Source organism: Neofelis nebulosa, chromosome 5 (assembly GCF_028018385.1).
Source record: "Neofelis nebulosa isolate mNeoNeb1 chromosome 5, mNeoNeb1.pri, whole genome shotgun sequence".
In the NCBI taxonomy this organism is placed as follows: Eukaryota; Metazoa; Chordata; class Mammalia; order Carnivora; family Felidae; genus Neofelis; species Neofelis nebulosa.
In genome coordinates, this window is record NC_080786.1 from 45,121,292 (window position 1) to 45,265,470 (window position 144,179).

The 144,179-nt window shown below is 37.4% G+C and overlaps 1 protein-coding gene and 1 non-coding gene across 5 annotated transcripts; one reads left to right on the forward strand and one right to left on the reverse strand.

Moving 5' to 3' along the window:
- Positions 1–30,641: 30,641 nt before the first annotated feature.
- TSC22D2 (TSC22 domain family member 2) lies at positions 30,642–83,891 on the forward strand. Of its 4 annotated transcripts, none has more exons than XR_009261879.1 (4): positions 30,642–32,755; positions 56,202–56,360; positions 75,847–75,898; positions 76,880–76,947. XR_009261879.1 is itself a non-coding variant. In XM_058730204.1 (4 exons), exons 1-4 carry the CDS (start codon positions 30,774–30,776, stop codon positions 77,138–77,140), a joined length of 2,367 nt encoding a protein of 788 aa, XP_058586187.1. In that variant the 5' UTR covers positions 30,642–30,773; the 3' UTR covers positions 77,141–83,891. The 4 variants fall into 4 exon arrangements, 3 of the variants coding, with proteins under 3 accessions (XP_058586187.1, XP_058586188.1, XP_058586189.1); XM_058730204.1 differs by lacking the exon at positions 56,202–56,360 and adding an exon at positions 44,378–44,449 and having other exon boundaries at positions 76,880–83,891; XM_058730205.1 differs by lacking the exon at positions 56,202–56,360 and having other exon boundaries at positions 76,880–83,891.
- A 6,952-nt stretch (positions 83,892–90,843) lies between these two features.
- LOC131513227 (U5 spliceosomal RNA) lies at positions 90,844–90,959 on the reverse strand. The gene has a single exon (XR_009262461.1). It is a non-coding gene; the product is annotated as a U5 spliceosomal RNA (small nuclear RNA).
- Between the last annotated feature and the right edge of the window lie 53,220 nt (positions 90,960–144,179).

Consider the following 144,179-nt stretch of genomic DNA (forward strand, 5'->3'; position numbering starts at 1 on the left):
TGTAAAGGAGATTTAAGCTCCTCCTGCATAGGAACCAGGATTATACTAACTTTTCAGGCCAGGAATATAAGGCAGAGAAAGCACCAAAATGATCAGGTTCACTTTAGACTGGGGCCTTTGGGGGTTGGAGGAGTGGTCAGGAGCTAAGATGAACTGGTGAGTGAAGTAGGTTTCTACAAACCATTTCCTGAAGAATATTCCAGAAATGGTAGACAAGACCCCGAAGTCACCCTCAAGTTTCAGTTTGGGAAATAATCTCACACTGCTCCCCCACCTCCCACCCTACAACCACCTGGGTGCTCATAATGTACATTAGCATATTAAAGGCTCTGAATAACTCAGCATTTTGAAAACCTGGTTAACGTTAATTTCCCAAATTAGTTTGACCGTTGCCATTGTATGTGTTTTGTTTTGTTTTGTTTTGTTTTGTTTGAACGCAGCAAGGCCTAAATCCTGAGAACCAGTACTTCAGGAAGCTCTGGTCTAAAATCAGTCTCCACAACCCACAAGTCTTGCTACAGTAATTTATAGCTGCCAATTCTATTTTGTTCAGTGGAAGCATTTAATAAATAAGGAGTTGGGATTTTTTGAATAGATACAATAGTTTGGTTTGCAAGTGTAAAAGTAAAGAGTGCAAGAGTCTCAATAAATCTAATTTCACCAACTTATTCACCTTAAAATAATTGCGACAGAATTAAAAACGGTCGATAACATGTAATGATAAATATATGTGAATATAAACTAAGTTCTATGAAAAACAAGAAGTCTATTAGTAAAGGTTAAAATTCAATTCAAATGCATTTTTATGCACTGCAGAGTAGTCAGATTTTTTAAATTAAAATTAATAAGTTTTGCTCAACCAAGTGCAAAAAAATTAAGTTAACATCACAAATCCAACTTGCCTATTTTGATTACAACCATTTTAAATGGCAGAGCTATTAAGCACACTTTAAGATTAATTTTTAAAAATCAAATACATTAGACTTCATAAAATAGATACTTAAGAGAGAAAAACCCATGTCAAAGGCTAATTAATACCACTGACACTCTCTCAGTAACTAAAAGTAAGACTAATAGCAAGTTCCTCCAATACTATTTTATATTATAATATATTTAAAGTCCATTAGAAAATTGACATTATGTTTCCTGCTTAAGTCTATTCTAATAAACTATTCAAAATGGTTGTTCTAACCATATGAGAATGTTAAATTACAATCAGAGTTCACATATATATCATCAGAATATACAGAACCCACTTCCTAGCTTAGTTTTTTTCATTTTTTCTTATTTTTTAGAGAGAGAGAGATTGAGAGAGAGAGAGTGAGTGAGCACATGAGTGGGAAAGGAGCAGAGGTAGAGATGGGAGACAGAGAGAGAGAGAGAGAGAGAGAATCTTAAGCAAGTTCCATGTTCAGCGTGGAGCCTGGTGCAGGGCTTGATCTCATGGCCATGGGATTATGACCTGAGCTGAAATCAGGAGTCAGAAGCCTGAGCGAAAATTAAGAGTTGGAGGCTCGGGGCGCCTGGGTGGCGCAGTCGGTTAAGCGTCCGACTTCAACCAGGTCACGATCTCACGGTCCGTGAGTTCGAGCCCCGCGTCAGGCTCTGGGCTGATGGCTCGGAGCCTGGAGCCTGTTTCCGATTCTGTGTCTCCCTCTCTCTCTGCCCCTCCCCCGTTCATGCTCTGTCTCTCTCTGTCCCAAAATAAATTAAAAATGTTGAAAAAAAAAAAATTTAAAAAAAAAAATAAAAAATAAAAAATAAAAAAAGAGTTGGAGGCTCAACTGACTGAGCCACCCAGGTGCCCCACTAAGTTTTAATTATAGCCATCTTTGTCAAATAACTCTTCACAAGTTTCCATTTTTCTAATACGTTTACAATTATGAGTCATGTCAAATAGAATGAAGATCTCAAAATAAGTTACTGAGGAAACGAATGCTAATAGTGTAATAACAAAAAATGGTAGTGGTACAATGTATTCTCAGACCAAGTTTCCTCTGGTAAATATCAAATAATTTGTTATACTTCCAAACTGGTCATCAAAATATAAAATGGTACCTTAATTATTCAGTTAATTTTTGTACAGCTAATAAAATGAGAACAATATCATTGTTAACTAGAATTAACCTAAGCCCTTCAAATTATTGCTTTATATAAGCCTTTAGTCAAAATTCACACTTAACTGACTGAGCCACCAGGCACCCCCAAAATTCACTTTTTAAAGTCTACCTTTTGTTTGCCTTGTAAAAATCAATTCAAAATTATAACGAAGAATTTTTATCACATTTTAACAAATCTGTGACTGTTTTTAGCATCTCAGCATTCATTCTTTATAGAAGAAAGTGCTTTAGCACTCATTGAGGTCATTTTTCTATTTTTTGGAAGTCATGCAGGCCTAATATTAAGGAAGAATGTATACAAGAAAATACTCAATTAAAATGCTTTCTCAACTAGTTAAATGATACATCCACATCCATATGATGGAATATCACAGATTCATGTAAAAGTCACATTGTATGGGGAGAAGTCTTTTTAATAAATGATAGTGGGTCAATTAGATAGATATATGAAAAAAATTTTGATCATCTATAACAAGCAATATGTAAAAATCAACTTTTATTATATTGTAGATCTAAATGTGAAAGGTGAAATATATGACTTTTAAGGGTGCCTGGGTGGCTCAGTCAGTTGAGCATCTGACTCTTGGTTTCAGATCAGGTCATGATTTCACAGTTTGTGGGTTTGAGCCCCTCATTGGGCTCTGTGCTTACAGTGTGGGCCCTGAGCCCTGCTTGGGATTCTCTCTCCCTCTCTCTCTACCCCTCCTCCCCACTTGTGTGTATATGCTCTCTCTCTCTCTTTCTCAAAATAAATAAATAAAATTAATATATATATGTATATATATTAATGTATATATATATATATACATATATATATATGTGTGTGTATATATATATATATATACATTAATATATATATATTAATGAGTCATATATATATGACTTTTAGGAAAAACATAAGAGAGTATCTTCATGACCTTAAAAATAGGCCAAATTTTTCAAACAGGACACAGAAAACACTAACCATAAAAAAAATATTGATAAGTTGGACTACATTAAAACTAAGAACTTCCATTCCGTTAAAAGTCACCATTAAGAGGCAAGCCATAGGGGTGCCTAGGTGGTTCAGTCAGTTAAGCATCTGACTCTTGATATTGGCTCAGGTTGTGGTCTTGTGGTCTTGTGGTCATGGGATCAAGGTTCCACCCCTCCCCCAAATCAGACTCTGAACTGAGCATAGAGCCTGTTAGAATTCTCTCTCTCCTTCCTTTGCCCTGTCTTTTGCTCATGCATGTGCTCTCTCTTTCTCTCTCTCTGTCTCAAAGTAAATAAATAAACATAAAAAGAAAAAAAGAGGCAAGCCATAGGGTGGGAGAAGATATTTGTACTACATACCTGACAGAGGAATTTTTCAAAGATGTAATGAACTCCTACAGGTCAATATGAAAAAGCAGACAACTCAGGAGAAAAATAGACAAAAGACTTGAAGAAATCTTCAATATTTCACAAGACAGGATAGACAAATGACTATAACAAATATGTGAAATAAAAATTAAAACCACAACGAGATATCACTACCCACCTAACCAAATGGCCAAAATTGTCCTGGATTTCTTTTTTCTTCTCTTTTTTAAAAATTTTTTTGATGTTTATTTTTGAGCAGAGAGAGAGAGAGAGAGAGAGAGAGAGAGAGAGAGAACGTGCATGCACAAGTGGGGGAGGGGTAGAGAGAGAGGGAGACAGAATCTGAAGTAGGCTCCAGGCTCTGAGCTGTCAGCACAGAGCCCAAGGCCGGGCCTGAACTCACAAACTGTGAGATCATGACCTGAGCTGAAGTTGGACGCTTAACTGACTGAGCACCCAGGCATCCCTGTCCTGGATTTCTTTAAATGAACATATCATCACAGTAATAAAAAAGACAAGTGTATCTATATGTTCCCATAGAGTTTATACAGAAAGGATAAATATATAGATAGGCCTTATCCATACAAGTTAAAGAAGAGTTTCAACCAATTACCTTTGATGGCTTGGCTTTTTTAAACTGAAAGTACCAAGTGTTACCAAAAATCAAAAAACAAGTGGAACCTTTAAACACACGTTACCAGTGAGTCTAAAATTGGCACAGCCACTTTGGAACTATTTGGCATCATCTGGTAATGCTAAACGTATGCCTAACAGACAACCCAATAGTCCATTTTCTAGGAGAGAAAGGAGTGTGAATGTATACCAGAAAATATGTCCAAAGATGTTCATTCTCATGATTGTATTGCATTGTATGCAAACACCACAACATATTTGACCATTCTATCTTTGATGGGCATTTGTGTTGTCTGCCCCTCCTGAGCTATTATGAATAGTGCTGCTCTGAACATAATGATGAGAGGAGCTAAACAAAAACAAAAAAGAAAAAAAATAATGCAGTTTTATAAATATTTTATAATAGACCATCCATTCTGTAAATACACCATTTATATAAAGTTCAAAGTGAAGGTTGGGGAAGAATCCACTTTAGAAGTTGGGATGAAGCGGGGTGCCCGGGTGGCTCAGTCAGTTAAGCGGCCAACTTCAGCTCAGGTCATGATCTCGTGGTTCACGAGTTCGAGCCCCGCATCGGACTCTGTGCTGACAGCTCAGAGCCTGGAGCCTACTTCAGATTCTGTGTCTCCCTCTCTGTCCCTCCCTCGCTCAAGCTCTGTCTCTTTCTGTCTCAAAAGTAAATAAACATTAAAAAAAAATTTAAAAAAGAAAAGAAAAGAAGTTGGGATGGAGCACTGTGCCTGGAAAGGGGCATGAGGGAGGCTTTGGGGGAGCTGTTGTGTCCTGTTTCTGGGGTGCCCGTTGGGCTCTGTTGGTTAAATAGGGGTGTTCACTTTGTCAACATTCATCAAGCTACTCGCAATTTGTGCATTTTCAGTTTCGTGTTATCCTGCAATAAAATCTATAAAAATTCTGTTGCATACATAGGCATGTGTCTAGTACGGGGTTAAATAAAAAGGAAAACGCAGACTAGAATGAACACCATGGTCCCTATTGGGGGAGAAATGGATGTATGTACAGCAGGTTGACTGGAAACACACCAGATACTAAAGGCCACTCACTCTGAGCTGTGGGCCTTCTATTTTTCTTTTTTTGTAGTTTTTCTGGATTTCCCGGATTTCCTCATCTGACCAGATTAGATGAAAAGGATAAATGTTACCTACGTTCTCCCGCCAGGATTTATACAAAAAGAATAAACTAATCTTATCAACACTTAGGCTTTGTCTATACAGGCCAAAGAAAGAATTGGAAGCAATTACCTCCAATGGCCTGGAAAACTGACTCAAAACATCAGCCTGATATGAAATACCTATTATAGGAAATATTATTGAGGAGCTATGAGGTAAACTTGGAAACTACGGTCAACAAATGATTCTCTCTTCAATGTCAGGAGCTTCTTGCCTTGGGAAGTATCGGAAAAATTGCTTCATTTCGCCTCTAAAATCCTAGCATACCAGTAACTTACCTACCATTTGGACATTTTAAATACCTCATCAGAAGTCTAGTGAAATGTATTTTCTTTTTTTAATTTTTTTAATGTTTATTTATTTTTGAGCCACAGAGAGAGACAGAACACGAGTGGGGGAGGGGCAGAGACAGAATCCAAAGCAGCCTCCAGACTCTGAGTTGTCAGCACAGAGCCCCACACGGGGCCGAAATCACAAACCGCGAGATCATGACCTGAGCCGAAGTCGGATGCTCGACGGACTGAGCCACCCAGGCGCCCCTACTGAAATGTATTAATTAAATAAGGCACAGCATAATGCAGCTTTCTTCTAACCCAAGAAACCAATGAGTAAAGGTTTTCTCCTCCTCTCCCTCCTGGCTGTGTCTTCTCCCACGTCCCTCCCTCTTTCCCCCACTCTTCCTAGGACTGCCTTGCCTGCCCTGGTGCCTTCTTTTTGTCCTCCCTTCTCCTATTTGGTCTCAGTCCTAGGCTGCAAGTGGGACTGGAAGGTTAGTTAGGTCCAAAGCTTAGTTCTCCTAGTGTCCTTGAAACGCAAGCCGAAATGGAGGCTCCACTGTAAAATTGGAAGTGCAAAGAGAGAAGAGAAAGTGAACAATTCTCAGCTTCTTCTCCCTTCTCCCAGCTCTGACCCCTCCCCCTCAGTTCCCCAACCCAGGCCCAGCTGTAGGTCAAGACGAATGAAGCTGCCAACACTGCGATGCCAGCTTGTTCACACTGAACACCACTTTTCACGTGGTAGGTCACAGAGCAGTAGGGGAAAGGGAAGTGGTGATGCAATATCTAATAGCCATGCTAGGGGTGGGGGGACCAGAGAGCTGTTAGGGAAAAACAAGATCCGGACAGTGGAATGGAGCTCATATCCAAGTAACTGAAAGTTGCTCTTGTCACCTACCATCACAGAATGTGCAAAGCAGGTGCTGTGTGCATTACCGAAGAACAAGAAATGATTGCTCAAGTGAGACTACATACATCCAAGTTATTTGAAAACCCTGAAATTCTCCAAATATCAGGGATGAGTTGCAATTATGAAGATAAATGCTTTAGGGACTTTCAGAGCAACTCATATTTAAAAAGAGCACAAAAACTCGGGAAGATTAATAGGCATCCTAGAAATTCCCCCAACAGAAACTCTGAAGTGCGCATCAAGACTTTCCATTTCATGGGGACAAAGGAGGGGGGTGGTTTCCACTGGGCCCAGCAGAAGGGAGCAGAAAGGTCACATCCACCCAATCAACAAATATCTGAAATCCCCTCAGGCAGGATTGTGATATGAGGCCAGAGGACAGGACACAGGACAGGACGCAGAACACAACAGGATGAGACTTCAGGCCAGAGCCAGGAGATCAAGAATCTGTCCACAAACGAAGCAGGGGAAGCTGCTTTTCTCGCACTGCATACACCAGGCCCCCAAGAGCAGAAGCACAGAAGAGAAGGATTGTGCTTCGGCCAGCCTGCTTGGCAAAACTAGGTGGTGGGCTGAGAAAATGGCCTGGGGCAACTGACTAGGTTTGACTATTTGAAGTCTGAGGAGGGGTGGGAGTGGGGCAGAAACTAAAATGATTTGATAGAAAAAGCATGAAGTCAAATGAAAGGGACAAGATAGAAGAGGGGATACTCACTGTAGGAAAGTGATGGTCAGCAGGTTGAGAGACATGGGGGCGGGGAGGTGGGGGAGTGGGGAAAGAAAGAGGTTAAGATTAGAGATGGAAGAGGAAAACAGCCCCAGAAGGAGTGGAATTCACTGCAAAACACAATTGTAGGCCCCAATCTGAAACTGTGCAGGCCCAAGAGTTGTGGTTTGGGATGCTCTTACTATTGGGCTGAGGATTTGCTTTTTAAATAAATGAACCATAAATGATCCATACAGGTTTTGTAAACTTTTTATTATAAAAAATTAAACATACAAAAAAGTAAGGAGAAGGGCGCCTTTTGGCTCAAGTCATGATCTCACGGTTTGTGGGTTTGAGCCCCACATCAGGCTCACGCGCGCGCTCTCTCTCTCTCTCTCTCTCTCTCAAAAAAAAAAAAAAAAAGACAAAAAACAAAAACAAAAGCCAAACAAAAACAATTTCTTAATATCAGGGGCTATTTTGAAGTCATTTCTATGATAAAACCTCTCCTTCTGTTGCTATACCCAAATTTGCTTGTGCCTTTTAGAAAAGCTTAGAAGGCCTAAGGAAAACTTTACTAAAAGAAGGAAGGGGTCAGGTGTGGAGTAGAGGAAAACATGTAAGATTCCACACACAACTCTAAAAGACTCTACATCGGGGTGCCTGCCTGGCTCAGTTGGTGAAGCATGTGGCTCTAGGTCTCAAGGCTGTAAATTCATGCCTCTATACTCATGGGTATAGGGATTATATAAAAGAAAAATCTTAAAAAATAAATCAGTAAATGACTCTTTAGCAATCAGTAGACACAAAAACATCCTGATGACACCAAAGAATTAGGAGACCTAGTGATGGGGAAAAAGACATTTTCTCTTCTGCCTACTTCAAAGGTTGTGAACCTTTTTGATGGTGAATCTTCATCTGGAAAAAAAAAAAAAGGTATATTGCGCTAATATAGTATGTGCGCCCTAAAATATTTTAAAAACAGCTGTTGTTAGAGGATAAGATTTAAAAATAGAGGTAGACGATTTCATTTTTCCCCACACCCTAATAAATCATCATGGTCCCCTCCCTTGGAGACGCCTACTCTCAGTTGTCACAGTTATCCCCAGAGCAGTCTTTAAGTGGGCATAGGGAGTCAAGGTTGGCAGGTTGAAAATGAGCCTAGGGGTACAAAGAATGGTAGAGGTCAGTGGCCTCGGCTTTGCTGTACATTAGAGTGAGCGTGGGAGGTTTTACAAAATGTGGACACCCAGGCCCCAGCCTATACCAATCAAATCAGTAATTCTGGAGGTGGAGTCTGTGGATTTTTATTTTTATTTTTATTTTTTTAATTTCCCAAGTGGTTCTAATATGTAGATAGGTTAAAAACAACAACAACAACAACACTGGTATAGGTATTCAAAAAAACCCAAACAATTGCTTAACTTGAGGATGTTAGTTCTGACTTAAAAGCATTCTATTCTACTACTCTCCCATCTAAGAGGGGGAAAATGTTTCACTCTCCAATAAAGAAAGGGTGAAGCGAAGTGGAAAGAAAAGCACAATGAAACTTTAAAGTAAAAACCACACCTAATAGGGGTGCCTGGGTGGCTCAGTCAGTTAAACAACTGATTCTTTTGATTTTGGCTCAGTCGTGATCTCATGGTTCATGGGTTCGAGCCCTGGTAGGGCTCTGCAGGGAGCGCTGAGCCTGCTTGGGATTCTCTCTCCCTCTCTCTCTGTCCCTCACCCACTTGCACATGTATGCACGTGCTCTCTCTCTCTCAAAATAAATAAATAAACTTTAAAAAAAGTACCTAATAAAATAATAGTAAGGTTCTCTCAGAAAAGGGTGGTTTTTATTTCCATATCCCAGGTTCTAATTTATGACATCTTAAACTGCTCCAATTTTGACAGACCTTATTTTCATTTAATCAAAAACACTTATCCTATTAGATTATTCAAATTATCTAATGACTATTTCATATTGCAATCATGGTTATTTCATATATCAAAATAATTAATTCTGGCTACTTAAATCTTTTGTTTAATCAAGTTTATCTCTCACTTAGGGGGAACAAACTGACCTGAAAAAAATAAAAAGACATTTTTCTATCTCTGAGGAACTGACTTCATCAAATTATCCTGGAGGGAAAAGCAAGTACAAAAAATGTGAACTACAGGCAGCTGGAAAGCACAATTCTGCACAATGAATGACACATCAAATCCTGCAGGGAAATATGCACCACAATACATTATTTCCTGTGGCTTCCTGCCTGAGGAACACTGAAGAACAGTAAAAATTCTTCTAGAAATTATTTCCTCAGCTGTCTTATTGATGGATTTAGCATAGATATTTGGTCAGAATATTAAGTCGTTGTCAAATCGAAACATGTGTATTGACAAATGTTAACATAGCTAATCACAAGTGCCACTCGGTTTCTTAAAATGAAGGTCAAGAGAAATTTGAACTGGATTCCATTTTGTCACAAGCCTAGAATGCTAAAATGCTGTGGCAGAGCCATCAATTCATTCATCTAAGTCAAAAAGCCTATAAAATCACAGTCATCTTTGCCCACATCCTTAAATTTCACTATTCTACCAATTCCACAAAAGTTATATTGACATTATCGCTTGTGCTAGAAGCAAAGTTAATTGTCTTCTGCAGGGTATTTACAGAAAATGAAACGAGCAATCTAAGTTTATTTTATGATGTTTAAAGAGACTAAAATGAGCTTGTTCCACAAATAGCCTTCATGATAAATTCTGGGAAGTCACAAGGAGACTGTGATGGCAGCACATATCTATTATAGATGGCATTGCACATTAGACTGGTCACAGGAAATAGTTAAACTGGAGATGGGTTGTCACAACACATTCCAAGTCAGGACAGATAGTGATACCAATAATTAATATCTTTTTATGATTTTACATAGTACTTGACATTTTTCAATGACTTCTGATGACTTATCATTCCCTGCTTGACATACTTATTGCCGTAGTTCTGGAACTCCATATCTCTCACCAGAATGACTCCTAACTAGTCTCTCACCCACTCCAGCTCAACCTCCCAGTCACCAGCGTTGTCTTGACAGTACATCTTAGCCTGTCACTCCTGTTACCTACTTTCTGTTTCTCACTTCCCAACTTCCCGTATTTATTCCTTACCCTAGCCACATGGAGCCTCACGCCATTCCCCAAATACATTCTTTGGTTCTAGATTCTATTCCTTGACTACACACCATTCCTTTCCTTTTTTTTCACAAATGTCCTCAATTTCCCTTTGCCTGACTGGCAAATTCTTGACTTGGTTTCTGACCAAGCCAAAACTTTACCTCATCTGTGGAAGCCTTTCTGGAAAACCCCAGGGCTGGTCTTATTGGCTTTTATGCCATCTTAACCTGGGTACACACTCTTATTGTCATCTTAGCGTCACCGTCTATTTCCAAATCTAGGTTCTTCTCCCCCCACCATCATCCCTAAATAGAAAATGAGCTCCTCCCTTGGGGCACCTGGGTAGCTCAGTCAGTTAAACATCTGACTCGATCTCGGCTCAGGTCATGATCTCACAGCTTGTGAGTTCGAGCCCCACGTTTGGGCTCTGCACTGACTGTGTGGAGCCCACTTGGGATTCTCTCTCTCCCCCTCTCTCTGTCCCTCCCCTGCTTGTTCTCTCTCTCTCTCTTTCTCTCAAATAAATAAATACTTTAAAAAAAAGAAAAGAAAATGAGCTCCTCCCAACCAGTCACTGTCACAGTCATTTAGTATCCCCAGAGTCCAGCAGCTGCTCAATTCAAGGAACTGATTCAATTGCTGAATGATTGAAAGGATTTTTGTTCCTATTCGAGGTAAATAAAATGGAATAATACAAAGTAGGAACTCAGTGCTCTTTCATCTAGATCAACAGTGAGAAATCTGCTTAATTGTGAGCAAATTCTGGAAAAAGAAAAATGGTTACTGGTTGTGTTTTTTAAAAATATATAAGATGAAAATATTTTTTTCAGATGACAGAAACTTAATGTGGAAAATATGCACTGAGCTGTCAATATCTGTGCAGATTTGAGAGGCAGCAACATAGAGATTTTTTTAAGCTTATTTATTTATTTCCCAAGAACTGGAGATCATGACCTGAGCCAAAATCAAGAAGCCGATGCTTAACCGACTGAGCCACCCAAGGCTCCCCCCGAGATTTTTTTTTTTTTTAATCTTTCATCTGGAAATCCATTTTGGGCAGAACTACAAAGTTGGGTGAGTGGCAGTTTGCTCTTCATCAACCAGGATCATTTATTTATTCTTGACATCTGGATTATGGAGGACCATAGGACCACATGGTCCTTGTTCTTAGGAAGACTTCTTCAAAAGCTGGGGCGCCCAGGTGGCTCAGTCAGTTAAGCAACTGACTTCAGCTCAGGTCATGATCTCAGTCGGTTAAGCATCCCACTTCGGCTCAGATCATGATCTCATGGTTCGTGAGTTTGAGCCCCGCATCGGGCTCTGTACTGACAGCTCAGAGCCTGGAGCCTGCTTCAGATTCTGTGTCTCCATCTCTCTCTGCCCTGCCATTCTCTCTCCCCCCCCTCTCTGCCCACTCGCTCATGTGTGCACTCTCTGTCTCTCTCTCTCTCAAAATAAATAAACATTAAAAAATTAAAAAAACAAAAACAAAGGCGCTTTTTTTTTTTTTTTTTTTTGGTCATCCTCTCCCTGCAAGGAGTCTCTTTGGCTCTTCTTAAATGGATTCTTCTCCACCTTCCCATCCTTTTGCCTTTGTGAGCCAGGCACTAGAGTTAATACTTAGCAAGCCCCCCCCCACCATGCCCCCCCAAAATTGCTCTTTAGCAGCCCCACATAAATAATACCCTAGGGGAAATACCTGGATCCATGAATAGTTGTTTATAAACTATGATTCACAGGGTCTCAAGGGGTTATGTAGCAATTTGGGAGACTGGTTGGATGGGCATGTTTTGACTACTTCATCATCTATAGGCCTTGAGCATTTTTGGAGTCCTCTCATGTAGTAGCATGAGAGCAAGACCACATGTAACACCTAAACACTCAAAGTGTATCTACAAGACATCAAAATAGCTATCTAATTTGAGCAAATCAATTATCTTTAAAGCGTATCCATCCAGGATGGGAGAACTGCTTGTTTTGCCTCGTGTAAAAGGTAAAAACAAGCATATATTTAAATATATATTTAAATTTTTCTACCTGATTGTTTTAGGTTAAATAGACACCGTCATAATGGGATTCAAATGATTACTTCCCTGCACCCGTGAGATTACTATCTCAGAGGTAAGGAAATTGACATTTTTTGAGCACCTGCCAAGGGCTTTATAATTTCATCTTAATACTTCAACACGGCAATGAGGTAGGTTATCACATAGCCCCATTTTACAGGTGAGGAAATTATGGTGCAGAAAGGTTAGGTAACTTTTCTGAGGTCGTAAGAATAGCATGATTAAGCTGGAGTTTGACCTCAGGTCTGTGTATCTACAAAGCCAGTGCTCTGTCCCTCACACCCCACTGCCGCCAGAGGCCTACAGAGTTATAAGGAACCCAGAAGATCAGCCAGGGAAATGCACTCAGGCCTTACTCCATAACTGCATATAAACAAGACATGCCAGACTGTTGAGTGTGGACTGTCAGTGCCACACAACTCCGGGAAAGGAAATGCCTCATCAGTTTAGAAACTCCTATAGAACCTTCACCAGACATAGCATCAAGCAGTATCTTGACTTCACAAATACCGCAAGCAGTTAGCTATCACCCTGAGAAAAGATCAATTTCTGCATGTTCGGGTATTATTAGGTGTCCTCTTATATATATTTTTAGGTAGTTAAATAATTTGATTTTTTATTGTTTTAATCAAAGCCATACATGCGCATAGTTTAAACGATGGAATTTATATGGTCTATCGTGAAAAATAACCGTCCTCATGCCTCACTTTTCTCCCCACTCCAAAGGCAACAATAGCCAACATTTTTAGCTATTTTGTTTTGTTTGTCTCATTAATTGGTTGGTTGATGTTGTTGGTGTTAACTTCCACAATTGTACGTGTATTTGTTTACATTGTTAATTTAATTTTATTTTTTAATGTTTACGTACTTATTTTTTTTTTTTTTTTTTTTAATTTTTTTTCAATGTTTTTTATTTATTTTTGGGACAGAGAGAGACAGAGCATGAACGGGGGAGGGGCAGAGAGAGAGGGAGACACAGAATCGGAAACAGGCTCCAGGCTCCGAGCCATCAGCCCAGACCCTGATGCGGGGCTCGAACTCACGGACCGCGAGATCGTGACCTGGCTGAAGTCGGACGCTTAACCGACTGCGCCACCCAGGCGCCCCTACGTACTTATTTTAAGAGAGAAACAGTGCAGGCTAGGAGTGGCAGAGGAGAGAGAGAGAGAGAGAGAGAGAGAGAGAGAGAGAGAGAGAGAGAATCCCAAGCAGGCTCTGTGCTGTCAGCGCAGAGTCTGACATGGGGCTTGATCTCACAAACTGCAAGATCGTGACCTGAGGGGAAACCAAGAGTCAGAAGCTTAACCGATGGAGCCACCCAAGTGCCCCTGATTTTTAAAGTATAGGCCTTCCCCACAACTCCTCACTATGGAAGATAAGGACATAGCCTTCCTTCATTGCCCTCTGCCTCCCCATCACACACATCTCCCCTTCTCACCTCTTCATGCACTCAATATCATTAGATCACAATTTTGGTTGTTAAAAATTTTCCTTTAATGTATATTCCTTTTTGAGAGAGAGAGAGAAAAAAACAGAGTGTGAGCGGGGGAGGGGCAGAGATAGAGGGAGACACAGAATCCCAAGCAGGTTCCAAGCTCTGAGCTGTTAGCACAGAGCCCAACATGAGGCTCAAACCCATGAGCAGTGAGATCATGACCTGAGCCAAAGTTGGTCGCTCAACCACCCAGGTGCCCCTTGGTTCTATTAATAGTTAGTGTTTATATTATAGTAGGCATATCAATGTTACTTATACCTAAGCTCTGTCATATAAATACTATGTTTCTCCTATTCTTTTTGGCTCAAACTTTTGTTTCCCTGGGGTTATTTTTTGTTTGTTTTATCAAGTATTCTATGTATTACCACTAATTGAATTCTCCATTATTTGACCTTTTTTAAAAAATGCTCAAACACATCCAGATTCTTTTAATTTCATCTTCTTAAAGAAGTCCCTCCTTGAGCCTTGTAATGAGCCTTGTATTGACCACCAGATGGATGGTCCTGGACACCAGAGGCACACTTGTCACCCAGGCTTTCCCTTCCCTATCTCCTGGAACCTCCTTGGCCTGTATCCTGTCTCCATTGTCTTCCTCTGTCTTGCCTCATTCCCTCATTTTGGTGGAGCACATCCTAAAGTAGCTTCTGAGAATGGACATATGACACGTAAAAGTTTTTGAGGCCTTACACGACTGAAATTCAACTTATTTTCTATGGTTTCACATTCCCAAATCTCCAACCCTCAATGATTTTCTAGGTCCTCTGAATGTCATACAGTTTGTTACAAATCTCTTAAACGGGTAGGCCCACAACTCGCCAGAGTATTCTAGTAACAGTTTGAAGAATGCAATACAAGAATTACTTTGTGATAACTGAATTTGGTACTCTAAATTCAGTTCTGCCACAGTCACATGTTGCAGTTATCGTACCTTTGCCTCTCCTGCCTACACATGTTCCTATTTAGGATTAACCACTCTCGGTTTTGCCAAGGTCATTTCAAATTCCATCCTTGTATTCGAAAGTGTTAATAACTCCGTATCTTAGCATCCACCATAAACCGAGCTTCATAAAATATCAAATTACTAATACAGCACACAGGTTCTTCTAGACTCTGAAACTTGCTGCCATGTCTCTTAATGGCCAATGCAAAATTATTTCAAACCATTAAACAATCGGAAACCTTGAAACATATGCCATAACTGTTTAACTTTATTAGGAAAATAGTACTCTGACAGTCGAGTTTCAAGGTCCCAGTTCTGGGGTATTTATCCTGGTGCTTTGCAAAGGTGTTCAGCTTCTGCCTTTCAAAGGCCATCTCTTTCCTTATTTAAAAAATTAGGTAGTACATAATTCTTTTTCTAGACCTCAAGCATCCATTCTGTTAATACTAAGCGATACATAATTAAAGAGGCAGCACAGCATAGTGAAAGAACACTTGCTTGAAGAGTGAGAAGATTAATGTTACTAATGCTAATATTTGAGCTACTATTACTTGGATGTACTACTAATCCAATATTTAGTAATCGATCAAATATGTATTGAACACCTACTGGGTTCCGGGTATCACACTAGGTACTGAGGCTATGGAGTGAAAAAGACAGACATGGTCCCAGGCCTTGTTAAATAGGACAACAGACACTGAGCAAGTAATAACAAGTTGACCATGACAATAACCTAACCTTTATGAGACTCAGTTTCCTTGTGAGTATAATAAAATAATAATATCACTCCATGTGTTGCAATGAGTTCATATAGCAGAGAAACTTTATAAACTCTCTCTCTCTGTCTCTCTCTCTCTTTCTTTTCCATACAAACTACAAGCACCTTCTACTAGCTTTGGTTGTTCCAGAAGCAGGGAGCATACCTTTCTCCCATGTGTAACTTCAGCAAGTAATCAGTGCTTGTCAAGTACATGGAAAGTCAACACGTGTGTGCTGAACAAGCAACAACTCCAAAAGGAGTCTGTATTTTCATACATGTAAAAGTCTTCTCATTTTCCCACCAAGATTATCCACCCATTCATGAACAAATGAACCTTATGCAATTAAAAAGCACAAAGTCATACTTTACTAAGACACTTCCTTTTAGTAGGCATTTGTCATTAAGGCGTGTATGTTTGAATAAGTGAAATATAACATTTAAGCTTTCATCTATCCCATTTTACATAACAAGCAATTGTCCCTAAAACAATTTCAGAGGACAGAGTGTAACTTTTGAAGTGTTTGACAAAATTATTTGAGATATGGAAAGCACCTAAATAGGACACCCAAAACAAGTCAATTGCTTTGAATTTCAAAATGAGATGTTAAAAAAAATTGAATTAACTCTCAAAAAAGTTTCAGCCTACAGAAAAGTTTTCTAACAATGCTAAAACACCTTCTAATAAGTGTATGGAAATGTCAACTGACCTGCTTCCCAGCAAGTCTATCGGATAAATGGACTTTAAATCTTTGGACACTAAAATTTGTACAGCAGACAGAGTTTTACCATGGAAGGTAATTGTTTTGGTTTTATTTCCCCCCAGAGGGCCTAAGGAATAGCTGTGATTTCTGTTCTCATAAAACCAGAGACCGGAAGGGCTGGAAGGGAGTCTAGGAATTGTCCACTTTAGCCTCCTTATTTTTCATAGGAGGAAAAACAGAGGCCTAGAGAGGTGAGATGATTTGCCAGTTGCAGAGCTGGGATGAGAACCAATGTCTCCTCTTCTCTGGGACAGGAAGCAGCAGCAGCCTGCTGAAAACATTGCCTGGTATCCCGGGAATTTGCTTGTCTGCTGTGTGGAGATAGTCTGACCTTGGAGAGTCTAATTCCAAGACAGTTACACATACATTCCAGCTAAAGACACAACTTCATTTTAATTGAAATAGAATGGCAGACCAACACCTCCAGTTGGTTTTTTTGTTTTTAGGAATAGAAAAATGAAATGCTTTATCTCCTACTATAAAAGCTCTACTCCTTAACAGAAGTAAACAGAAAGCCCTCTAGAGACCCTGACCCAACCACAGTAGTGGTTCCCAACACACCAGCCTAATTAGCTGCTATACCCCAAAGCCTGCACTGGCCCATTGCTTCTTTCACATGGCAAGTAACAACCTCCTGCCCACTTCCTTCCCCAATCAAGGACCTCATTATCAGCTCTATCCCTCAAATTCATCCAGAACAGGTTCAACCCCTTTCTTCTGGCCTTTCCTTCCAACATGATGCGTTCACAAAACAAAACAAAAAGTCAGAAAGTAGTTTCTCTTCACAAGTTTGGGAAAATCTAATCTGCTAGTTCATAAATTATAATTGTAAAATGGAGTAATGGAGAGAACATGGGACAAAGAGAGCAGGCAGACCAGTTCAAATATGGTTCTGGTTCTAAACTCTTGACGAAGTCCTCAATCTCTCTGAGGTTCAATCTCTTCATCTCTAAACTAGAGATGCTAATGTTTATCCCATAGAGTTGCTGTAAAGATTAAATAAAGGGGCACCTGGGTGACTCAGTTGGTTGAGCATCTGACTTCAATTCCGGTCATGATCTCATGGTTTGTGAGTTCATAGCCCCGCGTTGGGCTCGCTGCTGCCAGTGCAGAACCCACATCAGATCCTCTGTCCCCCCTCTCGCTCTGCCCCTCTCCTCCTCTCAAAAATAAGTAAACATTAAAAAAAAAAAAGATTAAATGAAGACACATTTTAAGTGTCTACCACACTGCCTGGCACACACTAAGCACTTATTCTTTTCTGTTCTCTCTCTGCTGCTCCCTTTTTCTCCATTTTCTAGGAACCCTGTTGAATATGCAAGTATTGTCATTTGTTGTATGATTCTACTCTTCTATATATTTGGAATTTTTCATTATAAAAAATTTCAAGATAAAATAATTTAAAATGATCATTTTGAGATGCTAGCAATGTTTAATAAATACAAATAATCTTTCAATCATGCAGATTTGGATAATATATTTCTAAAAAACAATAATTTAGAAGCTAGAGATTGTCATTTTATGCACATTGAGACATCTTATATAATAGCCAGTGTTCTTAAGGAGGTTTTATTCTGATAAATAAGCCTTACAACATGCTTGAACAGCAGCTGACCACCTTAACTGTTGCTTATGAAGTACCATTCTGATAGTATATCTATTTGGAAAACACTACTTTTATCAAAAATATTTCCTATTTCTGCTTTCAGTTCATGTAATTCATAGTCATTATGGGATTAACTACCAAACTGGGTATCTTTTACAAAAAATTTGTTTTATCAGTTTGTCATATGTAGCCTGAATGCTGATCAACAACTGATGAAATCATATTCAGTTTGATGCATTTAAGTAAAATTAGTGAGCTCATAGTTCAGAATGAATATTTGTTTATATTTTTTAGAAAGTGCTATTTTCCACTTGAGACAATATTTTGCCCTTTATGATAAAAATCTCTTGCCATTTTTAATCTAGCTATAAAATGTAAACATTTTAACCCATGGTTCTATATGTTTCTTTGAACTAACATGGTTAAATACTTAGGGCCAGCTCACTCGACCTCTCTAAATTTCAATTTCCCAAGTTAGATGGTTAAAAATACCTTATATTTACAATACTACCTTTCTTTTAAAGACTTTGTAATGTGTTCAACTACTTTGTTATTAATTCCGAAGCGTTCCTTGGGCTTAGTAGAAGGTATCTATTAAATGCAGCTTACCTAAAGGGGACCACAGTCATAGCTGAATGACTTGCCCAAGGTCACAAAGACATAGCATCATAACAATCAAATGATATGACACGTGAAAACCATAAAGTACTATACAAATTCAAGGTATGACCAGAAATACGAATAGATCTGTGATGAATTCTCACAGTTACTGACTACTGTTCTTAACGCTATTTTCCCTTGACTTTCTGGCCAACACTAAAATAAAACTTACCACCAAAACATCTCATAGAGCATAGCAAAGAGTAAGAAGAAGCTGGGAAATATACAGAACTCCTTGAAAATATGGTGCCATGTTATTTTTATGGATAGTAATAGTGACCCTGCTGTGGAAATAGCCTCCAAGATTCATTTATTTATTTTTTAAAGAATAAAATAATTAAGTTTAGAATTCTGACCAAACTCTAACTTGGGGATTGACTTTCAATACTTCAGATCTCTTGCTACATCTACTCAATTTCCTACTTGGCTGGAGAATTATTGGGAAATCTCATAATGCATCCTAAGTACTTGCTACATGATGCCCTCTACACAGCTACAGAATATCAGCAAAATGTGTGTATTATTTTTCCTTATTCTCAGAACTATTTCAGAGTATAATGAGCTGCTTCAAAAGGGTCTGAAGGCCCCTAATGAAAGGTGTTTAGGACGTGCCAGATACCACGGTTGCTATGAAAATTATCAACCAACTAGAAACATTAGCTATTTTATGCCAAAAAACCAGTGTTTTAACAATGATTCATTTTTGGTCGTTAGCTGATTATTCTAAGTTCTCATTATCTTGAAACTATATTAGCACCAAAAAAATATATGTTTTCAAATTTGGCCTCTTTTGTGTGATGGTTCCATCTCTTATGTACCAACCATAAATTCTTTGCCTCTGGGACTGCAAATACTTCAGGATGTAATGGAAAGTTAGTATCACATGGCAAGACATTTGTTCCCATTGCAGAGTGAGGCCAGCTCTGAAATTCAAACTCTAATGAGAACAAGTATGTAAATGAGAGCAGCCAAACTAAACAGATGAAGAAAACAAAGCCCAAGGAGTCTATAAAAGACATTTTTTTAGCCTAGGTATTCATTAACCCATAGCATTTAGATTCTCTGAATTAAAAATAGAGCCTTCTTTCCAAGTTTGTTACTGTAGTGACATATCTATAGACCTACATTTAAAAAACTATATGGGAAGAACTTGTTACCCATAGAGTAGATCTATTTATTAAATCTTCCTATGAAAGGAAATGTGAGACTATTATACCAAATATTAAATGCATTTTAATATGCCTTAAATGAATATGACTAAAAATGGTGGTGTCAAAGGAATGTGTATTCGTGATCAAAATTTCAATCTGTGCTTTCTACGGAATACTAAAGATGCTGTATTCTCGAGGGCTTCTGCATATGATCCAATGTATAGCTCGCATATTTTCTTAAGTTTCTGCAAAGATTAAAATTGATTCAATAACAAGTTTAAAAAAATGTCTAATAATTAAAATGATTTCTTTTTTAATTCCTCTCTTTTTAGGTTTATTTATTTTCAGAGAGACAGTTGGGGGGGGGGGTTGCAGAGAGAAAAGGAGAGGGAGAGAATCCCAAGCAGGCTCAGCTCTCCCAGTGCAGAGCCTGACATGGGGCCGGAACTCACAAATTGTGAGATTATGACCTGAGCCAAAATCAAGCATCGGATGATCAACCTACAGTACCACCCAGGCACCCCTCTTTTTTATTTCCTCTTAAAGATACATGAAGTACCTATTTTTTGCAGGGAATTACCCCTGTGCCAATCTTCCATGATTTTAGACATATTTATTGCTTTACTTTCATAATGGTGAATGAAAATGTTGTAGGGTATTATAAACATGGAAAGTTCATTTATACAGTATTTATTAAAAAATCTAATATGTGTCTGGCTCTACCACCTTCAGAATGCAAGAATTGGGGCTCCTGAGTGGCTCAGTGGGTTGAGCATTGTACTTTTGATTTTGACTCATGTCATGATCCCAGGGTGGTTGGATTGAGCCCTGTGTCAGGCTCCATGCTGAGTGTGGAGACTGCTTAAGACTCTCTCTCTCTCTCTCCCTCTCCCACCCTCTGCCCTTCTCCCTGCATCTCTCTCTCTCTCTCTCTGTCTAGAATAAAAATGCATACATACTAAAAACAAAAAAAAATGCAAGAATGAACAAGACAGATGAAAGCCCTTGCTCTCCTTGGCAATCCATTTTAGCATGGGAAGATAGACAACAAACAAAATAAGGAAATGACATACTGTATTAAAAGGTATTAAGTGCGGGGCCCCCCGTGGCTCAGTCAGTTTACCATCCGACTTTGGCTCAGTTCATGATCTCACGGATGGTGGGTTCGAGCCCCACATCGGGCTCTGTGCTGACAGTTAAGAGCCTGGAGCCTGCTTCAGATTCTGTGTCTCCCTCTATCTCTGCCCTTCCCGGGCTCTCTCTCTCTCTCTCCCCAAAATAAATAAAACATTTTTTTAAAAAAAAAGTTATCAAGTGCAACAGCAAAAAAATAAAGCAGGAAAGAGGATAGGAGCTGGAAGCAGGAGAGGCTTGCAGTTTTAAATAGTGTAGTCAGGGTAGGCCTCACTGAAAAGGTGACATTTGAGCAAAGACTTGAAGGAGGTGAAGGAATTAGACATGCAAATATTTCAGGCAATAAGCAGAAAGTACAGGAAATGCAAAGGTCCTGAGGCAGGCGGGTACCTTGGGGAATCAGGCAATAATTAGCATATTTGAGTATTACCAAAAAGCTAAAGCAAAAATATTTTGTGGACCTATTTATATGTTGGCTGTCACATGCAAAACCAAGACTCCAAATTTGTCCTTTGGGACTCTAGATTCATAAAATATTAGAACCAAAAATAGTAATGCTCTCAGTCAACCTCCTTATTTTACAGATAAAGAATATGACACCCAGAGAGGTCAAAGACACACAGCTACATAGAATTCTGCAGAGCCTACAATAGAACAAAGGTTTCCCAACACCCCATTTTCATTCAACTTTATTTCTTATATTTCAATTACACTTCTGTCCTTTATGTCTTTTTAATTTCTTTTTAAATTCCTTTTTAACTTCATAAATTAACTCTTTAAAGCATTTTTGCATTAATTTGATTCAACTGAAAAAGCACTATTCATTCCTAACGTTACCTTTTGATGGAATTCAACAAAACTGAGGGGCAGTTTATCTTTTGATAGAAATTACAAAGTGTTGTTTATCACATGACTAAAATTGTCATTTCATCTGTTGTTACACCTTTACAAAGCTACTTTGAATTTAGGTCGTATGGAAATGTACATTTTTTAATATAAAAGTAACACACTCAGATAAAAATTGTATGTGGTTGTTGTAGAAAATTTGGAAAATATTTTTTAAATGAAACAAAAAAAGCCAATAACCTCATCACCCAGAGATAACTACTATTTAAATTTTGATGTATTTTCCCCTCAGTTTTTTTCCTATGCATACGTGTAACCTTCTTTCAAAGGTGAGATACAATTTTGTTTAATGTTTTTTAACTCAATATTCTACCACATTCATCATTTTTTAAAAATCATCAGATGATAACAAATGTTCATCTTTAAAATGGCTTGATTTTTTTGAAAATAGAAGTCAACTACATGTAAAGTTCATTAATCAGGTGGACTATACAGTTTGTTTAAAGTAATATTTTCCTACCCACAACAAGATACAATTATAAAGCAATATGATCAATATGTGTAAGCTTCATAATTAAGCTGTAAAATAATTTAAGAGTTTTGGAATGGTAGTTAACAAAAATGCAATATGGGAACACGTGTACCCTTGTTAAAGAGGATAAAGTCTTAATGCTTTATAATCATACAAACACCAAATTTCATCAAATAATAAACAATCTATTTCAAAAGTATTAGATAAGGGAAGCAAGACTTCTTGCTTTGTTTGGAATTTATAGCATCCCATTTACATTTACACTGGGGTCTGTAGCACAAAACATGTAGGTGCTTCTTCTCCCATGTTCCACTGGGAAAATAACTTTGTGTGCTTCAGAGAAAAGGATGGCTTACCCATCTATCTCTGCTGAAGCTCCCAGACATGTTGGCCCTGCTTTGGAGTTTACGATGGTAAGAATAAATTTAACATTCATACACATAAACCTGGAATTGGGAGAAGACAAAGGAAGGAGTGAGGAAAGTGGCGAGGCCAGCTGTCGCCACCAGAACACGAGTGTAGCTTCATTAAAAACAAGGCTACTCTAGCATTCTCTTGCTAAGAGAGAGTGCATGAATCAGAGTGAAAATTATCCACTGTTCAATTGTACCTGGACAAGAAAGAAAAGGCAATCCACCGATACTGAACTGTATGGCCTTGCCTTCGACCTTTTCCATAAGGGTCCCTTCTTTGTGGCTCTTTTATGACTAACTGAATATCTCCCATCCTCCCTAGATTTATCTATGTATATTTTTATCTCATGGGAAAGATGAGGCTCAGCATCGAGCCTCCCTAAAATTAGCTCTACTTGTTAGAAGTTCTCCTTGTCAGGTGGTTCTATCACACTTATCTAATAATTGCCTTTAAACAAAATGCCTTCTTTTTCTCTGTAGTTCAGAGTTGGGTTGTTTGGTTTTTGTTTTTTGGGTTTTGTTAGGTGGGGCATTTCAAGTTCTTGAGTAATCGAAATCACTGACATTAAATTAGTTAGGGTTTCACTGAGAAAAAGACTTGTCTCTCACAGGTATTTAATCAGTTGTTGTGCTATAAAGTTATTAAATCTCTGTATAAAAAATGTCATAGAGATTGTTAAATATTTCTACCATTTGGGTATGAGACAAGTATTATAACCATATGAAAAGAAATGTATCATTGACTCTTTTAACAGATCTTTCTGAATATAATACACCACAAACTCTAAACTATGAGAAGTTAGGAAAACAGAGAGGTTTCTTTTTAAATGTAAATCATAGCGTGTTAATCATGTGCCTGTAACCCTCCTGTGGCTTCTCATTACATTTAAAGTAAAATACAAATTCTTTCACTGGGCCAACGAGGTCCCTAAGATCTGGTGCCTGCCTACTTCTCAGATGCCCCTGCGACACACTGATTTCTACCACAGTGCCATTGTGCTATGTCTGCCTCTCTTTCTTAAATGCTGGCTTTTGACAAAAAGCCCACCAGCCAGACACCTAAGATGCCTTTGCCCCCACCTTCCACTGTTGTTTGTTTCTTCTTCACACTTATGAATCTTTGAAATTACCGCATTATTCATTGATTTCTTTGGCATCGGTTCCTGTTCTAAAATATAAGACCTATTAGAACAAAGACTTTCCTTTTCTTGTCTAGTTCACAGCTGTTCCCCAAGCCTAGCAAAGAGACCAGCACATAGTAGTCTTCTAAATATATATTAGATGAGTAAATAAGGAGATATTCAGAGCTGTTTGTTCAAAATATAAGCTTGATTTTTTTCCATCAACATAAAATATTTCAAATAAAATATTAATAAGCAAAATTATTTTAAACGCAGTAGTTAAGCTTAAAGCAATTCAGTAGTTGCTTAAAGCAATACTTGGGGAGAATACATGGAAAATGAATGAACCATTATCACATAATTTATCTTTCTTTAAAATATGCATTTTTGTGAAAGGGTTGATCTTTTTTTTCCTGAAAGGGTAGAACCATTGTATTGATGGAGAACCTATCAAACGAATATAAATGAAATAGTTATAAACTGAAAATCTAGAAGTAAATCAGCTATTGAACAAACAGATGCAATATGCAAAAACGATTAGTACCACAATCCAGAAGAAATGGGGTGAAGATGGAGAAACTATTCTAAATCTTTGAACATGAAAATATATTTGTATCTAGTCAATTTAGTTAAAAAAAATAGGTGAATATCACAAAATGAGGGTCACAGTAATAGTTATAGTTATTCATTAGATATTTGATGGCCAAAACTGCAACAAGCCTATGGTTAGCATTTCACCTTGATTTTGCATTTTCCTATTTCCTTATTTCTTGCTAGCCTCCTTCTTCTCCAAAGATATCAGGTGAAAGATGGGGGAGAGGAGTGAAAATTAATTTATAGAGGAGCTGCTCATCATGTAACCATTTTAAGTAACACCCAAATCCTTGTGCAAACATGGGTCATGGGTTGAGCTTTTAATGAGTATGAATGCTGTCAAAGTAGGATTTCAAGTATTCTAAAGTTAAATGTTAAAAGTGTTTTGTTTCCAACGACTAAAGAGATAGTTATTTTGGAATTAAAACACAACTGCTAATACAAAGTAGTCAAGATTCTATTTGTGCCTTTCAACCACTGTTTACTATGAACTGAAAGTAGTCCAATCAGCCAAGTTAGAATGACCTTCAGATTATCAGTCAACACTTAGACCATCCCTCATGTCTCGATCCAGTTTATACAACTTTCTACACTAAAACATATTTTTTTGAACTTCATAAGCTGATAATGGTAACATACAGAAGAACTATAACCTAGAAGTCTAGAATTGGCAATATCTTTCAGTGTTCTTTTGTGAGTATTAACGTTACAACTTAAAATTACAGGTATACTACCACTTGAAGTAATAACATAATTACACATGCATACACCAAATTCACATACACAAGAAAGACAGAATAGATGGTGATGATTCACCTTACCAAAAGATTTTCCATTAAATGTCTTTAAATAACTAGCTCATCTATGACAGAATATGGCTTCTTCATAAAATCATGTAATCTAGTAACCTTTTTTAAAGGTTTTTATTTATTTATTTCTAAGTAATATCTGCATTCATCGTGGGGCTTGAACTCACAACCCTGAGATCAAGAGTTGTATGCTCTACCCACTGAGCCAGCCAGGTGGCCCAAGTAACTTTCTTTTTTAATTGACAAATTGCATTGAAAATGTGACTGTCAATAATATCACAGTGAGTTGCCATCTTTTCTTCCAAAGACACCAAAACACTGCCACGTGTGTTATCTTTTTCCATCTATTCTTTCAGTGGGAATGGTGGTTTTAATGCCTCTTCACCACAATGTTGCTTCTTTTTAGTAATGGGAGACTGAGGGATTAATGGATTTGTCAACAGTTGCAAGACAAGTTTAAAATAAAACTGAAGCTTACTCTTGATCTCAAGTTTTCTCAAATTAGGCGATGTAGATTTCTTAAATTGTATCCCAAGTGGTCATAAGTAGCGCGCGTGTGTGTGTGTGTGTGTATTTAAAGGTAATATAGTCACTAATAGATTTTCTGTTGAAGTTGCCCTACATTGCAGCATTAAGATAGATTTCAGAACTACATAATTAATATTTTAGATTCTAAGTTAAGTGCCATAATAGAAGAAAACATGCTTTAATAGGACACTATATTTATTATTCAAAATGCACCATTTCCTCCCACCAAATTGCTATATTTTGCCTGAACTTCAAAGATCACTGGGACTCAAGGGAATCTTCCCTATTAAAAAAGACACTATTGTTTCATAGTATATCAAACTTCAGAAGACTATCTAATAGAACTTTTCTTAAATTTGAAATTTTTACACACTTCATTTGCTCTCAAGTGATGAAAAGATTGTGTATCTCAATCAGATTATGTTTTCTTTTATAAAAGTATTTATGGAATTTCACTATGCTTAGTCTTCTTTCATTGCAGCATTGTTTTGTTGTTGTTGTTGTTTGATTTTCAGACAATATTATACAATGGCCTCAGTGCAAGTGGTTATTAGTAAGATATTGTCCCAGAAATAGAACCCCAGGAAGACCATAGTAATAAATGAGGACTACTTGTTCAGACAACTGATATTTATTTCTAGCAAATGCTTTTTGAAACCTGAAAAGTAGTCCTCCATTTTGTATTTTCCAGCATGTTGGTAATAAAAATTTAGAAAGTAAACACAAGCTATTTCTAAATCCCAGAAAAAGTTGTTGGCGAGGACACAAGCTGTCCAATTCTTAATGCATACAGGGAGTGCTCAATAAATGTCACTGACTGATAGCATTAATTCCGAATGTTACTTCTCTTAGTCTAGGCAGTTGCTTAATTTCTCCTGAAAGTATGAGTCTTTTTCTCTATCCCAGAGTATTTAATATACTATTTTAAATAAAATTACTGTTTTATTTTAAATTTTAAATTTAAAATTTAAATTTTAAATAAAATTACTATTTTAAATGTAATATGTATTTGTTGAAAAAAATAAGGTTTTCTTGAGTATCTGTAGTGCACATTCCAGGATCCTGTGACTATGAAACAATTTACCATCTGGTACTGATATGGTTAGATAATAACCTAGCAGAATTTGGAGTATGATATTCTCAAACAAAGGAATCTTACTATTGTGGTTGTAGTGTTTGGTTCAGTTTGGTTTTGTTTTTTCTGACCATCAGTGGAAACAGTCCTTAGTTTCTAAGTTGTTGGCAATTGTTTGTTTTTTTTTTTCCTTTCCCCCCTGCATTGTTCTTCCTAAACTTACCTCCCATACGTGGCTTTAAAGTAAGTCTTTGAGGGAAGTATAAGATGTAGGACACTCAAATTGGGTGCTCTGGAGCAGTCATCAAGGACTCCCACAGCTTCCACATGTAGTTTCTGGTGTAAGCATGGAGCCAGCATAGTTGTATTAAAACCCTTAGTCTTGAGGTTTGGGACTCCAGAGGTCTCCCCAGTTTCAGTGACATAGGCTACCATTTTACTTATTATCAGCTCTCCTCACACAGAGTGTATATCCTGGCTGGTACATCTGGCTTCCTATCACTTTAATTAGTGATGTGGAGGATTTTAATCCTTTGTGGGTGAACCATGCATTACATAGTTGTGCATTGTTTGATGACAATTATGATTTTTTTTTCCTCTGTAAAACGCTTTCAAATCTATTTTTAACAACCAGAATTTTTACCATTTCTTCATAGCAGTTTTATGCAATAAATTCTCTACATCTCTAAGGAGCGAATGTATAAAAGAAGCTAGGGCCTTTAAGACTTTTGGAAAACTTACTTTCAAGAGAACTATTTTATTGTCTTAAACACACAAAAATATTTAAGCATATAAATAAAACATTTTAACTTTATACATCTTATTTTTTGCTAAGATGTCTTTTAACATCCTTAACCCCATTCTTATCAAAAATATAGCCCACTTGCAGATCTCTTCTAAATTATCTTTATCATCATTGTCATTTCATAATCCTTTACATGTTCTTTAAGGGGAAATGATCTTACAGATTACTTAAGGCTTTTCCTTTAAGTGTGTGATTTAAGAGTATCATAACAAATAATCAGGAAGTTTATGTAATAAGATAATGTAATGGGATAAGCAGGCATCTGGTACTTATTTTTCCAAAATTGATCACCATTTTTTTTATTAAAAAAAAATTTTTTTTTACGTTTATTCATTTGTGAGAGACAGAGCACAAGCAGGGGAGGGGCAGAGTGAGAGGGAGACACAGAATCTGAAGCAGGCTCCAGGCTCCCAGCTGTCAGCACAGAGCCCAAGGCAGGGCTGGAACTCACAAACTGAGAGATCATGACCTGAGCCAAAGTCGGACGCTTAACCGACTGAGCCACCCAGGCGCCCCAATTGGTCACCATTTTTAATAATACGGCAAGTAAAAGCAAAATTAAATTAAGCTTTTGTTAAGTTTATATTGGATTTAACCAGTTGATCTAACTTATTAATGGAACAATCTCTAACAATTACTGAAATTAGAGATTTATTAATGAAATATTCCATCAGCTATCTCTGCCACAATAGCAGCATAACGTTACACTTTGTTCCTTTACTCTCTCCCATCTTCTTAACAAACAGGGATGTTATTATCTGGTCTTATTTCACATCCTGACCTCATGCACTTGGGTTTGGAGGACATGGTTTCGACTAAGGTTAAAAGACATATGTCTGTATATTATATTTACAACTAAGTACCTAAAAATTACTAGTAAATTGTCATTATTGAAACATCTTTGGGGATAAAAAGTATTTCTACTCTTCAAAGATTAGAGAACTGAGCATAATGGTTAACTGATTTATGTAAGTCATGATATGACTGCTAAAACTGTGATATGAAATCTTGATTTCCAGATTTCTTGGATTTTACCTAAGTGATATATTAGTGTGTCAAAGTTCAAGAGCCACGTTCCCCATTTTGTTTAACTGTTTAAGAGAATGGCCTTACCATTTGCTTTTGCCAGGAAGTAGCTAAAAGATAATCAAGTCTCCAGTACTTTGGTAACTGCTCTCTGTACTGGGAGAGGAAAGGGTGCTTTCTGACTTGTTCTGGTTGTTCATGGCCCAATTCAAACCATGTTAACACTCTGGCTCCAACTAAGAGTTTCAGAATAAACAAAAGAAAGACCCATAACTATTTAACGCAGTAGGTTCTACATTTATGGAGCCCATAAGCTGATTTCGTGCTGAAAGTAAAAACAGTCTCAAGAGTTTAAATGAACTCTTCGACCCTGGAATTACAGCAAATTCAGGAAAATCAGGAATATGTTGGTAACCTCTTATCTTTTTTTAAACTGACCTCACCCTGGGCAAGTAACCATCTCCTGATGCCATTGTTGGAGACAGAATTTCTGGCTGAAAGATCAGTTTTCTGACTCAATCTGGCTTGCTATTCTTGGTTAATCATCCCCATTTCTCTCGACATTTCACTCTTCTGACTACAGTGGTGAACATTTATTTTCAGAAAAGACTTTTTCAAGTGATTCGGTTCCTCCAACGGTTTCCCTCTTTATCCTGGCTAAATCTCCCTAACTCTCATTTCTATTGCCCTTGTTTCTGTAAGATTCTGCTAAACATTAGACACAGCACATGACCTCCATCCAGTCTTCCAGTGCCTCGGAACAAAACTGGCGCGGTTGTAAGCTCCTCCAGGCTTGGCATTCAAGAGTCTTTAGCTCTTCAACTCTTAAAGACCTACGGCCTAAATTTTAAATTTAAAAAATTTTAAATTAAAGAAAAAAAACCGCTCCCCTTTTTTAACCTTTAGTCCCGCCCACCGCCTCCCCCCTTCCAGCCTCCACGCGAAACTGCAGGAAACCGGAGGGGGCGGGGCGGTGACGTCACGACGCCGGCGCGTCACGGAACGGCGGCGGCTGCGGCGCTGGCGGTGGCTGCGGCAGCGGCGGCATTTTAGTCGACAGCGGCGGCGGCAGCCGAGCTGCTGCTCCTCCCAGCATCCCTGGCGCGGCCATTTCAGCCCCATCTTGGCGGAGGGGAGGGAGCTGCAGCCGCCGCTTCAGCAGTTTGAATTTCAGTTTCTCCGGGGTTTGCGAGCCGGGCGCATCGAGGAGGAGCCGAAGAAGCTACCACCGCTACCTCACACAGCCGGAGCGCCTCCGCTCGCCGGCCAGCGGGCCGCCGCCGCCACCACCACCACCACACCACCACCACCGCCGCCCCTCACTCTCTCAGGAGCCGCGAGGGGAGGCCGAGACCGCCGCCGCCCGCCCGCGGGGGTGGCTCCCCTGTAAGGGGAGGACCGAGCTTGCTTTCCCCTCCCCCGGAGCGGGTTTCCGCCAGAGACAGTCGACATGTCCCTGGGGCTGAGCTCCGGCTAAAGCCGGGGAGGGGGCCGCCCGCCCGCGCCGAAGCTCCGCCGCCCGCCCGCGGACCTTCAGCCAGCCCCGGCCCGCCGCTCCTGGCTGAATTAGGAATCCCCGGCTCCAGACTCGCCACTCCTTCCCCTTCCCTCAGCGTCCGAGAGAGCCCAGAGCTGACGCCGGCACTGGCCTGAGGAGCCCGAGCGGGGCAGCACCGCCCCTCACGCCGCCGCCTCCTCCTCCCCTTCGCCCTCCCACTCCCACCCCCAGCCCGGCCTGCTGACCGCGCCGAGCTGGACTGACCACGGCGGCCCCGGAGACGGGAGGAGGAAGCAGCCGGCCCGCCCCTGGGATCGCGCTCGCGCCGCCGCTGAGGGGATTGAATCCAGGCGCCGCGACTGCGGGAGGCGAAAAGGAAGGAGGAGCCGCCGCGCGAGTGCGACGGGGGCAGAGCCGGAGAGACCGACACTGAAGGAAACGGGGAGGAGGATGTCTCGCAGGGCGGCCAGCGTCCGGATCAGCCAGTGACTTTTCACAGCGGCGGGCCTCAGACCCCAGCGCGGACGCGGACTTTGTCTTTGGGCGCCCCTGCTCTGCCCTTCCTGGTTTCCGGCAAGATCGCAGAGGAGCCGGCGTGCCTCTCTGCCCTCCAGCCTTCCTCACCATGTCCAAGATGCCGGCCAAGAAGAAGAGCTGCTTCCAGATCACTAGTGTCACCACGGCCCAGGTGGCCACTAGCATCACCGAGGACACCGAGAGCCTGGACGACCCGGACGAGTCACGTACGGAGGACGTCTCCTCCGAGATATTCGACGTCTCTCGGGCCACGGATTATGGCCCTGAGGAGGTCTGTGAGCGCAGCTCCTCGGAAGAGACGCTCAACAATGTTGGGGATGCGGAGACTCCCGGGACCGTCTCCCCAAACCTCCTCCTGGACGGGCAGCTGGCGGCCGCGGCGGCTGCTCCCGCCAACGGAGGAGGAGCCGTTTCGGCCCGGAGCGTGGCTGGGGCGCTGGCCAGTACCGCGGCGGCGGCGGCGGCCGCCACCTCGGCCCCCTCCGCGGGGGCACCCGGCGGTCCCCCGGTCGCGGGCTCGTCTGCCGGGCCAGGGACTGCGGCCCCATCGCAGCCCCCCACCACTTGTAGTTCCCGATTTCGCGTGATCAAGCTGGACCACGGGAGCGGGGAGCCCTACCGCCGCGGCCGATGGACGTGTATGGAATACTATGAGCGGGATTCGGACAGCAGCGTCCTGACCAGGTCCGGGGATTGCATTAGACACAGCAGTACTTTTGACCAGACTGCGGAGCGGGACAGCGGCCTGGGCGCCACCGGAGGGTCGGTGGTGGTGGTGGTGGCCTCCATGCCAGGGGCGCACGGGCCCGACTCGGGAACTGACAGTTCCTTGACTGCTGTGTCACAGCTACCCCCGTCGGAGAAAATGAGCCAGCCCGCCCCGGCCCAGCCGCAGAGTTTTGGCGTTGGGCAGCCACAGCCACCGCCGCCCGTAGGTGGGGCTGTGGTTCAAAGCGCGGCTCCAGTGCCGCCGTTCCCGGGAGCCGCGGCCGGGCCGCAGCAGATGATGGCAGCCCCGCAGCCCAGCCAGCCCCAGGGAGCCGGCCCCGGCGTCCTCCCGCAGGGGCCCAACGGACAGGGTCTGCCGCTGACGAATGTAACCCTGACGCAGCCCGGCGTGCCCCTGCCGCCGCAGCCCGGCCCGACCCTCGGAGCGCCAGCGACGCAGCAGCCTCCGCAGTTCGCGTACCCCCAGCCTCCGCTCCCGCCCGGGCATTTGCTGCCCGTCCAGCCCACGGGGCAGAGTGAGTACCTACAGCCGCACGTGGCCGGCCTGCAGCCGCCAAGCCCTGCTCAGCCCTCGTCCACCGGCGCCGGAGCGAGCCTCGCCACGCCTGCCAGCCTGCCGGTGGGCACCGGCCAGAATGCCTCCACGGTGGGTGCGCAGATAATAGGCGCGTCTTCCCTGCCCGGTGAAGCCGTGGCTCCGGGGCCGGGACCCGCGCAGGGCGGGCAGGCCGCGCCTGGTCAACCGGCTGGAGTGCCCCTGGCCGCTGTAGGATGCGCGGTGCAGCCGGGCCTGGTTCCCCCTGGGACCGGGCAGCCCCAGTCCGTGCCTCCGCCGCAGATGGGCGGCAGTGGTGCGCCGTCGGCCGTGCCTGGCGGCCCCCACGCCGTGCTGCCCGGAGTTCCAAACGTGCCTGCAGCCGTGCCCGCTCCAAGCGTGCCTAGTGTGTCTACCACCTCTGTTACTATGCCAAATGTACCCGCGCCTCTGGTCCAGTCGCAGCAGCTGAGCAGCCATACGCCAGTCAGCAGGAGCGGCAGCGTAATCCAGCATGTTGGGCTGCCCTTAGCGCAAGGCACACCCAGTGTACCAACAAGTCTACCACAGTCTGACTTAAGCCAGTTTCAGACTCAGACCCAACCTTTAGTCGGGCAAGTTGACGATACTAGAAGAAAATCAGAACCCCTACCTCAACCACCACTTTCTCTCATTGCTGAAAATAAGCCTGTTGTGAAGCCTCCTGTTGCAGATGCCCTGGCAAACCCCCTTCAGTTAACACCTATGAACAGTTTGGCCACCTCTGTATTCAGCATAGCTATTCCTGTTGATGGTGATGAAGACAGGTATGGAAATCTTATTTAAAATATTTGTTAGAAATGCTTGACCAAACATTGCAGTTTAGAATGCAGCTTGAGTTCTTTTTTTCAACTTGAGGCCCTTAGCATTTTTAAATACAAAAATTTCTTTGTGTTTATTAAGATTTGTCAGTTCTTGAAAGGGCATTGGTTTTAGATTGCTAATGTAACGGTGTGTAATTAGAAAATTGGTCTTGTTGTTTAAAAGCACTGACGTGGATAAGGCACAACATTTGTTTATTCAAAAAGGTGGATTTAAGCTTAATTCTGTACATTTACAGGTGGTAACTAGACTATGCCCTATTGGATTGTTCTTTTCTTAGGCAACAGTCACACTTGAACACTTACGGCAAGAGAGTTTTGTCAGTGTGAGTTTTGATACAAAGCCATAAAATTTGAATTTTTCCATTCTGGAAAACCAGAGGTCCTCTAATGGGGAAAGATCCATGTAAGGTATCTCTTCCAGTGTATCTGGAGAGGCTGGAGAGAGAATGGTGAAATGTCAAGCCCGGCTTTGAAGATCATATTGTCCTCCAGCCTTTTTAATAAAAGGAGATAGAAATAAGGTCAGGAGGCTTCCCAGTGACTTCATTAAGGTCCTTTTTTTGTTTTGTTTTTTAAAGCAAATGTGTTTGAAAGATATTCTCTTCCATTAGTTTTTCTTTTTCTTTTAGCTACAGGAAAGGGAGGTATGAAATAAGATTCTTTGACAGTAGTAAAAGCTACAGTTCTTGAAATTAGAGTAATATGATTAGTAAAAGTATTCGTGTCAACAATTGGCTCCCTCTATTTAAGGGATGCTTTTTTAATGGTTTAACTGAAAGTTGGTGTATTGCCATACCAATTCTATAATAGTTGATGTTTGGTTATGGTTCATTGAGGATTTTAAGTGGTTTTGAGGAAATGTCACAGGGAAATTTGACATATATTGCAAATTTTTAAAAACCGACTTGTTACAAAGCTTTAAAATTACATTTTAAAATTACAGAGAAAGTTCCAGGTACTTTACAGTTAGGTATTTATTTGCTGGGATTTTTGTTTTGAGAGAGGTTAATTTTAAAAGATTAAAAGATATCTTTATGGATTTCTAGAATAATTGGTATGTAGAACAATGAGATCTGTTAAAGCTTTTTCTTCCTCTGTGTCTTCTGAGTTCCTTCACATTCTTTTCTTAACTTTTCATTTCTAATTAGCCTTGTATTTTTGTTATATACTTTTGTTGGTTTGAAAATTGCTCACTGAAATTCATCTTCTCTGCTTTTTGTAATTCAAAGTTCATCTTTTTTTGTAGGTGACTTGCTTGTTGGGAGTCTTTCTTCCATTTGAGAACTCTTAGAGAATACCACGTGTCCATAAGTGAGCTCAGCTAGCTAGTCATTGAGAAATTTTATATGGATGGGACTACCAAGTAAAGAAACTGATTCCACAAGCCATTCAGAAAAATCTCTTTACATCTGCTCCCATATTTCACTTTTCACACATAGGGGTACACTTGAAGTGCAGATTGAGTTTGTTTGTTTACCTTTGGTAAGAGGCAACAGGTATCTTCCCTTTTCTAGCTACCAGAAGCCATTTTTTTCTGATGGGTTGGTAAATAACCATTTGCTTGCCTCTCTGTTCCTGTTGTACATTGTCCCCATATCTCCTCAAGAAATGACTGGTTTCCCCAACCACACCCTCTCCTTGCAAAGCACATGCACATCTATGAATGAAGAATGTATTTTCTCTCCTCCTCACACCTTTCTCAGTTTACAGCATATGTAATTACATTCTTCAGGACTTGAATATGATGATATGGCATGAAGCAGAGAGATCTGTTGACAAATGGAAACTCTGGGATGTATTCTTTAGGGTATGACCTCAAAGATGAAATTATTTATCCTCTTATTTTATTAAAAAAGTTGATAATTTTAAGAATCTTATTTCCCAGTGTGAATGTTTGAACCACAGATACTACCGTATCTGTTCTTACTGCAACAGTTAATCCAGTGCAGAGGTTTTGATATGTGTGCAGTCCTGTATTAAATGTGGTACTTCCCTTCCCCTCCCAGTCTTTTAAAATCTGCATTGTTTATCAAATGTGCATTTCTTACTTTTGTTGTAGTTTTTCATTGGTTTTTAATTTAACATGCTAGTTTTCAAGATGTAATCTTACACATTTGACTATTTTGTCACTGGACCAACACACCTGGTGAAGGAATAAATCCATTAAGTAGAAATAGTTTTTTTGTTTTGCTTTTGTTTTTAATGGAAAGGCTTTGTAAAAGAGAGGGCATTTTAAAGTTGTATGCTTGAAATTAAATGACACAGTTTTTCTAGGTGTATGTTTAAATTACTGAGATGACTATTTTTGAGGAAACTGTACTAACAAAATCATAATTTTAATATGGTGATTTGGGGTTGCCTTCTTAAGTTAAAATCTGCATACAATTTTAGTTGCAGTCATTTGAATGCAAAATAAAACATATTAGAGTGAGAGATATTGAGTAATTATGACTTTAACTTTGTGAATAGGTTGACAAATTTCAGATCCTAAAAATTTATAAATATTTGCTTTTTTTTTTTTTTTTTTTTAAAGAAGATATCAGTAAACATAGCTTAGTCCTTTGAGAAAAGGAAGGAAAATGGAAGATTAACAAAAATGACTGACCAAACCAATGATTCTTTGGTTTGATATATTGAAAACTTTATCTTGTTATTTTGGTTCCATTACCTAAAGGAAGGCTTCCTTTTGTGACCATTCATTTTGAAGAAGAGGACCTTCTAATAATACATTTTAATAATATACCTTTATTATTATTAAGGCTGATGGTTTAATAATAAGGGCTGAGGGCTGATGGTTGTATATAGAAAGCAAGAAGATGTTTTAAAGTTCTTAGTTAACATTGCCTTTTGACTCTCTATTATCAGTTACCATAAAATTTACATATTATTCTAGCCTTTCTCATTGAAAAGGCTTATGTCAGTTGTTGATTCTTCAAACTGATTTTGTGTAAACTGGAGGATATAATAATGGTTGAAAATATAGTTCATAAAAAAAACAGCCACTTTTACAGTGGAAGTTACAACATTTGTTTAAATTACCTGTACCCTTAACAGACTCCTTTTCTGTAAATGGGGAGGAGTGCAAAATATTCCCTTTTGGAAAGGGAGCACAGCGCAGATCGTTTTCCACAGACAGCTGACCAATGTGAACTCTGTAGGCCACATTCCAGGAACTCTTATGAATGGATGCAATTGTGAACTGTCAACTACAACCAAAAGATTGTTGAAAACCTGATTGTAAGGATCCCTTAGTGGCCAATATCTCTATATCTTGTTAATGGTTTTATTTGTGTAGTTTGCTAATGACTACTGATTAAGTATTATAAATTGTGAATGTTAAGTGGTGTATCCTGACATGTGCTATATATACAAATTTTGTTGCTACAGTTATACATATATCTCATATACACACACACTTTTAACAGAGCTTTTTAACTTGCTGTTTAAGTGAGAAGATTATGCAAATGTATATCAAGAGATTGTAACTCTTAACCTTTATCATAAAATCTATAGATACTTCTTAGAGCTCAAAAAGTCTCACTACATTTAGTCTTTACAAATGAAAGCTCCTTAGCTGAATCTGTATTTCTTGGGAGCTTTTGTTTCTTTATCTATATTGAGTTGTAGAGATAATTTTGCCCTACTAGATTTACAGTTGATTTTTAAGTCACACACACTAGATATTATCTTACGTACTCTTACCAAGGATTTTGTAATCAGTGTAAAATCCTGCGTGTGAGTGACATTATTTAGTATAAAAACTGATAAATGGTGGATCCATCAGAGTGCCACACTGATTACTAAAATATACTTTGGTTATAAACATGGCTTTAAGTAAAGGAAATTATCATAGATTTCCGGAAAGATTGATGGTCCAAAAGTACCCAAAATTCCCAAAACTGAGTTTTATCAGGAGTATGACTTTTTTTTTAAACAGAGACATATATATTTAAATTTTTATATGAACTAAATTCTATAGGCTAAACATTGGATAACCATTAGAAAACATAATGGCTTATATGTGTGTGGGTAAGACACACTCTAAGTAACTATTTTAGTAACACTATTTTTTCCCTGTGGAGGAAGTAGGGTATGTTAAACTAAATTGCTTCTATTGGAAGTCTTTTTTTTTTTTTTTTTTTTTTTTTATTAACAGTACTGGTAGTGTGGTATAAATGTTTTCTACTTCCTGAGAATAAATGTAATATTAATTTGTTGAGAATTCTGATAGCACTAATTTGGAAATCGTAAAACATGATACTGGATTTATGGATCTGGTACTTGGTCATTTGGAATAGAGTTTAGTCTTTCTGTGCACCAGATGAGATTGGAAGCAGTCCTGCTCTCTAGTGTCCTAGTAACAAAGAGCACCCCAACAATCAGATGGTAAAGAAACCAAAATGAGTCTCTTTACTGAAGAATGGTTGATAGGGGAATATAAAAAGGTCTTGACTTTTCTTTCCTAAAATAGCAGAAGTTGGGGCAGGGGGAGTTAGAGAGTGATGGCACATAACCAAGACAGAAGAAAATAGAGCGAAATGACATGAAATACGGTCTCAGAAGGAACAGCAACACTTGTTACTAGTGAGAAAAAGCCATCTAATTTCTTAATAATTGTTTTAGACCAATATGTATTTCCTTTTCTGAACAGATACTGTTTATTTCTTAATTGCATTGCAATTTAAATACTCTTTAAGTATGAGGAAGAAAGGGTTTATAAAAACAGGTCTGTCTGGATAAATGTAGCCTGAATGATGATGTTTCTTATTAATTTCTTATTAATGGGAAGAGCAGGTTTGTTTTTTTTTTTAATTTTTTAACGTTTATTTATTTTTGAGACAGAGAGAGACAGAGCATGAACGGGGGAGGGTCAGAGAGAGAGAGGGAGACACAGAATCTGAAACAGGCTCCAGGCTCTGAGCAGTCAGCACAGAGCCCGATGCGGGGCTCGAACTCACAGGACCGTGAGATGGTGACCTGAGCCGAAGTCGGACGCTCAACCGACTGAGCCACCCAGGCGCCCCGAAGAGCAGGTTTTAAGAAGAAATCTTATTAATTGACAGTATTTAAGGGGTATGTATAGCAAAATTCCTGAATTGAAATAAATCCCTTAAGTTAGTTTTTTCTTTATACTAAACCAAGTGGACTTGTGATTTGAAGCTGCTGTTTTAGATGGTATAAAACAAATTACTACATCCACAAAGAATGTGCATACCTGAGTCATTGGTATAATTTGGGTCTTTCCCACAGCATTTCTTGAACATACCAAATTACTCAGTATTTGTCACATGCTTAAGCTAGTATTGTTCAGGGCAAAAACTTCTCCATAAAGATTTAGGAACAATAACCAATTCATATCATTCCCATACATCATTATGTGACTTTCATAATATATTTTAATATATACACTTCAGATTTGACTGGTATTTAAGGTATTATCTGCTTTTATCTTTAAAAATTATGTTTATAAGTTCTGCTTTTAAACCAGGTGAATTAAATTTCATCCATGCTTTTCTGGATTGCTTCTCAAATTTAAAGCCCCAAATTAGATTTAAGTATTTAGTTTTATTTCTTTGTACCCAAGCTTACATTTGTTAAAAAGAATGAAGTCTTATTAAGTCATACATTATATGTGATAGTTATGTGAAATTTCTGCAGATCACTGAGTTAATAATTTTAATAGTGTGTTCACCTAGGACATAGACTATTAATAAGTGCCTTGCTAATTAGAGTAGGCAAGACAAACAAGTGAAGTCTGAATGTTAAATTACTTAAAGCCTCTTTTCCCATAAGCTTTCACTAAAATTTGGTGAAACAGGGGCACCTGGGTGGCTCAGTCGGTTGAGCGTCCAACTTCAGCTCAGGTCATAATCTTGTATTCTTGAGTTTGAGCCCTGCATCAGGCTCTGTGCTGACAGCTCAGAGGAATGGCTTCAGATTTTGTGTCTCTCTCTCTCTCTCTTCCTGCCCCCCCCCAAATAAATAAATGTTAAAAATTAAAAAAAAATAAAATCTGATGAAAGAATATTAATATATAGAAACTGATTAATATGTAAATTATTATAAATAATGCTGGTGTATTTTAAATGTTACTTTTAATGTTTTAGGGTATCCCTCTTCATTATTACACAAGTAGATTGTTTAATCTGTGAATGAAGGATACCCAAAGCAAAGTTTAAAACCAACTAGTTTCTAAAGTAGAATTAGAATTAAGTAGAGAACTAAATAGTTTTATAAGTTAAACCAAAACCTATCCTTGCTTGACTTGTATTCGGTCTCCCTTGCCTTTGAAAACAAAGCAAAAACAAGGAGAGGAAGGCTCTTGGTCAAGTAAAATCAGTAGTATGTTTAATTATGTATTAGCATGTCATATAAATGGCCATTTACAGATAGTGGAGTCAGACATGCCTGGGCTGAAAACCCAGCTGTGCTACATACCTGAGGCATTTTGACCTTGAGCTGGTTATTTAGCTTTCTAAGCCTCCTGTTTCCCCATTCGAAAAATGAGGATAATATCTGTGTTGAAGAGTTTGAGAGGATTAAATGAGGTATACAAATAATTTGTAAATAATCCATACATAATACAGTATGTATGGCAAGCATACATCACAGAAATGTTAGTATTTCATTGTCCAAACTGCTCTCTTGATCACCTCTTGGTGAGTCATACCAAGAGTCTTCTGATCTGAAAGTGTAATTCCATGGTATAGATGTTAATAAGAGAAAGGGAGACATTGTTTTAAGCCAGAAAAGTCATGATGTTATAAGATGTATAATAGTTATGTCCTGGTCGTGACTTTTCTACCACTTAGCCAGGTTCTTTGGTTAAGTTTTTTTAACTTCTCTCAGTTTTCCTCATTGGTAAAGAAGGAGTTTGAGACTTGGTTAGATTTTAAAGTTTCTTGTATGTGACTCTGTATATTTAGACATATATATATGTCTGCCAACTTAAGCCTTCTTGCCACCAGACTATCATGTGACCAAAAAAAGAAAGAAAAAAAAATTAAGCTCACAGATACTCATCAAGTAGGTTGGAAGCCTAAGAAAACATTTAAAGTAACAATGTCAGTCATTTAAACTTTCTTTGTGTTCCCTTAAGAGTAAGTACTGGTATACAGAAATAAGACTATCCTGCCCTCTCAAGATCTCAGGCTATATGAAAATAATTATCAAATGTAAGCTTTCATATACATTATAGGCTGTGATGGAATAAATATAAGATACTAATGGGAATAGTTTAGGGCCTAACGCCAGATTTGGTAGACCTCTGTTTAAAATAATTTATTATCTGCATAGGTAATACCTTTTGTACAGTTCAAAATATACAAGAGTATAAATTGAAAGCCTCTCTGATACCTCTGTCCTCCAGCCACCCAGTTTCTGTCCTCAGAATCAACCCATTGTTACTTGTGCATTCTTCAACTCTCGAAATGAATCTTAAAAGGGCCATTTAGGTTAGGTCAGTTGATAAGCAAAGCGGATGATTTTCCAAGTAGAGAGAGATGGCAGTTTGTGTGACAATGGAAGAGTGAGATGTCAGATTTGAGAAATGCAGTTAATTTGACAGGAACTAGAGTGAAGGATTTAAATGTTACAGTGAGAAATTGAATTTTTTTTTTTATCAGAAGTTTATGGTTGCTGTTAAAGGTGTTTCTTGAAGCTTTTATTGTTAAAATAGTATGTATCTTGGAACCATTTCAGTACCCTTTTCAGTGATTATTGTACTTTTAATTAAAATCTTGCAATAAAGTGTATAAGGAAATCCTGGGGGAGCTCTCAGTCCCAGAAGTCAGGATTCTTATCCAATGGAATGTACAAAATAGCTTGGTATACGTAGCTCTAAGTTTAAGTATTTTGTTTGCCTCAATATTACCTTAGTAATGATGAAATATTTGGTATATCTTAAGATTCTCTACCAAAACTTGATTTTTATATAGCATGATTTGGAAACTGTAATCCTGTCTTAAACACAAATCAAGCTTAATTATATCTGTGGCCTTATTTATGCATAATATCATTTGAACGTTTCAGCAACTATGAGGAAGTGTTCCTCCCCTTTTTATGATTAAGAAAACAGACTTATAGGATTTGAATACATAGTTATTAAGTGACAAAGCATGGATTCAGACTTAGGCCTTCTGACTCCAAAGCCAGTGCTCTTGGATTTTTCCAAAGTTAGTTTTGTTCTATTACTTTGCTGACTATAGTATAGAGGAAGGAAAAGCTACTCTAGCCACTAATCTGTTGTGTTGTAACCCTTTACCTAAAGAATAGTTTTAATTATTTTAAATCCTTAGATAATAATGTTGGAGGTGGCCCTTGTTCCTCTGCTTATTGTATTTCCCTGGTTTCTATTTAGAGATCTCTGAAGTTGAGTTTTGACATAAGGGAAGAAGGTATTTGCTAAGTTTAGGGCTCATGTACCTCATACTTTAAGCTTCAACAATTTTGGTAGCTTAATTTTGAGGTGTAGTATATATCTATATTTTCCTCTCTGTTACAGTTACCCTACAAAGATAGTGTCTTAGCAAAGCAGGTAGGTATATGTCATGTTTGAGTCACATTGTGATGTACTACTCTCATGTACTTAGATATTAACAGGACAGGCTATTTAGTGTATAAAGTCAGAGAAAAAGATATATTCGTTCATTGGTTTTGAACAATGTCTACAAATGGGGAAACAGCATTTTAAGTTAGGTGGCTGAAATAAATTCAGAATAAACCACACCTCAGTCTCCCTAAGAAGTGCTTTGTTGGCTTTATATTTAGACTAATAGTTAGCATTGACATCAAATATGTTATTAGAAAACTGGTTTCAAATTTTATTTCTTGGGCAGAAGAGAATTTATGACCAAAATTGCATAAAATTCAGTATTTCTTTCCAATAAATTTTTAATAACGTCAGTTGCCTCATGGTGCCTTCAGATTACATAGACTATAACCTTGAAATGATCCCCATTAACAGCATTTTCCTTGGGCTCTTAATTTCCTCAATTTTATGCCATTCCAAAACAGAAGTCTTTGATGATCAAGCCCTTCAGTATTTACAAATGGCTCTTTTGAAGTTCTGATCAGCTAGGTTTAACAGACTTGACTCCTTTAATCTATGCCTGTTAATCAATGTTTTGAGACTAATTGTTGCTATTTGCAAAAAATTCCTCTGTTTATGGAAAACACCCTGCTGAAGTATTCCAGAAACCAAATGTTTATCCTTGCAATCTAGACTATTTTGAATTTTTCTAGAGTACATAGATTGTATAACTCCATATGGCTTCTTCATTTTGAATGTATGTAAAAAGTGATTCACTGCCAGCTTTTGCAACCTGAGTATTTGTTCTGACATGTTCCGAAGACTTTAGGCCCATTTATAGTATTTTATTTCATTGGTTCCTTTTTTGCCCCAAGATCCACAACTAACTGCAGATACATTCTTTTTTCACTTCTACATTTAACTTATGAGAAACATTTCATTATTAGAGTCTATGCTGTAAAAATGCTGCAATCTCATAACTCAAGTCATATGACTTCATTTAAAACCAATTTATTTGGCATATGAATTTGATTCAAGTTAAATATATATGTATGTATGTTTCCAAGGTCAGGGGATCTGAAGTTTTTTTAAAGAATGTCATCCTTATAAATATATTGTAAATACTCTTTAATGAATTTTAAATTCCAGCCTTGCAGAATAGCCTCCACGTTTACTCTTTGTTATCCTCTCATATTTACTGCTTTCCTCTTTGAGTCACTCTGTTTTAAATCCAGGGTCTCCAAACAGATCTATGTGAATAGCAAACTTGTCCCCATATGGTCCTGAGTAAGCCTGGTAAAAGCCAATTGAGTTTTCAGTTGGTTCAGTTCACTTTCGTTTAATTTGGTAGACCGATTTCCAGTTACAGTAAAAAAAAAAAAAAAAAAAAAATGGCCTGACAGATCTATCTTGAGAGGGTACAAGCTATTAAATAAACGGTAGTTAGCAGGCTCTGAATCCTTGATATTAGGTCTAAACAGTTTGATTACCTGAGGCCTGGTCTAGAGAAAAACAGAGAAAGGGTTAAAAGCATAAGAAAGAGTTAAAGTAAGTAGGGCAGGCAAAGAGAAGTACATATGCTGAAAATGCCAATTAATCAAACAGTTGCTTTGGTGACACTCTGGCATCTAGTGTCTGTCTGCCTTTCCTAGTTTTAGATCATCTAAGAGGTATCCTAGTGGTTAAAATTAAAAAAATAGCCTTTAAAAATATTTTTTAAAAAAATTTAATAGATAATACAATGAGTCTTAATCAGAATTTTGAAATCCTGGAATTCTGTTGAGTATTTGTTTGATTGTTGATCATCGGTAATTCATCGCTCTTCCAGTAGAATTTGGAAATAGTTTTCTTATTGTACTAATAATAAAGACCCAGACCTAGAGAGGTTAAAATTTAACTCTATGTTTAGCATAGTAGTTTAAGAGCATAAACTGTAGGACCAGATTGCTACCTACTAGCTCTGTGATGTTAGGTGTTTTCCTTTTGGTGAGGTAGAAATAATAATAATACCTACTTTTGGGGCTGTTGTAGAATTCAGTTAATATACATAAATAAACAGACAAACCCAGAATAGTGTCTGGTATTTAATAAGCACTTATGTTCTTGCTGTTAAGACCCTTGCCACAGCGGGGATCAAGGATTTTAGAAGTAATGTGACAAGTTTTTGTTAGCTCCCTAACATACAGATTGAAGTTGGGAAAACTATGGAAATATGCTTAGGTAAAGGGGGAACTATTAGAGAGCAGGTTTAGTAGTCAAATTTTAGTAGTCTCTTAGGAAATCCAGGGATGTGAGATGAATCATGCAGGCTGGGAGCTTGCCTTGATGAGCCCATCAGGTAAGATTCTGTGGTTATAGCCCTAGGGAATGTGTCTCCAGGGAATGGTAGAAATGGATGGTGATTAAGGTGTATAAGCTCTTACCCCTCAAAGGGGCACTGTACTAATGCCAGAAATTAGAAAGCTGCCATACAATTGCTGCACCGTTTTTTGCCCTAACCCAGAGAAAACACAAATAAATGGGTTCTGAAGGTAGAAGAAATCATGTCAAGTCCAACCCAGAAAAGGACTCGTTGGTCGTCATCAAACCCTATTAAATAGATCCTGTTAAGATTTTTTATATTATGAAGGTGTAGCCTAATTTATTGTATATGAAAACTGTACCTGAGAATAGCTTTGCTGAACTGCTAAGTGTTTAGAGATTTATAAAGGCATCTGATACAGACTAATGTTGATTAGGCTGTGAACTGATTCATGTTTGTGTAGACATACACACACACACATAATTGGGTGCTATTTATCTGTATTACTCCTTTCTTTTATAACTGTGATCCTGAATTGTCAGGGTCTGCTGGATTTCATCCAGTTTTTTAATTTCTTTCAAAATGTTTTTAAGCAAGCTTATGTAGTGTTTTTTTTTTCTTTTAAAGCTTTATACTATATTAGAAATCTAAGATCTTCCATCTTTTTTTTGAAAAATAGTGATTTGACTGTACTTTCTCAACCTCATTTCCATTTGATTCTTGGATCTCGCAGGAATCCTTCAACTGCTTTCTACCAAGCGTTCCATTTGAACACGTTTCAGGAATCAAAGAACCTCTGGGATAGGTATGAATACTTACATATGGAATGCATACATGCAAAAGTGTATGCATGAATTGCTTTGCACTGTACTGGTATCACATCATTAAAACTAAACTTTATATGTCATTTTAGGGGGGGAATCATGTGGTATCTAGCATGGGACAAAGCAGCAAAATAAACCAAAAGGACAATCTATATTTTAAATAGAATATAAGCATACTTTTGTTTTTACTTATTTTTTAAGTATATTTACTTTTTTGAAGGATTTACATATTCTATTGAATTTTGCTATATGAAATATCCACTTACCCTTTATATTTCAATGTAAAAATATATTCTGTAAAATAAACTACTATTATTTTACTTTTTCCTATTTTGTATTTCTCTGTAAACGCCTTAGTGACTCAAAGCAAAATGTTACTTATTAAGAAATTGGAGAAGGGACGAGACCAAGGTACTAAAGTAATAGTCACTGTTTAATTCTTGTTGCAAAACTTTAACATCAAGCTTGTTTGCTCGAATTCCCTAGACCTGCATTACTGTTTTATAAACTCCTAAAACAGCTTTTCTCATAGAAATATTATATAAATTTCATTTTTAACTTTTTAAAATACAGAGTGAAGTCTTAAGAGTTCATTTATGGCAAAAGATAATTTGGTTTATCTTTCTGCTTATTACATAGTTTTAGTATATGCTCTGTTCAGTTATGTGGCTGAATATTAGCACTCCATTCTGTGTTTAATTAATAGAATGAGCACAAATGCTGTTTTAAAAATTCACACAAAGCTTTGCTAGATTCTTTTAACTCTGCCTGGCAACGCATTTGTGTCCTCTGGCATAGTTTGGATAACACTCATGGACTTAACTTCATCTCTTTCATTAGAAAAGAGTATTGCTAAGTGCATGTACATGTCATGTTAAGACATGGTTTACATTGCCTACAAATGGTAACAGTCTTTTAATTCTTAGACTTGATTTGCTGTGTGTCACTCTGAAGAAATTGTCTAACAAAGTATCTTTTTGGTGATCTGTTCCTTAACTGAAAATGTTTTAAAATAGTTACTTGTAGAACAAGAAGTTTTAAAATTTATAGTACAATGTTTATAATTTCAATTTTGAAATTATACAGCCATATCAATATAAAGTAAGACATAAGTGTAAATTGTGGCATAAAACAAGCATGAATGCTCAATCATTCAAATGGCTTATCACATGTAGCCAGGATGAGTAGCTTCGGTTGTACTTTATACTTTTGTACTAGAAAAAGGAAAAATGGCACTCTATTTAGAAATGTATAATAAGAGTTTTAGTTGAATGGTAATTTATTTCAAATAGCTAGATTTTGTAAGCTACCATGATATCAATATGATTAAGAGCTGTTCATCAAAACAATGTAGAAAGGTTTGAGCTTTATTTTTTATAATTTTGACCTAATATCAAAAGTTTTCTTTTGTTCCATTATAAAACAACCACAGAAGTTGCCTGCTCATCATTTGTTGTTATAGCTAAATACTCCTTATCTGTTTTCCTTTTTTAGATACAGAAATATTTAAGGTATCAGAAATGAGGCAAGTTGCTGTATCTGTAGTTTCTCATGGTTTGAAAGTATTTTCTCTTCTCCCTGAAGCCTGTTGTCCAGAGCCAAAGATGTTAATAGATACTTGTCTGTAGTGTGTTGACACCAAATTTATATTATAGATCAGCCATTCTTCACTTTGGTACTAAAGTGACAAGTCCAACTCCATAGAAACGAACTAGTGGCTTCCTTTGAACCTTTCAACTAACTTACTAGATTTTCAGTTGAGAGCAATAGTGGCTAGCTTTATTAGTTCTAACTATACGAGTTCAGTTGATAAATAGCTACAATAGACTTTTTAATAAGTATATTAGCAAATAAAGTATTGTGGGACTGTTTGTTTTTTTTCATTGCAGACAAGGGGTTGAAGATTTGTGTGTGTTAAGCTTTAAAACATATTAAATACACTTATCCTAACCATGGTCGTGTTAATCTCACCAAATTGCCATATTCATTTTTTTACCATTATAAATTAAGGATATTTTTCTTTTTAATTACACTAATTTGGCAAATAAGTATTTTGCAGGGGATGATTTTATTGAATAGAACCATTCAGGAGTTGAAGGGACTATAAATCCTTTACAGTATCTAAGTTTGAGGTATAAATTTGCTTATCAGTATTGATAAGTACATTTCAGGCTCTTATTTATGAAATCTTGGAACTCCTATTCTGTAGAGGCAGCTTTTAAACCCTGTGCCAATTTTCCTTAAACCTGCCCTGAATAGCTGAAGATCCTTGGTTTGCCTTATTTGAAAGACTGGAATCTTCCCTCCTCCCCCCCCCCCCCACCCCGTATTCTTTTAGCAGAGTATCTTTTAATCAAAACATAAGTAATTAATATACATTTCCTCACATTGACTCAGAGTTCCCTAATGGCCCCTTTGTTTCTTTCTCTCTTTAAATTAGAATTAGCAAATTGAGAAGATTTTCACCCATCTGCCTCTACCTGTATTTAGAGATTGTCTTTCTACTGATAGCCAGCACTTTATTTAGTTATTATACTAAAGTTTAAGCACCTACCTGTAGGTGCCATCATTGTTTTCTATCTTCCTGTCATTTACAGAGCACTCAGGGAATCAATCAGCTGAAACCATTGCCAAATTTAAGGACAATTGATACTGATACTTTAAAAATAATACATCCCTTTCTTAGGAAGCCCAGAGTGTTTGCATTGACTATTTATTAAGCTTCCATAATTAGCTTTCTGGAGATTATTTTACTATAGTTATAATTAGTGATATCCTAGCTTATTGGCATTTTAGAATAGTAACTTTAAAATTTGACTTTCTATTTCTCTGTAAAGAACAGCTTTCCAGACTTAATTATTGGCATTGCTTTGTTACCAGTGCAATGGTAGGTAACAAATTAGTTTAGAAACTTATTTTAACGATCACTGGGGAACAGGCTGTTGTTGAGTCCTTTGCAAAAAAGCTGAGGGTAAGGATTTATAGCAAACAAATTTACCCTCTTGTATATATCGGGTCAGTAAGGTAAAAGAGTAGGGAGGAAGAAACTTTTGCTCAGGTAGACTAAAGGAAGAAATTAGGTAGCTTGTAAGGATTTAGACTTCATTGATAAACGCTTGCAGTATTTCTGCCTTAATGAAGAAAATGCATAAATGTGGTTAACAAATGAGAGTAACAGTTGCCAGGTGCACTATCCCCTTGAGTTGGCTTGTCCTTCCTTATGATAGCACCAGTATTTAAAGAGAAATAAATAAGGAAAATAGCGCACATGAGTTAAGTTAAAGAGTGTCTAAATTTTTGGTCTTTATACTAGATACCTGATTTCATTTAAATTGCTTTGTTTTGTTCCTGTGAGATTTCATTTTTGAAGTTAGGAGTAAATCAGAAATAAGCTTCTTGTATAAGATAATTTGTTTTGTTTTACTCATCCTCCAAGAAGCTTGGGTACATCATTAACACCCCCTAGTACTTACCAACCCAGATGGTAAACCTCAGGTTTTAGAACTTGGCTAATCTAGTTTTTGTGAATGCTTTAGTGATAGGACTTTAAAAAAATCTTCTTATTGAAGTATAATTTTTATCAGAAAAGTACACCATTCATAAATGTACAGTTCAACTGAACATACTTTTGTAACCAGCACCCAGATTAAGACACAAAATTGTAGTTCCTTATTTTGTGTCTGTATTCTTTCACTCAATGTTTGAGATTTATCTATGTGGTTCTGCACAGTTGTAGATCTGAACTACAGTTGACCCTTAAATAATGCAGCGATTAAGGGCACTGGCCCTTTTCTCTCCCTCCCCTGGATGCAGTTGAAAATCCAAGTGTAACTTACTGATAATATAAACAATCGATTAATACATATTTTGTACGTTATATGTATTAAATAAGGTATCCTTGCAAATTAAGCTACAGAAAAGAAAATGTTATTAAGAAAATCATAAGGAAGAGAAAATACATTTATAGTACTATAAAAAATTAAGGTACGTTGAATTACTATGCTATACGCATGAAACTAATATAGCATGTCAACTATAAATAAAATCCACATATAAGTAGGATGTGTGCAGTTCAAACCCATGTTGTTAAAGGGTCAGCAGTACATAATTTTCAAGAATCACCATAATGAGTTGTTGGAAATTGTTACTAGTTAAATATTCTTTCCTTATTAGGAGATGTTCTGTACTTACTAGAAGTACCTTGAGGATATGAACCTGAATTGTTTTGTAAGCACCCCAGATATATTTTCTAATAATTTCTATATAGTACTTATGTAATTTATTATGTGATTACATTTTGACATATTCCAGTTAAGGATATCCAGTAGAGGATAATCAAAGACACAAAATTAGAGGACAAAGTTTTAGTAACCTGTCACCTTTTAGGACTGGATCTCAGATTTAGAGAAAAACCTAAAGACATGTTTATAAAATGTTTAGACAATAAAGTAGGAAGTTATAGGTATTATCAGATGATAGCATTTATAAGTTTAACAGTCTGAAGCATGTGTAGAAAATGAGAAATTGAAAGAACTTGTGTGTAAATTCAGGAAAGTTGAAACTTAGGTTAAATAGGTAGAGTAAAAAATCCCTAGATGTATTTAGTTGCCTGCATTTTATGGTATTGATCAGCAAGTGACAGTCCTGTCACAAAAGCCAATGTAATTTTAGACAATCTTTTTAGATCTCAAAGAAACAGGAAAAGATGGTGACAGACTTAGTATACTCCATTTCTATAGGATAGTTACTTTAAATACAAAGGTAGCTAAAAACTACTTTCTTTATACTCTACCCAGTTAGGTGGGTGTTTGAACAGAGAGGCTTTAGCTTACTTTCTTAAAGTAGACACATGCTCTGTAAAAAAAAGTCTTTCCATCACTACAAATTAATATTAATACAGTTAACAGCTGTCTTCCTGCTTATGTCAGGAATGTTGACTTTGAGGTTTAAAGCCAATTACTTCTAAAATCCCTGTTCTGTGGAGTTTTATTCCCCGCACTTAGTTCTAAATGGAAAAGAAGAGATAAGAAAGGCGTTGGAATTGTGCTACTTCTGTTTTATCATTGTTGGCCATGATTATCAGAAAACCTCATAGAACTGTGTATTTGCTTAAGGAATGGAAGACTAGCAAACTCTTAGAAAAGAATCCTGTACCAGAGGCATTTAAGTGTTGGTCACAATAGGGAAACCAGTGAGCTGGGTCTTAACATGGAAAAAGATAAGTGAGAAAATCATCACATGATTGAAAGTGATAACTGTCATTTAAAATTCAAGCATTTGAATGTCTCAAGTACAGCTGGAGGTACTGGGCAAGGCTTCTTTAGGAAGAGGCTTTTTGAGTTGAAACCTGAAAGGTGGATAGAATTTGCTCATACAGGGTTGAAGAACTGAGGGAAAGGGAGAATTCCAGTTAGAGTAATATAGTGAGCAACTGTGTAAGTATAGAGCATATGTGGTAAGGATGGTTAAATTTGTTGCACAAAACATTTGAAGACACCAGAGAAGAGATGTTGGGTTAGACAGAGACCACAGAGAATAGAAAGGTAATGAAGGCCTGAATTAGGCAATGGAGATGAGAAAAGAATAGTTATCAGAAGGTAGGAATTACACGATGTTATAACTTACTGGATATTTGACTCCAGAGTCTAGAACCTAATTGACTGAGAGAATGGTGGTACCAATAGGAAGAATTAGTAAAAGAATTGGTTTGGGAAGGAGAAAATAGTAATGAGATTCTGGTTTTAGCTACTTTGGGATGTGTGGAGCTGCTGGAAAGTCAAGGTGGAAATACTCAGGGTACAACTGGAGCTGCAGACTTGCAGCTTGGTAGAGAAGCCAAGGCTAGATGAGATTTAAGAACCATTTGTTTGTTTTATGTATGTATATATGCATATAGAGTTCAAGCTTTAGGGAAAGCTGAGTTTGCCAAGGAGTGAACAGAGTAGGGTAAAAGGGTCAAGCCATAACCTTGGGAAACATTATCTACTTTTAGAGAACAGGAAAAGCTCTGAAGAGGGTAAGTGATCTTGGAAAGTAGAAGATAGATTCTGGGAATATCATTTACTAACTAAAAAAGAAGGGAACATGTTTGAATTTTGAAAAAATTTCAAATTTACAGAAAAATTACAAGAATAATAAAAAGCTCCAATAATCTTACCAAGATTAAGCATTCATTAACATTTTGTCATACTTGCTTTTATGACCTTTACATATTATTTAGGAACCATTTAAGAATAAGTTGCAGACATCCTGTGCATTTGACCCAAAAATACTTTTAGCATAAGAAGATTCTATTATCTAACAACAGTATAATTAGCAAATTCAAGTTTAATATACTATTATCTAATACACAGTTTATATTCAGATTTTGCAGTTGTCCCAGTAATGTCTTTCGTTACCATTTTTTACCTGATCCAAGAGCCAATACAAGATCATAGATCACATTTAATTATCAAACACCTGTCTTTTTTCCTCCTTCTTATGTAATTAAATACTTCTCTTGTATTAGTCTTCTCTAGGATTGTTAAAAGTTTAAATATTCACCACAAAAAAGGAGTGCTAGTATTCTGGATAAAATGATAAGGTAAAACACATCTGCCTAGTTAGTCTGTATTGTCAGGGTTGGGGAGAGGAGATAGGCAAGATGCCTAAAATCCAGCTGAAACAACTCTTGGGGCTGGAAAAAAAAACTTGCGGGGTGGGTAATGGCAACAGAAGAACCTGTGGATATTAATGTGGGTGTGTCCCTTAGAACAGAAATGCAAGTGTATTCATGTACCAATTTTTTCTGTTAGGTGATTTTTATACATACATATTAAGTTGGGATTCTAATCTGCAATTGGAAAAAGTAGTGTAATTTGAAGACCTTTTTACTCACCTGTTGGGGTTACAAATTATGTAATTGCTATCCTTTATATTCTGTTGTATCCTCCTAATTTTATTCTGATAGTTGTGTAAGGTGAATTATCTGCTACCAGATTTGTAACCATAGATCTGCGTCTCATTGTTTGATGTGATGTTTGGTGGATTCTAAGCATTTCTTTTCCTCTCTTAGCTTTTCTATGGCCGGCTGAAATGGGACACCTGACTTGCTGACATTATTTTCATCACATGACCAGACTTCAGAATTGATGATGATAAATTATTAACAGCTTATCCATTATTATATGCTTCTGCTCATGTGTTTACCACCTTCTTCCTTAGTTAGTAAATTTTCTTAAGTCACCAAAGCCTACTCTGAGAGGTCATGGTAATTACTTTCAGGGTAAAATTTGAGAAACAGTTGAAATAAGTGGAAATAGTTGGTAAGGTCTTATTATTGTTAATTTATTTCTTTTCACCAGAATAGTTTTAAGTAAACCAAACCTTTGAATAGAACAGAAACTTCTATGTGTGTATTAGTGTGTAAACTAATTTGTTAAACCCAATTTATTTTTTCTATGGAATCTAGAATTCTAACAAAGCTTTTTAAGAAAAACTTTTACTGAATTTGTTCGGATGAGGATATTTAAATATAGCCTGAAGTTGTTGAGCCAGAACAAATATATATAGCATCTGTTTTGTTTTCTTTCTAGTCTTAAACAATTTAAAATTTTAAGCTCACACTTCACTCAGTGTATTTAAACTTCCAGATAGTTTGGCAGCCTTTTAGGAAGAAACAAATACCAAGTGGAGTTACTTTATATTTTTGTTTCCTTAATTTGGGTTGGTACGTAGTTAGATGAAATGACTGACTATATTCTAGTTGGCATTTTCTTTATTTATTTATGTGTGCACACGCATACTCGTACTAATATTCTAAATTACTCAAATCAAACTGAGGGTTGATGGGGGGTGGGAGGGAGGGCAGGGTGGGTGATGGGTATTGAGGAGGGCACCTTTTGGGATGAGCGCTGGGTTTTGTATGGAAACCAATTTGACAATAAATTTCATATATTGAAAAAAATAAATAAATTACTCAAATCAGGAAATATATTAGATTTTTGTGATGGATATAAAGCACTTAAATGTGTTAGTGTACCAAAAATTATCTTCTGTGTTTAGGTTTCAGTTGAATACTTTTAAAACATTTTTCATATTTGACAGAAATAAATTTAAATAGGTGGTAATAATTTAGAATATGTTTTGATATATATCCTTAATAAATAGCATTTTTATGCAGTTTTGTTTCCTGGTTGTTTTCAAGGTTTAAAGATCCTTGATTATAAATACCAAAAGATTTGGAAGGTGCTGGTTGTTATTTTTTTTTCAGTTTTTAATTTGATATTTGACCCAGAAACAGTGGTATATATAACCAGTGTCTTGGAAGCCAAAAGTGTGTCTTACTGTATATCTCCCTGTGGGTAATGTCAGGGTAAAGAAAGTATTCTTGCCCTGGGGTCTACCCACTATTTGAAGGTAACAAGGAGTTCCGGAAGAGTTGTATTGTCTGATTAATCCCACTCCTTCTGTTCAGAGTGACTATTAACCATTGAGCTTCAGAAAATTTATTTGCAGCACCTGTTTCTGTTTTAGGTATTACTAACTTAGTTCAGAAAATGTTGCTAAATGTATGTTTGGGATGGTTATATTATGTTTCAAGAAGGAGATATTAACTCTTAAAAGCGTAATATGTGATGCTCTCTTAAATTTTAAGAGCAGTTATATTTCCTTATGTTAGCTGTTATTAATAAAAGCTCAGAGTCAGATATCCTGCCTTCTGTTAACAAAGCCTGCCATTCCTTATCACATATGTATTTAAATAACATATAATTGGCTTCTACCTACTCTGCTTTCCATTTTTATTTTCTCTTCCAACTCCCAATTAATTTATTTTAATCCTCTATAAGCTGTTTCTACTCCTTTTGAAAGAATGAGGAGTGTAAATCACTTATGAATGAACATGATCTATTAAAAACATCAATAACCTATTGTGTTAGACGTATTTTTCAGAGCCGTATGAATGAAATTTTTAAGCCATATATTTTGTGTTTCTTTCACCAAAAGGTGGATTGGATATAGTGCACAGCATGCTAAATACCTTCTTTAATATTTTTAACATAGCTAATCATCTTAAATTTTACCTTGGCTCATCCACAGATATAGGTTTCCTTTACTGTGTATGTCTTTTTATATGTAAGTTTCTTAGAACACACTGTCTTTCCAGTGTTCTTATTCTGTTAGGTACGTTTGGACTAAAACTTTTCCGTAAGTGTATCTTTGATATTCTTAGCTTCCTTTCCCCAATACGTCATCTGTGGAAAGACTATACTTAATTTATTGGGAGCATACAGAGTTGTCCCATTCCCCCCCTTTTTTCCATTTAAAAAACAAGCATTTCTGATCTTTAGAAAAGCAAGCATTGATTTATCATGTCTAGGATTTCTCCAAACAATGTAGTGAAGTTTTTAAGGATGTGGTTTACACGTGAAAGTGAAATTTTATATCAGACCAAACCTAAGCACATTTATTCAAATAGCAAGTTCCTTTAGGAACTCTTGCAGATTTGTTTGATTTTGCGTATCGGTTTTCAGATGACTTGGAAATTGTAGATCATCCACTTTCTTGCCCCTGTGCTCTCTACATTGTTCTATCAATATAAATTTGCCATAAAATTAGCTAAATCATGGTAAACCTAAGCCTAGTTCTTCCTGGACTATACCATAAGAACTTTCAATAGCACATACTTGGTTAAATGGGATTTTTCCTTCTCACAAATTGAAAAAGAAGGAAATGATAAATATAGCAAATGTTCAGAATTTGTTTTTGATAGCAATCTTGCCAGAGATTCAAGATTATGATTGATCTATTAGAACAACTTTCTAAATAAATATTCATTTTGGGGAGAATTCTAATTTTAAAAAAAATATCTAATTAGTCTTAACTATGTTCATCTACAAGCGATTTAGTTACCCAATTTTATTTCACATTTTTAATAAGGATTTCCTACATTTTGGAATTTAGTCATTGAAACCCTTCAAATGTGACCCCTGTACTTGGTAGCAGCTAATTTTGAAAATACATGCTGGGGGAAAAATCTGATAAGGAAAATTTTGTATTTTTGAATGTAATATAGCTCTTAAGTCCTAAATTTACCATACATTCGTGTAATGCACACACTCCTTAAATTTTTTTTTCTATAAGCGTCATAATAAAATAACTAAGTTTGCTTTATATGACTGGTGTGATTCTTTACTCCAGAATCTTTCCAGGCATTTATCGTTAACAGTGCTTATTGTTGGCAGGCCCTTTAACAGAGGGCCAGGTAGTGTGGCTTTTAAATGGCCAGTCCATCAGAGCCTTTACAGACAAGCAAATTACCAGCATTACAGGTACATATATTTCAGGAAGCATTTACTCTGCTACATATGTCTGGGTATTGTGTCTTCTCATGGGACTTGTCCCATAAAAGAGTACATCATCAAAAAGGACTTTTTAAAATCATGGTAGTATTGTGGTTGATAGGAGACAAGAGTTGCTTAAAATGTTTTGATAATATGTTAATGAAATGACCATGACTTTAAACTACTACTTACCTCATCGTTATGGGTTTTTGCCTTCACCAGGTGATTACATTATAAGGCTGTACTTTGACAAAAGATAGTAAAGTTGTATGATTTTATTGAAGTCAAATGTGTTGTGAGATTACATTTGGAAAGATATTTATAAATTGGAAAAATTCTAATAGTTCTTCAGATTGTGTAGGAGACTTTTAAAGACTGTGATAGAAAAAAATCCACTAAAAGTTAAAATCTGTAACAGCATAACTCCAACCCTCTACATTTGGGTCAAATATTTCTGGAGATTGCTGCAGAGTTTCCTTTACAATGCTGTCTTTGAGTTTTCTGTGGCTTTGCATATATTGATCTTCCTCAGTAATGGCTTCCTTTCCCCCCTTTCCCTTGCCCTGTTATGTCTTTTTATTTAGAGGGATAATTGAAATTGGCAAAAATGTGCCCATGAATGTGTGGGCTGCCTTTTCTGTGGATTACTGGCAACTAAAAACAGAAATGAGTATTCACACTAGATAGAAAATGTTACAGATATTACCCTTCAACAATTAAAATAGATGCCCAATTGAAAGCTTTCTTGTAAAATTTAATAAATTCAAGATTATTCTTAAGTAATTTTTTATCATTTATTAAATATTCCTACCCCTAATTTCATTCTGTGCCCACACACAGATGAGCTGTAGGACCACTTCTGAACAGGATACATTGTTATGTCTGTTATATAAAATGCATAATAAAATTTTATTCTATCATGTTGTCTGATTTTTAAGTTGGAGATGGTAGAGACAGATTAGGATTTAGGTATAAAAATTGAATACTGTCTTGAGCATTTAAATGATCGGTATGGATTATTACTGATCCAGCCACGTGTGCTGTATGTAAGTCTAGGAAATCATGTGGATGTGAACCAGATAATAGATTCAAGTGCCATTCTACAGGACTACAAAACTGTCTGTAGCAAGTTAATGGTGTTACATCATAATTTCTGGATCATGATCTTAAACCTTTAATTGGTTTCCATTTCTCCTTGACTCTTTACTAACAAGTATTCCTGATGGCCTGAAAGTCCATGTTGAAATTTAAAGTTTGAAGTATCCAGATTAAATATGAAATTATTTTACATTAAAAAAATTTTAAGTACAAAATATCAGTTGTGTAATCATGGTAAAACATAAAACTTTGCTATAAAAGATTTTTAAAGGCTATTTGATTAAAACACTTATTTACTTAAACTCTTTGCTAGAATTTTTTTTAGAATTCAGCATCGGAGGAGGAATGTGACATAATAATGATCGAAAGCCGAAAGTTTAAAAGTTGTGATGCCCTCACATGGTTGGAGGGTTATTCTAGCTTCTAAGGACTGAATGTTGTCCACAAGAGTGTCTCATCAGGTCATAAATTGGTAAGACTTAATGGATTAGATTTTATGTATTATACCTGATGTTATTGTATTGAGATGAATATTTATGAACAAAATGAGCACATTGTATAACTAAGAGTATAGTACTAAATATAAGTTCAAACTTGGAATTTTAAATACTTGGGGGTATGTAATCCTTTCAAAATTTCATGAGGCTGAAGGCCGTATCTTTGCAGTGGTGTTTAATAAATAGTCAGTTTAAAAAATAAAGTGACATCCTGTGCTATAGTAACATTATTTAAATATTGCTATTACATCTGCTGTAGATGTTCACAGTGTAGTTAAGAGCCCCCAAATACTTTCTAGTTATTATCCCAGGAGAGATTTGAGAGCTAATATATTAATCTTTTATTAGAAAAAAAAAAAAAAAAAACCACCTTACATCCATTTTTTCATACAATATAGTTTAAATTACTTTTATTGCTTCTGGGATTTTATTTTTTGTTAATAAAAGGCATTTTTCTGCTAGATGTCTGTAAAAATAAAGCCAGAAAATTTTTCTCAGTTTCTGTCTTAAGAACCAATATTAAATGAAAATGATAAACTTATAAGTCAGTATACTTTTTTGTATGCCCTGAAAATAAAACATTTCCTTTCAGCATTGTATTCTGCTTGGGAAACAAAAATCTTTAAACTTGTTTTATAGGTCTTCTTATTTCACTTTGTTTTACACAGCTGTATTTTGTAGGAGACTCTTAAGGAAAATACAGTTTAGACTAGGATAAGATCTTAATCTTCAGTCTTCAAAAGATCATCATCATATTTTGCTATTTTGGGTTAAGTTTTATGTCCAAGGTCATAAAGTTGTAGAAAAAGTATGTTCATTAACGTATGGTGTACATATCCTGTAAGTGTATCAAAGATTTTTTGAAATTATATAAATAGGCTTCCATATCTATGTCTAACTTTATTCTCAACCAGAGATATGTTAGTCTCTCCCTTACATACATTCTATCTTTTGAATAATATTCTAAATTGTTTCTGATTGTATTACATGACTTTGATCATATTATATAAACTTAAGTTTCTTAAAGCAGTAATTACAATCAGTAGTAGTCTGGAAGGAAATATCACAAACTAATAATTGTCCCATATTCTATAAGATTTTTAGTTTTTATTTTTTTCCTTTACTACAATAATTCTATATACCTTGGGTAATTAGGAAAACAATTTCTAATTTCTTTAGTGTAGGATATCCATCTTTGGTAGTCAATGGGTGGGTGGGCCTCAAGGGATCATGAACCCTGTGAAATTTTGGATGAAACTTTATGTTCAGTTTTTGGTGAAAGGTTCAGAGCATTTGTCAGATTTTCAAAGACAGTTGAATAACATTTGTTAGTGAATGTATTTAAGAGACACAGCCTTGTAATATACCTAACTACATGGTGTAGGAAAGAAATTTTTAATGAGTACACTGATTCTGTAACTCTTACTGAATTTTATCCAAGGCTGATTTATCATAAGTGATCATTAGACTGATGGAACAAATCAGAGCCTACCCACTTTTAGTTTAGGAATTTCATACTGTCAGTCTCTGTGCTCAAATGTTGATTGGATTTCTCCACAGGATAATTTAGTTTTGCTACTGAGTGGTTACTATGTATCAGGCACTACCACTACCTATTTTTGGCATGTTACTTAATTTTCACAACTATTGTATTATGTAGGTAGTATCCTCAGTTTACAGAGAAGGAAATTGAAAGCTTAGATTGGGTAACTTGTTCATGTCACATAGCCATTAAGTAGTGGGGCTGGGATTCAAATCTAGCTTTCTAACTGGAACTATGACTCTCAATTGTATGTCGGTATGCAGAGAGTAACCCTGGGGAACTTAAAGGATAAGGGAGAATTTTATATTGAGTGAAGACGTGAATATATAAATTTGATTTCCTTTGAACCTAACTAGCAATGGGTCATCCTTTATTATAAAACCATCGTTTAAAGCACTTGTCCAAAAAACTAATTTGATAAGTTGCTATTTAAATATGTATTGCATTCGAAAATAACTTCTATTTGAATTTAATGCTTGTGATTTTAAGCAACTATATATGTGTTAGAAGTATTTAGTATTTAGTATTGTACCAAGTGTAACCATTAAGGAACTCGCCCTTTGATATTTAGGATTTATAAATAGCAAACAATGGGAAGCAGTTTAAAAATCTACTTTGAACTGCAAATGTTTCTTTGGGTAGGGAATGAATCTCATGTAAAACCTTCTACTAAGTGCTATATCAGTTTCCCATTTGCCCTTAGTTGTGAAGAATTCTATTAAGATACCTCGTCAGTGTTTATTTTTAAAACATGTATGCAGCAAAATTTATTTTTTAGACACATGGTTTTTATTTTGAGTCCCTACTTTGTGTAAATCCTTTTCTATTTAATTTTATTTTCAGATGAGCTTCAAACGTTACAACCTTTTCCTAAGTGTTTATAATAAAGTTCTAAGTAGGACTTTAAGTTAAATCCACAATAATAGTACTGCTTAAAACAAAAACCAGTAAAACTGTAAGAATTTGTTTACTCTTCAGTTAAGTTGAACTAGTCTGCATATCAAGTATAAACTTAATTTCTTCAAGACCATGGTTTAAGGTGTACGACAATTTGATAGGTCATCAGAACATGAGAATATTTAGAAGTCTTTTTTTCAGTAATATATTTGAACCCCAGCTTCTTTAGTAGTAACATATTCACCTTTTCAAAATTAAAACACAGAATGTTTGGGAAACAGAATAAGAGCCATCACACCTAATCCAAGTGTTGAACACAATTACTGTCTCGGTGTTTGCATATTCCCTTCCAGACTTTGAGTACATATGCAAGCATATCAACAATTGCGATCACAGTTATGTAGCGTTTAAATAGTTTTTAGTGTTCCACAAATTTCTCCAATTTGTACAAAGCTGATACTGGCATGTCATAGGTTTTAAATTTGTGACTGATAATTTTGATATCTCTGATACCGTCTCTTCTAGTTTTTCCTTCTACCTCACTGGTTTCTTCTCAGTCCCCTTGGCAGGCTTTGCCTTTCTGTTTGTCCTTTTAAGTATTAATTAGTGTCCTCAGGGTGCTGTCAATACCCTCTTCTCACATTCTTCACCATGCTAAGAACATGTAGATGGTTCTGAGTGTCATCTGTATATTATAGGAATCCATCTATATGCTCTAGGCACTAAACTTGTGGCATTTCTAAACTTGTACCTAGGCATTTCTCCTTAACATTCAAATTTCTGTGTTCTCCCATAGCCAGTTAATTGCAAAGTACTGCGACGTCTACCTCCTGAGTATTTCTTCAGCCTATCCGTCTCTCTCATCCCCATTTGGGACACAGTCCTTTCTTACGTGGAAATGCAGAAATCTTCTAACTGGTCTTCATTATTTGAGTTTTCTAGCATGGCTAACTGTACCTACTGTTGTGTCTTTTTACTTGTCTGTGTGTCCTTTTCTCCACCCAACTGTGGCACTTCCTTTACTAAACATTCTTTCCTGACCCTAGATCTTGATTATGTTTCCCCAAACACCCTCTAAAATCTTACCCTGTCATAGCATTTATCATACCTCTAACTTGTCTATCTCTCACACTTATATTCATAAATTCTGGGGGTAATGTTTATTCTGTAATGTGTCTCCATAATCAGCATCTGATAAATGTTTAAATACATTAAAATCCCCCTGAAATGTAGCATCATAAAAGTTAGTAACTGGGAAGAATGTTAGAAATTATACATTACAGGCAGGAGTCAGATGTAGAAACCACATCGTCTCACTCCTAAGTTAGTGTTCCCTGTGTATTTTATGATATTTAGATTTTGACCACTCTACCTTACTCATACAAATTATATAGTTAATATGTTAAGCGTTTAATATGTGCCAGACACTAATGCATTATCTCACCGAATACTGTTGTCTGATCCTATCATTATTCTTTGGAGAGGCCAAATAACTTGTGTGAAGTCATATTATAAAAGTGATAGAGTTAAGATTCAAACCTGGGTATGACTCCAGAGCCAAAGCCTTTTTATTCACTACCATTTCTGAGTTTATCTTCTGAGTCTAGAATTATAAATCTGACTTGGAAGGGAATTTAGTGGTCATTTATGCCAACCACTTGTCTCATACTTGTCTCCTGTGTATAACATACCTTCTTAGTTGTTGTCTAGCCTTTGAACACCCCCAGTGATGTTGGTCATGGGGTCCTGGTCTTCTTTCTTTTTACAGCTCATATTTAAACCTTGTAAAAATTCTTCCTGTATATCAGAAAATCTAAAATATGAAGCAGAAAAATCAGATGATTGCCATCACTGAAAGCATTGAGTAAAGAGATTAGGTTTATGTAAAAATAAAAGCTGTATTGCGTATTCTGTGGAAACCTTCAAGTGAGAACATTCTCTAATTTAGTGTTTTCATAGCTGAAATAATTAAGAATATGGATTGCAGTTCGTAGCCATAAATCATCGGTGTTAATATAAATGCATTTCTAAAGGTTTTTTTTCCAAAAATGGGTAAGGAGACATTGCTTAACATCTTAGAGATCACAAGAATGCTTTCCTACTTCATAATTACTGATTCTAGTAAAGATGCAAAGGTTTCACAGGACTCCTTTATACTGCTTTGATCCACCAGCGTGTAAAAAGAGCAAAGTACTGTACATATGAATTTCTTCATTGATCCACCAGTGTGTAAAAAGAGCAAAGTACTGTACATATGAATTTCTTCAGACTCCTGGATCTAGTTCACTTAGAACTTCCACTTGTTTGTGAGACATCCTTAAAGGCATGCCAATTTGAATTGTCTTCTTTATCTGATCTAACCAAACTAGCAAGCCTGTGGTCTCTTTCCACCTTCAAGATAGCTTTTGGGGTTTTTTTTGTTTTTTTGTGTTTTTTTTTTTTTCATTTCTTCTCTTTAGATTCTATTTTAATCATCTGTATAGAATGATATTGGCCAATTGAGAGAACTCACACATGGATATTTATGATATATGTTTATACAATTAAGCCTTTCATTAGGTTCACAAAATTATTTTCCCTAAGTCCATGATTCTAATGTAAAAGATCTTTGTCAAGGTTTTTATCCAAAAGATCTTTAGGAATTTTAAAGTCCACTTTATTTTCCACAAAGTCTTCTATGAGTTTTGTCACTACCATGATCACTTCTATGGAACTGCTGGGATTCACTGGCATAATTTTGTCAGAAGTAACCTGAAAGTACATAGAACTCTAGCTATTCTATTCCTCAGACTTAAACCATTTTTCTATTTACTTCAATTGCCAGTTATATAGAAACTAGTACCCTTTCTTCCTCCTCAGTGAGTAACAACCAGAGGCAAGGAACATCACAAAAAAAAAGGTTTATTGACCTTTTATTTAAGATGTTTTAGTCAATGAGAAAAAATTTCTCAGGAGACATGCCCGTTTTTACTATGCTCTAGGGATATCCTTCTCATTAGTTTCTAATATTTAAATGGGTAATTTCATGGGGCACCTGGGTGGCTCAGTCAGTTAAGCGGCCGACTTTGGCTCAGGTCATGATCTCATGGTTTGTCAGTTCGAGCCCTGTGTCAGGCTCTGTGCTGACAGCTTGGAGCCTGGAGCCTGCTTCAGATTCTGTCTCCCCTCTGTCTGCCCCTCCCCCACTCCTGCTCTGTCTCTCTCTCTCTGTCTCTCTCTCTCTCTCTCTCTCTCTGTCTCTCTCTCTGAAAAATAAGTAAACATTAAAGAAGAAAAAAATTTTAATGGGTAATTTATTAGTTCTTTTTCCTGGCACGATTAGCCCACATAACATAAGTTCATGCTAACTTACAAAATACAATTAGATAACATATTAATACTATTTTATTCCATCTTTTTTTTCAATTAAATGTTTAATATCAATTTTATGCAAAGTGTTATAATTAGTAGACCCTCCAGATGAACACACTTCCTCCCTTTACAGTTTAATTCAAGGATGAACATTCAATAGAGACAACAAAAGCAATTATTTATGGAAGAATGAAAAGGGTGGGGTCTGTTGGCAAGAAAGGAAGAGAGCAAAGAGAATGTAGGTGAAACATTTCCATTTCAGATGACTGTGTCTTAGTGCTAGAATCTAAATTGATTTAACAAAATTTGGGTCATGATATAATTCTTAGAATTCATCATAAATGATTTTACCCAATTTGAAGTATACAAATGATTGTAAAATTCTATCATTTACCATGTCTATATCACAGTATTATATTTACCGAGAAAAATTCAAGGACATACAACCCTTTAGATTTTATAGTAGTGCTGCTTTATCCTTTTCTTCATTGTCCTGTCAGAATCTCTTTTTGAATTAAGTAATTCTAAAGTAGTGATTCTCAACTGGAGTGATGTACAGAAGCAAAGCAGTACTTGTCCCACTCTTCTGATTTGTTTTCAGTAATATTTAATTGTTGAAATATCATGTAACACTAAAAGAAGGCACAGGAGATTTTTAGTTAAGCACTTTTTTTTTTTTGAAATTTTTATGTTGAAATAATTCAGTTACATATCAGTGGACTTTGGAAATATCTCCCACAGTAAGTTAAGATTATTTTTATGCTAAACAGTCGTTATTGTTCAATCCACAATTGAACAATTGTGAGTGCTGTGCTTAATAAATATTGATGTAAGTTTAAATCTCAAGAAATTTTTATTATAGCGTATATTTTGTGACTTCCTTAAATCTTTAACATTTGACTCATTGACTACAAAGGAATCAAGTAAATTTAAGGCATAACTAGCATTATTTCGTTCTTTGGGTGAGGTGTAATACTAATCATAATTGATTTTTATTTGTACCTCACTGCTTCATTCACGATCTAAGATACACTGGAATAGTAACCTTATATACTGTCAGTCCAAATTTTATCCAAACGGTAGAAGGAACTAATTATTTTTTTAGTGTTTATTTTTTTAGTGTTGACAAATGTCATAATCATCACACAATCCTTTAGGGCAGGTACAACTATAACCCCATTTTACAGACAAGGAAACGGGTTTTAGTATGTTAACTTGCTATGATCACCCCACTAGAAGGTGGTGGAATTGGGATTTAAAACAAGCTTGTCTAATTTCTGAATCATGTGCTCTTAAAACCACTTTATTATTCTTTGAGAATTTAGTCTTTTGCTTAGGCAGCTGCTAAGAAGGAAGGTGTCTTGCCCCCAGAATGAAGTAGAGAACAAAAGAGAAGTAAGCAAGTGGTAAACTGATGACCTAGACAACTTTAGCTCTTCTGGGCATATATTCACAATACTTTATATTTGTTGAAAGTGAGCAATTTAATTTTTTGCTTACACCCAAGCCAATCCAAAATTTTTAAATATCCCAATTGGAAAATATTTATTGATTTATTAAAAGTAAAATAGACCAGAGTTTTTCCCTGATAAGATATTCTCTTCATTTTGTTAAGAGCTGATGACTGTTCCTTTAGTCTAAACTAGAATAAAGCATCTGTCTCTTTAAAAACTTTGTGATACTTTTATTCTTCTGGGTTTATCCCTGTTTTGAAACAGTGCATTGGTAACCTTCATTTTATTTATTACTATCCCTGGACTTTGGGACAGATTAGGAAGAGACATAAGGTGGCAAAGAAAGACTAGTTAATAACCTAAAAACACAAGCTAGTTTTGATCAGAAAACCCTCAGGGCTAGCGTGATAGAATTTTACTTTGTCAAGTATGTTGTCCATACAATTATGTATGCTTTTTCTAAAAAGCTTTTATAAATAACATCTCTGTATCTTTAAGAATTGGGCCTAAGTGAAAAGATTAGCTTTGGATAAACAAAATTATCTTTGTTGCTCTTCACTGGTATTTGGCGTTTCCTATTCAGGGGGATTGTCTCATTTTCACTCATTTGGTTAGGCCTCATTGAGAAAATGAGATTGAGAGGATTTTTTCAAGAAGATCTGTTATTTTTTGAGAGAGAGCGAGCATGCATATGCGTGCATGTGTTTGTTGCACAAGCAGAGTAGGGACAGATGGAGAGGGAGAGAGAGAATTTCAAGCAGGCTTCACGAAGCCCATTGCGGAGCCCAACTTAGGGCTGGATCTCACAACAGTGAGATCATGATCTAAGCCAAAATCAAAAGTCAGACACTTAACCAACTGGGCCACCCAGGTGCTTCAGGAAGAATTGTTTACTATTTAAAAAATAATAGTATATAGAATGCTGGAGATGGAAAAGGCAACTGTGAGGCCTTTCAATTCAATGAAAGAAATAATTAGCTTTCCGAAGAAGGGTAGTTTCTTCCCAAGCTCATCTTCCATTAACTCTTCATCTTAGTGTTCTCCATTGTTTTGGCCCCATTTGTCTTTTCAGTGTTTAATAAGCAAGCTCACCTCTCACGGTTTTGTGCCACCTACCACATTCCAAAAACTCTCAAATCTAGACTTCTAGGCCAGAGATTACTCTACAGTTCTAGATATCTATTTCCAGCAACGTTCTTTCTATATTTCTCCACCAGAATCTATATCCCAGAGGTCTCAAAATTCACCAGTCCCAAGTGAAACTTAAATTTCTCTTTTTCTCACCTTTATTCTCAGGTTCCTCTTTTACTCACTCCCTGGCCCCTGCCTCTAAAATCTAGCCATCTTCCTATGACACATTAACCATCTCCCTACTCCTAGTTGCTTCCAAGCTAAAGAAACTCCAGCCATCCGTGGCATTTTCTTTATTATATAGGTGAATCTCTTTCCTTTATCATCCCTCTGATCTTTCATAGATCCTCTGTGCTTCAATTGTAAAAACTGTTTCACTTTTTCCTTGCTTAATACCTATGACCAAGCATTTTGCAGTATCCTGATATTTCTTCTCCCCCCTCCTTACTGGCTTAGTTCTTTTATTTTTTTTTTTTTTTTTTAAGATCCACGTTACTATCTTTCCTTCTCACCAACCCCACCTCACACACATACCAAAAAATCCCAGATGTGAAGGTTACACTAAGTTCCATAAAAACCTTTGAAACTAAATGATGGAGAAAGCCCAGTGGGAGTAACTAGCCTCAGGACACAGCAAGTCCGAGGTGAGGCCAAGATGCAGCATGTGTGTGCTAATTCCATATCTAGTGATCTTCCCACTGGTGGACATCATCTAACTTCATAATCTTCCAACTAGTGTTCATTGAGCATTGGGCAGTGTGCAGAGGAGACATGAGAATTTATCATTTTTTATAAAAGTGTCATCTAGAAAGATAAATGTTACTGAGATTTGGCTACATAGGAAATTAGAGGCAAAGTTTGTTCAAGATTATGCTCTGTTGGCTCTAAAGGAATTTGGATTACCTAGATGTATGAATTAGATACTGGCCAGCAAGAAGATATGGCAAGTTTCGTTTCAGACTGAAAATGAGGAACGAAATTAAGGAATATTTCCCAAATTGTTTGTTTTGAGTTTAGCTAAAATGAAGCATTAACCATGTCCATTAGATGGCAAGGGCTACTTTTGGGAAAAGTCAATTTTGCCGTTAAACATGGGAAATAGCTTTGGAGGTGGTCTAGTACAGCTACCTTATGTTAGAACTGAAGAAAGAGGCCCCAGAGGTAAAGTAGTAAATGATATATTTAGGACTCAAATTCCAACTATACAATTTGTGAGTTCAGCCTTCTACAGCATTCTTTAGTAGATGGCTGACAGCCCATGGTAGGTTTTGTGTATAGCACATAGAGTTTTGTCTGGTGGGAGCTATTAGAACACAGTCTATGGTAGGTACATGGTTAGAGCCATAAGGATAGTGTGGGACATGACTGACTATACTACTTCTAGAAAGGTTAGAAAACTAGCCTTTACAGAAAAGAAAATATTTGAGCTGACAGCCATAAAAGAATGGTAGAATTTCCACAGAAGTATTTAGAGAATGAGAAACAGTATGAGCAAAGTGTGAGAATAAACCACGGAGAGTCTCCAGGAGTTTTCGATATCCGCTTTAAAAGTTGAGCAGGCATTTGGAATGGGAGGGAATAATGTAAATGTTAGCATTAGAAATAGTAAGCTGGTTCTGATTTTTTGTTTGTTTGACCCATTTTTTGTCCTTGCTGAAGAATTCTGAATTACTTTTAGAAATGTTAGGTGTATTTAGCTATATAAAAAGATTGTTTTTATAATAGGTCCACTGCATGCTTGTTGGTCTCTGAAATGAAACACAAATATTGAGTGTTTTGGTTGTTTTTTTTGTTGTTGTTACTGTTTTTATTTCCCTTGACATTCTTTTCTATCATGTTCTTTCTCCAGTTTTGTTCATTTTCATACACTTGCACCATGAAAATTTCCTTAGGTATTGAAAGGGCTATTATTTGTTCATAGTCAAAGGGAAGGAATGCTATTGTTAACCTTTTAAAGGAGAATTGATTTTTACTACAAAATGATTGCTAAACATATCCTTTTCCTAACACAGCTGAAGTAATTTGCACTCTTAGGTGTTTTTAATGTCCTCATTCACATAACGAATTTTTTAGTTTTTCTCTCTTTTTCTGTTTAAATTTTCTATCTTTCTAGGAAGGATCATCCTTCAGGTCACTGAAAAACAGATCTTTTGTTAAATTAAGGTTTAATCACCAATTCTGATGTTTTTAGAAGTTGGTCAAATATCAGCTTCTATCTTAGCAACTAAAAGAATGGCTTTAGAATATCTAGGATGAATATACGGGACTACATCTACTTTACTCCCTTTCAGTATAATCACATTATTTTTGTAAGGTATTCTGGGCTAGACATCAGTTGGCAACATTTGAAATCCTTTCTAATCTCTCTTTCCTTTTTTACTCCTACATGCCAGTGTATATCTCAGTCTAGATAATTGTCAGTCATATACTGGCTTCCCAGTCTTCAGGAAGTAAATTAAAGTAACCAGGACTGTAGTGTCAGATTTTTAATTTGGGTTTAAGCCACTTCGCACTAATGGATTATGCTGTCATCAGATAACCTATTGCTGCTGTGTAAATAGTCCAATGAAATCTCTTTCAAGAGAACCTGCTGTAAATGTAAGCACTCCAACATTAGAGAAAATGCCACCCTCCTCCTACCCCTTTCTCACACCCTTTCTTATTTCAGTCTGACTCAAAGGAAGAAAATAACTTTTTCATCCTGTCAAACCTTGCCTAATGTTAGTCTGATAAAAAAATAACTAGCTAGTGCATAAGCTCATTTATCTTAAGTAGATATGATTTTACATTTAAGTATTTAACTTGAAATAATAGAATATTAAACTTTCTTAGTTTATTTAGAATATTTGGATTATAGTGGTAAAATTGCTGTGCATGTTTTACCTTTGTATTACTCTCCAGTTTTTCCAGACTAAATTGTTACATCTTCTATTTTAAGTGTTTTAAGAGAAAGAATTTTAGTTTGGTTAGTTTTTAAATTGTTTTGTTGGAGTGGCTTTACAAGAAAATGTTATCAGAATTTTTATGCTTAATACTAAAATAATTCCCCCAAGATATCCTTAGTTGGAAGTGTAAAGAGATCTGGAAAAAGAAGGTAAAGTTTACATTATTCTTATCTATGCCTTCTCTGGAATGTACTTTTAAAGTAACATTTTTATTATATAAAGTTATGTAGCCTATTATATCAAAAAAATGTTTATCACAGACTTATTTTTTTCTTACCAGAATCACTTTGAACAAAAATAACTATACTAGGAGTTATAGACATTATTTACATGATATTTTTAAGTGATTATAATTCATTGTAAGCCAAAGAAGTAAATTTTACAAATCACAAATATGACTTATGTTGATTGTTATTTTGAATGTTGAACATAGTACCTATCTTCTGGAATGAAGTGGTTCATAAGAAAGTAGAGTTGTTGGCTCTCTTTCCGTCCTTTCTCCCTTTTCTGTTTCCTGTCTGCCATTTGTTCATGTCTTGAGTTCACGTTGTACAGGGTAATAACTCTTCTGTGAGTCATTTTCATTTTGGAATGTGTTGTTGTTTTGCTTTGTTTTGTTTTTGAGTACTCTCCAAAGTGCAATGAAAGTATCTTCTATCTCTGTCCCCCATCTGCCTGCCTTCCCAGACAGATAACCACTTTCTTTGTGTCTATGCACAAACTTCCAGTTTCTTTATGCACATTCAAGCAAATACTATATCTATATCCATATCCCCCTCACACAACTGATCATATACATACATCTGCACCTTTACTTTTAAAGATCTCCAGGGTACGTTGTTCCCATCTGAGTACACAGAAAAGCATCTTTATGGGGTCTTTTTTATAGATCAGTAGTACTCAGTTGAATACTATACCATGATGGCTATACCATGATCTTAATTCCCTGTTATTAATTAGAAATCTTGCTGTTACAAACAGTGTGATAATGAGTAGCCTTGTAAATATATTATTTCCTATGTATGTAAAAATATCTATAGGATAAATTCCCACATGTAGGATGGGTGACTCAAAGAATAAATAGAGTGAGAATATGTGTGTGTGTGTGTGTGTGTGTGTGTGTGTGTGTGTGTGTGTATAAAATTGTGATATAAGCAAATTGCTCTCTATAAGGGCCAGTATATGACTTACATCACTATACGAGAAGACCCATTTCCTACTGCCTCACTCACAGTGTATTAAATTTTAATATGTTTGCCAGTCTGTTTAGGGAAATGGTATTATGTTATAGTTTTATTTTGTATTTTTATTATGAATGACATCTTGAGTTTTTTTCATGTCTTTTAAACTGTGCATGTGAAATCTACCCAGTTTTTCTAATTGGGATTCTATTCTAATCTTACAGGTTTGTAGAAGTACTTTATATTTTAGTGAAAGTATTGAAAGAGTTCTTTATTTTTCTATATTTTGAGGCATCTAGTTAGGCCTCTCCCACTCCAAAGTATTACAGAAGTTCTTCCTAAATGGGCTTTTTTAAAGACCGTATACAGATGATATGGTTGACTGGACAAAGGGGGTCTGAGGTAGGAGAGAGACTTTGTATTAATTGTATACCTTTTTGAATTTTATGAATTTATTTTTTACCATGTGCATGTATCTTTTATTTTGAAATAAACATAGATTCCTAAGAGGCTGCCAAAAAACAAAAAAAAGGACAGAGAGGTCTCATGTACTCTTTCACCCAGTGGTATGTGTCCTGTCTCCTTGCCCCCCTCCTGCAATGGTAACATCTTGCATGACTATAGCATCCAAAGCCCGGAAATTGACGTTGGTACAATCCACAGCATGTATTCTTTTTTACTCTTTAAATATTCATTTCAGGCCAGGAGTTTGACCTTAAGTTAATTAGCTGAATGTAAAATATGCTAAGGACATAATTGGTTTCTGTAGATGCTAAAAACAAATACCTTTATATAAATATTTAACTGAGTTTTTAACTGTTCTTTGATAAAAACTTTTGCACCATCGTAAGACTGGTTACTTGAGAAAATAATAACATTTAGTTTTGTGAGTAGTCATTTTACCTGCTTGTTTAGCATGAATAATAAACAGCTTTTATCATGCACAAAAATCACTTATTTTGTGTTATTAATAAAAATCTTCGTCAGGCCTTTTGTGAACTTAATAATGAAATTAAATAGATTTTTGTTTTTATATTGATAGAGAACTTACGGTCAGCTAATTAGAATACGTAAAATTTTTTAGTTCTTAGCTTAATTTACTGTTAACTTTGTCTGATAGTTTTATTCCTGACTGCAGAAGTTTGCATTTGGCCATAGAGTAAGTTTACATGAATTTTACTCATTTTGGCTTTTTCAGAAGGAGAATTGTTATTTGCTCTTAAGTGTTAAGCTGTAAATATTTTTAAATTCCTCCTATAGAAGAGTGATGAATTTTTTTTAACTTTCATAGCGTACATTCATTAGATACATTTTTTGCAATCAGCAATTTGATAGTTTTCTTTCTAAAAAATACAGATACCTGTTTCTTAGAAAAGAGGTCAGATGTTACCCAGGTTAGAATTAATCCATTTTAGTAGTAATGATGATATTTTAGAGCTTATTGGCAGGGGAGGGGGGGGTGAAGGTTGTAGATTATTTACTGGAAACAGTACATGATTCTTGAGGACTAGCCTCTAAGAAAGACTGTAGCTTCTACTTGGGAGTTTATGAAGAATTTACCTTATTTGGGTAAGGGGGCTTGAACATGAGTATATCAGATTTGCCAACTCAATCAAAGAAGTTCTTATAAAAGATTTGATTTTACAGTTTGGGGAATTCCTATAGTGGAGTTTTAATTGGGATTGTGACTCAACACAGAAAGTTAGAAGGGTCTTTTAGCAAAAGGTAATTTTTAAAATAATTTTCTGCATATAGATACATATGAGCTTAAGATCTCTTCAGCTTTCTAACAGAGGAAAAGAGCATTTTAGTTCTTGGTAAACAGGTAAGCTATACTGGCTGTCTAAAGATCACTGAGTCTTTTCCAAGAAGTTACCTCCCTTGTTCTCAGAGCTCATCTTCTTTTAGGAATGTGCTAGATAAGATAAATGTAGTATTATGCACATAGTTTAATCTTTGGATCCATGCTTATGCTTTCACAAATGACATTTGGTACATAGTTAAAGCATTTATAATATACATAAGTCTGTTATTTCTTTTAGGTTAATAGTTGCTTATTCCTTTCACACCGTCTTACTGTCAAGGTAGAAAAAGCATGTGTTTTGACATTGTCTAGTTTCAGTTCTGTCTGTAGCATTGTATCTTTGAGTAAATTACTTGGCCTCAGTTTCCTGAACTGTAAAATGAGATTGTTTCTCAAGCTTGGCAGTAAGGACTCACTAAAGTTAATGTGTGCCTGCAAAAGTGGGCAGTCATTTAAGTGTTCTTTGTCTCTACCTTGTTGCTCTGTTACTTAGCATTTGTGCTGAGGGGAGAACAGAAAAAGAGCAAAGAAGTCAAGATGTAAGAGAAGAAATTTGCTCTGTTTTTATTTTAAACAAGTAGCCATGATGTCTCTGTCCACATTAGTAAAGACAAAGAAAAAAGTTGATTTCTCATAAAGAGTTTTTTAAAAAGTGAGATCCAGTTAGCCTAACCTTGCCTTCATGGATTTTAATTTTTAGAGAGGAGAGACTGGAGATGATTTGTACAGTCACTGAGCTGAGAGCGTGAGTGAGGCAGTTAACCTTTTAATAAAGATGAAAATGTAGGGAACTTGCAAAGCCAGAGGTTCATATCTGGCCTCTTCTCAGTAAGGTTGCCAAGTAATCTACTGTGATAAGAGTAAGGAGGCCCGGGAAGAAAAGCTGTGGTGTGGGGAGCCAATTGGGATGAATTTAAAAATGAACAGTTTTGGGGCGCCTGGGTGGCGCAGTCGGTTAAGCGTCCGACTTCAGCCAGGTCACGATCTCGCGGTCCGTGAGTTCGAGCCCCGCGTCAGGCTCTGGGCTGATGGCTCGGAGCCTGGAGCCTGTTTCCGATTCTGTGTCTCCCTCTCTCTGCCCCTCCCCCGTTCATGCTCTGTCTCTCTCTGTCCCAAAAATAAATAAAAAACGTTGAAAAAAAAAAAAAAATTTAAAAATGAACAGTTTTGAACCGGGCTGTCTTGCTGTACCTTTGATACATTGAGTTTTATTTTTCCTGTGAATATAATTGTAATTTACTTAACCATTGAATTTAGGGGCTCCTGGCTGGCTCAGTTGGTAGTGCTTGTGACTCTTGATCTCAGGGTTGTGAGTTTGAGCCCCACATTGGGTGTGGGGATTACTTAAAAATGTATGAAATCTTAAAAAAAAAAACTAAATTCAAGCTCATTTGATTCTTTGGGGGGGGTGCTGTAGTTTTAGGGGAAAATCATCCTATAAAGGATATTTTTATTATTTATATGTCGATATGTCCATTTCCTCAGTACCCACAAATTTTAATTCTTCTAGTAAATACTAATCAATGATATGTTTTTATTCTAAAAGAGTGACCCATAGCAAACAAAGTTTCTTTTTAAAAATTATCCCTTTCTATAGCACTTATAGTTTACCAGAATAGTTACAAAGTCTTGGGAACTTAAGTTCAGAAACTGGTTAACCATCAACTTATAGTGTGGTGAATACAATTATAAAAAAGAAAACAAGACATAATACTTTAACATTAGGTCAAGGAAGCAAATAAAGGAAAATTTTTATTCTGCTTTTGTTGATCAGTTTCATTTTTTAAGAATGTGAAGCCCAAACCACTATGTTGACTTTGAATATGGTAGAAAACAACTTGTGACCCTCATTGAAAACCCTCGTTGAAATAATAGTCTTAAACCATGTTCAGGGATTTTTAAATAGAATACCCTCCTATTTGATTGTTTAAGACTGCCATGTTGATATCCTTATTATAAATCAGTTTCTCAATCTTTAGTTTCTATCAGTCATCTGGAGGAGTTGTTAAAGTAGATTTCCTGGGTCCCACCTCAAGAGTATATAATTCAGTAGGTCTGGGGTAGACCCAAGTGTTTACATTTCTAACAAGTTCCCAGATGATGCTGATTTTGCTGGTCCAGTGACCATACTTTGAGAATTACTGATTTATTCAAACTCAAAATATTTTAATGGCCTTCTGACATAAACCAGTAATTGTTTCAAATCTAATTGCTATCCTATTTACTCTTTCAGTATGCACTTGAGTTCCTATGTGCCAAGCACTGAGTTTACTTCTTCATACAGGTGAAAGATAAAGAACCTCTCTGAAGGAACTCAGTCTGATAGGAGCTAACAATGGCAGTATTATTTAACTCATTTAATCCTCACGGGAGTTTTATGAATTGAGGTATATAATTCTTATTTTAGATAAAAAACCTGAGTTCTAGAAAGGTTAAATAATTTCCCAGAATTCACACAGTGAGTGTGTGGAGGAGCTGGAGTTCACTATTTTGCTTTCCTGGTTATGCAGTACAAAAAGTTTGTGAAGATTGGTGAACCGTAAGAGAGATGGAGTAATTGGTTCTGCCTTAGGAAATCAGAAGGCATTACAGAAGAAGTGGCACTGGAGCATCTTAAGGAACAAGTAAAAGGTAGCCAGATGAATTGGAGGCATGAGCATTTGCAGCTCGGGGAGCAGTTCTGCAAAGCCATGGAAACCTGAGAGAACATATGTTTCACAGACTGTAAATAGTTATGTAAGACATAACACAATTGGCCAGCCAGATGGAGTGTGAGAAGAAAGGAGACCATAGAAGGCAGGGGTCAAAGTCATGAAGGGTAAGAAGTTTTGTATTCAGGTTAAGAAGTTTTAAAAATAGAATTAGGTTTTTTTATTTTCTCTTATGACTTTCATCTTTGTAAACCATTGGTTCTCAAAGTATGGTTCTCAAAGTATGTTCTGTCAGGTAGCAGAATCAGCATCGCCGGGAAACTTGTTAGAAATGCAGATTCCTGGGCTCCCCCCTACACCTTCTGAATCAGTAACTGAGGTAAAGCCCAGCAGTCGGTTTTAAGAAGTCCTCTGGATGACTGGTGTGTGCTAAAGTTTAAGAACCACTGCCATGGGTTATAGAATTCTTTAAAAACAGCCTTCAAACTAGATTGCTGTAGTGATAGTAATTGTGTCTGTGACTGATTTAATTCTGTTTTAAGTACAATGCTTAACAAAATTGGGATATTAATACCTTTTAAGGGACACATATCTTCATATCCATTTATACTTTGCAGACTTACTCCTCCATTGCTGTAAAAGAGGTCTGAGTCAGGATTAGAGTTTATTATATCAGCAAAGAATAGGATGATAATTATTCCTTAGCCTAAGGGAATGGTTTGGAAACTTACTAATATTATTTTAATCATAAAAAAAAAGTAATAAACCCTTTTTAGGGGTTAGGGTTTATTTTTTGTTTTGTTTTGCTTGCTTGTTAATATGTAAAACTGGTGTTAAAGTTAGCATTGAAGGTGTTCTGTTTAAAACAGATGTGTTGAAAGGTTTGCATGTATTCACATCAAGAATTGACTAAAACTAATATAGTTTTTCCTTGACATAGAAATAAACAATATAGAAAGTACAATCTAGGATGGTCAGACTCTAATCTAAATGCCTAGAAGTAATGCTAATGTCTTCTTTGCAAATTGTAGGCAATATTTGGTGACCATATCTAAGTGGTCTTTGAACTGAACTTTACACCGAAGCCTTATGGTTTATATAGTTGTTCTATCGTTTATAGTTACATATAGCCATACTTTGTTTTGCGTAGCTCTACAAGCATTTAAAGCCTAACATGTATAATTATTTATTAACAATCTATATATATCGTTTCTAGTTATTAGGTCTACAAAAGCCTGTTTCATCTTAGAAATAGCAGCAGCAAGAAGTGAAAGAGTATGCTATAATTAATGTGGTTAATGCTCAGATAAACAAGTTTAATGTTTTCATGTACTGATTCAGTTTCAAGGATTTAGAAGTAGGAAGTCCACTGAGGCATTGACAAGCACCCCTTCATTTTACAGATGAGGAAGGAGGTCCAGGGAAGTTAAATACTTGATTTTGCTGATGGTCACATAGGTAGTGAGTAGCAGAACCAGAATTATAACCATATCTACTTGGATTGCAATATAAAAGGCACCACTACATAAGACGGGATATTTCTGCGCCTCAGTCTGATAGAACATTGAGGGTCTACATCATCTAAAATAAAAGTGTTCAAATATATTAGCATCTAAATTTTCTTAGGGTATACTTTATGAAGAGTAATTTTGCAAAGTTTCATATCAAAATTGTTTAAAGATCTCTTTTTGTATTGTTAAAGTAGATTAAAGTGTCAGATTTGTCTTTACATGAAAATCTAATGACTGTTCTTCAAAATTTACAAAAATACCAGAAGAAAAGGATATAGATCTTCACTGTTCTTACTAGTTAAGAGGACAGTTATTGAATCTTCTGTGTAATTATCATACAAATGCTAAGGTTGACCTTGGGATATATTTACCAGCTAGACTACTTCAAATTATTTCCAGGAAAAACTGGTCTAAACCACAAACGTTCGTAGGTGATTTTTACCAGCCAGTAACCTACAATCAAAGTATGTAGATTTGCCAGAATGTTGAGAACGGTGTTAACCAGCCCAAAGGCCCTTTAGAAGCCAGTTCTGAAAATTTTTAAGCCAGAATTAAAATCTCTAGAAGAAAAGTCATCATCTGAATTTTAATGCAGTAAGTGACTACTGGAATTTCCACATGAAAGTCAATTAGAATATATAGTTAGTAAATGAAGTTTAAAAGATGTGGAGAGTGTAGTGCTCATTCAAAATTTATCCTTTTAAAAGTTCAGAGTTAACTCCTGAATAGGGAGTTACTTTAAAGTAGCGTATGTATGTCATAGGGAAATTAGAAATGTTGGAACTACAAAGGATTTCTAGAAGTCCTGTACTTACTGAGATCCCTCATTTTCAAAATGAGAGCTCTGAGTACTGAAATTTTGAGAGTAGACTTTTAAGCTATTTTAAGTTATTTTTGGTTTTAAGTAAAACAAATGTTTTTAATTATTTTAAGAGTTGGAAAGGATGTTACATTTTTTAGAATAATTTAATGAAATATTCTAATTTTTTCCAGTGCATCTGGGGGAGGTGGTGTAGCCATTGACAACAAAATAGAACAAGCAATGGTAAGTAAAAGTTAATAGTGCTCTCATTTTATAGGTTGTTTGTTGTAGGAGGCAGTTGGTTTTTATCAATTCTGAAAAACACCTAAATTCTTTAAACCAAGATGACCAAAGTATATTTTTTATATAATGACATTTAATTGAAACTGCTAAAAAAAACATTGAGAATTTTTAGCCTAGAAATACCAGTGGAGTTACTATTTCTCCCATTTGAACGTCTCACATTTCATGCATTACCACTGATAAATCAGGGCCATTTTAAGGGGCATACATAATCAGAATGCATTATGTGCCTTCAAATATTCCAGCATCAAAAATAGTTTATTGACAAAAGAATACTAAAATGAAAATTTCAGCTAGAAACCTTTGTCATCCATTTATAGTTGATGTTTTACTCATCTCTAATGAATAGACCTGTTCATGTTGAATCTGTTTCTGATTTCTGCTATTACTATCAATTTTTTTATTCCCTTAAAGATATTCTGCTCATATTGTATATAAAATATTTTGATTCAAGCTTATTAAAATTATAGACTATAAATAAGGACCATTAGTCTCAAACTATTTTTCTTTAAGATTTTAGAGTTGGAAATCGTAGGCACCTAGTCTCTTAAAGAAGTGCTAGAACTAGTTAAATATCACTTGAATATCCTTTGTTCTCTTGGTCTAACATCTAAGCATATGATTTTAAACTTTTTTTTTTAATTCTAAGCTTATAATTGACAATTTAAGGAGCCTAGTATTTTTGGAAATCACTCCAAAATTTGAAAAGAAATCCTGGGCTAGCTGCCTAGTTGGAAACTGGATTTTTTCCACTCTTATCTCCCTTAGGGCCAGTCAAGATACAGTAGAAACATTAAAAGCAAGAGCAAAAGAACTAATATAAAAATGCCTCATGTTTATAAGGCACCAGGTAGGCCAGAACCAAATAGCAACACCTTTCCCTTATATTCTTTGTGACATTACTAATTTTGTTTTTCACAGGATCTGGTGAAAAGCCATTTGATGTATGCAGTAAGAGAAGAAGTGGAAGTTCTAAAGGAACAAATAAAAGAATTAGTTGAAAGAAACTCTTTACTTGAACGAGAAAATGCACTGTTAAAATCTCTTTCAAACAATGATCAATTATCCCAACTCCCAGCCCAACAGGCCAATCCTGGTAGCACTTCTCAACAACAAGCAGTGATAGCACAGCCTCCGCAGCCAACGCAACCTCCACAGCAGCCGAATGTCTCCTCAGCATAAAGCTTTCTTGCCTCATTAAGAAAAAAACTGAAAGCAATCTATCCTTGTGTGCCACTGGTATTCTTTCCACTTTATACGAAAGCAAGTAGCCATGCTTCGGTTGTGTGTTTGGCCTTTTCAGTATTAGACAATCATTCTACAGGAGCTTTTCCTCTCTTTGAGATGTCATGCAGCGCTGTTGATGTCCAGTTTTATGTCATCAGTACACAAGGAGAATAATAGGTGGGGTTTATTAAAGCAAGCCGAGTCTGCATTTTACCTGGTGCGCATGAGTGGGGTCTTTTCAGAGCTTTGGTGGCTCTCCCATGTTTCCTGTTACCCGTGGATTTACCCTGAGCCTTCCTCGCACATTATAAATAACAGTTCATCTAAAGAGCCACTTTTCTTTCAATATCGGTAACATTTGCCTACGTAAGTTTTCATTTATTTGTGTTTTATTTATTACAGGGCTGCTATTTTCATAATGTACATGAACAATGTCACAGAACTTTTTTAATTTTTTTGAATAATTATAAGTATCAGTAAAGGATTTGAAAGACAGGATTGCATTTAATAGATAAAATGTTTAGGCAATAATTGAACAAAAGAATCCTGGCATATTTCTAACACTAATGGCAATTTACCTTCGGTATTTATTTTCAGTAGTAAAGACCCAGCTTGAATGTAAATTTTGTATAGTGTAAGTATGAAGAACATAGTGCAACTGTACAGGTAGTCACCAGTTATTGTGATATAATAAATAATTGGGCTATTTTGATGAAGAAAACTTTGTTCATTTGTTTCTACTTTCTAATAGAGAAATTGCCACGATTCCTCTGCTTTTTGACATTTCGTATGACTTTCTTTCTTCGGGTGGGAATAAAAAGCTGTGAAATTGTTCAATCTACTTTGTAACCAAAGAAGCAAAGCTGTGTAATGGAGTTTTTTTTTTATAATGCACATTCTTTATGTATTTTTATTTAGTGTTTTCTCGGTCACAATTTTCTTTGCTGTCTAGCATGATCTGCATGACCTATAATCTTTGAACCACTTTCGTACCTCATGTTTTTATCCAGCACTCTTATTGTAATATGTACTAGTCTGTGAACAATGTCAAATAAAAGAACGAACAGGTAGTATGGTGGAGCTGAGCTAGTGTACCATACACTAGTTGTAAAAAAAAAAAAAAAAAAAAAAATGAAGTGAGCCATCTTTTGTTCATTTAAAATGGTGTTTTGAATTTCGTATGCAGAAAACGTTTTGTTACATTGCAGATTTTAATGTATTTAATAAATGCAACATGCAGATTAAGTGCAGTGTATACTGAGTATTTAAATTAAAATGTACATTTCATAAATACAGTTTCAAGAGAAAGCATCATTTTGTGTATACTAACACATTAAGTGTATGTCAGAAATTGATGTATAAATATATATTTTAACACATTTTCTGAAATTAAACTGCAGTTTTGTTGAAATATTTGGCTCTATATGTGTTCAAAATTTAATTTGATTAGCTTTGTATTTTCACAGTTCAAGATATTCCTTAAATGAAAACCTGTGTTCTTAATGATTTAATGATAGTTCTTAAATTTTCAAAGTAAAATAATTTAAGAATGCAAGAATGGTGAGCAATATTTGTACTCAAGATTCATATTATGTCAGTGACCTTTAAGTAAGAAATCCTTGTCTACCAAAACTTTTACTTGAATTCAGAAAGGTGCCTGTAGAAAACTTAACATGCTGTGTGTCTATAGCCAGCTAGCTAATCAGGAGTTAACGGGAACCAATAGTTAGCTCTCTGCGTTGTTAAAAGAGGATAAATAACTGTTCTTTGTCTATTTAAAATTAAAACTTCATCAGATTTAGCCACAAAGGAAATGCGTAAAATTGGGGTGTATGTAGGATTACCAAATATTTTATGTTCTAGTTGTGCTGGAGGATACATTGTTGAATATAAACAAAATTTTAATGTTAATAATATGAGAAAAAACTAAGGAACTAAGGACATAAGCTTGAGAAGTAATCCTGTAGGTGTGGAACAAGATTCTAAGTAGAGTCACCACCAATGCGTTAGGAAATGAAACTTCCGTGTTGGAATGTCAATCACAAGGCTCACCAGGTGTGCTCCTCAAGTCCAAAAAAAGTGTGATATTTAAAACTGGCAGAGAAAAACTAGTATTAGAAAAGGTTGAGATTTTTGTGAAAATACAAATTTTGGTTCTTGGGATAGAAAAACACTTCATAAAGTAATAGTCACAAAGGAAATGATTGATAATGTTAATTTAAAATGGTAATTAAAAGCAATTATTACTATTTTTGCATTAAAAAAAAAAAAACCACCACAGTAGAAAATATGGGTAGTTCACAGAAGAAATAAATGGCAGTTTCTAAAGTTTCAGCCTCTAGTAACCTAAGAAATGCAAATTAATATTTAATGAATTGTTATTTGTCTTTTAAATAGCAGGACCTAATGTAGAAAGGCAAACTTTCCTGTGTACTTCCAGAAAATAATTTGACAATATGTATCAAGAGCCTTAAATATTAATAAACTTTTCAGTTTAATGACATAAGATAACTCATGGTGCGGTGTTCAAAAGATGCAAAATTACAGTAGTGCTCGTCCTTTGCTCTCCCATCCTTCTCCTTCCCATTGGGTCCCCCTTCCCCTTACATAACCCCCAAAACAGCTGTGAAAGGAAACCTTTACATCCAAACCTACTCTCTTGAGGCACGCCCTCACCCCGAAGTCAGGGACAGACTTAAAGGTGGGAAAGCTTAACTGTTTTTTAGAATAAAATACACTGTATTTGAGAACAACATCGAGACATTACCCCAAGTGTTCGGTTTGTTTAGATCTTAAGTAAATTTCAGTTTGACCTCAGATTTAAGGTCCCTTAGTCCACATAATTGGAATATTTATTGGGATGCCAATTTGGGGGGCACAATCTTACAGGAATGCCATCTGTAATTTTCTCTTGTAGACCAAAGTGCCACACAAGTTTTCTGTTGGTTTACTTTAACCAACCAGAAAATCCTAGGTGAAGAATTCGTTTCTGATAATGGCAATATGTCTGCAATACAAACCGAACTTTCCCCAAAGAGAACTTATTTTAGGTAGTTAACAGTGTGATTTTACAGCTTGCTACACCCCCTCCCCAAAAAAGGCTTATGAGGCGTTAAACATGCGGTTACTTTAACTCATAGTTGTATGTTCAAAATAGCTGGATATTTCAATTCTATTGTAAATGTTCTGAGCTAAGTAGAAGTATTAAGGTGGAATGCTTTGCCATCAAGTCCCCAGAGATAGGTAATCACAACTGTCTTTATCCACAAAGAATTATCACAGGTCAGAGATGATGATGTTTCTCCAAATTCAAACTGGTCACTCCTAGACCTTTTAAAAAAGAGCTGGGGCAAGTCCTTAAGATTAGAGTAAAATACCTGTTCTTAGATGGAAATTCACCTCTGTAGAACTAGAAATAAAATAACAGCTAATTTGGGGGGGAAATTTTTCAGATGATCTGAAGTCTAATTTTTTTAAAGGAGGCTCAGTGCAGGCACCTTGTGACTTGACTCAATTCTCTTCAATACTTTTAAAAGGACAAAGCCCAGGTCTAAAGATTCACAGTTTGAGGACTTAGACAAACCAACATGTACAATGCAATAGTGAAAACATACAAAGATGGATTTGTCAGGGGAGGTTCCCTCACAGAGATGACACCTGATAAGGAAACAGTGCTCCAAAGTTTAAAGGAGAGCACAAACAAAACTCCTCGAATTGCCACAGAATTGTTTCCCAGGAGACAGACTCAGGCAAAGTCTGACTCACCATAGTAGGTTGGCAGCTAGAACAAAAATAACTTCCCGAATGATTTTAGGCAGTGGGATTGTGACCAGATAAGCAGTTTAGAAAAATTAATCATTCTAGTTACCAATGGGAGGTGAATTGGTGGGCTGAAACTGGAAGTGGGGAAGTAATTTAGGAGGTACAATAATCCAGAAATGAATAGGCAAAATTACAAAATGATAAATAGGCAGATTAGTGATGCTCATGAGGAAGTTTGTCTTGGGTCTTTCTATACCATTATCCCCTCTACAGTGAACATTCCATTCCCAACATCCGGTGTCTGTTCTTTCTGCTTCCAAAGAAAGATCAGAGAACCTTATGTCTTAGAATGTTTTAGTCAAACTCTTCCTTCCAACAGCCATAATACTTCAATGAAATGAAAGTCTTTGTTTAAAGGAATTTCAAGAATTTAGCAAAAGGGTAGGGGGAATGGAAGACCCCTGGCTTCATATTTATGCCTCTGTAAATTCAGCCCTCTAGGTAAACCAAATTTAGTTCCTTTATGGTGACTAGAATTAGAGTGTCCCAGAGCATGAGTCCAAATCCTGTCCCTCAAGGCTATCCTTCCCCAAGAAGGATAATGTGAGTTTTGGCCCCATTGCAGATACTGAAACCCAAGTCAAAATAGGTTTTGTTGGCTTCACCTTTTCATTCTTCGACACAGTTCAATTCAGAAGGCTTCTTTCTTCCCTGAAAGTCCCCTGCCTAAGCAAAATAATCTCTTCTCCCACCCCTTCCTGCCTCAAGCCTAGTAACCCATGTTTCTATTTTCTAGCAATACTAACCTAATGGCTTATTATTTAGTGACATATATTTGCACCCTTTCAACATTCTAGGATGCAACTCTGTTACATGTACTTCCATGCCAAGTCACAGAATTTCTATAGCGAGATCTGTTCTTTGAATGTATGTATTCCTTTGTCAGTGGAGAATATCACTGTACAAGTGCTATTTAATGATTTCCTTAGTGGGCTACAGTTGGTATGGCATGCTATGTTCACAGATGAAAAATGGTAAGTGAGGCACATACACAAAGCAAGCTACAGGTCATAGACATTTTTTTTTTTTTTTTTAACAATCATCATAAATAAAAGTAAGACAGCCTTTCGGGATTGGTAATGGTAAAGTAAAAAGTTGGTATTTTGCACTGATACAGTCTACTTGGTCATAAAATTTGTTCAACATAATGAGTTAGCTTTATTTTTTTTTTCTTCTCCTTACCAGGAAAACTGATAGATTAGGCAGTTTTGAGAATTCTTCCATGATGTGTTGTCATAGATTGAGCTATAAAACAGCATCTAACTTTGTGGACTAAGACATTGCCCACAGAAGCCAAAGTTATCCCTTTGAAAGAAGGAAGAAAGAGGTGTGGTAACTTAGATCATAAAAAATAACTGAATTTTAAAACAAGGCAAATGCCACACTTCTACTTGCCCATATAAAAAGTTTTTACCTTTTCATTTTTCTATATAACAACTGTAAAGTAGTCTTGCCTACTGCAATCCAACTGTTTTCCAGATCACAGTTCTCATCCTCATTTCACAGGCAAGCAACGCATCTAGAGATAGGTCATACCTGAGGAAGTCCATAGACAACAAGGGAATATTTTCCCCACACTTGGCGTGAAATAATTTACCAGGTCAGTGTCTTATTCCAGTATCTCTACTAAAATAGATAACATATAATTTAATCAGAAAAAAAGGACTATGTGTAACTTTGTCAATCCCCTAAAGGTTTTGTTTTTGAGAAGTTTGGGTTTTATTTTTTGTTTTATAGAAACACCGTTGGAATGCACTTTAGTTCTATTTCAATTCAGGTGCTGCACCCTGTAATAGATGTTTGGAGATAGATAAATGGGACATGATTTGTGCACTCCAGGAGCTATGGTTCATGTAGAAGTAAAAACTAAAGTGCCATTGTTTATTCAAAGTGTATGTCATAGTTTGTGAACGTCATATAATCTGTTGAATGAAAGGTTCATGTAAATCAACCGTAATATTGCCCTGCCACATGACATTGCCAGGAAGCAACTTTACATCACCAAAAAGCTTTAACATCAAACAGTACTTTTAGAAAGAGGGGACTTGGTGAAAAGCCTCCTATCTCTATAATTGAGCCTGTGAGGTGTCCCCTAAAAAAACGGAACTAATCTGAGAGAGAAGTTTACACATTTTTTAATACTCTTAAGTTTGTAGATAATGGAACTGATTTAAATCAAACTTAACTAGAATAGAATTTGTGTGTCAATGAGTTATATTCTCTATTGTCTTATAAGCAACACACTCATTATCTTGGCTGACAAAACCAGCTACCATTCAGTGAACCAAGTTAAGAATAACTCAGGTGCCTGATGCCAAAAATAAATCTGATAGAGCTGGAATCCAGAAACAACTATGTATTGAATAAATGATAAAAGTAACATTTCAAATTAGTAGGAAAAGAATGGATTATTCTACAAATAATATTGAGACAACATAATCATTTGGGGAGAGAAAATAGATCTCTAGCTCACAAAAATTAAATCCAGCTAGACAAGCTAGACAAGTCTATTGCTTTTTGGTCACATATCCCTTGTAGAAATCTCCCTGTAAAAATTCAGATAAGCAAAAAGTTTTATAAGATTATGAAGAGATGCCCAAACTCAGCAAAATAAGGGAAATGCACAATAAAAAGAAGCTATCTCAAATCTAGTTGGCAAATATTTAAAATCTCTATAAATCACAAACCTGCAAGAGTGGGAAAACAGATAAATTGGCACAGCTACCTTTAAAGGCAGTCAACTGGTATCCATTAAAATGTAAAATTCACATGCCCTGTCGCTCAACATTTCCAGTTTATAATGAAACACACTCCCATTCTGTGTTCACAGGGTGGCCTGTACAAAGATGTCACTTGTAACTTTGTAATAGAATAAAATTGGAAACACAAAATACCCATCAAGAGGCTGGAACAGTATAAAATACTGGGCATCAATAAAAAAAAAAAGAGCAAGATTCATACACCTACTGACATGGAAAGATCTCTTAGATACATTTTTTTCAAAGTTTGGGGAAAAAACGGATAACACATGCAATACATATGATAACCATTGATTTTAAAACACATACCACATATGTTCACACACACAAATACTGTATAGTGTACTTCCTAAGTACCTATTTGTATATTATAAAAATGTATATAGAGAAGGTCTGGAAGGATACTAACCAAACTGTTAATAGTAGTTTGGTGGAGTGCATTAGCTTTAACTGTAATATTCAATGTTTTTGAGTATGCATTCATGTATTGTTTGTGTAATGACAAATTAATAAATTAGAAATAAAATTAAATAGAAAGTGTTTCCTTCTTGTCTCTTCTGCTAATGTCCTCCCTGGTGCCCTGGGTCTCACCGTTTTCAGCCTTCTCCCCTCCCCCTTTCCCTCTCTATTTTTCTTCTCCTTCACCCTCTCCTCGGACTTCATCACATCAGCCAGTGTTTATACAGGCTTAATATGTAAATAAATGATAAATGAGTAAGCCTCCACCTGCTTTTTCAGCTGCCTATTCTGCCTTTCCACTTCTTCCACTTCCACTCGCTGCTTGTCGCTCACAGTCTGACCTGGTAGGAGTACTCCCTGTGCCCCAAAACCATTTTCCACAAGGTCACCAATGATCACTGTATTGCTAATTCCTTCCAGTAAGTTTCGTTTCTTACCTTATTGAACTGTTTTACCTAATTTTAGTTTATTATCATTTGTTTAGCAAAAAGGTTTCTACCTCTTCATTTCCCTCCTTTTCATTTTTTTAGGGGCTACTCTTGTTAAAAAATATATATATATGTATATATGTGGCAGAATTTACAGCCTTGTGTTTACAATATACATATATATATGGCTGAATTTCCTAGTTTTCTTTTAATAGATTAATCCATTTTTGTATATTATTATTACAGGCATATTTGATGTATTTCTGCCATCTTATTTTATGTTTTCTCTTTAGAATCCCTTCTAGGTTTCCCCCCGTTTTCTCCCTTTTCCTGGCTTTTATTCAATTGATTGTTTTCTTATTCATATTTTACCCCTCTGATTGTTGGGATGTTATACATCCCACATCTATTCTTGCAGTTGTTTACCTTCTAAATTTTTTTTTATCATTTTGCTGTGGAAATTTCTAGTCATATACAAAAGTAAACAGTATAAGGAACTGTATCTATCACCCAGCTTAAACAATTATCCACTTGTGACCAATCTTGTATTATTTATACTCGCACCGGTTTTCCCACCATCCTCTGGATTCTTTTGAAAGAAATTCAAGATATCATAGCACCTTCTCCATTCCTATTATATTTCAGCACGTATTTCTAAAAGATAGGAATTCTTTAAAAACCAGCCATAATACTACTTTAAAAAATAACCATAATTCCTTAATATCATTAAACATCTAGTTTATGTCTACATTCCCCTGCTTGTCTTAAAATTTTTTATAGTGCATTTGTTTGAAATCCGATCAAAATAATGTCCATACAGTGCAACTGGTTGGTATGCCTCTGAAGTCTCTTTTCATCTATAGACTCTCTAACCCCCTCTTTTTTCCCTTGAATTCTTTAAAAATTAGGGTTGTTTGTCCTGTAGCTTTTCCAAAGTCTGAACTTTCCTGGTTGTATTCTTGTGGAATCATCTGTCCCCTAGAGTTCCTGTAAATTAGTTAGCTCTAGGAGCTTAGTCATTTTCAGGTTCATATTTTGTCCAGATTAATTCCTAAGTGATGGTGTATATTTCCATCACATGTTGCCTGGTTGTCCCTATTTTGGGATTTGGGCAGCAGTTAATAATCACTGTCTAGACTCATTAGCCTATAAATTCTATCATTCCTTCTCACTCATTAGTGAAATTACTTCTCTAAAGAGGAACTCGCCCTTATCATCTGTTCAGTTACCTTGAGGTACAGTTCATATGAGGAAGGCAGGGACTTAATTCTTTCCTTTCCTATCTCGGTTTTCAAAATAATAAGCTGAATTCCTACAAAGGAATAAAAATAAATGAGGAGTGATTAAGGAAGATTTTCTCTGATATTTATTCCGAGAAGAGGGAGGGGAATGAAGTAAGTTGATTTAGGATGCTGTATTTCAGTGTTAGTAGGGAGAAGCCAGGAAACAATGACTCCCAAAAAGTTGGTAGATAGACTTGTCTGTTTACAGCTGAGTCTGGGCGTAACTTCTGAGTCAAGAGTACCTTGAGGGAATGCGGGGAGGAAGCCACACTCCAGGCACAGTGGAGGCTGGCTTCGGAACAGCATCAGCAGACAGGAAAATCAGGACAGGGAACCCTGAGAAACCAGAGAATGAAGAGTTACACAAGTGAACAGTAGACTTTTGTGTGCCCGCTTTCTACCACATGGATAGTGGAGATACTACCCTTCCAAATCAGGAGGTTTCCTAAGAAACACAGCATGGGATGGGTGATAATTAGCTTATGCAGCATTATGTCTAAGCAATGCAATAAAGATCAGCAACACTGGTACCCATGTGTCCTATTGCCTTTGTTAACCATGTCTTGACTCTCCATGGGAATCAGCTTATCGTTTTAATGGTATTGCTCTGGACACAAGAAGAGGTTTCAGTGTTGGGACATCAGCTTAAGAATCTAGGTGGTTGACACAAGAACCTAGGTCTGTATAACCTCCTAGAGACCACTCCTCCATCCACCTTTCTCAGGCCCATTGCTCTCCCATTCTTCTCCATTCTATCCTGCCCCCAGTTGACTGTCCTTGTTAAGCACTCACTGAGAAAAATTGAAAAGAAGCTCCTTGTCAGGAATATCAGCCTCTTTTTATTTTTTTAAATGCTTATTTATTTATTTATTTATTTTGAGAGAGAAAGAGAGAGGGAGAGAGAGAGACACAGAGAGAGAGAGAGAGACAGCGAGAGCATGCATGCAAGTGAGGGAGGGGCAGAGAGAGGGAGACAAAGGGTCCCAAGCAGGCTCTGCACTGTCAGCACAGAGTCCCACGAGGGGCTCCAACACACAAACCATGAGATCATGACCTGAACTGAAATCAAGAGTCAGATGCTCAACTGACTGAGCCACCCAAGCGCCCCTCTCAGCCTCTTTTTAAATGGGACTCTTGAAGGCTACCCTGTCCTGTTCTCCAGAGAGAACCCATCCCTGTTCAGCATTAGGTAATGGCCATAACAGCTGACTCATCTGGGAGTGCAGCTTTCTTGGAAGTTTCCTTGCTCAGATAATCACACCTTTCGAGAAAAAGCAACTGGTTAATACAAGCTTCTACCCCTGAATATTCCAAAATGTTGGCTCAAGGTAGAGAGTCTTAGAAGGAGGACAAGAAAGGGCATTGTGGTCCTGGGACCAGTCTGTGGGACTTAAAATGAACTATCTAGGAAATGTGGCACAGAAGGTTGCCAATGCCTAGAGCCAGAAGCTGAGTGGTGTGAAACTAAATGAGAATCCCCCTTTGCCCTTTGATGGCTGGGAAACTTCAAACCAGGTCTCCCTCAAAGGTAGTTCTGTGAGAACAGAGACTTCTTTTTTATTCACAGTTGTATTCCTGGTACTTAGTACAGTTATTAAATGGATGAAGGGATGGATGGATGGAGGGAGGGTTCACACTTATGTTACGCATACTTTATTCTTGAGTTTTCTGAACTGTAAACGTAACCTGAGATAACCATATCATAGCCTTCTTGTGAGGATTAAACGAGATAAAGCATGTATATCACTTAACTGGGATCTGGCCCACTGCATGCATGCAGGAAATGCTTGCTCTTGGTTTTCTTCGTACCTCTTTCTGGGCATGATTGAGGCCATGCTCTCTTTCCTCATCACTTTTTGACAAAAAGGTCTAGGAAAAGCCTGGGTGATTTTTAAGGCATGGGAATACCACCTATGATAATTCAGGTCACCTCCTCCAAAATCAGGTCACCTCCCCCCCCCCCCCCTTAACCCATCCTCACAACTATCCTCTGATGAGGTTTGGAAAAGCAAGTATTTTTGCTCATTTGATGGATAAGGAAACAGGTTTAGAGAATCCTGAGAGCTTGTGATCTGCCAAAGATCTCAGATCTGCTTAGTGGTAGAACTAGACTCCAGGCTGTGGGGTGCCATATCCCGTTTTTCTCCCTGTTGTACTCAAAAGGGTTAGAGGTCACAAGAAAAAAGGAATTCCTTTTCTGGAACAAATTAAGCTGAAGCTGTGCACAAGTTATTCCTCTTCATTGATTCATCTATTTTATTTCATTGAGGCAGCTCTGTGATTCAAAAGATGGCCATATGGGATGGGTGAAGTGAGGACAATATGTGACAATATATCCTCCTTGGAATGAAGAAAGGTGAGGTAAGACTCCATTCATAGAATACCAACCAGACTGCATTCAGTTTACTGATATCTGATTTCTGCAACCTCCATGCAGGGGAGGAGTGCTTTTTGTTTGTTAGAAATGTGTATTCCCTTAAGTACCACATGATCGTTGAAAGATTCCAATAAAGAAGATTTTTGTGTTGTTTTTTTTTTTTTTTAGAGAGGCAGACCCTCTCCTACCTACTCATCCTCAACCCTGCTCTGCAATCTCTGCTAACAGTTTTCTCTCCATATAATTCAGATATGCATGCACACATACATTGTGCGGGTTTTTTTATTTAGTTGGTATCATACCAGACATATTCTTCTTCAACTTGCCTTCTGTAAATCTACGATAATCAATGGACATCCTTGTGTAACAGCACAGAGATCATCTTTATTCATTTAAATGGTTGTGTAGTGGGGCGCCTGGGTGGCTCAGTCGGTTGAGCGTCTGACTTTGGCTCAGGTCATGATCTCACGGCCTGTGGGTTCAAGCCCCGCATCGGGCTCTGTGCTGACAGCTCAGAGCCTGGATCCTGCTTCGGATTCTGTGTCTCCCTCGCTCTCTGCCCCTCCCCCACTCGTGCTCTGTCTCTATCTCAAAAATAAACATTTAAAAATTAAAAAAAATAAAAATAAAAAAATAAATGGTTGTGTAGTATTCTATAATAAACCATACCATAACACTTCCCTATTAATGGGCGATTGGCACTTGATTTTTTCCTATAACCAAAATTGCTTATCCATATACCTTTGTCCAATTGCGTGAGAATTTCCCCGGGGTAAGAACGGTATTAGCCTACATTTCTTGAGTCCTTTGCCTTCACGCCATGTAGCTAGGAAAAGAGCATGGTTGAGCTGTGGGTATGAAGTCACTTCACTATATAAAAGTGGAGAGCTAAGGCGCACACAAAGTAAAACCAGAATTTGGTCTTTTTGAGGTTTTTGGTTTTGTTTTGCAACTACATAAGCATGCACTTGTGTTACTACTCTACAGTCCTTGGCTTCTCAGGAATCCTTTCCTGTTGACACTATGTCACCTTCTAAAAAGTCTTCTGAAATACTTGCCTGGGATTTATTACAGGCTGATAAGGGGAGAATACTTGTCATTTGTTCTATCTAATTTCTTCTTGTTTGGGCTGTACATCTGCATGCTACATAAAATCATGTAGAGGGGCACCTGGGTGCCATTATTAATAATTAATAATTAATAATAAAACCATTAATAATAATATAATCATATAATTTATATAATTATATATTTATATATAATATATATTAATATTATATATAAATATATATTATATATTTATATAATTATAATAATAATTAATAATAAAACCATTATTTTAAATAACCTCTTATTTTAATATCTTTTAATCCACTCTATTGAGGTTTAATCTGTACAGTAAAATGCATCGTTTTAAATAAGTCAGTTAAATGACCAACTTTGGCACAGGTCACGATCTTACTGTTGGTGAACTCACCAGAGCCCGCATCGGTTCTGTGCTGACAGCTCAGAGCCTGGAGCCTGTTTCAGATTCTGTGTCTCCCTCTCTCTCTGACCCTCCCCCGTTCATGCTCTGTCTCTCTCTGTCTCAAAAATAAATAAAGGTTTAAAAAAAAAAATCATGTAGAATTAAAACAATGAGATAAATTTTAACCTGTGAAAAGCAAAGAATTTTACATACAGTCATCTTCAAACCTAGCATAAATGTGCTAAATAATCACCTTCATTTATTTGTGATGGGAGTCCTTCACAATTATTTCTAAATTACTTTAATTATTTATTATTTTAATAATTCAAAATTATTTTAATTTTTTAAATCGAGATACAAGTGACATATAACATTATATTGGTTTCAGGTATATAATATAATGATTCAGTATCTGTATATATTGAAAAATAATCATCACAATAAGTGTAGGTAACATTTGTTACCATAGTTACACATTTTTTTCTTGTGCTGAGAACTGTTAAGATCTACTCTCTTAGTAACTTTCAAATGTGCAATACAGTATTATTAGCTGTAGTTATCTAATATGTAATTAGAACAAATTTTCAGTTCCCCAGCTCCAAAACCCAAATTATATTTATCTTCCAAATATATTAATATTCTAATGATAAGATATCAAAATGTTACATTTCTTTTATTTGAATCCCATGTACTCCTTTATCCCACTTAGCTCACATAATCACACACACTTAGCTATAAAACTACCTGCCTTGGGGGGAAAAATTGAGTGGGATAAAAAAGGAAAAATGGTTAAAGTCTAGGGGTTCCAAGGAAACTATTCAAAGCAGGGAACCATTATTTTAAATAACCTCTTATTTTAATATCTTTTAATCCACTTTATTGAGGTTTAATCTGTACAGTAAAATGCATCGTTTTAAATAAGTTGTTTGATGAGTTTTGACAAAGGTGCAAGTCATGTAACCACAACCACAGTCAAGACGAAGAACCGTTCTATCACCTCAAAAATTTCCTCCTGCCCCTCTGCAGTTGAGTCCTACCTGTCCCCTGCCCTAAGCCCGCTTTTTGGACACTTTAGATTTCCCCTTTCTTGAATTTCATATATATAGGATCATGCCTTTCCACGGAAATCTTTAGTAAAAGGCGAAAGATTTATGCGATTTGAAGAGAAACCAGAGTATATATAGGATCATGCCAAATTGATCTTTTGGACTTGGCTTCTTGTGCCCAGTGCAATGTTTTTAGAGATTCATACACGTTGCTCCGTCAGTAATTTATTTCTTTGTACTTCTGAGTGGTATTCCACCGTGGGATGTTCCACGATTTATCCATTTAATGTTGAATATTTGGAATATTTCCTATTTGGGGCGATTATGAATAAAGCTGCATGAAAATTCATCAACAAGTCTTTCAATGGACATTTTTTTTAAGTTATTCATTTATTTTTGAGAGAGAGGTTGTGTGTTTGTGTGTGTGTGTGAGAGAGAGAGAGAGAGAGAGAGAGAGGGAGAGAGAGAGGGAGGCGGACAGAGAGAAAGAGGGAGAGAGAGAATCCCAAGTAGGTTCTGCACTGTCAGCATAGAGCCCAACATGGGGCTCGATCTTAGGAACTGTGACATCATGACTGGAGTCAAATTCCAGAGTTGGACACTTAACTCACTAAGCCACTCAGGCAGCCCTGGATGAATATATTGTTTTCATTTCTCTTGGGTAAATGCCTAGGAATGGTTCCTATGGTAAATGTTTAGTCAACTTGATTTTTTAAGCTGCTGAAATGTTTTCCAAAATGTTTATATATTATACTTTCTCACCGAGGGTTCCAGTTGCTGCACATCCTTGCCAGGACTTGGTATTACCACTCTTTAATTTTAGACTTCAAAGGAGTAAGTAGCGGTGTTTCATTGTGATTTTAAGTTGCATTTCCCTTATAACTAATGATGTTGCTTGAGCATCTTTTCATGTGCTTGTTGGCCGATGATATATCTTCTTTCATGAAGTATGAAAGATTCTTCAAATCTTTTGCCCATTTTTAATTAGGCTGTTTGATTTTTTTTTTATTATCTAATTGTAAGATGTCTTTGTATATGCTGTATACAATCTGTTATCACATATAGGTATTGCAAATATTTTCTTGCAATCTGTGACTTGCATTCTGTGAGCAGAATGCTTTAATTTGATGGAGTACAATTTACCAAAACTTTTATGTTTCCCCTTCTTGGAGTCTAATCTAAAAAGAAATACTTGCCTATCCCAAGGTCATGAAGACTTTCTCCCTTGTTCTCTTCTAGAAATGTTATATATTTAGCTTTTACATTTAGACCTATGATCCATTTTGAGTTAATTTTTGTATATAGTATGAGGTAAGAGGTTGAATTTATCCTTTTGGTATATGGATCCACTTGAAAATATTATCCTTTCCCTATCGAATCACCTTGGCACTTTTGTCAAAAATTGATTCACTATAGATGAAAAAACCTTACACTGTAAATGTAACCTCTATTTCTATCAATTCTGCTCCATGATCTGCATGTCTCTCTTTGTTCCAATACTACACTGTCTTGATTTCTGTAGCTTAATAGCAAGTTTTGAAATAGAATAGTTTAAGTCCTCAAATTTGTTTTTCTTCCTCAAAATTGTTTTGCCTATCTTGAGGTCTTTGCATTTCTATTTAAAATATAGGATCTGCGGGGCACCTGGGTAGCTCAGTCAGTTAAGTGTCCTACTTCAGCTCAGGTCATGATCTCACTGTTTGTGAGTTTGAGCCCCACATCAGGCTCTGTACTGACACCTCAGAGCCTGGAGCCTGCTTTGGATTCTGTGTCTGCCTCTCTCTCTGCCCCTCCCCTACTCATGCTCTGTCTCTTCCTCTCTCTCAAAAATAAATAAATGTAAAAACAATTAAAAAATTAATTAATTAAAGAAAAGAAAATATACTATCCAGTTGTCAGTTTCTAAAAAAAAGTTCTGGTAAAACTTTGATAGGGATTGTGTTATATCTATAGATCAATTTGGAAAGAATTGCCATCTGAATAATATGTAGTCTTCTAATCTATGAGCATTTCTCTCCATTTATTTAGATTTTTAATTCTCTCACCAATGTTTTATAATTTTCAGTATACAATTCTTGCACTTCCCTTGTTAAACTTATTCCTAATCATTTTATTCTTTCTGAGATGTTGTGAGTGGAATTTTTTTCAAGATCATTTTCAAATTGTGCTTTACTAGTATATGGAAATGCAATTAATTTTCATTTATTGATCTTATATTCTGTAAACTTACTGAATTCATCTTAGTTCAGCCAGTGTGTGTGTGTGTGTGTGTGTGTGTGTGTGTGTTTTTGGGAGGGGTAGTGTGTTTCTTAGGATTTTCTACATACAGGATTATGTCATCTATGAACACAGTTTTACTTTTTTATTCCCATTAGGAATATCTTTAATTAATTAATTAATATTATTAATTAATGTTATTTTCTTTACCACACTGACCAGAACTTGTAGTAAAATGTTGAACAAGACTTCTTTTCTTTTTTCCAATCTTAGGAGAAAATCATTCAGTTTTTTAGCATTAAGTATATTGTTAACTGCAGGGTTTTTTTTTTTAAGATTATTTTTATCCTGTATTTTTATATTTTATCTTTTAAAAAATTATCAAAATGAAAAACCCTTTATATTTATTTACTTATTTTTCTCCTGATTAAGGGTCATGTTTTCCTGCTTTTTCACATGCCTAGTAATATTTGACCAGATGCTAGGCATCGTAAGTTTTTCATTCTTGACTCCTAGATTTTGTTGACTTCCTTAAGAGTGTCAGACTTTGTTCTGACAGTTAAGCAAATTGAAAATAAGCTTGATCTTTTTTAGGCTGATTTTCGAGCTTTTTAAAGGGCAGGCCTAGAGTAGTCTTAACTCTGGAACTAGTCTAGCCCCACTTCTAAGGTATGACTCTGTGATCTCTGGAGAGGGCCCAGATGTTCAATGAGGATTTTATACTGTAGCTGGCTGGAATTCAGAATGAGTTCTCAGATAGCCATCTTTCAGTTCCATGGTGACTCTTTGCCTGGTCTTGTGTAATTTTGCTCTACATGTGTGCAATTTGGGGTTGAGCAATATACTCAATAGGACCTCTATTCAATTTTCTGGACCTGTAGCTCCATTTAGCTCCCTTGTTTTCAGCACTTTGCCCTATTTCCACCTCCTCAGCTTTTCTAAACTCCAATCTCAGTCTTCTCAGTTCACTCATACTTTTGTGCCCTATTTGAGTTCTCCCTTCCTGTGCAGTGGTCTGGAAATTTCCTCTATGTAGAAAGTTAGGGTGACCATAGTATTCACCTCATTTATTTTCCTTTTGTCAGGGGTCACAGGTCTGAAATCTTTTGTCTAGTATTTGGGAACAGTTGTTTCATCTATATTATGTCTTGTTTTCTACTTGTTTATGACAGAAGGTTAAATCTGATTTTAGTTAATCTATCATTGCCACAGGTAGAAATTCAAATTTTTTAATATTGAAAATTTACAAACTTATCCAAAACTAAAACCTGCCTAGGCCTGTGACTCAAATTTATCAGCTATCAAGATGAATAAGTTCTGAGAACCTAATAATCTACAGCACGGTGACTATGGTTAATTATACAGTATTGTATACAGTATTATATACAGTATCTGCTGAGAGCAGATCTTAACCATGCTCACCACAAAAAAGGAAAGAAGGAGGGAAGGAGGGAAGGAGGGAAGGAAGGAAGGAAGGAAGGAGAAGAAGAAGAAGAAGAAGAGGAAGAAGAAGAAGAAGAGGAGGAAGAAGGAGAAGAAGAAAAAGAAGAAGAAGGAGGAGGGAGGGAGGAAGGAAGGAAAGAAGGAAGGAAGATTCACTATGTAAGGTGATGGATATGTTAATTATCTTGATCTTGGTAATCATTCCACAATTTATAGGTATATCAAATCATCGTGTTACACAAATATATACAATTATATATATGTTATATGTACAAAATATGTGTACATACATGTATATATATGTTAATTATTCCTCAATGAAGTTTGATAAATAAATAATAAAATGTATCAGTTATCACGATTTTGCCTTCCATTCTACAGTGGGCTGAATGGTGGCCCTCAGAAGATACGCCCACATCCTAATCCCCAACCTGTGGTTAATATTGTCTCAAATGGCAAAAGAGTGTATTATATAGCAAATGGTGTGATTAAGTTAAGGATACTGAGATAAGGCGCATATTCTGAATTATCCAGGTGGACTCGAAATGCCATCACGTGTATCCTTGTAAGAAAGAGACAGAGGAAATCGTGACATAGAAGAGGATACAATATAACCATGGAGGCAAAGGTTAAGGTGATGTAGCCACAGGCCAAGGAATACCTGGGGTCAGCGGAAGCTGGAAGAGACAAGGAATGAATTTTCCCCTAGAGTCTTTGAAGAAATCTAGCCCTACCAATACCTTGTTTGGACTTTTGGCCTCCAAGGCTGAAAGAAAATAAATTTCTGTTGTTTTAAGCCACTCAGTTTGTGGTAATTTGTTTACGGCAGCCACAGGAAACTAATGTGCATTCCTTTTACTTTTGTTTCCTTGCTGAAGTATTTTAAAGCAAATCTTAGCGCAAATGTTATTATTTACTCTTTTCTTCTCTCCTCCCTTCCCCACCTCCTGTAAATTGGAGTTAATTCTAGAGGCTTGCTTAGATTCAAGTTACACATTATTGGCAAGAAGCTTCCTATATGGTGTTCTGTGCCTCATAGGTATCATGTTAGCAGACACGAGTATCCGATTTGTTACTTAATGCATTTTCAATGAGGCCCAGCTTTCGAATAATTTACAAATCCCTGCTTAAAGACAATTTCCAAACTAATTTCAAACCCACATTTAAAATGTGTCTTCTAATGCAGCCATAAAATTAGTGTTTCAAATAATACTTGGTCTGAACATATTTTGCGGCTCCCGTTCACACTTCACAAAATCATCTCCAGCCTTTCTTGCTTCTAATTCCAGATTAAATGCCTCCAAATATTTGTCTCCAGCTATCATTTAATAACTACCCAAGCTGCTGGGGCTCCTGGGTGGTTCAGTCGCTTAAGCATCTGACTTCGGCTCAGGTCATGATCTCGCAGTTGGTGGGTTTAAGTCCTGCATCGAGGTCTGTGCTGACAGCTCAGAGCCTGGAGCCTGCTTTGGATTCGGTGTCTCCCTCTCTCTCTCTGCCCCTTCACTGCTCATGCTCTGTCTCTTCCTCTCAAAAATAAATAAACATTAAAAATAATAGCTGCTCAAGATGCAAGGCACCCCAGAAGGGTCAAGCAAAACAAGAATAAAATAGATAACTATTAAATAACTTCATTTTTCTAAGAGTCCCGCTGCAATTTTCAAGCATGGGATCTTCACTTTTCCTCCTGAATTAGATCATAATGAAACCACAGAAACCGTATTTCTTTTTTTCTGCTCACTGTCTCTCTCCTGGGCACTTCCGTTTTGCTTCAAAACTCTCTGGCTTCTCCCTGGAAACTGAATATCCAAGAGTTTCTTCTTTCTCCAACCTTCCCTCTAGAATGCTTCACTGCCAACCACCAACCTAACATGGGGGGTCCACAGTTTGTTCTCTCGTCTGATACCTGAGGACCAGGTGTGATTATTTCACAACAGAAGTTCTTTTGTGTTACAAGGAAAGTGTCCTGGATGAAAAAGTCACGGGGATGAAAGGTGCAGCATGGGGAATATAGTCACTGGCGTTGTAACAGCGTTGTATGGTGACAGATGGTAGCTGCACTTGTGGAGAGCAGTGTAGTGTATAGACTTGTTGAATCGCTACGTTGTTGTGCACCAGAAACCGATGTAACATGTGTGTCAAACTATAGTCAAATGAAAAAAAAAGAAAGTGTGCTGAACTAAAAGTCAAAGAGCGTAGAGGTCCAAGTCCCGGTCCTGGCTCTGTGTGGCTTTTCACAGAGGAGAAGGGGAAGTCAAAGGGGAAGTCACCACATGAGGGAGGGTAGCCTTTCCCACCATGTGGGATGACTTCAGGTACTGAAGAAAAGGAATATTGAGCCACACAGAAAGCCATTCAAATTTCAATTCACTTCTCGTTTGCATGATGAGGTCACCTCAAGTTTGCGTTGCTCTGCCTTCGACGTCTCTTTTAGCCTTAGCTATTCTTTTTGTGTGTGGTAAAATACACACTATAAAGCTTGCCGTGTTAACCACTCCAACTGTGACAGAAATTACATTCACACTGCTTGCTACAGTCACCACCATCCATCCCCAGAACCGTTTTCATCTTGAAAAACTGAAACTCTGTACCCATGGAACAGTAACTCCCCATTCTCCCCTCCCCTCTACCCCTGGCCACCACCAGTGTACTTTCTGTCCCCATGAATTTGACTACTTTAAGTACTCCATGTAAGTGGACATAATGGTATTTGTGGCATTAGCCGAATGCCCTCTAAGTTCACTCAGGTTGTAGCCTGCGTCAGCATTTCTTCTTAAGTATGAATAATATCCCGTTGTATACGTATACCGTATTTTGCTTATCCTTTCGTCCATCAGTGGATACAGTGGATACATCCAGTATCCAGATACTCCAGCCGCTTCCGGTTTTTGTCTATTGCGAATAACACTGCTATGAACGTGGTCATGACACTGACTATTCTTTCCTTTTAAGAAATAGATGGTGAGGCTCAGGCCTGTTTTCAGTAGGCTTCTAAGCATCTCGCTGGAATTTAATACCATTTAAGAGCATTGTCTTGTCTTTATTGTGTTCATTTTTTCTGGTTTTATTTTTATGGCATGTGTATTAGTTTATAAGGGCTGCCATAACAACGAACCACAAACTGGGTGACTAGAAAAAAATTAATCGCTTTACAGTTTTGGAGGCTAGAAATCCAAAATCCAGGTGTTGGCGTAGCCGTGCTCCATCTGGGACTCTGGGTAAAATTCTTCCTTGCCTCTTAACAGCTTCTTGTAGTGACCCAGAAATCCTTGACATTCCCTGGTTTACAGCTGCATCAGCCTGGCCTCTGCTTCCCACAGCACATGGCCATCTTCACATTGTCTTCCTTTCATGCATGTCTGTGTGTCCAAATTTCCCCTTTTTATAAAGGATACCATCAGACTGGATTAGGATGCCACCCTAACTACCCCATTTTAACTTGATTATCTCTCTAATGACCCTATTTCTAAATAATGTGATATTCTGAGGAAATAGGGGTTAGAACTTCATTATATCTTTGGGAGGATGACCACAATTTAATCCATAACAGCAAGGAATATTGGTGATATAGAACAACAGAATCTAAATCTCATAGTGATCAGATATCCATTATTTACTAAAGATGAACAAGCTCTCCTTTCAGAGGCAGAAAATGCACATGATGGCTTTTCTCTTGAATTTCCATTTTCCATTTCACTCCCCCCACAAAATTATAACCTAATGCTGTGGTTTTTAACTGCTGGTGATTTTGTGCCGCAAGGGACTTTTGGCAATATCTAGACACAGTTTTGGTTGTCATCACTTAGGAAGTTAGGGGATATGCTACTGGTGTCTAGTTGGTAGAGGCCAGGAATGCTGCTATTTATTCTTAAGAGCACAGGAGAGCAAGCCCCGAAACAACAGCAGACAATTAACTGCCCCATAATGTATTGTGGTTAAGAAACCCTGGCTCCATGTAATACACTGTTAAGCCTGAAAGTCTTTGTAACTCTGCTTAATGCAATAAAAATATGCTTATAAGAATTAAAATACATTGTTGCTATAGACTGAATATTTGTGTCCCCCTAAAATTCATATTTGCAACCCTAACTCCAGTGTGTTGGCAATTGGCCTTTGGGAAGTGATTAGGTCATAAGAGTGGAACCATGAATGGGATTCATATTCTTTTGAAAAAATATTTCAGACAGATTTCCCATCCCTTCCACAATGTAAGGAGACAATAAGGAGATGGCCGTCTATGAACCAGGAAGGGGGTCATCACCAGACTCTCTCAATCTGCCAGCACCTTGATCTTGGGCTTCCCAGCCTCCAGCACTGTGAGAAACAAATTTTCTGTTGTTTATAAGCCATCTAGTCTAAGGTATTTTTGTTATGCAGGCTGAACAGACTAAAACAATTTTTATTACACATGACCATAGATTTCGATGTGTTAAATTTTTTTCTATTAAGTTATTAGTATATCATTATATCAGTAAACAATTGATTTAAAAAACAAAAATATTGAAAAATTATGATTAATTTAGACTTAAAAAGCTCTACTGGGAACACTTACCTTAATAAGAGAAATATGGCTGAGAATTTTTAAATTGATTAATGTATCCATGGATGAATATTGTTTTCTTGTTGAATGACACAGATTTAGCATTAACTCCACTTTTCCTTTTCATTTTTATAGATGTCAGCTCTGACAAACCTTGCTGACATAAATAGATGGTGGGAATGGGAGTTTTATTATGGCAACATCGATCCTTGAATTCATGAATTCTATCCCCAAATCCACATAGTGATCTCTCCTCAGACATTATTTCTAGTGATCAACATGTTGAAAATTCAATTAGGTCTTTCTTCAATTTTGTCGAAATAAAAACTGAGAAACTCCTGGTTGCAAAAGGACTTGTTACCCAATCAATACCTAAACCCATGTTTCAGATTGTCTGTTTATACCCCAGAGATTTTTATTCCCCAGAGCAAGGCCATGGCAGAGTAAGAATGGGACAGGGAAGAAAGAGGAGGAAAGATCATGTTCTCAGACTTGTGTTTGTAAAGAATACCTGTGGAAGTCGAGGATCTGGAAATTAATTGCCTTAAAACTATCATTGCTTCGTTCCCTTTGTAAAGTCTTCACTTACCACTTTGAAGTCCTAATATAAGTCACTAATATAAGAAGTCTTTTAAAAATATGCTTATGTAAAACACACACGCAAAAATGAATCAACTTAAAAATATATCTTAACCACAAAATGAATCTGTAGTACATGCAATGAAAATTTTAATGGTGAGCAAATGACTGAAGCATAGGGAATCCTGCCATGGTGGATAAAGCACAGACTTTGACATCAAATAAGTACAAATTTGGATTTTAGAGACCTCACACAAGTCACTTTACCACTCCGAGCCTCAGTTTCCTTGTCTGTAAAATGGCAACGATACCTCTCTCATAGGTTGTTTCTAAGGGCTGAATAAAATGCTACATAGGAAAATGTTCTGTAGCCTATAAAAGAAAGTTATAAAGCCTGTTTAAAGTAATTTTAGAGTGTTTCCTCTCCTCCCCACCATCAATATTAATTGAATTAATAACAAACATCTCAGTAGAGGAGCATCCCCCCTTGGGCCTGAGTCCTGGGCTGAGTAACCCAGATTCAAGAGTTGGATTCTAATGTCAGAAAAAAATTGACCCAAAAGTTAAATCCATGGTTTCTTATTAGCATTTTTAAGACGTTTATTTATTTATTTATTTATTTATTTTGAAAGAGCGCATACGAGTGTGGGTGGGGCAGAGAGAGAATTCCCAGCAGACTCCTCACTGTCAGCACAGAGCATGATGTGGGGTTCCATCTTTTGAACCGTGAGATCATTACCTGAGCCGAAATCAAGAGACTGATGTTTAACCCACTGAGCTACCGAGGGGCCCCTTTTCCCTTGCTAAATATAACAATTGTGTCCTTAAACCATAAAGCTTCAGTGAATACTAAGGTTGCTTCCTGAAACCTTGGAATGCTGAGAGATTGCAGGAGAAATATACTTCAGGTGTAAGTGCATGTCTGGGAAGCTCGTACATCTAACCATCCCTTTACGCCTTCTGTCCCGGGTGACAATTGCTCGCTCCATGCTAGGTGTCTTATCTCACAGCCGCCATTCACATTTGAGGTTATTGTTTGGTGTTTATGATATTATTAAGCACATATAATATACAGAATTGTTCCCCATGGACTGAAGGCTGAAAGGAGAAAGTTTCCAATGAAAAACAGTCTTGTGGCTCAAAAGCTTTGCGCAAATTAAAAAAACAAAATGTTTGAATATGTCTAACATACAAATGAATGCGTGTACCCATAAGTTTCTAGAAAAATCAGCAGAGAGCTATTAAACGGGAAATAATTAAGGATTTTCAGAGCATCTAAATCAAGATACACAGAGACTATAAAATGTACTGTTTATGAACTTCTTTCCTTGGTTACAATGTTCTTGTATTTAAAAATGGGATATTTTTGTTGTTTGTTTATTTATTTAGTTTTAATTTAAAAGATGGGACTTTTAAAAATGTTGTGCTGTGAGACAACACATTAGCAACAGATCTGATATTTCACCACATAAAAGATCTTGTTTTAAGTGTATTTATTTTGAGAGAGAGGGGAGAGAGAGAGCTTGAGTGGAGGAGGGGCAGTGAGAGAGGGAGAGAGAGAGGAAATCCCAAGCACGCTCCTCACTATCAGCACAGAGCCCGATGCGGGGCCAGGACTCATGAACCGTGAGATCATGACCTGAGCCAAAACCAAGAGTCAGAGGCTTAACTGAGAGCCACCCAGGCGCCCCAACCACATATAAGATCTTTACCCGCAAACAGTACTGCAGCTATTAAGCTATAGGGTAAAATAATCCCAAAATGCTACTTTTAAGTTTTTTATGTCACATTTTATAACAATATATAAAATGAAAACATTTTACTTAATCTTAGTATGCTTTATTCTTAGCAAAATGCAATGATTTAATTTGTTTCCACTCGTATTATTCTTCCTGTTGGAAACGTTTTTCATGCAATAAGTAATTTATATCATTTCTTGCAATTTTAATGTGTTCAGGAGACATTGTTTAAGCTGCCTTCTTTAATCCAAGCACATGTTGTCTCCCTTGAGTTCTTGTGGATATTCACTCAAAATACATTCTAATTTTGGGGCGCCTGGGTGGCTCAGTAGGTTAAGCGGCCAACTTCAGCTCAAGTCATGATCTCACGGTCCGTGAGTTCGAGCCCCACTTCGGGCTCTGTGCTGACAGCTCAGAGCCTGGAGCCTGTTTCAGATTCTATGTCTCCCTCTCTCTGACCCTCCCCCGTTCATGCTCTATCTCTCTCTGTCTCAAAAATAAATAAACGTTAAAAAAAAAAATTTAAAAAAAATACGTTCTAATTTTAAAAGTGTTCTGAGGTCAGGTAAGTTCATTGTATGTTAAATTAAACATTTAAGATCTGCTGGTGTTCAAAATATTTGGCTAGATATGGAATGGTACAGAAATATTAACAATCATCTCCTGAAAAACTATAGAATATCATTAATATTAATTTTGTTTTTTAAAAGTAATATGTATGTATATTAAAAAATCAGAAAATATCCTCCAAATTGTTAGCAATAGTTACTTGGGGTTTTGAAGCTGAGAATGAGAGGGGTGTGAAAGAATTTTCAGATTTTTATACACATTTTTATTGAATTTATTTATTTATTCATTCATTCATCTATCCATTCATTCATTCATGTATATGTCTTTTTTAAAATTTTTTTCTAATGTTTATTTATTTTTGAGAGACAGAGCATGAGCGGGGGAAGGGCAGAGAGAGGGAGACACAGAATCCGAAGCAGGCTCAAGGTTCTGAGCTGTTAACACAGAGCCCGCCGTGGGGCTTAAACTCACAAACCTTGAGATCATGACCTGAGCCCAAGTGGGATGCTTAACCAACTGAGCGACCCAGGAACCCCTGTCTTATTTTTGAGAGAGAGTGCAAGCAGGGGAGGGGCAGAGAGAGAGGGGGACAGGGGATCAGAAGCAGGCTATACGCTTCCACCAACAGCAACGAGCCCCCAACATCAGGCTTGAACTTATGAACCACAAATCATAGCCTGAGACAAAGTGGGACACTCAACCAATGGAGCCACCCAGGCGCCCCTATTGAATTTATTTACCATGTGCATTCTTCTTCTAACTTACAAAGATTTTATTTTTAATTATAATCAACTGTGAATGGAGTTTTAGCAGTAGCAAAACTAAGTCAATTGTGATACTTTTGAAAGCAGGGTCTCTACCCCACCAATATATTTGAAATCTTGCCTGATTCAGCCATGAAGGAATTTGAGACCATCTCCTCCAGGATCTACCCCAAATTCAGAATCCAGGAACTGCCGGCATCCCCAAGGGTTAAATACTGTAGGCATTCAAGACTCATAGAATTAGAACTTTTTTAGCATCTACTGTGTGTTACCACCAAAGTGCCATACAGAACTCCAGAGCAAGATTTTCAGAAGTGAATCTCAGCTTCCACTCACTCAAAATGAAAGAAAGATCATTTCATTCAGCTTAAAAATGTTTAGATAATTCTTAACTTCTAGGGTTCTGGTTTGAATTGCTTATTTTCCCACTTTAGATTTGGTTTCTTTAAAACACTGTTTCTGCTCTGTAAAATAGGTTCTACAGACTCTCTGTTCTCCACGTTTCTTGGTAAAGTGTCTCCCAAACTTGTTTGATCACAAGAATCACCTGAGACGTTTGTTAAAAATAAGATTCCAAGGTGCCATCCCAGACTTGCTTGATTAGGAACTCGGAGGTAATTGTAAATCACCCAGGTGATTTTTATGATCAGGTAAATGTGAAAAACATTGCCTTAGTTAAATGAATATCTAACCGAGTCTTAAACTTTTGCAACCAGGTGAGTCCCAGAAATGCTCTAGGCCAGTGGCTCTCAACCTTAGAACCTCAGAATCACCCAGAGCATTTGTTAAACCACAATGGCTGAGTTCCGTTCCCACTTTCTGATACAGTAAATCTGGGATGGGACTGGAGAATTTGCCTTCCTAATAAATTCCAATATGATGCTGCTGCTGGCCCACAGATGACTCTTTGAGAACCACTCAAGTCCAGTTGCTTTCCACCTTTTTAACCACAAGCCACAACAGGAGAAACATTTTACATTGGAACCCATACACATGTTCTTCTGAAAAGTTTCACAGAACAATACTGAATTCCTGCTATGAGTAATGCACTCTGATATTTTATATCTTATTTTATTCCACTCCTTAAAAATCCACTAAATTGGGGGTGCCTGAGTGGCTCAGTCGGTTAAGTGTCTGACTTCAGCCCGGGTCATGATCTCACAGTTCATGAGTTTGAGCCCTACGTCCGGCTCTGTGCTGACGGCTCAGAGCCTGGAACCTGCTTTGGATTCTATGTCTCCCTTTCTCTCTGCCCCTCCCCTGTTTGTGCTCTTTCTCTCTCAAAACTAAACAAATAAACTTTAAATAAATAAACAAGTAAAATAAAATAAAAAAATCCACTAAATTGATTGTACATTCCAACAATAGTTTGCAATCAGCAATTTGAAAAAACTATACTAAATCTTACCTAATCTTTGAAAGGTTTAGATCAGTAATCACACTTTTTTGATCGCATGCTTTTATAATAAAACATTTTTGAACATGCACTCCCAAAATTTGTGCATTTATAAATTATATACTAATATATAAAATATTGTGCATTTATAAATTATATACTAATATATAAAATATTAGTGAAGCTTAATATTTTTCTTTACATTTGAGGTGGTAAAAATGTAAATTAAGGTTATAACACTTCTTCTGGCTCTCTAATATATCACCTTTGCACATGCTCCGTCTTGAGACTCAGACACCCAGAAACTCCCAAGGCCACACACCCGGCTTCCAGTGAGGCGACTTTTTGTTAAAAGCTCTTTCTTAAAAAGTAGGTAAAAACTTGTTAAATAGCAAGACAGTGTTGGCTTTCTTTTTTGCTCCATTTTTAAAGCTCTCCACGTGATATAGGAAAAAAAGTGTGAAAACCATCCCATTTTTGTGAAAAGGCTACCATCTTTCATATGATGTAGTTTCACAAAAACATCAAATATGATAAATGGTGGTGATTCACAGTACCTGTGAGATGGGCTTTTCTAAAACAGTGAGACTGGTTCCACTATCTCCCCTATTTTCTAGTTACAATGACAACTGTGGCAGACAGTTTGCTAGACATTTCATCTGAACAATGAGACCCTCGTGGAGAAGTTTTGCCCATAGCTGGAATCTGCCCCTAATTTTATTGCGTCCAGTTCCTAGTAAATAAGGAGAAGTAAGCTACAGACACTGAGCCATTTCCCCCTCTTTGTGGTGAGTTGTAGTGACTGAAACTTTTAGATCCCTTAAGAGGCAGGAAGCAAGGTCTGCTGTTAGAACTACGTTCCCAGAAGGGAAATTTTATCTTTGTTCCTGTCACAGACCATCTTCACAAGGCTCTAATTAGGTAGCGTGTAACCCACTGTGGTTCTCACACGCATGTGCCATCGATTTGATTGGCAATAAGTTTCAGAATAATGATATGGCCACTAGAATTAATTATAACTTTCAAGTATGAGGGAATGAGCAACCCCTAACTTAAAAAAAAAAAAAAAGATAGACATAAAACCACCTGACTGCTGAGAATAGTAAATATCTCACCCCTTTAGACACTTCTAAAGTTACAAAGAGGGAACTTAAAAAAAAAAAAAACTCAAGAGATTTCTTTACATGAGGTGGGTAAATCTTTCAAGTTCAGTGGAAAAAAAACTCTTCACTTAAAAACTAAACTTTGAAGTTTGCAAATAAAAGCAGACCCGATTCCCAGTTCAGAAAGGAGATGCTTGAAAGTTAATCAGCCTTTGAAAGAGCTCTGTGGGATTGCTGACCCGGATACCCTCCGTGCACCGGGACTAGAAGAAGGATCAAAAAGGTGCTGGCCCCAAGACAGACAGTGGGACTGGGCTCCCATTCTGTGTTTCAGCTCAGCCTTCAGCCCCTCAGTGTTTCACTCTGTGTAGCCTGTCTGTGTCTGCCTCTCTTTCTTCCTCTTTCTCTTCTTTTTCTGCTGTTTTATTTCTACTTCATCTCACCCATCCTCCAACCGGCCATAATGTAGCTCAGAAATATAAATATGTATTGTTAAACTTAGTTAAAATATAAATGTTTCCCAATGTCAATTTTTAAAGTCATGGATTGAACACTTGATGGTTCTCTTCGAAAAATTATGTGTGTTATGAATTTGCATGTGGTCTTTGATCTATGAGGTTGTATTCCCTAAGAGACGATGGCTTAATCACAAGTGGAGAAAACTCTCTGTGCCCCTAATTTAAATTTCAGAATCACTCACATCCTCTATAGAGCAGAAGACACGGGGAATTGGTTTTGTTTTGTCTCCACCTGGTGGTTGGAAATCAGAACACAAGTCATTAATGGAACTGGAAAAAATAAGTCGTTTCAATTCCTTTTTTAAGTATATGAAATCAAATTCTGTAAGTAGAAAATGTTTTCAAACTGGAAAAAAAATCAATTGTTATGAAACCTAAGAAAGACTGATATAGGGGCGCCTGGGTGGCGCAGTCGGTTAAGCGTCCGACTTCAGCCAGGTCACGATCTCGCGGTCTGTGAGTTCGAGCCCCGCGTCAGGCTCTGTGCTGACAGCTCAGAGCCTGGAGCCTGTTTCAGATTCTGTGTCTCCCTCTCTCTGACCCTCCCCCGTTCATGCTCTGTCTCTCTCTGTCTCAAAAATAAATAAACATTAAAAAAAAAAAAAAGAAAGACTGATATATTCCTTTCTTTCTTTAATTTCATTCTTTATAGGAACCAAGAACGGAGAAGTCTTCTTAATTTTCAAGTCTTGTGTTACTTTCTACCAGAGTCTGATATTCTCTCAAACCACCTATATCTTCATCTAAAAAGTGCCCCTGATGCAGTTATGTTTTTTAATGGAGATTCAAAATTTATAACTGAAAAACACACAGCATTGAAAGCCCTACTGTTGTATGAGTCTCTGTTGTTGTTGTTGTTGTTGTTGTTGTTGTTAAAAACACAAACAAATGAACAAATCCGGCCCCACAGAACACCATCAATTTTTGAATGCAGTGAACATATACTGCAGAGTGAGAATCATGCTGATTTTCCCCTCATCCCTTTATTCTTTTCTTCTGATATTGCATTATTTTCTTTCATTCTACAGATATGTTGAATGAATACTATGTTAAATATAGGCCTTATATCTATATGAGGGTCTATAGAACCTTCTCATAGAACCTTATAATACTCCCTCATATCACAAATATAAATGAATAATTAATTGTCTAATTACGTTCAATTTTTATAACTCTTCCTAGTTAGGGTCTATGAGTACTGAATTAGTAAGTACTGACCACTGTTCCTAGGGGAAGTAAAGAGTTAGGTTCCTGCAAGACTCTGGCCACATTTTCATCAATTGATCAATTTATAAGATTGTTTTCTGTGTGTTTCCTTTCAAGACACCTTATTTTTTTTTTATTTTTTTTAACGTTTATTTATTTTTGAGACAGAGAGAGACAGAGCATGAATGGGGGAGGGTCAGAGAGAGGGAGACACAGAATCCGAAACAGGCTCCAGGCTCCGAGCTGTCAGCACAGAGCCCGAAGAGGGGCTCGAACTCACGGACCGTGAGATCACGACCTGAGCTGAAGTCGGCCGCTTAACCACTGAGCCACCCAGGCACCCCTCAAGACACCTTATTTAATGTGCATCGTCGATTCACCAATATTGAACCCACGGACAACTCCTGCCTGAGTGAAGTCCATCTAACACACGCATTTTCTCCACAGGGCACATCACAGCCTTCTTACGCTTAGGAGCACTAGACAGCACCTCAGCACTGCACTTAAGGTCCACTTTTTTTTTTTGAAGTCCACTTTAAACAGCAAATCACCCACGAAAAGCACAAAAATGCAAAAATAGTGGCACTAACAGACCATGAAGAAGACACTTGTTTAGAGAATGGGAACTGAAACAAGGCAGCAGTCACCTTGTTCGACTTCAACTGGGAACATATGTGACACACAACACAAATGTTTTGATGCTCTGCCTATGTCTATTCATAACCATGAAAGTATGGGAAGTACTGATTTGGGGGTTACAGATAGATTTTAGGAAGTAGGCTGTTATGGACTAAACTGAGACATCCCCAAATTTATATGATGAAGGCCAAGCTCCCAGTGTGACTATATTTAGAGATAGGGCCTTTAAGAAGGTAATTCAGATTAATGAGGTCATAAGGGTGGGGCCCTAACCCAATAGGACTGGTGTCCTTATGAGAAGAGGAAGAGACACCTTCTCTCTGTGTTTGCAGGTACATAGAGAAAGGTCATGTGAGGGGACATAATGAGAAATCAGTCTGCAAGCAATGAAGAGGGACTTGGCCAGAAACGGAATTTACCTGCACTCCGATTCTGGACTTGTCGCCTCCAGAACTATGAGAAAATACTTTTCTATTTAGACCACCCATCTGTAGTATTTTGTTATGGCCCTTGCAGACCATCCATAGACAAATTTGCAAATACAGAATCCATTAGGTTTGACCCTTTCTGAGGACTCTCTTTATTTCTGAGAATTGATTGTATTTTTTTTTTTTTAATGTCAGCCTCCCTGCTGAACTGTAAGCCACATGAGGACAGGAACTGTGGATCTGCCTCGTCACTGCAATTTTCTCAAAGCACAGTGCCTCACCTGTAGTAGATACAGAAAAACTATCAGGAACAAATAAGTGCCAGGTACTATAGTTTCATTTCCAATGTCTTTCCTTGCCTTCCTATTGTTCTTCTTATTTTAATATACTATCATATTTTTCATTTTCCTACTTTTTTCATATTTTATTATGGTAGAGAAACCAGAACAGGTCATACAGACTGATGGCATCCTGTGTTCGTTTTATTCCAGGCAGCAGCTGTGACATTGTTGTCATTGACGATGCATTAATGAACTTGGTCATGGCTGTCTATATTACCTTCCCTTCTGTTGAGTTGCGTGCATTGTCCTATTGGATGCGTTAAGCTTTATTGCCTTTTAAAATGTCTTCAGAATGTTTACACTGTGATTCAATATTGAAACACAAAGTCATCGTATACAAAGGAAGGGCCGGTAGTGAAGTTGTGGGACTTAAGTTTGATATTTTTGTAAAGCAAATATTAGTTTTTGGACGCATTCCTGCAGCTCTATATTTTCTTGCAAAGCAACAAACAAACGCTTTACGAGGACCTAAGAATGGAAGATAATCAATCCGTGAGCAGATGAAGAGGAGTTACATTCTGTTAAGGAATTCCCTGTCAAGATTGCTTGTCACCTTGTTACCCAACAATTGGTGTACAACCAGCAGCATCAGCAGCATCTGGGAGCTTATGAGAAATACAAAATGTCAGCTCCATCCCAGATCTACTGGATCAAAATCTGCATTTTAACACGACTCCCAGGTGATTCATGTGCCCAGGCAAGTTTGGGAGGCGCTGGCATAGCACAGGCCAGGCTGTGCACCTGAAAGAACTTGGAGATCTTGCCAAATCCCTCCGACTAGAGGAAAGAATTGTCAAAGTAATGAGAGATTTGTGTGACCAATTATTGCATAAGGACTTCAGCTGTGCCACAGTTTAATTGGCAGCATTCATTTTCATTCTCAGTGATTCATAAAACAACGGTCCATCCTACAATCAGCGGCATCTTCGATTTGATGGAATTACGGTAGTACTGGTTCAAGACCTTATTTTTGCTCTAAATTATCGTGGTCACAGGTGTGGAGACCCAAGAGGAGCTAATGTGTCACAATTTACAGTCACTCAAGCACCAAACTCTCAAATCAATAATGTTTTTCAGTTTCAGCCCCTGGAAAAGCCCCGATTAAAGCACCGGTGGAGCAGAGAGAGAGCGCGCGCGACAAAGGGCCATTCTCTGCGAAGACAAAAGGTCATACACCACATCTTCAGAAGTGATCGAAGCACATGAAAGTAATGTTTCTGTGACTAAAGATTGTTGGGGATTTGAAAAAAAAAAAAAAAGGAACTATGCACGAACAGTCTTCATTTTGAGAGGTGAGTCTTTTTAAAATTTTCATTTAGAAAATGTTATGATATTCCTCATTCATTCTTCCTTCTGGTCCACAAGGGGGGATGGTAAGTAAAATGAACAGAGTTGGGCAGAAATGCAATAATTAGCTTAATATTAACAATGGTGGTTTTTCTTAACAATTTCTGAGTTTTTACAGGTTCAAACATAAGTAAATACAAAATGTATGCAAATGTACTCATTTCAAGCCCTCAGATACTTTACTTGATATTATAGAGGTTAATTTAAAGCTGTGCGCTCTGAAACTGACAACCAAGGTTCACAGCCCAGCATCAGCACTTTCTCGCTGTGTGACTTGGGGAAAGTTAGTTAACCTATCTATGGTTCAGTTTCCTCATTTGAAAATAGAAAAAATAAAAGTTGTTGTTAAGACAAATGAGTAAAGCCCGTAGAATAGTGTCTCGTATATACTAAGTGGCCAATAACTATGAGATGTGGTTTTCCTGATAATATTGTTAGCCTTGAGCCTCTCTTCTCAAAGTATGGTCCCTAGACTAACAGCATTAACATCACCTGGGAATTTGTCAGAAATGCAAATTCCCTAGCCCAACTCAGAAACTCAATCAGAAACTCTAGGAGCAGGGCCTGGCATTCCTTTGCTTCCACCTGACCTTCTGGCTAAAATTTGAGAACAGATGCCGCGGGGGATGAGCCCTTTAATAGTGATGATCTGAAGTTTAGGTTGCTAGCTCTTCAGCTTCCTGCTTTTTAGCTGTTTAGCAACATGGAAAGAGCCAGCGGAGACACCAAGTCAATTTTTAATCTTGTTCAGGCCTACTCTCAAGGCTTGATAACACTGCACTTCAATTAGAATGAGCAAGTGATTGAAAGGCAGAGTGTAGTAGAGATCAGGCTGCATGAAGAAGAGAAGCTGAGTCAACAGGAAACCAAAGTCCCCAAAGTACTTAAAGCTCAGCTAAAAGAGAAGATCGGATGGTAAGATTATAATAATAACATGTGCGTACGAGGCACCTACCGCAGTGAATGGTCACGTAAGAAGGCAAAATGAGCCAGAGCAAAGATGAAATGGCCAGAAATGTCAAGGCAGCTAAATTGGGAAATACAACACCTCACTAGGTCGCACTGAGACACTGAGGCCTCCTGTGGATTTTGTCTAGTTATTCTCTGGGGACAGGTGCCTTTAAAATCTAGGTTATTGATTATCAAGATACTGACAGGGTCTGTGGCTAACTACTAAGCCTTCTGCATTTGGTACCTTCTGGGGTTGTTCCTTTCTGGAAATTTGTAGCTAGTTTCCTTGGTTATTGGACTGGGGTTGCTCAGGCCTTGGCTTGCATTCTTTTTAATGCATCTGATTTTTATTTGCTCCCCTTATCAACGATGAAGGATGGCCACTGGAAGTGCTTTACAGTAGCAAAATATTGTTTACTCAATTTCAGACGTAGTTGAGAAATTGATTAGAAACTCAAAAACTCCTCAGAGGATTTTTAAGATGCTTTCCTGACTGAATTGATCACACAACGCTTTGCAAACATGTGGTATTACATAAAATCTCAACTAGAAAGAAATAGTACCTCTAGTAAGTGTCCGTGTGGGATGCTGCTCTTTATCCTGTTCTCAGCTGATGACCTGTCTCAGCTTAGCCAAGTGGTTCATATTTAGTTAAACAGTAAGCACAGAAGAAGTGGGGACTTTACAAGGTTGGTAACACAGATGATCAGAGGGTCATAAAGTCTAACCCAATGTACTGGTATGGAAAGGCGTTCTTCTAAGACGGTATAGCTGCTTCGAACAAATACACAAATAACTGCAATGGCCTATAATCCCTTTTCTGTTTATTTTCCTTCAAATATATCTTGTCCCCAAACACAAAAAATATTCCTTAAAGCAAAAATCCAAAAAGTCAAAAGGTGGAAACGACTCAAGTGCCAATCACTGGATAAGTAGATAAACTACATGTGATATAGGCACACAATGGAACATTATTCAGCCTTAAAAAGGAAGGAGAGGGGCGCCTGGGTGGCTCAGTCAGTTGAGCATCCGACTTGGGCTCGCGTCATGATCTCATGGTCTGTGGGTTCAAGCCCAGCGTCGGGCTCTGTGCTGACAGCTCAGAGCCTGGAGCCTGCTTCGGATTCTGTGCCTCCCTCTCTCTCTCTGCCCCTCCCCCGTTCACACTCTGTCTCTCTCCCTCAAAAATAAATAAATCATAAAAGAAAAAAAGGAAGGAGATTCTGACACATGCTATAGTATGGATGATCCTTGAGGACTTGTGCTAAATAAGCCAATCACAAAAAAGCCAAATGCTATGTGATTCCACTTATGTGAGGAATCTAAAGTTGTCAAATTCATAAAAACAAAGTAGAGTAGGGGTTGCCAAGGTCTGAGAAGATGAGAAAATGGGGGGAGGCGGCTATTGCTTAATAACCCAGATTGTAAAAATTCTGGAGATCCGTTTCATAGCAATGTGAATGTCCTTAATACTACTAAACTGTGCACTTAAAAATGGCTTAGATAGTGAATTTATGCCATGTGTTCTTTAGTACAATAAAAAGAAAAGTAGGCTTCCCCTGGGAAAAAATGGCTAAAATGGTAAATTATATGTATTTTACAACAATTAAAAATAAAAACAAAAGGTAGAAAATAATAGAAATAATCCAAAAGGTCAAAGTGCCACCTAAGAATGCTGTACATTTTCTTCATACCTGGATCCCCAAAGAGTCCTATGAGACAGTGGCTTTTAATGAAATAATGAGAAAAAAAAAACTGAAGCTGAGAAAGAGTGGTTAACCTGACTGAGGTCACCTAAAATATAACGAACCTTCCTCAGCAACTGCTTTCCTAAATGCTGAACTAAACAACACTCTGGGTTTTTTTCTTTTTGCTTATTGATTTTGAGAGAGAGCAAGTGGGGGGAGGGGCAGAGAGAAGGCAAATCCCAGCAGGCTCCGCGCTGTCAGCACAGAACCCTATGCTCTTCCAAAAAAGAGACAAGTTTAAAAAGAAAAATGTCCATGTCCATTCAGGGACACCACTGCTGCCCTGCAGACAGGGAGCTGCTGTGCCTCTCACCCTGAATACAGCTACAGTGTGGACGTGTGGACACGTGTGCAAGAGCATCCGGAGGAATGGCGAACAGCTGCCGCCTATTTGATCTGAGAAAGGAACAGAAGGGGTGAGTTCAAATTTCATCAGAGAGATTTGGGGTGAATGTTTGCAAGAAATTTCTGTCTCCAGAATTAATCAGTGAAAGGTTCCAGAGGGAGGTGGTGGAATTCTCCAGAACAGAGTTTTGGCAATGTTGGTGCAACCTCATGCCAGGTCAAAAGGGAAAAAGTGCTCATCAAGGTCTCTTTTAACTCCATAATTCTTTTGTTAACTAAGATGATTCACCTCCTCCTGGGCTTACGGTGAGGTCAGCAAGAGCCCCTGTAGTTACCAATCTACCCGCTAACAGGGAAGAAGAGATAAAATCAGGGTCATGAAAAACAACTACTGAGTGTTTGTGTGTGTGTGTGTGTGTGTGTGTGTGTGTTACACAAGAGTGGAGCCAGGCCTAAGACTAAGCTAGAGTAAAAATGCGTTTAATTTCCCCATCTTGACTTTAGGTTTTATGTATATCCATAGTTCCAAATTTCCTACAATGAACACGTATTACCACTGTGCTGAGGAAAAAAAGACCTCCTTCCCCATCTGCAGCAATGCTCGTCTTATAATTAATAAGACGACAGAGGTTAACCTGACCCCTGTCAAAGTTGACAACAAGTTCTAGACTATTTTGTATCCTTCCCATTGTCAAAATATATTTTAATGCCATGTTAAATAAACATAAGGCTAAATCTCTACTTCATACCATGTATGAAGATCAATTTCAGTTACATTAAAAAATAAATGTTTAAAAACACACATAAAGAATACTAAGAAAAATACAGTAATATTTGTAAACCTTTTTTAACATGGCACCAATACCAAAAATCATATGGAAATAACTGGCACATCTATACTCATAAAAATTAAAAGCCACTGGGCACCTGGGTGGCTCGGTTAGTTAAGTACCCAACTCCTGATTCCAGCTCAGGTCATGATCACACACAGTGTGTGGGTGTGTGGATTCGAGCCCTGCATAGGGCCAGTGCTGACAGTGCAGGGCCTGCTTGGGATTCTTTCTCTCCCTCTCTCTGCCCCTCCCCTGCTCACACACACACTCTTTCTCTCAAAATAAATACACGTAAAAGAAAAGCCACCCAGATAAACAGTGATTCTGGAAAACTATTCCTTAAAAATATGAAAATATTACAGATAATGGGACAATGTCTTTAATAATAAGGACAACTTAAAGTCAATTTAAAAATCAAATTTTTGTTTGAAAAAAATGAAAAGGCAAAGGACCTACACAGAAAAATCACATAACACAGATGCCAAAGCTATGAAAATTTGTCTTAACATTAGTAGTAGTAAAAAACCAGAACATTAAAATAAAACTATTTTTCACATCTTATGTTGACAGATATTAAAACCCTTTTCTTCCATCCTACAAATTAAATTCCCACCAAAGCCTACAAAGCCATGAATCAGGGCAACTCCCACATTTGTCAAAGTCTGGGAACCATTGCTCACAGCCATTGCCCAACAGATACGCATACAGGGAAACCAGGAAGCAGCTAGTTTTGACTGCAAAGCTGAGGGAGTCGTTCTGTTAGCCAGTGGTTTAATGAAGCACCATCCCGTAGAGTAATTGGAATCCTCATATAATGTTGGTGGGAGTCTTCATGACTAGAAGCACTTCGAAAACTATTTGACAGAGTCTACGGAAGCTAAACTTACACATACCCTATGACTCAGCATTTCTTCTTCTTGGCATGTCCACAACCAGGTATACTCACTGTGAGCACTTAATGTGTACCCAGGTTCAGCAAAAGTAATGTACGAGAATGTTTATAATTTCAACAGCCCTTCATGATAGAAACACTCAACAAGCTAGGAATAGAAGGGAACTTCCTCAACCTGATTAAAGATATCTACAGGGGCGCCTGGGTGGCTCAGTCGGTTAAACGTCCGACTTCAGCTCGGGTCACGATCTCGCGGTCCGTGAGTTCGAGCCCTGCGTCAGGCTCTGGGCTGATGGCTCAGAGCCTGGAGCTTGCTTCCGATTCTGTGTCTCCCTCTCTCTCTCTGCCCCTCCCCCGTTCATGCTGTGTCTCTGTCTCAAAAATAAATAAACGTTAAAAAAATTAAAAAAAAAATAAATAAATAAAAAAAAATAAATAAAGATATCTACAAAATATTCACAGCTATATTCTTTTTTTTTTATGTTTATTTATTTTTGAGAGAGAAACAGAATGCATGCAGGGGAGGGGCAGAGAGAGAGAGAGAGAGAGAGAGACAGAATCTGAAGCAGGCTCTAGGCTCCAAGCTGTCAGCACAGAGCCTGAAACGGGGCTCAAACTCATAAACCGTGAGATCATGTCCTGAGCTGAAGTCAGACGCTTAACCGACTGAGCCACCCAAGTGTCCCTTCACAGCTATATTCTTAATGGTGAACAGCTGAATGCTTTTCTCCTAAGATCAGGAAGAAGACACAGATGGCTACTCTCAACACTTCTGTTCAACACTTTATTGTCTGGACCATTCTAGCCAGCCCAGGTAAGCAAGAAAATGAAATTAAAAGGCATACAGGTTGGAAAGAAGTAGAATTACCTCTATTTGCAGATGACATGATCTTGTATGTGGAAAATCCTAAGGACCCTACTAAACTATTAGAATTAATAAACAAGTCCAGTAAAGTACAGGACACAAAAATCCATATAAAAAATCATATTTCTGTACAGTTGCAGTGAGCCAACAGAAAATGAAAAGAGCAATTTTATTTATCATAGCATCAAAAAGAAAAAAAATGCTTACGAATAAATTTAACAAAGGGATGCCTGGGTGGCTCAGTCAGTTAAGTGTCTGACTCTTGGTGTCAGCTCAGGTCGTGATCTCACATTTTGTGACTTTTGAGCCATGCTGACAGCACAGAGTCTGCTTGGGATTCTGTCTCTCCCTTTCTCTATCCCTTCCTCCCTTGCTCTCTCTCTCCCTCAAAATAAACAAACTTAAATAAAAAGAAGAAATTTAACAAAAATGCAAAACTTATACTTTGAAAACTATAAAACACTATAGAGAGAAATGACGGAGAGCCTAATTAAACCTACTTAAAGATATCATATTTTCATGTATCAGAAGACTTAATATTGTTAAAATGGCAGCATTCTCCAAATTGGTCTACAGATTCAATGCGATCACTATCAAAATACTAAGTGACTTCTTCGCAAAAATTAAAAATTCATATGGAATTGCAAAGGACCAACAATAACCAAAACAATCTTAAGAAAAACAAAGTTGGACAACTCAAACTGATACATTTCAAACCTTACAACAAAGCTACAGTAATCAATACTGTGTGGTATTGGCATAGATTAGACGTAGTAGGTGAACAGAATACAATTGAGAGTCCAGTAATAGACCCTCATGATTATAGCCAATTGGATTTTGACAAGGGTGCCAAAAAGACTAACTAGGAAAATAGGCTTCAAGAAATGATTCTAGGACATGTGGGTATCCACATACATAAGAGTGAAGTCTGATCCCCTACCTCACAACATCAGCAAAAACTAACTTGGGGCACCTAAGTGGCTCAGTCAGTTAAGTGTCCAACTCTTGATTTCGATCATGACCTCATGGTACATGATATCAAGCCCCACGTTGGGCTCTGCACTATCAGCAGATTCTCTCTCTACCCCTTTCTTCCCCTCCCAGCCTTGTGCTCTGTCTCAAAATGAGTAAGTAAACATTTTTTAAAAATTAACTCAAAAATGGCTCAAAGACCTACGTGTAAGAGCCAACACTGTAAACTTCTTAAAATAAAACATCAGCATAAATCTTTTTGACTGGTTTCTTAGATATGACATCAAAAGCATAAGCAGCAAAGGAAAAAATAGACAAGGTAGGCACATTAAAATTAAACACTTTTGTACTTCGAAGGACACTATCAAGAAAGTGAAAAGAAAATCCATAGAGTGAGACAAAATTTTGGCAAATCATAAATCTGGTAAGAGACTTCTATATAGAACGTACAAGAAACAATTACAACTCAGTAATCAAAGGGCAAACAACAATTTTTTTTTTTTAGTAGGCAAAGGATCTGAATAGACATTTCTCCAAGGAATATATAGAAATGGCTAACCAGCCCACGAAAAGATGCTCAGTATTATTAGCCATCAGGGAAATGTCAGTTAAGACCAGAATGAGATAGTATTTCATACCCACTAGCATGGCTAGAATCAAAAAGATAAATAATAACTAGGGCTGCTGAAGAGGTAGAAGAACTGAAACCCTCAAACACTGCTAGTGGGAATATAAAATGATGTGGCTGCTTTAAAAACAGTCTGGCAGGGGCGCCTGGGTGGCTCAGTCGGTTAAGCGTCCGACTTCAGCTCAGGTCACGATCTCACGGTCCGTGAGTTCGAGCCCCGCGTCAGGCTCTGGGCTGATGGCTCAGAACCTGGAGCATGCTTCCGATTCTGTGTCTCCCTCTCTCTCTGCCCCTCCCCCGTTCATGCTCTGTCTCTCTCTGTCTCAAAAATAAATAAACGTTAAAAAAAAATTAAAAAAAAAAAAACAGTCTGGCACAGTCTGGCAATTCTTGAAACACTTAAACATAGTTACCATATGATCCAGCAATTCCATTCCTCAGGATGTACCCAAGAAAAAGAAAAACATATGTCCACTAACCATACAAAAACTTCTACACAAATGTTCATAGCAGCATTATTCATAAAGGCCAAGAAGAGATGGAAATCAACTGGTGAATGAATGGAAAAAATGTGATATAGCCATACAATGGAAAAGTTGGGTCAATACAAAGAAATGAAGTATTGATATATGCTACAACATGGCTGAACCCCGAAAACGTGCTAAGTGAAAGAAACCGGTCACAAAGGGGCCACATAGGGTGATGTCGAATGAATGAAATGTTAGAAACAACCCAGCTGCTCTCAAGAGATGTCAATGGTTTTTCACTCCTTTCAAGTCTTTTCTCTTCGTGTTTCAGAGCTCAGGTAGTGAATGAAATTTTGGAATTGCCTTCTGCAAGGCCAAGCCATTCTGTTTCCTCTCAATCAGATCTCACTTCTTTGCTGCTTACCCTATTCCCCCACATTTGCTCTTTTCCTCCACCTGCAGAAGAGGTCAAACACTGTATGTTTTTGTCCACTTCGGGACTAGAGTCGGGCATGGGGTTCTGATTCTAAAGCTGCTCAGGAGACAAAAGCAAAGGTATCCGAGAGAACCCGAGGAGGGAAATAAGAGTACACTGGGGTTTCAACAAATGCCCTGCATTATAGAACCAGAAGTGGTCCCCACTCAGCTTTAGAATATCCTTCCTTAGATGCCAGAATTTATCTAAGATGGTGTTTTCTCTGGCTGAGGCCTCCTTCTTCTTCCAATGGAAGGCTTACCAGGAAGGGGGTTGGGAAGAGACAGGCTGGAGAAGCATGGGCACATGAGGCCTCATTACAGAATTAGATGATTAATGTACCTTTGCTGTGTTTGGGTTTTCCCCTCATTATTCCCTAATCACGCCTCTTTGTCACATCCTAGATGTCACATCTACACATCCTCACTAAGAGACAGCATGGAGTTAATCCCAGCTCTGTGACTAAGATCGTAAAACACACACACACACACACACACACACACACACACTACTCCTCTGTATTTACCTCACAGGACTGCTGCTAAAAGACCCAAATACATACTTTTGAAAATTTCATGGCACCTGGGTGGCTCAGTCGATTAAGTGTCCAACTCTTTGTTTCGGCTCAGGTCACAATCTCATGGTTTATGAGTTCGAGCCCCACGTTCGGCTCTGTGCCGACAGTGTGGAGCCTGCTTGAGATTCTCTCTCTCCCTCTCCACCCTCCCCCTCTCACTCTCTCAAAAATAAATGAATAAACTTTAAAATTTTTTTAAAAAAAGAAAATTTACATTAACAGAAATCTGACCAGATAATTACGTGAAAACTTTATAAATTGATAGAGGTTACATAAATGATCCTTTTAATTATATTATGGAAATTTTGTAACATTGTGGTCCTTTATCAAGTCAGTGAAAGGATTGGGACAACTTCCTCCAAAATGGGTCTTCGAAAGGAATCTAACAAACTCCAAATGTTCCCCATTCTTAAATCTGAAAATAAACCAAGCCAAATCTAGAGGACAGTAATGTTGGCTAACACTGACATCATACCACATTAGACAGTGGCAGTGGTCAAGATGTTTGATAACAAAGTATCTGAAAAACACTTTCTACTTGCCAATTACCAAAGTATTCCCCTGGGGCCTGCAGCATCAGCCCAACTTGGGAATTTGTTAGAAAATGCAAATTGTCAGGCCCCAACCCAAACGTCTTGGAATCAGAAGATCTGGGGGTGGGGCCCAGCCATCCGTGTTTTAAGAGCCCTCCAGATGATTCTGGAGCACCCTTCGGTTTGAGAACCACTGCTGTACCCACTTACCTATTTTTGTAGGCAAGGCCTTTAGAGATGATCAAACATGTCACACACCTGGTTTCCGCTCACCAACACTGGACGCAGCCCCTCAAACTATCTCTCCTCACTCACTGCCGAAGTTATCTGCTTTGCAGTTTGAATCTCCGATCGCAAACTCTGGCTTATTTCACGTTCTACCACCTTAATTCAGACCCTCAGTCCTGGGGTGGAGGGAGATGCCATGTTGGTTGGTTGCCTGGGGGCCTGTCCCCTCCCTGAGCCATGCAGCTCCTGGGAAGCATCTAGGGAACTGGAAATAGGCCTCACTGTCAGCCCCTCACCACCCTGCTGACATCCACAGGGGCAGTGGGTCTGTGGGGGCTCTCAGCCTTCACCCCTTGCAAAGGGTTGGGCAGTCTCCACAGGGTCTCTCCCAGCCCCAGGGAACCCCGAGAGCCGTATTTCTTGGCTCTCCCACCTGTCTCAACCCCTGGTTTCGTTGCTTCTTTTACAAAAGACCGGAAGAATATTTGACTTCTGGTTGCTTCTGCATTTAATCCTGCAAGTATCCCTGAAACCTCCAAACCCTAAGGATTTGAAATTTAGAGAGGACAAAGACAACTTAAAAATTCTGTAAGCTATCTTGCCATAGGTATTTCTAACTATCACTGAAATAACCTGATATGTATTATTTATCACACTTCAAGGTTATGTATAAGGGCAAAATGTGAAAGATTGCCCTTAAGTCATAATGGCAATAACAAACATATGCGTATTTTTTTCTTATGCTTTACTTTGGCCTTTTAAAATTATCTGGTAATTATTATGGTTGTCAAAATATAAACAATTTTTAAAAATACACAAATGACCCTATTATGATTTTAAAAAAAACAACAAGTTAATAGTATCCAAATTTCTTTCCCATTTTAGTATGGATATATCAGTACACATGTTATTTTACATTCTGACCTTCTCATTTATTCAGGATTTCAATGTTACCATATAAATGTTATCAAATTAATTTACAAGGTCTGCGTGAAATTAATTAAAATATGCACAGATCCTACAACCCCAGAATTCTACTTCACACAAGTGTTTGGAACAAACTTAACAGCCTTTTCTATCTTGTAAAGTTTTCATTGCTCGCCCCACTTAAGAAAACAGAATGCTAGGGCACCTGGGATGGCTCAGTTGGTTGAACTTCCGTCTTTGGCTCGTGTCATGATCTCACAGTTCGTGAGTTCAAGTCCCATGTCAGGCTCTGTGCTGTCAGCATAGAGCCTGCTTTGGGTCCTCTGTCCCCCTCTCTCTGCCCCTTCCCCACTTGTGCTCTCCCCCACATAAATAAATATTTAAAGAGAGAAAGAAAGAAAGAAAGAAAGAAAGAAAGAAAGAAGAAAGAAAGAAAGAAAAAAGAAAAGAAAACAGAATGCTTCTGCATTTTATCCCATCCTCTTAATCTCTTCTACTTGAAACACCAGTTGCCCCTGTCAGGGGCCTCCCTGTGCAGGACACTGCTGTTGCCTCACAGACAAAGGCATAAAGTCAGTGAAAACCAATGCCAGCTGCTTGCCTATTGCTAGAGAAAGGGGTCATCTTTCCTGACTTTTATCCCCCTCTACCCCCCACAGAGACTTTTCATCCCCCTAACTTCTTTAGAGTTCCTAGGGCTGGGCATGCAGGGCTGTCCCTAAAGGGCTTTCAGCCCTACGGTAACAATCTAGGAGCCAAATTGGCTTCATCTTCCTTCCTTGAAACAGAAACCATAAGGTCGAACCCTGAAATATAAAGGAAAATCCTGAATGCAATTTCATCTCTCAGATTCCTGTAGTGGTTTTCAACATATGCTTCACAAGGAATGGTCTGGGGTGGTAGGTGGGGGAGAATGGACTGTCTGTCCCTAGAACCTAAAGTATTTGTGCCCTGTGCGTATTCTACCAATCAGCAACTGCTTCTCCTGCTCCCATCATCCGCTACTCTTCCATAAATAAAGAGCCTGATACATTAAATTCCCGAGGGTCAATCAAATGTTTATTTGCTCAATAAATAATCAAATGTTTATTTATGGCCCCTTATATTTTCTCAGAAATTTCAGGAGAGCTGGGAGGAAATATTAAAGTAATTCTTTTTATTTCGCTATCCCTGACTCCCACCCTCAGGTTAGGATCCACCAACTGAGCAACAGATTGAAGAGAAAATACTGTGGTTTTTCTTTTTTTCCATTATGAAGATAAAGAAATCATTACCAAGCTAAGATCTTCTCTGCGAAATTACTATGAAATCCAAGGTTGTGTTTAAAAACTGTATTCATGACATTCATTAAAGAACAGTGAGGCAGACTTTATTCAGGACCCTTTCTATAGGTGTAGGTACCACTGAAATGGGGTTTTGCAGTGGGGGGAGAGAGATTAAGCTCAACTCCAAATACAATAAGGAAAGTGGGAATTTATAGCCAAGGGTGGGGTGGGGGTCAGTGAATGGAAAATTGCTAAGAGGAAACATCAGTGGTAAGGAAGATTCGGGCTAAGCTGACTTGGTAGGATTCTTGCTGAAGGCAGGCAGGGTAATCAGACGTCACCTAGGAGGTGATGGAGACCAAGGAACCCAACCAGATATTGAGGACAGGGGATTCAGGCAAACTTGCTTAGCAGGATTCTTGCTACAATTGAACAATGAAAAGGCAAATACAGAAGCCCAAGAGTTTAAAAGAGATGTCTGAGTCAGTCCGAGCTGCTACAACAAAAATATCACAGACTAGGACTTAAACAACATTTATTCCCCACAGTTCTGGAATCTGGGAAGCCCAAGATAAAGGTACCAGCAGATTTGATGTCTGATGAAAGCCCAGTTTCTCATTCATAGATGGCCATCTTCCTGCTGTGTCCTCACAAGGTGGAAGAGGTGAGGGGACTCTCTGGGCCACTTTTATAAGGGCACAAATCCCATTCACAAGAGCGCTACCCTCATGTCCCAATCATTTTTACCTCCCAAAGTCTCCACCTCCTAATATCATTACCTTGGGGGTTGGAATTTCTTTTTTTTTTTTTTTTTAAGTTTATTTATTTTTGAGACAGAGAGAGACAGAGCATGAACGAGGGAGGGTCAGAGAGAGAGGGAGACACAGAATCTGAAACAGGCTCCAGGCTCTGAGCAGTCAGCACAGAGCCCGACGCGGGGCTCGAACCCACGGACCACGAGATCATGACCTGAGCCGAAGTCGGACGCTTCACCGACTGAGCCACCCAGGCGCCCCTGGAATTTCAACATAGGAATTGGGAAGGACACATTTAGTCCACAACAACAGAGTTCAGAGGAGACTGATTAAAGTTTGGTCAAAGGGACACTGTCAGTCCTAAGAATATTTGAAAATAGCAAAAAAAGATTATTGGGATTCTTCAATGCAAAACTAAGCACTGTTTAGAGCCCACTTTTTCAGGTATCTTACTCTAGCCTTTCACTGCGTGTCAGCTATTTTACAGCTCTGTAAACTGTGGATGAATGATAGCATGCAAAGTATGTCTTGTCCATAGATGTGCAAATATATTCTGTCCGAGGATGTTTGGGATTGACTTCCCTCCTCCCCATGGAAAAAGCCAGTTTTCTTGTTCATTCGTAAATTCATTTCAACATGTCTTTATTTCATATAAATTTGTGATCCTTTGACTTCCCCTTTGGATTAGTTAACATTGTACTGGCTCCTTCGTTAACAATGAGTTAAATAAATCTTTAATACATGTTCATATTATATCTGTATGTTCATATTATATCTGTATGAAAGTTCTGACTTTAGCTTTTCAAAAAAATCATCCTTTAACAAGGTCAAGCATCCCAAGTCCAATAAGAGGCCTAGAAAAATCTACCCTCCCATTCAAAGAATTGCTAAATCAAATATGAAAATAATCCCCTCAAGAGAATAAATTCACAGGCTATAAGGGACTTGGTTTCACAAGGGGTAAGGAGGTGGAGGTAAGGTCTACACCCTCAGTGAAAGAGTAGATCAGAATGCAATGTGTTCTCCAAGACAGGAAGATGTCTAGTCTGTTCTAGGCTCATAGAAAACACAGTCCCAACTAAAGCTGAGTTTGCTGGAAAAAATTGTTAAAGCATGAGAAATTATTCCACCATGAGTGACAATCAGTGAATGTAAGTACCAGAACTTGAGATAACTAAAAAGACAAACTGAAGGAGAATAAAATAACTATCTTTGAAGTGATTAAAAATATTTTTAAATAATCAAAACTAAATAAAATAAGACCCTATTTTTAAAAAAATTTTTAATGTTTATTTATTTTTGAGAGAGAGACCGAGTGTGAGTGGAGGAGGGGCAGAGAGAGGGGGCAGACAGAATCCAAAGCAGGCTCCAGGCTCTGCGCTGTCAGCACAGAGCCCAAGGCTCAAACCCACTAGCCATGAGATCATGACCTGAGCTGAAGTCAGATGCTTAACCGACTGGCCCACCCAGGCACCCCAAGTATATGAATGTTTTAAATAAATTCTATACCATATAATTATCATGGATTATATATAAACCTCTGCTTTTGACTACTCTGTGTACTGATCAGAGTCTTTCTGTATACTCTCTTTACTTTGGTGTCTTCTTTAGACTCTGATAAAATTTAAAGGAGGCAGAAATCTGCATTTGAGATCACAATGCATGGCTCTTTTCTTCATAGTTTAGTAGCTTGTGGCATTTTTTCTTTTTTTACTGATTTTGATATCACACACATTTTTTCATAATCTTATTTTGCCATCATAAAGAAATCAACAAAAGCTATTTCCAAAAACAGTTTTGAGAAGTTGGGTTTGAATTGGCAAGTTTTGTAGTTGCAGAAATCGAGCACTGGGTGGCACCCAATCATCAAAAATATTAATGTATTGGTTTATTTATTTATTTTTACTTACTGTGAAATGAAAAATTTCACAAAAGGAACTGTCTTTTTAACCTTTTATTAAATATGGAGTTTTAAAATTCTTCCTTTGGAAATAATTTCAAAGTTATAAATATTCCGAAATAAAAATACTACCCCAAGTACACATATGTCCTTCACCCTGATTTACCTGTTGTTAGCATTTTATACCATTCACTTTCTTTTCCTTTAAAAACAATTTTTATTATTATTTTAAATCCAGTCTAGTTAGCATACAGTGTTATATTAGTTTCAGGCGTATGATACAGTGATTCAACAATTTTATGCATTACTCAGTGCTCATCATGATAAGTGTATGCTTCAATCTCTATCACCTGTTTCACCTATCCCCCCTCCCACCTCCCCTCTGCTAACCATCAGTTTGCTCTCTATAGTTAGGGATTTGTTTCTTCATTTGTCTCCCTTTTTTTCTTCTGCTCATTTGTTTTGTTTCTCGAATTCTGCATATGAGTGACATCATGTGGTATTTATCTTTCTCTGACTGACTTATTGTGCTTAGCATTATACTTTCTAGATCCCGTCATGTTGTTGCAAATGAAAAGATTTCATTCTTTTTTATAGCTGAATTACATTCCATTGTATCTATATGCCACTTCTTCTTTATCCATTCATCTATCATTAGACACTTGGGCTGCTTCCATAATTTAGCTATTGTAAATAATGTTGCAGTAAACATAGGGGTGCATATATCCTTTCAAATTAGTGTTTTGTATTCTTTAGGTAAATAATTTTAATGCAATCGTTGGATCATAGGGTAGTTCTAGTTTTTACTTTTTTGAGGAATGTCCATACTGTTTTCCACAATGGTTGTACCAGTGCTTTCCTACCAACAGCACAAGAGGGTTCTTTTCTCTCCACATCCCCACCAACATTTGTTTTCTCTTGTATACCATTGATTTTCATCATTCCCTCTCTTCCTTTCTTCTAACAGATCTATGTATCTATAGTTAGTTTCCTGAACCATCAGCAGATAAGTTACATACATCATGAATCTTTACTCGTAAATATTTTAGTGCATATTTCCTAATAACAGGAATATTCAGAAGAGTCTCTTTGATTGTATTTATAGGAAAGTTTTACAGTACAAAAGATTACAATAAAAATGTTATTTTTTCAAAAGCCTCATACACTGTGAAATACCATCTTGTGTGCTTTATATACACTTAAATTATGACTTAAAAATGAAAATAATTTTGAATTAGTTTCTACAAAATAAGCTTTTCTCCAACTTTCCCTAAACTGGAAGAGAAGGAAGGAACTACAGCTTAATGAAAAGATGGTCTCCAATTTCTGAAACAAAAAAGCCACAGGTAAAAATTATAACAAAGAAAATGTTGTGCTTTTAAGATATATTTTGCCCTTAAAAAGCCCCAGCAACCTGAAATCTCAATAAATCCAACAGAAGGTAGGAATGGAAATTAAAAGTAAGCAAAATAAAATAATGATGATGATTATGATCATCATCATAACAAGTTAAAACATGACCAAAATCCAAGTATATGCTATTTAAACTAGACATAAAACATAATGTCATAGAAAGATTGAACATAAAGGGACAGAAAAATACACTACAGGGGTGCCTAGGTGGCTCAGTCAGTTAAGCACCAGACTCTTGACTTCAGCTCAGGTCATGATCTCATGGTTTGTGGGTTTGAGCCCGGCATCAGGCTCTGTGCTATCAGCTGCTTGGGATTATCTCTCTCTCTCTCTCTCTCTCTCTCTCTCTCTCTCTCTCTCCCTCCCTTTCTCTCTATTTCTACTCCTCCCCCACTCACATATACACTATCTTTCTCAAAATAAACAAACATTTAAAAAAGGAGGTTAAAAAATTAATAAAACTATATTTAAACAGCATAATTAACAATGTTACCAAAGGAACAAACAGAACTGACACCAAAAATTCGAGAATACACATTGTTATTTTCAGTCATATATACCACATTATAGAAGGTAACTACATAGGGATACTGGCTAGGAATATAAAATAGAATGGAAGGGAATTCAGTAGTATCTGACTGCATATATTCTTTGACACAAACTTCTCACTTCTAAGAATTTATTTCAAAAATTTATTTGCAGGTCAGAAAGCTGGGGAGATGGCAGAGTAAGAGGACCCTAAGCTCACCTCATCCCACAGACACAACTAGATAGCACTCACATCAGTGTAAATAACACAGAAAATGGGCCGAAGACTGGAAGAACAGACTTTGCAACTAAAGGTAGGGAAGAGGCCATACTGAAGAAGGTAAGAAGAGTGAAGGTGTGGTTTGGGAGTGAAAGAAACCATGGCCATTTATGGTTGGACAGAGCTGGGTCTCAGAGAAGGGCAAGAAACAGACTGTCATGCTGGGGAGCCTGCACAAGGAAGATGAATCCCCATAACATTTGGCCAAACTTAGCAAGTTCTTATGACTAACAGAACTTAAATACTGGAATTTTAAAAATTACTGAGCTTGGGAGGAGCCTGGAGGGTGTTAGGAAGCTGAGTCTCCACCTGCCTGGAGACAGCACCAGAGCCAGTGAAAATACAGCACAGAAGGAACAGTTTGAAAAACACCTGTGGCAGGCGTGCCTGGGTGGCTTAGTCAGTTAAGCATCCGACTTCAGCTCAGGTCATGACCTCATGGTTCGTGAGTTCAAGCCCCGAGTTGGGCTCTGTGCTGATGGCTCAGAGCCTGGAGCCTGCTTTGGATTCTGTGTCTCTCTGTCTCTCTGCCCCTCCCCTGCTCACTCTCTGTCTCTGTCTCTCTCTCAAAAATAAATAAACTTTAAAAAAAGAAAAAGAAAAGAAAAAGACCTGTGGCATATGGGAGGGAGAGTGATGTACTCATTACAGAGCATGGCCCCGAGAAGCAGGGATCACAAGGAGACCCCTCTGGGAACAAAGAAACTGGCAAGTGCCATTTCCTCCCTCTGCCCTTCAACATGAGCACAGGGCCACCTGTGGGAACCAGTTGAGCATCAACATTTGCTGCCTAACTTGCTTATACCAAGCCCTGTCCCCCTGCACTTTGGCAGGTCTGCCCTTACCAGTCATGCTTGCCTCAGTCCCGGCACTGCAGGCCCCCTTCCCCAGAAGACTGGCACAAACTTCACCGGCACTGTGTCTTCTGACCTGCCTTGTGCATGGCCTCTCTTCTGGCAGCAGTGGTGGCGGGTTTCATTTCACAAGCACACCAGTGCACACCTTGTTAAAATGTGCCCTACCTGGCAGGGACCAAACACTGCCCACAACAGGCAAAGACAGCCTCTGCAGATGACTGGACTGAAGGAAAAAGAGGCTAGGACTCAACAGCAGAGTACACACAACACACATAGGACACATTCCCTAAAGTGCCACGTCCTGGGGAACGGGAGACACTGCACTACACGACTCTATAGTATCTCTTTTTCATAAGGCCATTACCTTCGAGAGCAAGAGACATAGCTAACTTTCTTAACACAGAGAAAGAGACATAGAGAGGTAGAGAAAATGAAAAGACAGAGGAATATGTCCAAAATGAAAGAAGAGGACCAAATCATAGCAAGAGACCTAAGTGAAACAGATATAAATAATGTGTCCCATAGAGAATTTAAAGGAATGATCATAAAGATACTCACAGGACTTGAGAAAAGAGTGGAGGACATTAGTGAGACCCTTAACAAAGAGATAAAAAAAGAACCAATCTGTGATGAAAAACACAATAAGTGAAATTAAAAATACATCTGATGGAATAAATAGCAGGCTAGAGGAAGTAGAGAAACAAACTGAGACCTAGAAGACAGAGTGATGGAAAGTAACCAAGCTGAGCAAATGAAAGAAAAAAAATTATAAAAATTGAGAATAATCTTAGGAAATTCAGTGACTCCATCAAATGTAATAATATTCATATCATGGGGATCACAGAAGAAGAGAGAGAAAAGGGAGCAGAAAACTTATTTGAAGAAATACTAGCTGAAAACTTCCCTAATCTGGGGAAGGAAACAGATATCCAGATCCAGGAGGCACAGGATTCCCCCCACTCCCAAATCAACCCAAGGTCTATACCAACACATAGTAATTAAAATGCAAAAAGCAGAGATAAAGAAATAAATTTTAAAGCATCAAGAGAAAAGAAGCTAGTTACATACAAGGGGAAACCCCATGAGGCTATCAGAGGATTTTTCAGCAGAAACCTTGCAAGCCTGAAGGAAGTGACATGATATATTCAAAGTGCTGAAAGAGAAAAATATGTAGCCAAAATACTCTATCCAGGAAGCTTATCATTCAGAATAGAAGGCGAGATAGAGTTTCTCAGACAAACAAAACCTAAAAGTTCATGACCATTAAACCAGCCCTACAAGAAAAATTGAAGGTGATCCTTTAAGTGGAAAAGAGAGACCGTAAGTGAGAGTATTAAAGGAAAAAGCATAAAAACGGTAAAAAAAAAAATAAGTATTTCTGTAAAAATCAGTCAAGGAATTCATAAAATAGAAGGATATGAAATATGACACCATATACCTAAAACATGGGAGGGGAGAGGAGTAAAGAATGGGTTCACACTTAAGCAACTATCAACTTAATATACACTGCTATATGCAGAAGATGTTATATACAAACCTAATGGTAACCACAAACCAAAAACCAGTAACAGATATTCAAACAATAAAAAGAAAAGAATCCAAGTATATCACTAAAGAAAACCAACAGACCACAAGAAAGAAAAAACAAGAGAAGGAAGTATCAGGGGAAAATTGCAAAAACAACCACAAAACAAGTAACAAAATGGCAATAAATACATACCTATCAATAATTACTTTGAATGCAAATGGAATAAATGCTCCAATCAAGACATAGTATGACAGAGTGGATTAAGAAACAAGACCCACCTATATGCTGCCTACAAGAGACTCACTTCAGACCTAAAGACATCTGCAGATTGAAAGTGAAGGGATGGAGATACATTTATCATGCAAATGGATATCAAAATAAAGCCAGAGTAACAATCCTTATATAGAACAAAATAGACTTTAAAACAAAGACTGTAACAAGAGATAAAGAAGGACACTATACAATAATAAAGAGGATAGCCTAACAAGAAGATATTTATGCACCCAACATGAAAGCACTCAAATACATAAAAGAGTTAATAACACACATAAAGGAACTAATCAATAGTAAAACAATAATAGTTTTAGGGGACTTTAACACCTCACTTACATCAATGGACAGATCATTCAAACAGAAAATCAACAAGGAAACAATGGCTTTGAATGACACACTGGATCAAATGGATTTAACAGACATATTCAGAACATTCTACCCTAAAACAGTAGAGTACACATCCTTTTCAAGTGCACATAGAACATTCTCCAGAACAGATCACGTATTAGGCCACAAAACAAGCCTCAACAAATTAAAAAAGATTGAATCATACCATGCGTCTCTTCTGACCACAATATATGAAACTAGAAATAAACCATAAGAAAAAATCGGGAAAGGGGCACCTGGGTGGCTCAATCATTTAAGCATCCAACTCTTGATTTCAGCTTAGATCATGATCTCATGGTTCATGAGTTCGAGCCTCACATCAGGCTCTATGTATACAGCAAAGAGCCTGCTTGCAATTCTCTCTCTCCCCCTCCCCCCACTTTCTAAAAAATAAATGAACATTTTTAAAAAAGAAAAGAAAAAATCTGGAAAGAGCAAAAATACATGGAGGTTAAGTAACATGTTACTAAATAATGAATGGATGGGCAAGCCAAAATATCAAAGAAGAAATTTTAAAAATACATGAAAACAAATGAAAATGAAAACACGTAGGTCCAAAAGCTTTGGGATGCAGCAAAAGTGGTTCTAGGAGGGAAGTTTATAACAACACAAGTCTACCTCAAGAAGCAAGAAAAATCTCAAATAAACAATCTAATCTTACACCTAAAGAAGCTAGAAAAAAAAAAAAAAGAACAAACGAAACCAAAGCCAACAGAAGAAAGGACATAATAAATATTAGACAGAAATAAATGATATAGAAACTAAAAAAAAAAAAAAAGAAGAACAGATCAATAAAACCAGGACCTAGTTTTTGAAAAGATCAACAAAATTGATGAACTTCTAGTCAGACTCATCAGAAACAAAAGGTGACAGAGACACAGAGAGAGAGCCAAATAAACAAAATCACAAATGAAAGGGGAGAAATAAAAAAACAATAAATACTACAGATATAAAAACAATTGCAACAGAATATTATGAAAAACTATATGCCAACAAATTGGACAACCTAGAGGAAATGGATAAATTCCTAGAAACATATAACCTACCAAAACTGAAACAAGAAGAAATAGAAAATTTGAACAGACTGGTTACCAGCAATGAAATTGAATAAGTAATAATAATGATGATGATGATGATAATAAAACCTCCCAACAAACAAGCTTTGCAGGTGCATTTTACCAAACATTTAAAGAAGAGTTAATATCTGTTCTTCTCATACTATTCCAAAAAATAAAAGAGGAAGGAAAGCTTCCAAATTTATTTTATGAGGCCAGTATCACCTTGATACCAAAACCAGATAAAGAACCACAAAAAAAGGAGAACTACAGACCAATATCTCTGATGAACGTAGATGCAAAAATCCTCAACAAAATACTAGCAAATTGAATCCAACAATACATATTAAAAATTATTTCACCACAGTCAAGTGGGATTTATTCTCAGGATGCAAGTGTGGTTCAATATTTGCAAGTCAATGTGATACAGCACATCAATAAGAGAAAGGATAAAACCCATATGATCATTTCAATAGATGCAGAAAAAGCCTTTGACATAGTGCAACATCCATCATGATAAAACCCTAAACAAAGCAGGTCTAGAGGGAACATACCTCAACATAATAAAGGCTATATGTGAAAAACCCACAGCAATCATCACACTCAATGGGGGAAAAACAGAGCTTTTTCCCTAAGGTCAGGATCAAGACGAAGATGTCCCCTCTTACCATTTTTATTCAAGATAGCACTGGAAGTTCTAGCCACAGCAATTAAACAAAAAGAAATAAAAGGCATCCAAATTGTTCAGGAAGAATTAAAGCTTTCACTATTTGCAGATGATGTGATACTATATATAGAAAACCCTAAAAACCCCACCAAAAAACCACTAGAACTGATAAATGAATGCAGTAAAGTCACAGGATACAAAATTAATGTACAGAAATCTGTTGCATTTCTGTACCCTAATAATGAAGCGGAAGAGAATGAAATTAAGAAAACAATCTCCTTTATAATTGTACGAAAAACAATAAAATATGTATGAATAAACTTAACCAAAGAGATGAAAGACCTGTACTGTGGAAACTATAAAACACTGGTAAAGAAATTGAAGATGACTCAAAGAAATGGAAAAACATTCCATGCTCATGGATTGGAAGAACAAATATTGCTACAATGTCTATACTACCCAAATTAGTCTACGCATTTAATGCAATGCTTATCAAAATATCCACAGCATTTTTCACAGAGCTGGATCATACAATCCTAAGATTTGTAAGCAACCGCAAAACCACGAATAGCCAAAGCAAGCTTGAGAAAGAGAAACAAACCAATAAAACTAGTGGTATTACAATTCCAGGCTTCAAGTATATTACAAAGCTGTAATAATCAAAACAGTATGGCACTGACCTAAAAATAAACACATAGATCAATGGAACAGAACAGAAAACCCAGGAATAAATCCATCATTATATGTCAATTAATCTCTGACAAAGGAGGAAATAATATATAATGGGAAAGACAGTCTCTTCAATAAACTGTGTTGGGAAAACTAAACAGCCACATGCAAAAGAATGAAGCTGGACCACTTTCTTACACTAGACACAAAAATAAACTCAAAATGGACTAAAGATCAAAATATAAAATCTGAAACCATACAGATCCTAGAAGAGGGCACAGGGAGTAATTTCTTTGACATTGGCTGTAGCAGCATTTTTCTAGATATGTCTCCCAAGGCAAGGGAAATAAAAGCAAAAATAAACTATTAGGACTACATCAAAATAAAAAGTTTCTGAACATAGGGCACCTGAGTGGCTCAGTCGACTGAGTCTCCAACCCTTGATTTCAGCTCAGGTCATGATCCCAGGATCTTGGGATCAAGCCCTGCACCAGGCTCCACTGAGCATGGAGCCTGCTTTGTTTTTTTTTTTTTTTTTTTTTTTTTTTTTTTCAACGTTTTTTATTTAGTTTTTGGGACAGAGAGAGACAGAGCATGAACGGGGGAGGGTCAGAGAGAGAGGGAGACACAGAATCGGAAACAGGCTCCAGGCTCCGAGCCATCAGCCCAGAGCCTGACGCGGGGCTCGAACTCACGGACCGCGAGATCGTGACCTGGCTGAAGTCGGACGCTTAACCGACTGCGCCACCCAGGCGCCCCGCATGGAGCCTGCTTTGGATTCTCTTTCTCTCTCCCCATCTCCCCCACTCTCATGCACTTGCTCTCTCCTTAAAATAAAATAAGAAAGCTTCTGAACAGTGAAGGAAACAGCAAAACTAAAAGGCAATCTAGTGAATGGGAGAAGATATTTACAAATAACATCCAATAAAGCATTGGTATCCAAAATCTCTAAAGAACTTAAAACATTCAACACCCAAAAAACAAATAATCCAATTAAAATTGGGCAGAAGACATGAATAGACATTTCTCTAAAGACATACAGTTGGCCAAGAGACAAATGAAAAGACTTTCAACATCACTCATCATCAGAGAAATGCAAATCAAAAGTACAATGAGGTAGCACCTCATACCTGTCAGAATGGCTAAAATCAAAAACACAAGAAACAAGTGTTGACAAAGACATGGAGAAAAAGGAAAGCTCTTGCACTGTTGGTGGGAATGCTGATACAGCCACTGTGGCATGGAAAACAATATGGAGGAAAACAACATGGAGGTTCCTCAAAAAGTTAAAAATAGAGCTACCCCGTGATCTAGCAATTGCAGTACTAAATATTTACCCAAAGAATACAAAAATATTAATTCAAAGGGATACACACACACACTGATGTTTATAGTAGCATTATCTACAGTAGCCAAATTATGGAAGCAGCCCAAGTGTCCATTGATTGATGAATGGATAACGAAGATGTAGTAGATAGATACACTGAGATATTATTCAGCCATAAAAAGAATGAAACCTTGCCATTTGCAATAGCATAGATGGAGCTAGAGAGTATTATGCTAAGCAAAATAAGTCAAAAACAAATACCATATGATGTCACTCATATGTAGAATTCAAGAAACAAAACAAGCAAAGGAAGAAAAGAGAGAGAGGCAAACCAAGAAATAGACTCTCAACTATAGAGAAAAAACTGTGGTCGCCAGAGCAGAGGTGGGAGAGGGGATGGGTAAAGTAAGTGATGGAGTTAAAGACTACACTTATCATGACGAGCACTGGGTAATGTATACAATTGTTGACTCACTATATTGTACACCTGAAACTAGTATAACACTGTATGTTAACTATACTGGGATTAAAATGAAAAACAATGAAAAAATAAATTTGCAAAAAACATATCCATAAGGCAATTTATTCCAGTTCAGTTTGTAATAGCAAGAGAATGTAAAACAAATATCCATGAATAGGTTACTGGCTGAAGTTAAATAAATCACGGCACATCCTGATCATTCAGCTGTAAAATGAAGTGAGGAATATCTCTACATATGGATAGGGACTGATGCCCAACGTGTATTATTTTAATTTAATTTTTTTAGTTTATTGAGTTTGAGAGAGAGAGAGCAGGGGAGGGGCAGATAAGGAAGGAGAGAGAGAATCCCAAGCAGGGTCCGTGCTGTCAGCGCAGAGCCCAACACAGGGCTTGATCCCACAAACGGTGAGATCATGACCTGAGCTGAAACCAAGAGTTGGACGCTTAACCAACTGAGCCACCCAGGCACCCCCCACCCCGGCCCCAGCACATGTATTTTTTATTTTGTTTTCCTGGATATATTTTAAATGAAAAGAGGAAAGTGAAGAAAAGTGTATGCGCACAATCTACCATTTATCTAAGAAAGTGGTTGTGATATATATCTAGATAAGATAGATGGACAAAAGAACTAATGGAATAAAACAAAAACTCTTTTTAAAAGGTTATTTATACTCCTAGGCATACACCCAAGAGAAAAGAACACCCATATGCCCACACATAAACTTGAATATGAATGTTCATAGCAGAATTATTCATAATAGCCAAAAATAGAAACAACCCAACTCTCCATCAACTGATGAATGAATAAACAAACTGCATTACCTGCATACAATGGAATGTTATTCAGCCATGAAGAAGAAATTCTGAATACATTATGCTAAGTGAGATAAGTCTCTCACAAAAGGCAACATACCATATTATTCCAATCTTATGAAAAGTTCAGAATAGACAAACTCACAAAGAAACAAAGTAGATTGGTGGTTGCCAGGGCTGGGAGGAGTGGGGAATTGGGGGTGACTGCTAACAGAGGTTTCTTTTGGAAGAGATGAAATATTCTGAAATAAGATAGTAATTGCTGCGTAACTTTTAAAATATACTAAAAACCACTGAATTTGTGCTCTTTAAAAGGGTAAATGTTAAAGTATGTTAATTATATGTCAATAAAAAAAAATTTAACTTTATCAATAGAGGCAACACAGTGGAAAGAGCAGTAATAGGAATGGATTTCTCTGAATATATCTTCTTAAGTGGATTTAAGTTTAGAATTGTGTGAATATGTTACATAGTTGTACAATCAATTTGAAAAAAATTAAAAAGCAACCCTTAAGGGTGTACTTCTGGCATGGCAATGTTAGGACCTCTGTGTTCCCTCTCCACAGTGAAATTGGTGAAAATCACTTTTAAATATTCATTCTCTAGAAATGCTCTTCAGGCCATATAGCAAATGAAGAAACATTTATTCAAGAAAACCTATTAAAACTTAGTAAGAACAATGAGAATTGGTGGCGTCTGACCCACGACCCTCTCCTTCTCCTTCCCGACTCAACGTGATAAAAACCCCACTCCAGACAGATGCAGCCAGGAACATAGGGTTCCCTTCTTTCACCCAGCTCCCACTTGTGTGGACAGAGACTCTATGCTGGGTCTGGCACACTGAAAGTACTGGGATCTGATTCACCTTGCCCCAGTTCATTCAGAAAGCAGAATTTCCATGCCCAGACAAGGAAGCCAAGAATACCAATGGTTACAGAACAGAGATGAAAGAAATAAAGAACACAAAAATAACAGAGAAAATTAATAAACCGAAAAGTTGGTTATTTGAAAAGAACAGCAAAGTTGACAAACCTGTAGCTTGATTGATCAAGGAAAAGAGAGAGAAGGTTCAGATAAAAGGGGGGACATTACTATTCACCTTACAGAAATAAAAGGATTCTAAAAGAATATGATAAACACTTACATGCTAATAAATTAGATAACTTAGATAAGATGGACAATTTACTAAAAAGACACAGACTGAATCAAGAAAAAAATAGAAAATCTGAATAGCCTTAAATAAGTAAACAGATTGAATTTGTCATTTTAAAACTATCTGCAAAGAAAGGTCCAGACCCAGATGACTTCACTGGTGACTTCCTTTTTTCTCCCCCAGTTTTATTGAGATACAATTGACATATAAGATTATGTAAGTTAAAGGTATACAACATAATGATTTGAGGTAGGTACATACTGCAAAATGATTACCATTCACTGGAGAATTCTACCAAATATTTAAAGAATAATAAACAATTCTTCATAAACTCTTCCACGAAATAGAAGAGGGAAGAACTGTTCCCATTTTATCTTCTGAGGCCGCTATTACCCTGATACCAAGACCAGACAAGTACATCTCAAAAAATGAAAACCATACCAAGATCTCTTATGGACATCAGTGCAGAAAATTTTTTTAAATGTTTATTTGTTTTTGAGAGAGACAGGGAGCACCAGCAAGTTGGGGGGGGGGGGGTAGGGGCGGGACACAGAGGATCTAAAGCAGGCTCTCTGCTGACAGCAGCTAGCCCGATATGGGGCTCAAACTCATGAACCGCAAGTTCATGACCTGAGCCAGAGTCACGCACTTAACCAACTGAGCCACCCAGTCACCCCTCAATGCAATGCAGAAATTTTTAACAAAATAGTAGCAAACTAAAATCTCTACCTGAAAAAGTCATCTGCAAAAAACCCACAGCTAACATCCTACTTAATGGTGAAAGGCCGAATGCCTTCCTCCTAAGATCAGGAATAACACAAAGATATCTGCTGTTGCCACTTCTAGTCAATATTATATTGGAGGTTCCAGCCAGAGTAATTAATTAGTCAAGAAAAAGAAATTAAAGGCATACAGATTGGAAAAGAAAGAGTAAAACTATCTCTATTTGCAGGTAACATAATCTTGTATGTAGAAAATCCTAAGGAATCTACTAAAAACTATTGGGACTAATGAATGTGTTGAGTAAGATTGTAGGGCACAAAGTCAACATAAAGACACAAATTGTACTTTTATATAGTAGCATTGAGCAAATAAAAAATGAAACTTAGAAAACAGTTCCATTTATGATGAAATCAAAAAGAATAATACTTAGGAATAAGTTTAACAAAAGTTTAAAACATATACTCTGAAAACTACAAATCATTGTTGAAAGAAATGTAAATACTGTATATAGAAAGATATCCCATGTTTACAGATTGGAAGGCTTGATATTGTTAAAATGACAATGCTCCCCAAATTGATCTACAGATTCAATATCATACCTACCTAAATGTAAGTTGGCTTCTTTGTAGAAATTGACAAGCAAACCCTAAAATTCATATGGAAACTTAAGGGAACCAAAATGGCAAAATAATCTTCAAAAAGAACAAAGTTGGATGACTCACCTCCTGATTTCAAAACTTACTACAAAGCAAGAGTGATCAAGACATTGTGTTACTGACCTAAATCTAGCCAAATAGATCAGTGGAATAGGATTGAAAGTCCAGAAATAAACTCATGTAGAGTCAATTGAGTTTTCAACAATGATGCCAAGACAATTCAAAGGGGAAACAGTAGCCTTTTCAACAAATGGTGCTGGGACAACTGGATAGCCACACACAAAAGAATAAAATTAGACGCTTTCCTTATACCGTATACAAAAAATTAACTCAAAATTGATCAAAGACCTAAATGTAAAAGCCAAAACTATGACACCTGAAGGAAAAAACAGGGGTAAATCTTCATGACCTTAGATCTGGCAGTGGATTCTTGGATATGACAACAAAAGTACAAGCAACTAAAGAAATAGATAAATTGAGCTTCATCTAAATTGAAAATTTTGTTCTTCAAAAGGCTCAATCAAGAAAGTTAAAAAGACAACACATTGATAGGGAGGATATATTTGCAAATCACAATCATATATATCTGATAAAGGACTTGTATCTAGAATTACACAAAGACCTCTTACAACTCAATAACAAGAAATAAATAACTCAGTTTTTAAATGGACAAAAGAGATCTTACATCGAGTGTTCTTATTCAATTTAACTAAGCAAAGGATCTCCAAACATATTTCACTAAAGAAGATACGCACATGGTTAATAAACATATGAAAATCATCAGCCATCAGGGAAATGCAAATCAAAGCCATGATGAGCTACCTCTTCATACCCACCAGGATGGCTAGAATAAAAAAGACAATAATAACAAAGGATGCTGACATCCTTTGACAAGTGTTGACAAGGATATAGAGAAATTAGAACCCTCCTACACTGCTGGAGTATAAAATGGGGCAGCCACTTTGGAAAACAATCCAGTGGTCCTCAAAAAAGTTAAAACATCGAGTTACCATTTGACCAAGCAATTCTACTCCTAAGTATCTATCCAAGAGAAATGTAAGTATATGTCCACACAACAACTTGTACACAAATGTACAGTAGCAGCATTATTCCTAATAATCAAAGGTGGAAAAAAACCTCAATCTCCACTAAATGTTCCACCAAATCTGGTATATCCATATAATGGAATATTATTTAGCCATAAAAAAAAATGAAGTGCTGTTACACACTACAATATGGATGAAGCTAGTCACAAAATACCACATATTAAGTGATTCCATTTGTATTAAATGTCCAGAATAGGTCAATAGAGAGAGAGAAAATAAGTTAGTGGTTGCATTAGGCTATGGAGTGGGGGTGGGGAGAATAGTTGAGTGTTCATAGCCAAAAAGTACTAGATTTCTTTTTGAGGTTATGCAAACGTGACTGTAGGTGATCATCACACAACTCTGAATATACTGAAAACCATTTAAATGCATACTTTAAATGGGTGAATGAATAGCATGTGATTCATATCTCAATAAAGCTGTTTAAAAAAAAAATCCTGAGGGGCGCCTGGGTGGCTTGGTTGGTTATGCGTCCGACTTCAGCCCAGGTCATGATCTCACAGTCTCTAAGTTCAAGCCCTGCGTCGGGCTCTGTGCTGACAGCTCAGAGCCTGGAGCCTGTTTCAGATTCTGTGTCTCCCTCTCTCTCTGCCCCTCCCCTGTTCATGCTCTGTCTCTCTCTGTCTCAAAAATAAATAAACGTTAAAAATTTTTTTTTTTAATCCTGAAAATCAAAGTCAAATGGAACAAATGATCCTAACTCAATATCAAGTTAGTGGCATCATCACACAGAGAAATTTCAGATGATTTAGAAGCTTCTAATTTGGTCCTATATCCCTCATGAAATATCACCTAACGACAAAAAGAACTGCAAAGAAAACTGTTTTCAATAACCATATTGTTAATAAAATGGTTATTATATTTTGAAACTATTATATATTTAGTAGGATAAAACAACTAAATAATTGCATTAATGTTGTTAGGAACCAAGATTTTCAAACTTAAGGAAAAAAAGGATACAAATACAAAATTCAAGAAACAAGTGAAAACCTGTCATCTTAAGTTTAAACTGGAAACACCAATATAAAATCATGATGTACTTTCCCTTAAAAATACATATTTTGGGGGCACCTGGGTGGCTCGGTCAGTTAAACATCTGACCCTTGATTTCAGGTCATGATCTCATGGTTTGTGGGTTCAAGCCCCACATCAAACTCTGGACTGAGAGTGTAGAGCCTGCTTGGGATTCTCCCTCTCCCACTCTCTCTGCCCCTCCCCCATTCATGTGTGCATGCTCCCTCTCTCTCTCTCTCAAAATAAATAAATAAACTTTAAAACATACAACATAAAAATACATATTTTTTTAGTTTTGTTCACTAAAAGTCTTAGAGGCAATGACAACACAGTTGTAATAAGCTCCTGTAGAATTCAGGTTGTAATCTCTAAATACCATATCCTGGTAAAAAGAACCATGGCTGATGGTTCCAAGTCTAGGGAAAGAGATATCTCAGGTGAATTTGGGGCATCTTGTTCTACCAGTCTCTTTTCTGTGTGCTTTACCTGTATTTGTTCATTTAATTCATTTGTAATTGAAAAAGCAGAATTAAACAGATTGCCCAAGGTCACATAGGTACAGCATGTAAAAAAAAGAGACAAATCCAGGCTTCAGAGCCAGCACTTGAAAAGTGGCTCAACCTTGCTAGTAATCAGAGAGAGGCATATTAAAACAGCATCGAGACAAGTTTACCCTCTTATTAGAAGGGCAAAAGTTAATGTCTGATCAAATAAAATTTTAGTGAACTCTCAAGGAAATAAAAACTCTTACACATTGCTGATGGAAACTCAGAACCTTTCCTAGATAGTTAATTTACCATCCCTAATACATTTGAAGATGCACCTGCCTCACGCTCAGATGTTCTACTTCTAGACTAGATTCTCTATATATTTGTACAAAGAAAAATGTATAAACATCCACTTCCATTACAGCCCAGAGTACAATAGTGAGCCAGCAGAAACAGCCTCAGCATCTCTCTAGAGTCTAGATGCAAAAGTGTGGCTTATTCATAAAGAGTATGCTCCATACAGCAATTAAAATGAATGAATCAGATACACTGGAGAAACCTCAAAATTATGTGGAGTGAAAAGTAAAATTGCATATAAAATGTATGGTTTGACACTACCTATGTCAATCTTAAAAGTTCACAAAGCAAGTGTATGTATTATTTGTGAATTTGTATATGTGTAGTAAAGGTACAAAAATGTCTAGGAGCTCCTGGGCGGCTCTGTTGGGTAAGCGTTAGACTGTGGCTCAGGTCATGATCTCACAGTCCGTGGGTTCCAGCCCTGTGTTGGGCTCTGCTCTGACGGCTCAGAGCCTGGAGCCCGCTTTGGATTCTGTGTCTCCCTCTCTCTCTGTCCCTCCCTCACTTGCGTTCTGTCTCTCTTTCTCTTAAAAATAAATAAACATTAAAAAAAAATTTTAATGATTTTGAATGGCTTAAACTGACTTCAGAAGGCAAAAAGGGGGTATCTTTGTTATAGCCTTAAGATTTTAATTATGTTTCAAAAAAGAGATTTAAAGGAAATATGGCAAAATTTTAACAACTGTTAAATATTGGCATATTGGTGGTAGCATGTAGGCATCTCACATATTTTGTGTATATATCCAAAGCACAATATCCTATATGAGGCACAATTTAAAAAAGGCTCATTAAAAAAAGAAAAAAAGATGGGGGTGAAGGCTAAAGTAACATGTGGTAACAGCTTGGACTAGATTCTAAAACAGAAAAGGGACATAGTGGGAAAACTGGTGAAATCCAAAGAGTTGCAATTTAGTTAATAGTATTGCTTCAGTGTTAATTTCTTAGTTTTAACAAGTGTATCATGGTTATGTAAGATATTTACAATAGGGGAAGCTGAGTGAGGGGGGTAAAGGAAATTTCTGTACTATCTTTGTAACTTTCCTGTAAAAATGTAGGTTTATTATTTTTTTTTCATTTGACTTATTTATTTTGAGAGAGACAGAGACAGCATGAGTCGGGGAGGGGCAGAGAGAGAGGGAGAGAGAGGGAATCCCAAGCAGGCTCCTTGCTGTTAGCGAATCACGAAACCATGAGATCATGACCTGAGCTGAAACCAAGAGTGGGACGTTCAACTGACTGAGCTACCAAGGTGCCCTAAATTTCTTCTTTTTTTTAATGTTCATTTATTTATTTTGAGAGAGAGAGAGAGCACACAAGCAGGGGAGGGGCAGAGATGGAGAGAGAGAGAGAGAGGGAGATGGGGGGGGAGGGAGAGAGAGAATCCTAAGCAACTTTATGCTCAGAATGGAGCCCGATGCAGGGGTCAATCCCACAACCATGGGATCATGACTTGAGCCAAAATCGAGAGTTGGACACCTAACTGAGAGCCACCCAGGCTACCCTAAGTTTATCTTTAAAATGAGTGAAGGTAGGGACACCTGGGTGGCTTAGCTGGCTAAGTGACTGCCTTCAGCTCAGGTCATGATCTCATGGTTCATGAGTTCAAGCCCCATGTCAGGCTCTGTGCTGACAGCTCAGAGCCTGGAGCCCGCGTTGGATTCTGTGTTCCCCTCTCTCCCCGCCCCTTCCCACTCCCACTCTGTCTCTCTCTCAGAAATAAACATTAAAAAATATTTTAAAATATTTTCTTAATGAGTGAAGGTATCAAATCAAAGTCTATATATCTTTTTCTAAACGTTTTTCTGTTTTCTCTTTACATGGATTCAGGTCTTTTTTAAGGACAAATTTCAGAGTCTATATATTTACCAAGCACCCTTTCACACTGGAGGTAGCATTACCTGCAAGTGTGCCCTCTGTACTTCCCCAGAAATGGCAATTTTGATGTGGGATGATAAAAGGGATGTCACAAGAGCCTCGAAAGCAGGGATACCTGTGTCACAAGCGGTCTTTGAGACCAGGGTACACTCTGGATTCTCTTCAAGTTTCCAAATGTGATCGATCTTATCGCATTCCTAATTAGCTGGATAGGATTCACAGTCCCATAAGTTTTAAGAGACTGTTCAGAAGGCAGAACTTTGGGAAAGTAAAATTATAGTTCAAAATGCATAAATAGCAAGTGATCCTAAGAAACAGGTGATTTCCTGCCAAGTCAAATACAGAGGCTACTGTTACTTTCTGTTTTCGGTGAGGAAGGCCCCTCACCCTATCAGAGATGGCTTCTGTTTGCAGTTCACAAAGCTAGTGAATCTTATTTACATAGAGTATTTTAGCTTTTCAAAGTGCTTTTACTATCATGAGGTTTCATAACAGTTGCATGAAACGGGAGGGTTAAGTGGTTCCTTTTCAGTGGGCAAAGAGAACGAAGCCCAAGGAGATTGGGTATTTGTTTATGGCCAGGGAACCAGAACTCTGAGATCTCTTCAACACTTCTCAAAGTTTAATTTGTATATGAATTACCTAAGGATCCCGTGACAATGAAAATTCTGATTCAGTGGGACTTGGGTGGGGCCCAAGAGTCTGTATTCCTAATAGGCTTCCAGGTTTCTGTGGGTCCCCCTGCCACACTGTGATTAATAGATTAGACCATTGACCTAGGCTGGGTATTAAACTCTGCTGGTCCACTTTCCCTGTGTGTACTTGGAAAGTGCAGGTGGACTTTCACATAATGTTCAGCGAAGAAAGGGATCTGGCCTTGAAAAGCACTCTTTTTCTTTTTTCTTTTTTTTTTAGATTTTATTTTTAAGTAATTTCTACACCCAGTGTGGGGCTTGAACCCACAACCCCATGATCAAGAGTTGCATAGTCCACTGACGGAACCAGCTTTTCCCTTGAAGAGCAATCTGATGCTGTTCTCAGTCAAGCAGAAATGACTATTACACCTCCCTTCTCCATGTAATCCACCTGTAATTAACAGGAGGTTGTATATAAGTAACCAGGACTGGAGCTAGGTAGAAAACGCTTGGATACTGCCAGGGTTTCTTTATCTTTGTCATTTGGGCTTTGTCAGAAATTATAATCTGTCTGAACCCCAGATGCATTCGTGCCTTGGCATCTACAGTTGTTCATTAAATGGTGCAAGTGTCAGGCAGAAAACAAACTCGCAGCGTCTTCGTGGTTCACCCTGGTCCCATGGCACAACTGGGTGTCAACAGTTAAGTGGTTGTCCAGAGCTCCACATGGCTGCATGGATGGCCTTTTCCCAGATGGTCCCCGAGAGTCTCCTTTGCCCAATGGATGAGATCTGGTTTGGTGACCACATGACATCATAAATGCTAGTCTGTGTGGTGTGGCCTTGCTGGAGGGAATTTCCTTGTGAAGAGAACAAGCTGTCCCTTTCATGGACTGGATCTGGTTTGGGAGAAGCAAAGCCTTCTGGGTTTGTGGTCTGATTTGGGGAAAGGCACACCTCCTGTGACATCCTTGTTCCTTCCTATGCTCTGGGATGGGGCCCAGGACAGAGGGCAGCTGACAGCCCCCAGGCACCTTCTCTGAACAGCATGGTTGTCTGACTCTTTCCTTATAACTGGACAGACTGGTGTGGTGAGGTGTCAGCTTTCTTTATACAGCACTTATAATGGTTTTCTCAAGGACACTCATAACGAGCAGTTCTCAAATATGCCTGAAGGACAAATACCACTGTTGACTTATTTCTAAATATCAAGCATATCCTGAGAGAGTCCGTTTCAAAGGTGGACTGTACTCTGGTGCTAAGCCCAGCCGTTAAGCAGAGGTGGCCAAGACTGGAAGTAGTTGGGGTGACTGTTGTTATCAGGAAGATTATTTCACAAGACATGTTCTTACTTTAAAGATTATTCTGATATGATAGGGCCTCCAGTGCTCTCTTTTATCACTCACCTAAGGGGCACCTGGGTGGCTCAGTTGGTTATGCATTCGACTTTGGCTTAGGTCATGATCTCACAGTTCATGAGTTCGAGCCCCCCATTAGGCTCTGGGCTGACAGCTCAGAGCCTGGAGCCTGCTTCGGATTCTGTATCTCCCTCTCTCTCAAGAATAAACAAACACTAAAAAAAATTTTTTTTAAATGTTGAACTCCCTCTATGTGTGTAAAGTTGCATATTCACCTTGAGGGTGGTGATGGGAGATGAAAAAAGAATGAAAAAGAAATAAAAATATTGTTTCTCTTAAGGATTCTATACTCTAGCTGAGAAACTAAGCAAACAAAACTAATAAACATGGCAACATAATAAATGCTAACTGGTTCAGAGTCAACAATCCCAAAGAAAGTGTTTCTAATTTCCATAAGAGAAGACTTCACTGTGGGGGGCGTGGGTGGATTTAAACTAGGCTTTGTGAAGAATAGGT

Coding starts and splice junctions, on each gene's coding strand:
- TSC22D2 (XM_058730204.1), top strand. CDS start 30,774: ATGTCCAAGATGCCGGCCAAGAAGAAGAGCTGCTTCCAGATCACTAGT. Junction 32,756..44,377: donor GTTGATGGTGATGAAGACAG/GTATGGAAATCT, acceptor TGGATCTCGCAG/GAATCCTTCAACTGCTTTCT. Junction 44,450..75,846: donor TCAAAGAACCTCTGGGATAG/GTATGAATACTT, acceptor AATTTTTTCCAG/TGCATCTGGGGGAGGTGGTG.